The sequence below is a fragment of the Ambystoma mexicanum genome, chromosome 14 (assembly GCF_040938575.1).
Source record: "Ambystoma mexicanum isolate Mex_15411 chromosome 14, UKY_AmexF1_1, whole genome shotgun sequence".
Taxonomy (NCBI): domain Eukaryota; kingdom Metazoa; phylum Chordata; class Amphibia; order Caudata; family Ambystomatidae; genus Ambystoma; species Ambystoma mexicanum.
The window spans coordinates 626,886,189-627,030,367 of NC_090940.1; the positions used below are offsets into that span (position 1 = coordinate 626,886,189).

At 45.7% G+C, this 144,179-nt stretch overlaps 1 protein-coding gene across 2 annotated transcripts; it reads right to left on the reverse strand.

Moving 5' to 3' along the window:
* Positions 1–1,211: 1,211 nt before the first annotated feature.
* On the reverse strand, positions 1,212–91,490 carry LOC138527068 (potassium channel subfamily K member 1-like). Of its 2 annotated transcripts, none has more exons than XM_069638087.1 (3): positions 90,905–91,467; positions 80,060–80,455; positions 1,212–1,655 (listed from the first exon to the last, which is right to left on the reverse strand). In XM_069638087.1, the coding sequence occupies exons 1-3, from the start codon at positions 91,215–91,217 to the stop codon at positions 1,513–1,515; spliced, it is 852 nt and encodes a 283-aa protein (XP_069494188.1). In that variant the 5' UTR covers positions 91,218–91,467; the 3' UTR covers positions 1,212–1,512. The 2 variants fall into 2 exon arrangements, with proteins under 2 accessions (XP_069494188.1, XP_069494187.1); XM_069638086.1 differs by lacking the exon at positions 1,212–1,655 and adding an exon at positions 71,503–72,817 and having other exon boundaries at positions 90,905–91,490.
* Positions 91,491–144,179: the final 52,689 nt, after the last annotated feature.

Genomic DNA, 144,179 nt, shown 5'->3' on the forward strand with positions numbered 1-144,179 from the left:
TACTATACACATCCTGTCAGTCCACTAACAGCATGCCTTTCATTCACCCATGGGAACATCATCTGAGACCGAAGGCAGACAACCAGGGACGTCGAGGGAGAAAGGACGTGCACTTCGCCCAGCACACCATCTGTCAACATCTGCTGCAGGCACCCCGGCCATCCGGGAAGTCACAATGGCCCAGGTACACCACGCCGAGGAGACCAACACCCCTGCTGCCCCCGCGACACAGCAAGCACCTTGGCCCAGCATCCCTGCTGCCCCTGGGACACAGCAAGCACCTCTTCGCAACATCCCCGCTGCCCCTACAATCCCACAGGGACGTGCACCACCACCAGCCCACCAGGCTGAGAACCATTGCACAGACAGCAGTCCAGAGGAAGTGGCCATTGAGGCAGCCGGAATCGGCAGCGAGCAGAGCCTGAACACCCTGGAAGCACTGGCACAATTCAGCCCCATGCTCTCCCCCACCCCATCTTTGCAGGAAATTAGCAGCCATATCCAACGGATGGAGGAACGGCAGGACATGCTGGCGGCACTGGTTCAGCAGAACCTCCAGGAGTTTAGGCTGCAACGTGAAAGCAACCAGACCATTGGGCGCCGGGTTGCACGTGCCATTGGACTGTGTGCCACATCCAATATGCAGATGTCACGGAGGGTCTGTGAGGTGTGAGGGCAACAGTGTCCACTCGAACATACCAGAAACAATGGCGCTGGCCCTACAGGCCAACATGGCGCGCATACCGCTGCATAACCCAACAATGCCCCCCACCAGCACCACACCAACTAGCTCACAAGCAGGCAGCCCCAGGAGAAGGTCCACGCGGCTGTCTGGGGCGTCTCAGAGGGACAGACATGCGGCCAAGCGTGGCAGGAAGTAGTGTTGTTTGACCGACACTTGTTGCACATGTTGGCATTTTCAGCCTGAGAGCTGGGTGGGTACATTTGGGAGGTGGAGGGGGGTCCATATTTGGGATAGGTAGTTGGGGCCTGGGAGCTGGGTTGGTACATTTGGAAGGTGGAGGGGGTCCATAGTTGGGGCTTGGGAGCTGGGTGGGTACGTTTGGGAGGTGGTCCATAGTTGGGATAGGTAATTGGGGCCTGGGAGCTGGGTGGGTACGTTTGGGCGGGTATTGCTGTAGCACCGGTTTAAATTTTGTCATCATAATATACTGGATTGTTAATCTGAATAACGAGTGGACAATCTTCTTCTGTGCGTGTATGAATTATTTAATGTAAGTGTTACAAACTATGTGTGGGATAATGTGCTCCATGTGCTTGTGATGATTGTTCAGAGAAAATTGTGACAAAGGTCTTCACGTGCATGTTGTCCATCCATGGCACCCCGCCCTGGTTGCACACCCATCCCATCATCATCATCGTCGTCGTTGTCCTCCTCCTCCTCATCTGCTGGGTCCATGTCCGGGGGAAGTGCAATGTTCTGGTGTATACACGTATTGTGCTGCATACCACATGCCAGCACAATTTTGCCAACCTTTACAGGGTTATACATCAATGCCACTTAAGGAGTCCAAAAGTCTGCTCTATGATGCTCCATGTGCATATGTGTGCCCGGTTGTAGGCCTCCTCATGCCTGTTCTGCGGTCGTCTGACGGGTGTCATGAGCCATGGCGTGAGGGGATATCCGGCATCACCTGCATGGGAATGACAGAAAAGTGTTCGGATGTTTATGGTGGGAATTTGGTGTTGGCGATGATGGCATGTACACAGTCTCAGTATTTTGTTAGCACACAACATAGTACATGCCACAGATTTCAGAATGTATTCTGCTAAATTGTCTTGGATCAACTTTTAAATATTACACACTTGGCTCATCCATTCCTACTAAGACTGTTTGGCCTGCTCAAAGTCTGCATTCATGATATTGCCTTCTAAGCAACTACATGTCTTATTCCTTACAATTTACACAATGCTGTGTTTCTACGTACTAGGTGCTTCATGTCTAGTAAGGTGCTGACAAAATCAGCGTCATGCACCCGCAGCGCAAAGGAGTGAAGACGCCGCTTCGCGGAGCGGGAGAAATAGGCATTGTGCTCATGGGAGCACCTGCTACTTTCTCACCGGTGCCGATACTCCCATTAACATGTCACCATGGCATGGTGTTTTCACACATATCAGGTCTCAGGTAATGCAATCAACAATGGTTCTGTAAACAGTTTTTTTGTTTGTTTTGCCCCTTATGGAGTATTTTAAGGTCCCCAGTGGTACGTTGGTATATCGCCTCCCCTAGGGCGGTAAGTTATAGAGGGGAGGTTTCCCTTGCACTAGATTGTTCCAAAAGGTGCAAAAGAAATTAACTTTAAAAACACATGTGTTTTGTACAGCATGTGTGTACTGTTGTGACAAATGGAGAAATATCAGCTTTATTATTTTCCTATGGCAAACAGTACAGGTTATTAAAAAAGGGTTGGCGGATTTTCCTATACCTAGTCAGGACTGCCAACAGAAAATGACCGAAATGCGGTCACGGTGCTACCGGGTGCAGTAGCACCATGGGGGGTCACTTTGCTGTCACAGTGTTTCTGCCATCGCAAGTCAGAATGTGCCGGTTAGGAAAACTGCAGGTACAGTGCTACTGGCACCCTTGATTCCAGACCGGCAAGCTTGTAATGAGGCCCAATATCTTTTTAATCAGGGTCCACTTACCTCCATTAATGTGCAATAAAGTAATACTTTTTCCCTTATACTGTTTGGTATTTAAATAGCACCCTATATTTTTTTAATTGCTCATAAGCAAGGGTCTGTTGGATCAATGCCATCTGTTATGTTCACATTCTGTAGAGCTAAATACACAACAAGGTGTGGGCCAATAACGTATGAAAGTGTAAATCATCCTAAGAATTGAGTACAATTTGTTCCTCTTTTTCTATCCACTGTTATATAGGCGGCCCACCAGCGTTGCCTAGGGACAGCAGCACCGAGAGGTAGGGACAGCTAGAATTTTCTCTGTCCCTCTTTGCAAACTACCACTTTGCTGTCTTTTACCCGACAGGCCCAGACTTTTGTTTGGTGTTATCTGTAGATCATAGCACTCTATAGTATAATAGGTGAACATGGTCCTTACTGTTTCACTTTCCTCTGTGACATGTAGCCTCATCTACGAACATTATATATGTTCGTTGGCGCTCTGACGATAGGGTTTGCCTGCCTACCCCTCTCTTTCTTTGTGTTACCCCTACAAAATTAACGATTCTTCTGAATTTGTTCCATTCTTCACAGTGAATATCAGTGACTATGGAGGAAGCAAAAGTGTTTTGATCCCAAAGCCGAATAAAGATCCCTCAAACTGTGGATCCTACCGCCCGATGGCTCTAATCAATATAGATGCTAAAATGAATGCGAAGATTCTGGCTACAAGATTGGATCCACTTTTACCTGATCTGATCTCTTCGATTCAGTCGTGCGTTATTCGCAGTCGCCAGACTTGCGACAATATACAGAAAGTCGCTTATCTAAAGGTGGAAAAGAAGAATACTCTCGCAATCCTTTGGTCTTTAGATGCTGAGAAGGTATTTGATCGCGTGGAGTGGGCTTTTCTGTTTGAAGTTCTTAAATGTACAGGATTTAGGGATCATTTTCGTTCAATGGTTCAAGTGAATTATATTTCTCCTTCGATTCGATTGCAGATAAATGAGGGATTGACTGAGAAGATCAAACTTCATAGGAGCACCAAACATGGATGAGCGTGGTCGCCTCTTTTCTTTGTCGTCTATCTCAAACCATAACAAACCTATGGCATCCAGGGTATCCCTTTTGGAACTAGGGAACATAAAATGTCAGCCTTTGCAGATAATAAACTACTGACGCTGTCTAGTCCAGCTCAGTAGTTGATAAGGGTGAGGAAGGAGTAATGCCCGTTTGTCCATGGTGTGGCGCTGATGATGCAGATCTCATACATATGTCTTGGCAGTGTGCGCTGGTGCATGCTTTTTGGCAGCAGATAGAGTTGGCTTGTGTTAACGCTGGGGTCACGCGACATCAGTGGGACCCGATTGAATGTTTGCTGGGCGTTTACCGCAGGCCGAACAAATATTGTTCATTTATGGACCTAACCTGTGTCTTGGCAAAACACGCAATGCAACGCCCTGGAAGCTAAAGAAGGGGCCACAATATTGGTTATGGTACTAAGCCGTTGAGTTATGGAGTGCAGCAGAGACTGCTGCTTAGTAGAGGGCCCTATGAAATGGTGTTCGGCAGCCCTCAGAGAACGTTGAGGCATGGAACACACTCCTTCTTGCGATGTTCCATCCATCGGACGATAAACCCCCTTGAACGCTTGATTGTGGCCTCTTTGATTATGATGTAATACTTTTCCTGAGTGACATTTATGTTAGTCAGTGGGCCCCATTTGAGTGTGCTGCACTAATCCCTGTGGGGGCTGCCTAGGAAAGACTCTCCTGCAGGCCCGATCTGACCGCCGACCCTTGCCGACTCATTGGACAATGTTAACCCAGGATGCCTTGTTTTCTTTATGTTGTTTCTTCTTTTTTCTTTTGTCTATGGTTACTCCTTGTTTACTGTTGTGCATATCATTTGCTCTTTTGTGATGTGATCTACTCAATAGAACAAGGAAGATTACATACTGCTAATAAAAAAGAATTTAATATAAAAAGATAGGGGTGAGGAGGGAGTTAGATATCTTGTTAAGGGTTGTAGTCTGTAAGGTAAATTTTGAGAAGTCGGAAAGTATTCATTTGACATTGGACCATGGAGAGCTAAGCTCCTCCAAAGTATCTTGTCATTTCGTTGGACGTTTTGTAGTATTAAATATTTTGGGGTGCATCTTACCACAACAATTGGTGGTCTATATGAGGCTAAATTTCCCATTGTAATAATGCACGTTGCAAGGAGATCTTGCTAAATGGTCCCCACTTGCGGTCTAACGGTTGGGAAGAATTGCGGCAATTAAAATGGTTACATTTCTATTCCAGGGCGGCCAAGTGAAGTTACCGGTTCAGTTTTTTTCGAGACCTGTACCACGTTTCCTTCACCTTTCACACAGATATTTGGGAACCTGCAATTCACCCCGGGAGTGGAAAAGGAAGCATTTAAGACTTGAGGGTTGCAGGATGTAATAGATTACGTTACTTGTTTGAAGGGATGGAGATTAGATCATTTAACAATGGTCAGCCTCGCAGGACAAGTCCGCAAAGTTGAACGACGCTGGTTCGCAGGAGACGCTGCCCGGCGACACATAACACACTTGTTACGCCCACGCCCACGCTACCGAGCCTATATAATCTGCGGTTTGGACCCTCTGCAGGAAAGCCCTCGCAGGACAAAATCGCGGTGTTGAATGACACAGGTTCGCAGGAGATGCTGCCCAACCACATGTAACACTCTTGTTACGTCCCACATTACCGAGCCTATATAATCCAAAGTTCTGACCCGACGACACGTAACACGATTGCTACGTCCAAGCGAACCAAGCCTATTTAATCTGAGTTTCTGACCCTCTGCGGCAAAGTCTTCGCAGGACAAGGCTGCAGTGTTGAACGACGCAGGTGTTTGGTGACAAAGGGGTCTGCGGTGCAAACAGCGAGTGCGGACGATCCACCCTTCTGTCTGTAGCCGCCAGTTAAGAAGTTAGGAATTGCTTGCTCTGAGCTTCTTAGCCCTCCGACTGCACTTCTCCTCTGACTCTGTTCCCCCCTTACCCCTGCAAGTTGTGCCTTTGCCCCTGTCCCTTGCTGGGGTCACCCCCTACCTGCACTGTCCCATTCCCCCCCTCCTTGAGTTCCCCCTCTAGCCCCTTTCTTCCTAGTCCCCCCGTGCGTCCTCTCCGAGTGGTCCCCTGCACTCCTTGATCATGTGTGTATCTGCGCATCTCTATCCTTGCCTGTTGTGTGCCCATCCCCGGCCCGCTAATCCCTCACAACCCCCGATTGTGTGTGCTGCTGCGCCCTTGCATTCCTTGGCTTCGTTCGGGCTGTGTTGTGTCCCCGACTTCAGTGGTCCCTTGCAAGCTCTGATCGCGTCTGCCTCTATGCCTCTTCCATCTTTGGCTCTTCCGCACTGCACACCCCCGATTGCGTGGTACCTTGCATTCTTCGAGTGCGTGTGCCTCCGTGTCCATCCATCCTTGCCTGTTCGTGCTATATGTCGTCGGCCTGCGCTGTCCCTCGCAATCCTGTGATTGCGTGTGCCTAAGCACCCCTTCCATCCTTTCCGCGCTCACGCCTGTGCGTCCCTTTGCCCTCGTGTTCCCTTGCAATCCTCGATTGCGTGGTTCCCTTGCACTCTCCCTCTGGCCTGCAATCCTCGATCGTGTGGGTTCCTCGCACTCTCCCTCCTTGGCAAGGTAGGCAACTGCGCATCCCTGCCCTCATCTCCTTACAAGAGCGCCTCACACCCTCCCCTCTGTTATCGTAGTGTATTGCTCTGTGTTCTGCTGTACTCTTCCTTCTTCTAGGTTTCCTTCGTCGACTGCTCTGTTTTGCTGTGCACTGCTCTGTGCTCTGCTGTTTTCTTCCCTCTTCTAGGGTTTCTGTCATCGATTGCTCTGTTTTTTCTTGATGCCCTGGTAACCTGATTGTTGTTCACATTATTGCCTTATGTTCTGTTGTGCTCTTCCTGCCGACCTCTTCGTCTCCTTCAGTTAATTATTTACTATTTGTCCTGTCTCGTTCAGTCTCGTCTGCTTGCACCCCCAGTGTCTCCCTCCCACTGTTCTTTCCCACTCCCCATCTCCACCCCTCTTACTCTCTCCACCACCTCCTCTATAGTGCTCTCTTTCTCCTATCTTCTCTGACTGCTTCTCTATTGACTATACTGCCCTTCTCACCAAGTCTGGTAGGAAGCAGTTAAAAAAGGATATCCTGGTCTACAACACAGCTCTCTCTATCAGCGATACCTATACCAGTGCTTCCTCCAGACAGACCCTCACCGACATCCTTTATCATTCCCTCACCAGACCTATGGACTATTCATATGGTCTGTGCTCCCTCCTTTTTTGTTCCTTTCCCATTAATGGTGGCACCCGGTGGGAGGCCCTCCTGGCCCTCTTCCACTCCTCTAAGGTCATAATGTTTACCCGATTGGCACTGTCTTGGTCCAAGGCCCTCAAGCCAACCTCCCCCTCTTTGATAGACGCTTCCCGTGCCTGAGCAACTTCCTTTCCTCTCCTGCTGCCCCTTCTCTCCCTCCTTCGGCTTCCTTTCCTCTCTCCTCAGCCAACTCTCTGGCGCTCTCATCATCCTCCTTGGCTATCTTGCCTTCCTCTTCTCCCCTACCCCTCCCCGGAAGTCTTTCAAGGGTGGCAACCTTCTCCATATTGTCACTATCAACTCTCGTTCAGCTGTCAAACACTCCCCTGACATCTGATATTTCCTGGAAGAATGTGCCCTTGAGGCCCTTGGTCTCACCGAGACATGGTTCACAGCCAGCTCAGTCACTAGCTTCGACACTCTCCTCCCCGATGGCTACAAGATATTCTCTGTGCCCAGAACCAATTGTTCTGGTGGGGGTGTAGCCTTGAATTTACCGGAGTGGATTCCTGCCTCTATCATTCCTATGCAGGCCTACTCCGCCTTCTAATGCCTTGTCTGCAGGCTCTCTCTCTCCGGGCTATTCTCTCACCATGGCTACTATCTACCGGCCAGACCACCTTCCTATCCGAGTGGGAGGACCTCTACTCCTCCCTCCTTGCCTCGACCAATCAACTCCTCCTCCTTGGCTCCTTGGAGACTTCAACATCCATCTGGATGCTTCCTGTCCCTCCTCTGGATTCTTTCGGGACCTCTGCAACTCACTCTCTCTTTCTTTCTATTCTTCCCTCTGGCTGAGTCACTCTGCAGGGCACAAGCTGGATGTTCGGATCTCCTCAGACCTCCCTCTCTAACTCTCTCACCACTCCTCTCTCCTTAAGTGATCACTTCCTCCTCTTGTTAAGATGGATTTCTGAACTCTGACCTGGTGGGCAGAGGTTCAGAAGACCAGCCTAGTTTCTGGGAACAGGGTAACCTTCGGGACAAGCCAGACCCATCAAGGTAGCATTGGCAGCGGTCAAGACTAGGTCTCAGGAGGGGTGAGGGTAACTGAAAGACCTCAATGAGCACAGAGTAAAGGACACAAATCCCTCCCAGTCAGGTGTATATATATTAAAAATACAAATACATGTATTCAAGGCCTTTGGGTTTCAACACACAGTAATTATCAACAGTAATACCTTTAAACCAACACAATCCTACTAAAATACATATATACAATTCCAAGTGGCCTAAAGGGTAAAAATAAGAGAATGGGTCCACAGCCTGAAAGAAAAGGCGGTAAATAGTGCAAATACACTTTAGGCAGTTCTGCAACATTCAAATCCTAACTGAGAGGCAGTCCAGTCCCTACGAAGAAGTACTTTCAACTGCTGGTGCACGCGATAGTGCAGAAGGCCAAAACGGGGTCTCTTGTAAGATCTGTAGCAGCTCAGGAAGGTGGGAGAGGTGATGCAGAATAAGTTCCCACTATTGGTGGAGGATCTCCCCAAAATGGCTGAACAGGTTCCAGGATTTGGGAATGGTTCGATAGCTCAGGCTATCTGTGGAAAGGAGAGTGGCCCTCAGGGGACACTTGTGCGTAAAAGTGGATGGATGTGCTAGGGGCCACCAGTAATGGTTGCAAGTGCTCACCGACCCCCGGCGCACTCCGGACCAAACTTCGGCAGTCAAGTCCACTTCGGTTGCAGGTTCAAATGCAGCAGTCGTGCGGCATTTAGCAGCGAAGTTACAGCATTGATTCCCAAACAGGACAGTGGCGATTTCTCCGCTCCTGGTGGCTGGATCAGGCCAGTTTCACTGTAGCAGGCTTCAGGGCACATAGGGGCACAGCAGCAAGGCATCTGCAAAGTTTGTCACTACCGCTGGGTGACACGTTAACCACGTGTACTCCGGTTCAGGTGCTGTCTCTTTACTCCAGACCTGGGAATGCCAAGTGTACCGAATTTGATGTGAGAGTGCCGTGAACACAGAGCTTGCAAAGTACCAGGTTTCAAGAGTCTCCTCGAAACGGCGCGGTGTCAGAGCAAAGGTCCTGCACAAGATGGTCAGCCCACTGGCTGGCTCAGGGACTCTTCCGAGAAGGCTTACTTGCAGGGTTTGATGAAGGAGCCGAGAACAGTTGGTCCCACTATTCAAATGGGTCGAAGCGTCTTTGCAGACCTTCTAGCTCAATCAGATGCAGAAGGGTCCAGCGGGACGACAGCGGGCTTCGGGTGCCAAACCTTCCAACGGGTCACCAGCAGTTCCTCGACTCAGTGAGAACTCAGGAGATCGACCTGGTGTGGGTGTTTGGGGCTCTCTCTTATCAAGAATCTCCTTCGCGCCAAAACAAAGAGGACCCAATGGGAGATTTGCTCAGATACTGACCACGATGGTCCCAGTCATTCACAGCACACCAGACTCTCTGGCATCCAGGATGTGTATTGGAACTAGACAGTCCAGTCCACATCCTGGAAGCGCACACACAAGGCATGCAGAAGCCTGCAAAAGCTTGCAGTTTCACGGGAGAATAAATGCCCAAAATAAGGACTGCCCCGGGTCGGCTCGACCTGGGGAAGGCAAAGGGGCAATATGGCCAAAGGACAGGACAAAAAAACCTTGTGGCATGGCGATTTTGGAGCCAGGGCACCTTCCTGTGCCAACTGCGGTAAACGGGTAAAAATAAAGCGAAAAGATAAGCTGCCACCAGCTCTCTCCAAGGCACATCTGCTCTTCTGTTGAAAGATCCTTTGAGGGAGTCTAGAGCCTTTGAAAATTAAAGGAAGACCCAATCACACTGTACTGTAAGGTACATTGTGCACCTGTTACATGTTACAGAAAAGTTGCAACATTGGAAAGGACTAAGGGAAGCAAAGTCTTCTAGTACTGATTGTCTTCAAGGGCATGTCATTTTCCCCATAACAAACTAAGCGAAAGTCCAGTGGAGTGCAGCTGAAGGCGGTGCTTCACTGGCAAAGTCAGACTATGGCGTTTAAACAGCAGCAAAAATTTTGGGGGTACACAACTGGAGGGAAAACTTTCCATAAATGTGAATCTTTCGTAACACCTCGCCTCTCTCTACACCCCTCGGGCCGAGCCAACCCACACTATCACCCACCTTCTCGGTCATTCGACCCATGAAGCGTTTTTCAGTTGAGGCTTTCGCCGCCACTTTCTCTCCCCCTCCTCCACCTCTGGCTGACTCACATCCTGACACAGCACTTTCCATTCTCCACTCCTCTCTCTCTCTGACACTCTTGAAGCACTTGCCCCCGTCATGAGGATCCGCTTGAAGCCTAAAGCCAAGGGCAATTCCCTGTACGACTCAGACCTCGTCACCCTTAAACGTAAGTGTAGGGTGGCTGAGATGAAATAGCTGGCTGTTACACTCACCTGGTATCCACGGAGGCGCCATACGATACTGGATGGAGGTCTAAGTGCTATCCCGGACACCTCTCTGCTTGGTTATGTGCCAGACGTTGGGTAGCGCCTTAGGTTTTTGTGTGTTGAACTCTCCGTCCTGTGTCTGTGCAGGGGCGCGTGGTTGGTGCGGGCGTTCTGTGGACCTAGTTGCTTCACTGGTCTGTGTGCCCTTATGTCGGGTCAGACCAGCTGTGACTGACTCTGCTTGCTGTCTTCCAGGTGAGTTATGTCTTTTCCGTCTTTATTCTGTCTTTCTTTCCCTCTGTTTTCTGTGTCTTTTCAGCCTCTTGCTCCACTACGCTGTTCCCTAACCATGTCTCTTTGTTTTCACAGGGATGGTTGCGATTGCGGAGTTGCCGTGCTGATGGCGAAGACCACAGTTATTGATGCTCAGAGCGCTGCGCTGTTTATTGGTGTTAATTGCTAATCTATGTTTTCTTCACTTCTTTGTACAGGTTGTGGTGATGTTTCAGAGTGATGAGCAATCGAATCAGTGCTTGTCCAGGTAAGTGCTTCGTTAATGCTGACCTTGTTCCTTCTCCCTTGCAGGTTGCGGTGGAACTCGAAGATGGGCGAGGTAAGAGAAGTGCAGGGTGCTGCCAGGACTCGCTGCTTGCCTAGGTAAGAATTGTTATTAATGCTGTCCTTGCTTCTTTACCTTTGCAGGTTGCGGCGAACTCCGGAGATGGGCGAGGTAAGCGAAGCGCAGGATGGATTCAAGAACGGTTGCTCCACAGGTAAGTGTTCTTGCTTGCTAATGCTGTTCTTGTTCTTCCAGGTTATTAATGGAATCCGGATCTAGGGCTTCAGGATCGGGCCGCCAGAGAAGCAGATGAGCAGGAGCTGGAAACAGTGAGTGTTACGCTGCAGGAGTGCAGAATAACTTGAAGCGTGTTCTGCTGTTTGGGTGCGATTAAAATAGCCCAAGTAAAGTAGGCCCAGCCACACCCAAAACACTAGACCGCATGGCTTGGTTCTAAAGAACTGAGCTGTGTAATAGGCCTCCATGTTGGATTAAGGTCCAAAACTGGTATTGCTTTATTCCCGATAATGAGCCTGGCACCAAAGGCACCAGGACTGACACCATGTATATTTCTGATGGAGTTTTAAGGCCCTTGGGGCCAGTGTGAAGGTCTTTAGCCCCACTGCTGCCAGGGGGCTTTTATACCTGAGGGGGGTCAGGGGCATGGATCGTGACAGCAGCATCGTGTGCATCCACTGACAAACTGACCTGCCGCCTGCTCCAAAGGCAAATATCGACTCTGTCCTCACTAAGAAGAGAACTCATATCCAAGCCCGCGTCTCAGCAGCATCCAACAACTCGGCTGAACTCTTTAAAATCTGCAAGGAGCTGGCCAATCCTGCTGCAGTCCCCATCTCTCTTGTCCCCTCCCAGGCCCTGGCCTCTCATTTCATCACTAAAACCCAGGACATCCTGTCCACCCTCTCGTCCTCTCCTCCTTCTCCCTCTACTCTCTCCTCTACCTCTGGCCTCCCTGCAGCCACATCTCCTCCTCCCTTCTCTGCCTTTCCTTTGTTCACCCCTTATGAGGTTTCTAGACAAGTCTGATCCATGAAAGTCTTGTCAAAACAAATTCTTCCCTATTCTTCCAAAACCATCAAGGACCACATGGACACCCTCGCTCTAGCCTTGGCCCATTTCTGCAATCACCCTTTCACCACTGGAACCTCCCTCAGCCGACCCCTCCTGTCCGGCTAACTATCGCCATGTCTCCTTCACTCCTTTCCTGGGCAAACTCTTGGAAAAGCTGGCCATCTCCCAGCTTAATCTTCACACTGAATCTGCTGGTTCTCTCCATGACCATCAGTCTGGCTTCCGAGCAGCCAGAAGCATGGAAACTACTCTCCTAAATATCCACGAAGACCTGCTCACCACTCTGTCCTCATCCTACACAATCTCTCATCTGCTTTGAACACGGTCAACCATGCCATCCTGCTCAACCGGCTCTGAAATAACCTGGGTATCACTGATCAGGACCTGGCCTGGCTGACCTCTCTTCTCGGACCGACACTCCCAGGTCCAACTCAGGTCCTTCCTCTTCTCTCTCTCTACATGTGGTGTTTCCCCAGGGGTCCAACCTTTTCCCCTGGCTTTTCAACCAATACCTGGCACCTCTCACCCACTGCATTGGCGCTCTCTGCACCAACCTTCAGTGCTATGCGGATGACACACTGCTCATTTTCGGGCTCCCCTCTGCCGCCTCTTCTCCCTCTCTCATCGCGGATTGCCTGTCTGCAATCCAGGAATGCTTGCTGCGAACTATCTCTGCCTGAATGCCAGCAAGACAGAGATCCTCCTCATCGGCTCACCTGCACCTTCTTTCCTGTCAATCTCTGGCCGGCCTCCCCTGGCGCTCTTCCTGCTCCCACCTGTGAGGCTATGAACCTTGGGGTCATTTTTGACTCCACACTCTCCTTCTCTCCTCTTATCTCCGACGTCTCTAAGAAGCCCAACTACCAGCTGCACCTCCTCAGAGGTATTCTCCCTTTTCTCACCTTCCCCCAGAAGCTCACCGTCTTCAGAGCTCTGGTTCTCTCTAAGCTGGACTATTACAAGAGCTTCCTTTTAAATCTGCCTGCCTCTACTCTCCGACCCTCTGCAACTCATCCAGAACAGGACTGCAAGACTTGTCCTTTGCCTCAAGCCCAGGGATCATCATCTCTCCAGCCCTGAAATCTCTCCATTGGCTCCCAGTCCCTGCAGGGATCAAGTTCAAGACCCTCTGCATTGTTCACAAGGCCTTCCGGGGCCTGGGACCGCAGTACCTCCAACTCTCTCTTCGGAAATATCTTCCTACTCAAGGCTCTTCGCTCCTCCACCTCTGAGCCGCTTCACTAAGCAACGAGTTGCTTGGAACATCCTCCCTGCCTCTCTGCAACTTGAGGAGAACCATCTCCGGTTCCGGAAGCACAAGACTTTCCCCTTTGCTTCTGCCTTCTCTCTTCCTCCTGCTGATCTCTTTTCTGATTCTGCACTGGTCACCTGTCTACCCTCTGAATTTGGGCCCAGGTCCCTGCCCGCCCTGTTCCCTGCCAGCCCAGTTTCACACCTGCTCTGCCTCCTGGCAACCCCGGCACTTTTTGGGTCTGTATCTGCAACCTTACAGTCCCCTTACCTACACTTATTTGACACCTGTTGTTCGCACTTAACCTCATACTTGCCAGCTGCTTGGCTGAATTAGTCGGTTTTGTCCTTTGTATTACACTCTCCCATCCCCCCTACCCTGCACTTGCACAATCTCAATGTCAGTAGGCCTAGTAAGATTGTTGTCTTTTGTCCTCCCTCTGTTCCCCCCCCTTGCCTCATCACGCCTTGAAACACTTGTGTATAGGTGCGTTATAAATGCAATGTCATATCAGCCGGTTTTTCACCTCCCTGAGAAGCAAAGACTCAGCTATTATCAGCTTCTTCACTGGTCTAATAGTCCACTTAATAAATAAGCAGTGCTTAGACCACTTACACCACTTGAGAAATTCCTGCTTGCTCACGCAGGATCCAGGGGATTGCTTTTAACTCTTTAGAAGATATTTCTTGGATGACCAACCAAATGTGGAATGCTATATATGACCAATTGACATACTGGGGAGCAGTGGGAAGATCTCTGGAGTGATATTACAAAGTAGCACGCGCAGTTCAGGTGAGAGAAATGCCTCCTCTGTGTTAAGAAAGGAAGAAGGCAATGTGCACGGAATCGCACAGTGTACAACTTTGAATCTAAATATGTGCATACAATACCCAAGACTTGTGTATACTAAAACCCAGGAGTACAAATAGAGTGAAACAATAATACCAATATATGAAAAGGGATGTGGGGTAAGCACTTAGAACCCCCTTATGACTGAAAGGAAAGTCGGCAAACTCCTTACCCACTATGCTATTACAGATACTGACAGCGCTAAACCCACGTAGAGGGCAAGCAAGGACAGGATCTGTGAGCTGACACTCTGGATGATACTGAATAAGGAACTTAGAAACAGTACTCATGAGGACTGGAAAGACCACTTGAATGTCAGTAAACTCACGAACCCAGTTGATCAAACAAACAGGGACCCTGAAGGCTATAACAGCAATGGGTGGAGGAAACTAAATACATAAGACCCTAGTCAAGGGGCAAGTAGGAATAGTGATTATAAAATAGTGAGGAAAACAAAAGGGCATTCACACTGGGACTAGTTACAATAACACCCACACCTAATAATCAATGGGAAATAAATGCAGAAGTGCGATGGAAAACATGGAATGGATCCCAATAGAAAGGATCAGGAGCAGGGAAAATGATATCACAAAAGGAAACCTTAAGGCAGGAAGCTAAATCTATAAAGGGAAAGACTAAAGCATCAAGTTTTTCAGTAGCAAAGGACAGCAACAAAGAAACAGAGGACACAGGCAAATTGGGCAGCATCAAAGGGTAAAGCACAGAGAAAGGCTGCCTGCAGACAGAGGAAGACAGAAAGGGAAATCCAGAAAGCAGAAATCAATTAAGCACAAAAATCCGAAATCCAGGGCAGAGGAACAAGAAACAGGAACTAGGAACTAGGCACAAAAGCTAGGAACAAGGGACCAGTCACAACAGGAACACTGCAACAATGACCAGCGCTGGACTGAAGCAAACTGAGGCTTTTAAATCTGCTTAACGAGCACACCCCTCAGGTGTGCCGCCTGCTGCACCTGCAGCCACAGGTGTTGCCTGTCCTCCACCCAGCCTTGTCCTGCAAGGGAGGAGGTGAAGCAGTGAGCCAGGCATTCTGGGAAGCATAGTCATTTGATTAAAGTAGCATGCTGGCTGCCAAAAACCTGGAATGGATCCGGAAGGGAAGTAACTTGGAAAATAAGGTTTTAGCGCTCCCAATTCATCAGAACACTGTAGCATAAGGTCCGGAAGAAATGTCCAGTAGGGAATAAACCCCAAAACATGCCCCCAAGTGGCAGGAACGGGAGCGAAGGGAGCGAGCCGTGACACTCTGTCTCTGCACCCCCTCTAAAACTCCTGCAGTACTTGAGGGTTAATACCGTGGGAGCAGGAGCTCCGGTGCGCTGCAGGAGCAGCACTCGAGCACCTTTCCCCAGCCCAGCTGATTGAGGTAGGCCTGCTGGCTACCTCCCCCACCGAGGCCGAGTAGAGGCTCTGGATTATTCTTAGCGCTCTCACGTGTAGTAATCACCCCCACGACGAGCCGCTGCATGCAAGACAAGTTGCTTGCATTATCAGGCTCACCCAAGGAAGCTGTTCCCGTAAACTTCACCTCCTCCATTTGCCTACACGTGGCTTCACCCGCTCCAAGATGGCAGCCCCCCACCTACCCAATCGGCAGCCACAGCTAAAAGCTGCACCATCTGCCGTCCCATTGGTCGAGGCACCCTTTGTGCCAATCCGTGACCGGAGGCGTGAGCCGGCCCACCTCCAGGAAGGCCCACTCTAGCAAGGCTGGTGCCTGTCCAAGCCTATCCTGCCGTCTGCCAAGAACCCTCCCCTACTGAGGTCCCCCATCTCAGCCGCAACCCAGATATCAGCTGAAGTTGGAGTCCCCCCCACCCCCAACCACAGGAGCAGTGCCTTGTCTCCACCTGGTAAGGTCGCCCTCCACCCCTTATCCCAGAAGCGACAGACTACGTGCACTACGTACCCCCCTGCAAATCTGGAATTAGCGTTTGCGCTACCGGACCTAATGCTCATGTAACTCGCATCAAACTTTGTACGCGACCTGAGCTCACTCGATATATATTGAGTCCGGCCAGTGTGGCAAATCTAAGCTATTAATGCTACTCCACAAAGTACTTTACTCTGTTGCCATTCACGCACTGTAAACCCATACATTATGATCACTGCACATGTGCTCCTATACTTTCTTAGCCAAAGGTATCCCTCTGAATCTAGGCGCTGCCCCACTGCATTTTTAGCTCAAGTGTATTACCTCGAATCTAGGTGTTGCCCCATAAGCCTGCCCCCACCTAGGTCAATCTAGCTATACGCAAACCCCAGCCTGTGTTACTCATCCAACTAGCTTCACAACTTAAACCACCAGCACTGCGTAACCTCTGTAGCCAGACCATGACCACCTGGTTCTCTCTTATGTTCCCCTTCTGTGTCATGCCGGACAACGTACCTTGTAGCGGGAATAACTACATAGCCTTCAAGGGCGGCCTAGCCAAACTTGAATGTCCAAGACACTACCCTATCCCTTACCCCACGCCCTTCCTACCACCCCTGCCCCCTTCCCACCTACCCACCACCGGCCTTCAACCTCCCCCATAACACTGCACTCCCAACCAACGCTGATAAAACCCCCAGCTACCTTAAACACAATGCTCCAGGCAGCGCCTCACCCTTTACTAAGTCTAATCACACTAAACCAAATACCATGCCTACCGCCCCACCCAAGCCTCCAGGACCTACTCCCACTATCACTCCAAACCTCACAGACCGCAACAATAGACTAGGCACTAGCCTCCCCGTTACAACTAGCAGGCCTACTGCCAAATCCAACACCAAAACCAACAAGAAGCACAAGGCACCCAACAAGCCCAAACTACTCCCACTAAAAGGAGCCTTACTTAATGTCAGATCCCTTGCAGCCCACCCCACTGAAATCTCCGACATCATTCTAACTAACGATCTTGACGTCCTAGCTTTAACTGAAGCGTCCAGGCCATACGTATCGCTAGCCACCCCAGACAAATACTCTATCGTCAGAGCTGATAGACCCAACGCCAGGGGAGGAGCGTAGCGATCACCTCCAGATCCACCTTAGACTTTAGATCAATCTCCTCAGTGCCAATCAAATCCTGCGAGCTACTCACAGCCAAGCTTCAAACTTCCCCCACAAACACAATGACCTTTCACCTCTTCACCTCATATCGACCCCCAGTCCCCCTTGGGGTCTTTGAAGAAGACATCATCTCTCATTGCTGAAAACTCCAAGCCATCAGCACAAATCATTATCCTCTGAGACTTTAACCTTGGTTATCACGACCCCAATGACGCCCCTGCTGCATCCTTAGCCAATGCCATAACAGAACACAGCTTTGCACAGCTTAACATCCTCCCCACCCATCAGAAAGGTAGAATTTGTATTTTATTTGTATTTTATTGATTTATAAAGCACCTTACGCCAAAGCGCTGTACAAAGAACAACATGATACATAAAACGAACAATAAACTGTTGAAGCATAACAATATGAATAAATCAAACAACAAAACAATGGAAAGAGCAATTAACTGAAAGGGGAAAGGGGGAAAGGGAGAAGGGACAGGTTGGGGGTGGAGTGAAGGAGGAGGAGGGCAAGGGGGGAAAGGGAGGGAGGAAAACGGGGGTAGAGGAGGGGAGGGAGAGAGTCAGGGAAAGAGAAGAAGGGGGAAGTAGAAGGGGGGTAGGGGATTCAAGGAGGAGGATGGAGGAGAAGAGATTTCAGGGAAGTGCGGAATGAAGGGAAGGAGGGGGAAGAACGGATGGCAAGAGGAAGGGAGTTCCAGTGTAAAGGAGCTAAGAGCTGGAAGGAGCGAAAACGGGAGGAGGCACAGGGAGTAGGAGGTGAAGTGAGAAGGAAATGGTCAGCTGATCGGAGGGAACGGGAGGGAGAGTAGAAGGAGAGAAGGGAGGAGAGATGGGGGGGGGAGACCATGAAGAGATTTGAAGACAAGACAGAGACATTGAAATGTAAGTTGTGAGTGAAAAGGAAGCCAGCCAAGGTAGGAGAGAGAGGAAGAAATGGAATCACGGGAGGTAAGGCGACAAAGGGTGCATACAGCAGAGTGGTAGATAGATTTAAGAGGGGCAAGGTGAGAATTAGGGATTCCAAAGAGTAAGGAAGAGTAGTAGAAGAGGCGGGAGAAGATAAGGGAGGAGATTAAGAGTTTAGTAGCATGGAAAGTGAGAGAGGGGCGGATTTTGCGAATATTGAAGAGGTGGAAGCAGCAGGAGCGAGAAGTGAGGGAGATGTGTTGGGAGAAGGAGAGAGAGGAGTCGAAGAGAACGCCTAGGTTGCAAGCCTGAGAAGAGATAGGAAGATTGGAGGGAGGGAAGTGAATGAAAGGGGAGGAGAGGGAGGGGGAAGAGAGTTAGAGGGAAAAAATAAGACTTCTGTTTTGTCGGTGTTAAGAGAGAGAAATCGGGAAGACATCCAGTTCTTGATGGCAGTGAGGCAGGAAGAGAGCTGTAGGTGGAGGTCAGTTGAGAAGGAGGAGAAGGAGAGGAAGAGTTGAGTGTCGTCGGCATAGAAGTGGTGAGAGATGCCAAACGAGGAGATAACAGGGGCAATGAGGGAGGTGTATAGAGAGAAGAGAAAAGGGCCAAGAACAGAGCCTTGGGGTACGCCATAATCAAGAGGATAGTTAGGAGAGGACCGACCACCCCAGGAGACTGTAAAGGAGCGGGAGGAGAGGTAAGAGGATAACCAGTTGAGGACGGAGCCTTTGAAGCCAAAGGAGGAGAGAGTGTGAAGTAGGAGTGGGTGATCAACAGTGTCAAAGGCTGCAGAGAGATCAAGGAGAATAAGGATAGAGGATTGTTTGCCATGACGGGCAGTAAGAAGGGAGTTCAGAATAGAGGTGAGAGAAGTTTCAGTGGAGTGTTTAGGACGAAAGCCTGATTGGGAGGGTGGTAGGATAGAGAAATTAGTGGTGAAGGATGAAAGTTGAGAGTATGCAAGGCGTTCGAGAAGCTTGGAAAGGAAAGGGAGAAGAGAGATAGGTCTGAAATTCGAGATGAGGCATGGGTCAGCAGAAGGTTTCTTTAGTATGGGGATGACCATGGCATGTTTAAAGGCAGAGGGAAAGGTAGCGGAGGAGACACAAATGTTGAAGAAGGAAGTGAGGTAGGGGACAAGAAGAGGGTAAATCTTAGGGATGAGAAAGGAAGGGAGAAGGTCAGTAGGGGCAGACGTGGGATGGGCTTTGGATAGGAGGGTTGAGACTCCAGAGGGGGAGACAGGTGAGAAGGAGGACATACAGGAAGGGGGGGGGGGCGAAAAAGCAGGGAAGTCAGAGGTGGAGGTGAGAATTTTTTGCCGAAGGGAGACAATCTTAGAAAAGAAGTTAGCAAAGTCAGAAGGAGAGAGTGAGGAATTAGAGGATGGATCAGGAGTGGGGGGAGAGAGGAGTCAAGAGAGAGTTTGGAAGATGCGGCGAGGGTGAGTCGCTTGAGATTGGAGTAGGTTAGAGAAATAAGAGGATTTAGCTGAGGCCAGACAAGATTCGTAGATGGAGTGATAAGAGAAGAGGTTTGGTTAGATAGTGAGGGGGTTTTGAGCCAGAGTCTCGAGACGTCTGAGAAGGCGTCTCATAGAGAGGAGGTGAGGGGTGAGCCAAGGTTGAGAGGGTTTCCGGGTTGGGTGGAAGGACGAAAGAGGATAGAGATAATCAAGGGAGGATGAAATAGCAGATGAAACGGAGGAAAGAGCATCATTCGCTGATAATAAGGAGTAGTTATGGATAGGTGGGAGTAGAGAAGTGCAGGTGTCGGTGAAGAGAGAGGGGTCAAAGTTGCAGAAGTCGCGTCGGGAGTAGACTGGAGCGGAAGGGTAAGGTGAGGAGGAGTGAGGGAGAGGAGAAAGGGAAAATGGGAGTAGTGAATGGTCAGAGAGATAGACAGGAAGTGTAGAGACAGGTGAAGAAGGGTAGGAAGAATTAAAGATGAGGTCAAGGGTGGAGCCGGAGGAGTGTGTGGGGGAGGAGGGGAGAGGGGAAAGGAGGTAGGAATCAAGGATAGAGAGGAGGGAAGAGGATTGAGGGGGGGTGGGGAGATGAATATTAAAGTCGCCAAGTACTGACAGAGGAGAGGGTGAGGGAGAAATTAGCGAGAGGAGGTGATCCAGGTCTTCATAGAAGGAAGAAAGTGGGCCTGGCGGTCGATAGATAATCAGGAGAGAAATAGGGTGGGGAGAGGAAAAGGATTTGTAAAGGAATTCAAAGGAAGGGAAGGAAGGGAGGGCTGGAGAGGTGGGAGAGGAAATAAACTTAGGGTGGTAGGGGAGGCCAACACCTCCACCACGGCCGGTAGCACGAGGGGTATGAGAGAAGGAGGAGGTGGTTAAGGAAGCTGGGACAGAAGTGTTATGGGGGGGATCCAGGTTTCAGTTAAGCATAGAAAGTGGAGGTTGAGGCGAAATAATAAGTCAAGAGTTGCTGTGGTTTTATTGCAGATGGATCTGGCGTTCCAGAGTGCTAGGTTCATGTGACAGGAATGGTGGGCGGGAGGGGGTAAAGAAGATTAGGGCGGTGAGTTTGAGAAGGTGAGGTTCGGGAGGGGTAATGGGGGGATAGGGGAGAGGACGGGGCATAAGGAGGAGGGAAAAGGAGAAAAGGAGGGAGAACAGAAAGTGAGAGTGGAGGAAGGAGGGGAGAAAGGAGGGCGAGGAGAAGATTTGGAGTATTGCATAACAGGGGCTAAAAAATAAGGCAAGTCAGGAGGGTCGTAGCAGTAGGAACTAATGAAAGCGAGGATAGGAAGCAGTGTGGAAGTATCGAGATGGGCCAGAACCGGGTACTGGGTAGAGGAATCCGGGGCAGTTTAGGGGCCACAGAGGAGGGACTAGGGTAGTAAATGCGGGGGGAGTGGGCAGGTACTGAGATCTTGACCATTTGCTCTTTCTACTGAGAGGGAAAGATGTAAGGAGTTGAAGGTAGAAGTGGTGTGCAGGCACCAGTAGTATACACACAGTACAGGTTGTAGTTGGGACCTTGACCCCTACGTAGGTGCAGCCCTACGGCAAGACAGAGCAGGAGACGGGTAGACTCAGGCGGGCGATGTCAGCTGGGGGTGACTGAAGGCGGCTGATTCCAGGGTGGTAGACCCTCAAGTAGGTGCGGCACACGGCAAAATAGGTGCCAAGGCGATGTTCAGGTGCCAGGACAATCCCAACAGGTCAATTAAGCACAAGAGGGATCAGGCAGGTGCCAGTGGGTGGAAGCAGCACTGTCCCCCACTGGTTCGCAGAGAGTCGGAGGGACCAGACAGGTATCGACGGGTGGAAGCAGGACAGACAATAGAGGTCCAAAGAGTGATGGAGGGGCAAGGCAAGTGCTGGCGGGGGAAACAGTACAATCACTTACAAGTCTGCTGAGCGCTGGGTGAAAAAAGAAAGTTGCCAGCGGGAGGAAACCGCACAAATCCCACAGGACCACAGAGCGCCAGAGGGACCAGACAGGCGTCGGCGGGCAGAGGCAGGACAGACCAACAAAGGTCCAAAAAGCGCTGGAGGAATCAGCCAAGCGCCGGCGGGAGAAGCAGCACAACCACCCACATGTCCGCAGAGTGCCGGACGAGACAGGCAGCCGCCGGCGGGAGGGAGCGGCACAAATCTCCACAGGACCACAGAGTGCCGGAGGGACCAGTCAGCGCCAGTGGGAGGAAGCAGAATAGTCCACCAAAGGTCCACAGAGTGCTGGAGGGAGCAGTCAAGCAGCACAACCATCCAACGGTCCACAGAGCGCTGGATGAAACAGTAAGCAGCCGGCGGGAGGGAGCAGAACAAATCCCCACAGGACCAGAGCGCGCCAGAGGGACCAGCGAGGAGCCAGCAGGAGAAAGCCGCAGAATCACCCACGGGTCCGTGGAGGCTAGCAGAGTGCTTGAGGATCCCGTCAGATGTCAGCGAGTCCCAATCCAGACGGGACCCACCCTCGGGTCCGTGGAGGCTAGCAGAGTGCTGGAGGATCCCGTCAGATGTCAGCGAGTCCCAATCCAGACGGGACCCGAGGTCCGCAATGGAGACGGCCCGTGAACGACGGGAGGGATCCAGGCGGTGGACAGTCACAGCCCAGACGGGACCCCGGAGATGTCAGGAGGGATCCGTGGAGGCCAACAGAGTGCTGGAGGAGCCTGACGGATGTCAACGAGTCCCAATCCAGACAGGACCAGAGTTCTGCCGATGGTATACACTGCAGCAAGGACCCCACACAGATGAAATGGACCGCCGGAGACAGAGGGAACCAAGATGGCGGCGGACAGATGCAATCCAGACGGGACCTCGGAGAAGTCAGGAGGGGTCCGGGCGGTCATGAGTCAGATGAGACTCGGGGTGGTCGACTTCGCAGCAGGCTCGTGCAGGCGACTCCCAGAGGCAGACAGCGCAGAGCACCGTCCCAACCGACCACAGTGCAGGACAGGATCACCTCGAGAGCCGGGTAATGACAGAGCAGAAGGAGGCCTCACCCGGAGCCGTTGCAGTAGCGGCCGAAAGCTGGTCCGATTCTGGCAGAGGTTGGAGTCGGAGGGACCTCAGGAGCAGGGCAGCAGGAACGGACAAAGGTGAGTGACAGAATTACTGTTTAAATTGAATCATCGACTGGGTAGCAACATACAACTGCAACACAAACTGTAAGGACTCCCAACCTCTTGCATGGACGGATCACTATCTCATCCCTCTTGAAGTTAACATTAATCATGTAGCACCCAAAAAATGCCCCATGGCACCAGCCTGTCCCACCAGAAATAAATGCAACATTACTGCTGAGGCCCTACTACCCCTGAACCTGCCCACCCTCAACGCACTTCCAGCCAATGCTGATCTAAACCTACTAATTGACACCTTCAATGACTCCATGGCCAATGCGATGGATACCATTGCCCCTCTGAAATTGCGCAAAGATAAACCAAGAGCTCATCTGAACTCGTGGTACACCTCCAAACTCAAGCTACTCAGAAAAAAGAAAGCTAAGGCACAACTCCTTTGGATACCAATCCCTCTGCGGAGAATAAATCCAATCTTACAAATATACAAAAGTGGGATAATTTGCACCAAAAAAGATGCATACAATGTCAGGATTGATCAGGCAGGATCCTGCACTAAAGAATTATTTAAAATTCTAAAAGAACTAGAAAACCCCACTCCACATATAGACACCTGCTTGAAAGACAAACCTTGGTGCACCAGCATCCAAAACGCCCTTAACAACAAAAATACAGGACTCCAAACTAAAATTGAGGACAAACGTCAATAACTCTCCAACAGCAAGTTTACCAACCATAGCCCACTATGGCCCATTGATACCAAATCGGCCTTCACATTCAAGAAAGTAACTAGGGCTAAAGTTCAAAAAATCATCACCACCTTAAAACCCTCGAACTGCAAAGGAGACAGCTGTCCCGTCCAGATCATAAAAGACACAGCTAGAGATCTATCCCCCTTCATCACTAAACTTATCAACCTTTCATTCATCAATAACTCAGTCCCCAGCAACCTAACACACTCTTGGGTTCTCCCACTCGTAAAAAAACAATCTCTAGACCCAGCCATACCCACCAATTACAGACCCATCACCACAGTCCCATTCCTACTAAAAATCCTGGACAGAGTAGCCTACCTCCAAATTCAGGAATATATGGAATCCAACCAACTGCTAGGAATAAGTCAATCTGGCTTCGGACCTCAACATGGAACAGAAACTGCCCTTGTTGACCTCAATAACTAGATTGATGAAATCAAAGAAAAGGTAATGCCGCCATCCTACTCCTCCTAGACCCTTCAGCGGCCTTCGCTCTGGTCGATCACAAAATCCTCTGCAGCCACCTAGCCACCGCAGCTCACTTCTCCTCCTCTGCCGTCACATGGATACAATCCTTCTTGGCGAACAGAACCATGCAAGTTTTTTCTACAACAGCTGCAGCAGACCCCCATCCCAATTACATGCAGGGTCCCACAAGGCTCCTGGGTCTCCCCCACTTTGTATAACATATTTACAAAGCCACTATTTGACCACCTGGACCGTCTGGGTGTCACCTACACGAATTATGCAGATGACACCCAGATACTCCTCACCATCACAGGCAACTACCATGAGGACGTCACCCTGATTAATGAAATATTCTGCATCATTCAGGCGTGGATGGCCTCTGCTTGAATGATGAGAAGACGGAGCTCCTCCTTGTCGGCTCTCCCAGTAACCTGTCTAAACTTAATCCTAAATACAACATCATTATTGATGGTCATACCATCCCTATTGCTAAAAGCGTGAAAACTCTCGGCTTTTACCTTGATGCCAACTCTAACCTCAAACGAACTGACATGATCGCCTCAGCCTCCGCCTACACCGGCAAACTTATTAGGGCCAGTAGGCCCTTCCTATCACCTAATCATTGCCTCACTCTTGCCAGAGCCCTGATACAGTCCAAACTGGACTATTGCAATAGCCTGTACCTAGGTGCTAAGCAATCTATAATTAACGAATTAGAGGTACTTCAAAACAACGCACTACGTGCAGCACTTAACATCCCGAGGCGAGAGCACGTCTCGACTAGGAAATCGTGCAAACGGCTCTCCATACCACAAAAAATTGACTTGAAAACCATTTGCCTCACATACAAGGCACTAAACCACCTAGCCCCACCTTATCTCACTAATACATTTACCATGAAACCCGCCACCAGATCCTCCAACACTTTATGTCTGACAGTGCCTAGATTCTCCTTAAAGAGAGCTGGAGGTGCCAGCTTCCCAGTACTTGCAGCCCAACTCTGGAACACCTTACCACTTAACATTAAAACCATCGAGTCCTTCCAGATCTTCAGGAAACATGATATCGGTTGGCTCCTGAACAAAGAGTAGCACGTACCGCCCCCTAGATATGTATGTACACCTCCCTCTGCTTAACTATGTTTATGAGCGTTGTAAATTGTTTTATATTGTAACTGTATATATCACGCCATGTAACCATCTTCTTTAAGCGCCCTTCTGCCTCCGGGTTTGGAGCACTATACAAATAAAATAAACAAACTATGCAGTTTTGCCAGGGTATAATTAATGCCAACATATCATAATCTTGTCCACCCTTTTTTGTTGGGTACCAGTGGATAGTATGTAATCCTGGCGTGATATGTTCAGATTGCTTCATTCTGAGAAGTAGTCTTGCCACTGAATTCTGAGGTCTTTGAAGTTTCATCATTAGGTAATCTACGATTCTGAGAAATAGGAGGTTTGCATAGTGTAGTTTAGATAGTTTTAGAGATATTATGGCCATGGACCTGTGGGTGAATGTTAAGTAAGGGAAGATGCAGTGTAGCATGCACAGCATGCAGAGTTGGGAGACACAGCTCCTGACGATGGCTTTGACCTGTGGATCAAGATTGTGGGTGTTGTCCATTGTCATTCCAAGATGTTGTACTGCGGTTGGCAGGTTTGGGCAAAGGCCAATCTCATCAGACCGAAAGACTAGTTTAGGTAGGATGTGTAGGATTAAAAAAACATAAGCTCTGTTCATATCCTGCAGTCTTTTTTGGAGGAACTTGTGACTGATGATGTCAAAGGCAGCTGCGATGCCTAGCACGGTGAGCGCCCTTTCAGTTTCCATCCACAATGTTTTCAAGTGTTTCCCATAAGGAACGCAGAGCTGATTCTGTACCCCAAATAGGTCTAAATCCATGCTGTGCATCATCAGGCGTTTCAATGAAATCCCAGAGTTGATGTATGATTTTTTCCAGAGGGTTCCTGAAGAAAGGTATGTTTGAGATGGGGCGACAGCTGGCTGGGTCATAAAGGTCAGTGCTAGGTCTTTTTGAGCAAAGTTATGATGTACACAGATTTCGACAGAGCTGGAACTCTTCCGGTGCTGATGGAGTCATTGAGGTTGGATAGAAAGATGGCTGCTAAGTCTGGAGATTTCATGATAGATTTTTAAAGATTGGAGATGAGGGGGTGAGAGGGGGGGGGGGTGAATCCTCACAAAATCCTGGTGGGGTGCATGAGTCAATGGTAGCGTGTAGGTCCCCTGCAGGCAGAAAGTCAGAGAGAAGGTAGTGTGAGTGGGAGCATCCTTTATAGTCAAGGTGATCCTGGAAATCTACGATCTTTTGGTTGAAATATGCAGCAATCTGATCACAGAGCTCTTGTATAAGGAGTATTGGTTGTGTTGCAAGCTGTCAGAATTTTGAATTCTCTGATGAACGTATTCCCTTTTGCTTTGATGCGCCAAAACAATGCATTTGGGGTAGTGTGCTTTCTTTGCTTGGAGTATTTCAGGGTGAAGAGGGCAAGGGGACTTTAAAAAGAGATTATGGAGTGGGGCCCTGAAGGTCTCTTATGCCCCAGAATTCATTAAATGTGCTAGTTGACATGGCCATCTTACAACACTAACATATGAAGTTTAGCCAATGTCAAATATTTGTGGGTGGGAGGCGCTTTGGGGATTGGCAACTGTTTTAACAATGCAGAATGCCCGGAACATGCAGGATTCATACTTTAATTTCTGAATGTATAATTAAAAAAAATATATGGGATACATTACTCACCGTAATCGTATTTCTGATGCTTGCATCTGCTTAGATTCACATGCAGTGCATAGGCCGACATCTAGTGGAAGCTGCAGAGTATTACAGTTTGTTTTTCGAAACTCTAAATGGGGCATCAAACTAGGGCGTGCTAGAAATTCTATCACTAGTGTGATGTCCCATGTACCCATGATCCCTCACGCGTGTCGGACCCTGAGATTGTATTTTTTCTGACATGAGGTAGCATGAGGAGTAGCTGAGTACAGAGTATGCAAGCAGATAAGATAGATAAGAATACAAGCATCTATACGCCTTCTCTCAGAGGCGAGGAAGGGCAGGCGTATGTGAATCTAAGCAGATACAAGCATCAGAAATACGATTACGTTGAGTAATGCATCCCTTCTGAGGCTTGTGGAATCTGCTTAGATCACATGCTGTGCATAGATTAGCGAGCAGTGTTAGACAAAGGAGGTGGGATGTGAGAAGGGTCATGAGCAAATAAATGTCTTAGAACCGCTTGTCCCACTTGAGTATCTGTCTTGGAATGAGTGTCAATGCAGTAGTGCTGAGTAAAGGTGTGAATAGAGCTCCATGTGGCTGCTTTGTAAATGCGGTCAAGGGGTACATTTGCAATGAAAGCCAGAGTGGCTCCAGTACCTCTTGTAGAGTGGGCCCGCGGCGTAAAAGGCAGAGTCTTGTCAGAAAGGGAATAGCACAGTTGTATACATCCGACTATCCATTTTGATATGGCATTCTTAGACACGCGACCTCCCTCTCTGCCTGGGCTATGGAGACGAACAGCTGATCTGTTTTTCTTAGCAGTCTGGTCTTGTCTACATAGTAGAGGACCGCCCTCCTCACATCTAGTGTGGAGTTTCACCTCAGCAGAGCTTTTGGGTTCTTGGAAGAAGGCCGGTAGCTCAATAGACTGGCTAACATGGAATTTGGAAATTAACTTAGGTGAGAACCTAGGGTAAGTGCGTAACACCAGTTTATCCTTATGAATAGTAAAGAAAGGATCCTGTACTGACAGAGCTTGAATTTCACCGACCGTTCTTATGGAGGTGATGGCTACTAAGAAGGCAGTTTTATAAGTCAGATGTTTGAGACTAGATTTGTGCATGGGTTCAAAGGGAGGTCCCATGAGTTTAGCAAGTACCACATTAAGGTCCCAACCTGGTGGTGGGTTAGAAATTGGATGGTGGAGTCTCTTTACCGATTCCATAAATGCTTTGACAACTGGCACTTTTCACCACGACACCTTGTTATGGGAAGTGGTGTAGGCTGATAAAGCTGCCAGGTGCATTTTAACTGAGTTAAACACTAACTCTGCATCCAGTAGGTGGAGCATATAGGTGACAACATTAGAAGGAGTACAATTAACTGGGTTGATTTGCTTATTCTGGCACCAAATTACGAACCTTTTCCATTTGTCATGGCAACAGTGCCTCGGGTTAGTTTTTCTTGACTCCTTCAAGATACTTTGGGGTAAATTGAGATGTCCGAACTCTAACTTCAGGAGCCATGCTGCCAAGTTCATCGAGTTTAGCAAAACGAAAAGGTGATGGCTGGAAGGTTTTAAATAAATCATAACCACGGGCAAAGCTCTGGGCAACCCTCCAGACCATCGTTTTTCAGTCTGCCAAGCCATTACAGAAGGGGAAAAACCATATGCAAATCAGGCCTGGTCCTACCCCAAAAGGGGCAGTCCAGCCCGAACTGCTAGGTCACATCCCTTCTGCACGAGACCACGAGCATCCACAGACATGTTTCAGCGTCATCAATGAGGAGTATCTTGTGTCTCTTGGCCTGGCAGACTCGGGACCCACGTCTAGGCATACCCGTCCCACTCGGGGTGACTTTAGCAAAACGAAAAAGTGATGGCTGGAAGATTTTGAATAAATCAGAACCACGGGTAAAGCTCTGGGCAACACTCCAGACCATCGTTCATTGAGTTGGGCTGAGGATGCACTGTTAGTCCTTTGTGCTGGGAGAGTAGGTTGTACTGGCACGGGAGCTTGATGGGGTCACACGCGCCATTTTGCGTAGGTGTGGATACCATGGTTGTCTCGCCCACATAGGCGCAACCAGGATGAGCGTCATCAGTCCCTTGTGGATCTTGTTCACCACCTTCCTCATTAGAGGGGTTGGTGGAAAAGCATAGGCAAACATCCCTGACCAATTCATCCACAGGGCGTTCCCCTTGGACCCTGGCTGGGGGAAACTGGATTCAAAGTCTGGGCATTGTGTTTTTTCGCTTGTGACGAATAGGTCCATAGTGGGGAAACCCCACTGAGAGAAGGGGTCTCTTACGACTTCTTCGTGTAGTCGCCACTCATGTTCCTCTGGGAGGGGATCTCTGCTCAGAGCACCTGCTAGCGAGTTGAGTTCCCCTGGAACATGTTGGGACGACAAGTAAATGTTCCGTCTGACTGCCTATTTCCAGATTTTCTGGGCAAGCTTGGACAGATTGGGAGATCGAGTGCCCCCTTGTTTGTTTAGGTAAAGCATTGCAGTCGTGCTGTCTGTTAGGATCTGCACTGACTGGTTGGATAGGAGGGGTTTGAATGTCCGAAGCGCTCTGAAGACTGCCAGACGTTCTAGCAGATTGATGTGGCTCTGAGCCACTGTGAGAGACCAGAGACCCTGAGCTGTGTGAAGGTAGTGAGCTTCCCACCCTGCCAGGGAGGTGTCTGTTGCGACGACTGCCTGTATCTCCGGATCATAGAAGGGTTTCCCCTTCGTAAGATTCTCTCTTGTCCACCAGCGAAGACTCTGTACTAGTGTTGGCGAAAACGACCACTAGATCATCCCACTGTCCACTTGCTTGAGACCACTGTTTCGCCAACCATTCCTGCATGGGTTGCATGCACAAGCGCGCGTGGGGAACCAGGTGAATGCAAGATACCATCATGCCTAGCAAACACTTTGCTTTGCGCACCCTTATTTGGCGACCGGCCTGATATTGAGGAATTTGCAGCAACAGATTATGAATTCTTTCCTCTGATGGAAAGGCCAACCCTTCTTGGGTGTTTAGGACAACTCCTAGGAACTGTTTTGAGGTGCTTGGCACCAGGCTTGATTTTTTCTCGTTGATTGAGAAGCCCAATTGGAAGAGGTCGTCGGTTTTCTTTGAATGTTTAATCTACAAATTACGGGTGTTTCCCCTGTGATTTATTTTATATTTTATTTATTTTAATTCTTATAACGCACCGCGTGCCCGTAGGCCTCAGGGCACACAAAAAACAGAAACAGACAGGACAACAGGAGAGCAAGCAGGATCAGACAGTGTCATAAGGATTACTCCATGTTAAAAAGGTAGGGTTTTATGGCTTTTTTAAAATAGGAGGTAGTTTTTGATTTGTCGTAGCCCTGCCGGCAGAGCATTCCAAAGTAGAGGGCCCTGAACGTCAAGCGTGGTGGCTCCAAATTTTGCGGTCTTAAATCTGGGGGAAGCAAGGACTGTGGCAGAGGATGAACGAAGATTTCTTCCATTGCTCTTGATGTTAGTGATGAGCCAGTCGTCCAGGTAAAGGTACACTGGGATTGCCTCCCTGCGTTGGTGCGCCGCCACCACCGCCAGTACCTTGGCGAATACCCTTGGAGCTGAGGGTATCCCGAAGGGCAGCACCTTGAACTGGTAGTGCTGGTTGTCTATTTTGAAACGCAAGAATCGTATGTGCGATCGGAACATTGAAATATGAACATGGGCATCTTTCATATCCAATGTTGCCATGTAATCCCCCTTTTTTAGTAGGGGGATTATCTCTTGGGAGTGTAGTCATGCAGAATTTTTGTGGCTTAACATACTTGTTTGCAGGGCACAAATCTAATACTGGGCACATTGTTGGATCTCTTTTGGCACAAGGAAGTAGGTTGAATACATACCCCTGTTTACCTGGTTGCCCGGGACGAGTTCTATGACGTCCTTTGCAAGTAGAGTGACGATCTCCTCGAGAAGGATTTTCTGGTGCTCCAACGAGTGTACCTTCTGTCTTGTAGGATGGTCGTGAGGGCGCGCTAATAGTTCTATACAGTATCCTGCGGACACTGGACAGCATCCATCTGTCCGAAGTGATCCCCTCCCATGCGTGGGTGAAGGTGGAAATGCGGCCCCCCCTACTGGGGCTGCATGGGAGGGGACCCTAAGCAGAACGTCACTGTTTACAAGGTGGTGTACCACCTCTGGCGGGGCTGCTTCTACCCCTAGTGCGCCCCTGCGCTGGCCTCTGGTGAATCCCTGTGATGTTTGGAACTGATTGTTTCCCAATGAGGTTCCTTGATTTTAGTAGTAGTTGGAACCCCTCTGGGAGCTTTGGCCGTGAAAGCGACGAAAACTATTATTTCCCCTCTGAGCTGGGGGTTTATTTGTGAGTTGGCAGAGAGATTTTAGGGTCTCATACTCCTCTTTAGCTGTCTTTAGTGCCTCTTCCACTAGAACGTTCGGCTCTACCGGCATGTCTAAGCGTGGCTTGGGTCTAGGGTTTGAACCCCCGACTGCCTTAGCCAAGCGTGGCGCTTTATTACTGTGCCTTTGGCTATCAATCTTCCAGCATTATCTGCTGCATCAATATTTGTTTTAAGGATGCATCCAGATACGGACCTTCTGTCAAATGCAATTTGGGCCAACTGGCCTTTTAGTGGATTCAGGTGCAGAGGCTACTAGAGCAGCTACTTGTTCCCACTGATGGCAGTTATAGCTTGCTAAAAGAGTGGTATTGTTAGCAATACGTGCCTGATAGGCTGACATGGAGGCAACTTTCCTTCCCAGAGCATATATCCTTTTGCTCTCTTATCGGGAGGTGCTTCGGAAGACGCTAGTGGTGTAGCTGCCCTCTTTCTGGTGGTTGTTACTACCAGGGAGTCAGGTTTTAATTGACCCCTTATGTACATGGGATCGGAGGGTGCGGCCCAGAATAATGTTTCCACTCGTGGAGTCACTGCACGAGTACGATTTGAGGTTACCAGCGAGGGATCAATTCTACGCTGAATTTATTTTAATATTGGGATGGCTTGGGTAATGGCTCTCTTGTCCCCTAGGATTTCTTCCGCGAAATCCCTATCTTCTTGGACACCCTGTCTGTCTATCTGAAATGAACTGCTTTCAGTCAGTACCTCATTGAGGAGTGGCTGATTATCTATCGGTGAGTCATGCACCGGTGGGTCCTTATGAATAGGGGAGCCAAGATTGTAGGCTTCCTCTTCCTGGTTCTCGTCATCCCCATAATAAGAAACCCCTGTCTGGTCTTCCAGCATATGTGTTTGTCTCTTCTCCATATGACTCTGGATGGTAAGGTTCAATTAGCAAAGGGTCTGAAACCAAACCCTGCGCCGGAGCCTTTTAGTAGGGGGTTCAAAGTCCTTGGACCCCGAAGGAGCAGCGATAGCTGGTATGTTGGCATAGCTATGGAAATAATTAGGGTCTGTTTCATAGACATCCTTCTCATTACCCTATCAATATCCGCTGAGTTCCATTCCCTGGAACTGGGATTACACCTCTCCTGTTCTGGTTCCTCATCCATGCCCATATCATGAGGAGTGGGAGGAACAATTTTACTCTTAGGAGTAGTGTCAGGGACCTTGGACTCTACACTTTAGGAGCCTTCTGTTTTTCTTTATGGTGTTCTGAAGGTTTCTTGTGTTGTTTATCCCCTTCCCGTGACTAGAGGAATGTTTTAGGGGTTTCCGAGGGTTTCAATGCATCGCGTCAAGGTTCGGAGGTGGTCTTTGACGCTTCGCGCCGAGATTCGGAGGTGGTAGAAGGAGGGTGCCGAATCTCGGGAGTAGACGCTACACGCTTTGACTTGGGCACACAGAGGTCGGAATCGTCTTCTGACGATCAAGCCTCTAGAACTATTGGGAGTGCGGCACCTTTTCCAACCGTGGACTGTTAGTCTTTGTCATGTGGCGATCGTGAACGGGAACACCCAGAGGACACAGAATCGTTGGACCGCTCTCTCGATGCCTTCCGTTGCCGATCGTTCGACACGCGCGTCCAGTCCTCCGAGGTCGGGGGCTTGCACGTGGGTTTCTGAAGTCACCCCTCTTCCCTCGCTGTCCGATACGGCGGCATTGCTGCCATCGCTGAACGACCCTTCGACGTCCATAGCCTCTAGCTGCCTGGCGTAGTGGGCCCAGCGCTTCGTTGAACGGTCCTTAAGTGTTTTTGGCTTAAAGAGCTTACAACCTCGACACGTTGCCTCGGGAGACACAGATTGTACGTATTGTGCTTATCGACCCAGGGAAACTCGTTACACTTCAGTATCAGGCTGCTGGTCCTGAGGTGATAAGTAGAAGAACTAGTAGCGTAGCTGTAGAGCTCTTCCTACCAATGTATCCCTTTGTATTTCTAATCAAACTATAAGGGAATCAATTAGCCGAAAGATGGAGAAGATCACTGCATCCGTTGTTGAAATGTTCAGACACAGTTGGTACTGTAGGGTTGGAGATTTCAATACCGTTGACTGTAGAAGAGGAAAAACCTGAGATCAGATCAAGATAATCTCCCAAGGACCAGAGCAAGAACAGGACAACAGAAAAATGCGAGAGATTTATTGAATTTCCAAATAATTGAAGAAGAAAGCAATGAGATAAGATTATGACTTACCACTGTGGGTCTTTGGCGAAACACTACCGAGGAACTCTTACACCACCCAACCTAGCCCTTAAACCCCGCCCGCAAGAGGACGCCTAGGCGGAAAACAGTCTCTAGTCCAGGATGCTAGCACGACAAAACGAGGACGCCTGCCGGCCTATACGCCAATGATCACAGTCTTTAGTCCAGGCGCTTTGGGATTTTGGATGGTGTAGGTTTGCTCTAGGCAGTAAGGGCAATGGAAGCCAGACCCAAGGTGATCCGGAGAACAGTCAGCAGCGTATGGACAATGAAGGTACTGTAGTCCAATAAGAAGAAGCAGGTTGTTAGACGATCCGGAGTCAACAGAGTGTGAGCAATGACGGTAAGATCCAATAAGAAGAAGCAGGTCGTTAGACGGTTCGGAGTCAGCAGTGTACGAGCAATGCAGGTAGGATCCAATAAGCAGAAGCAGGTCGTTAGAGGGTAGGGAGTCAGCAGTGTGCGAGCAATGCAGGTAGGATCCGATAATCAGAAGCAGGTTGTTTGAGGCAGGCTGGGGTCGAGTACCAGGGGAGGACCAACACAGACAAAGAAAGGCAAGCAGGGTCAAGAGCAAGAGCAAAACTACGAGCAGACACTAGCCTTGATTCGAAATCAGAAGCAGCGAGTGCGACAACCCGGAAGTGTTTATAAGGGGTGAGCGCAGCCTCGCTTGACTCCTCCTCTGCAGAAGGCGATAGCGTTGCGCTTGTGGAGAGGACGCCACAATCGCCATGGTAACAATGCTGTACGAGTTCTGATGCGGCTGTGGGTGTAACGGCGTCCTGAATGTTGTGTAAGGTTTGGAGAAGTTTTGCCGGAGGTTTTGCCAAATGGTAAAGACGACAAAGAGCGTTTTGGGCCAATCCTGACAGTTCCCCACCTCAAAGACGACGTCCCTCTCCGGGACCAAAATTCAGAAACCAAGAGTGGAGCATGGATGTTGTTTGTAGGTTCCCATGTTCTATCCTCAGGCCCGTAACCCTTCCAATCCACTAGATACAGCCGAACCCCTCTCCTAACCTTAGTATCCAGGATGCAGCTAACTTCGTACTCATCAGAACCTTGCACATTGAGCGGGGAAGGACGCGAGGGCAACCTCGTAGAGGAAAGGCAGGGTTTCAGTAGAGAAACATGAAAGATCGGATGGATGTACCAATTGTCCGGTAATTTCAAACGTACTGCTACAGGGTTGATACCAGCCGTCACCCGATAAGGGCCAACAAAACGTGGTAGAAGGAAACATCGGCCCGGAATGTGTAAATTCTGTGTCGCCAACCAAATCCGGGAACCCACCTTGTAAGCGGGTGCAGGAGCCCTATGAGACTCCGCCTGTATTTTGTGCTGCAACTTGGCTTTTTGTAGCTGAGAGAACACTCCACCCCGTGTCTTGTTTAGATCACGCAAACACACATTCGCAGCAGGGCTGGAGACCGACAGGTTCGGATGTATGGGAAGTGACAAACCGATAAGTTTAGTTGGAACCACCTTGCACTGAGCGCATATAGCACATGAAGCTACGTATTTCAAGACGTCTTTGGACATCTGAGGCCACCAGGACCAACGGCGTAGTAACTCCAAGGTTTTCTGACCTCCAGGATGCGCTGAGAATTTGGTATCATGACACCAACGCATAGCTGTAGCGCGAGTGTCTGTGTCATGGAGGTAAACCATTCCATTATGGTAAGGAAGGCCATGCAGCAATGTTAAATTCATTTCATGAATGATTTGTGGATTGACCTTAACCCATTTGAGTAAGGCAGAACGTAAAGGAGTGTGAATTCCACAGGCACATACCACCTGAGTAGGAAGAAGAAGAACGTTATGTTTGTCCACGGGAGGTGGAGAGACATTATGCATCCTGGAAAGAGAATCAGCCTTAGAGTGCCATGTGCCGGGCCTTTAGGTTACTTGGAAACCGAACATTTAGAAAAACTCATGCCAATGAGCATGTCTGGCTGTGGTACATTTCACCGATTGTAATGCTAAAATGTTTCGGTGGTCTGTATATACCTGAACCGGCACAGCAGTCCCTAGTAGGTGGTGGTTCCTTGCAAGGAAGGCGTCCCGAAAGGCCAATAGCTCCTTTTCTGTGATAGTGTAGTGTGACTCATAGGAAGCGAGTTTCCTAGCATGAAAAGTCACAGGATGTAGTTCCCCGTTGTCCTTACAGTGCTGAGAAAGGATAGCACCAACTGCGATATCCAAGGCGTCCTCCTCTATCACAAAAAGGTAGATCTGGGTTAGGATGCATGAATACCGGGGCAGTGGTAAATGAAGACTTGAGACTTTCGAAAGCTTCCTGAGCAGCAGGATTCCAACAAAACGAACGTTTTGAACTGGTCAAAGAGGTGAGAGGGGCAACTATGCTCGAAAAGGACTAATGAAGCACCGATAATAATTGGCGAAACCCAGGAATGATTGCAACTGTTTAAAATTCGTACGCGTCAGCCAGTCTAAGACTGCTTTGACCTTGGCGCCACTCATTTGGATGCCTTTATCTGTGATGTCATATCCCAAAAACTCAACAGAAGTGACATGGAACACGCATTTCTCTAGTTTAGCGTAAAGGCGATTGTCACAAAGTCTTTGGAGAACTGTAGACATGTGTTCTATGTGGGTTGAGTATGATGGAGAATAAATGAGATGTCATCTAGATATACTACCACGTAGGTATCCAAGAGATCCCAAAAGACAACATTGATGAAATGCTGAAAAGTAGCAGGGGCATTACACAGCCCAAACGGCATGACGCAGTACTCGTAGAGACCGTATTTGGTTTTAAATGCCTTCTTCCACTCATCCCCTGAGCGCATCCTAACAAAATTGTAGGCGCCCCTCAAATCGAGTTTTGTGAATATTTTGGAATTGCGTAGCTGATCTAACAGAACCGAGGTCAAAGGAATAGGATATTGGTTCCGAACAGCGATGACATTTAATTCACGATAGTCGATACATGGACGAAGATCCCCTTCCTTCTTCAGTACAAAGAACATGGGGGAGGCCGCAGGGGACCGAGGTGGGCGGATAAAACCCGTACTGAGAGCCTTGTCGATGTATTCTTTCAGGATGGCGTCTTCTTTGGAGTGAAAGAGTACATCCTACCACTCAGTATCTTTGCCACGGGGACCAAATCAATAGGACAGTCATAGGGTCGATGGGGTGGCAAGACTTTGGCTCCTTTCGCATCAAAGACATCTTGATAGACATTGTATTCTGGAGGTAAGGACATAGCAACCAAAGCACCCACCGAGGGTGCAATGTTTATGAGGGCACGACAGGGGTTTTCATCAGGATGTTGATGATTTTGACAAGGTTTACCACAGAAGGTAGAATCAAAAACCACAATGCCTTTGTCCCACTCAATGGTAGGGTTATGCCACTTAAGCCAAGGTAAATCCAAAATGAGTCAAAACTGAGGTGCGGTGATAACATCAAAAGGTAATGATTTCTGTATGCCCGGAATCCGTAGTCATGGACAAAGGTACTGTTTGTTCAGTAACCAAACCTGACAAGAGTGATGTTCCATCAACAGCATGAAGAACCTCTGGATGGCTTTTGGCATTGAAGTTAACGCCATGAGCGTAGGAGAGGTCGACATAGTTCCCGGTGGCACCTGAATCTAGGATCGGTTCCCCAATCCAAGAGGGACCTGACATAGGCTGAAAAGGAACCTTAAGCGTGACTGGATTAATCGATATGGGGTCATGAGATGTGTGACTCAGTAGAGGAACCCCATCTACTACCGAGTCGAGGCGTTTCCCGACTTCTTGGGGTTCTTTGGGCATGCTTTTAGAAAATGTTCTGTGGACCCGCAATAGAAACAAAGATTATTCAGTTGTCTCCTCTCTCTTTCGCTAGGTGTTAAGGGTCCCTTTTACGGCCCCTATTTGCATAGGTTGAGGAGCATTGGAGGAGGCAAGAGAAGGAGTAACTAGAACAGGCATCACACCCCTTTTCTCCCCCTTCCTTTCTGCTCGCCGGGCATCGATCTGTAGAACGAGATCCACAAGTTCATGGAAGGCCGTTGATACCACTGGTACTGTACTGAAGGTGTCTTCTGAGAGTCAGACAGACCCTTATAGAACAGCGAGGCCTTCTTATCCTCAGGCCAGCCTGTTTCTGCAATCAGCTGATTGAACTTGGCTACATAGTTCAGGAGAGGCAAATCGCCTTGTTGTATTGCCAGTAATTCTAATTCAGTTGCTTGGGTTCTGTAACGAGTATCAAATACCGGACCCATCGCCTCCAGCAAGGCATTGCAAACAGCAGAGGGCTACCATCCTCCAATAACGGGTTAGCCCACGAAGCTCCGGTACCAGCCAGATGGGATAGAACAAAAGCCGCTTTCGTGGCCGTATCAAGAAAGGCCGTAGGACGACACAAAAAGTGCAAGCGGCACCAATTCAAAAAAGTGCAATATGGTTTGGGGTCACCTTGAAACCTCTCGGGGGGGAGCCAACGGGAAATGTGTGGCCATAACCACCGATGGTTGAGCGGCTCCTTGGGGAGTGGGAGCGGCTGAACTAGCGGCCACCACAGGAGGAGGTACCGGTGCCAGAGTTGACGCCTGTGCCTGTAACCATCAATTCTCCTTTGAGTGGCGGCATATGCGGCCGTCATGTCAGTCCGCAACTCGGCCATGATTTGCATGAGATTGACCAGGGTGTCATTAACATCCATCTTTCGTATGTTTGGCTTCTGATTATATCAGGCTGCTGGTCCTGAGGTGATAAGTAGAAGAACTAGTAGCGTAGCTGTAGAGTTCTTCCTACCAATGTATTCCTTTGCATTTCTAATCAAACTACAAAGGAATCATTTAGCCAAAAGATGGAGATCACTGCATCTGTTGTTGGAATGTTCAGACCCTGTTGGTACTGTACGGTTGGAGATTTCAATACCGTTGACTGTAGAAGAGGAAAAACCTGAGATCAGCTCAAGATAAATCTCCCAAGGACCAGAGCAAGTACAGGACACCAGAAAAATGCGAGAGATTTACTGAATTTCCAAATAATTGAAGAAGAAAGCAATGAGATCAGATTATGACTTACCACTGTGGGTCTTTGGCGAAACACTACCGAGAAACTCTTACACCACCCAACCTAACCCTCTTACACCACCCAACCTAACCCTAAAACCCTGCCGGCAAGAGGACGCCTAGGCGGAAAACAGTCTCTAGTTCCGGATGCTACCCCGACGTAACGAGGACGCTTGCCGGCCTATGCGCCAATTATCATAGTCTCTATGGTGTAGGTTCGCTCTAGGCAGTAAGGGGAATGGAAACCAGACCCAAGGTGATCCAGAGAACGGTCAGCAGCGTATGGACAATAAGGGTACTGTAGTCTAATAAGTAGAAGCAGGTCGTTAGACGGTCCGGAGTCAGCAGTGTGCGAGCAATGCAGGTAGGATCCGATAAGCAGAAGCAGGTTGTTAGAGGGTACGGAGTCAGCAGCGTGCGAGCATTGCAGGTAGGATCCGATAAGCAGAAGCAGGTCGTTTGAGGCAGGCCGGGCTCGAGTACCAGGGGAGGACCAACACAGAAAGAAGGGCAAGAAGGGTCAAGAGCAAAACTACGAGCAGACACTAGCCTTGATTTGAAATCAGAAGCAGCGAGTGCGGCAACCCAGAAGTGTTTATAACAGGTGAGCGTGGCCTAGCTTGACTCCTCTGGGGAACGCGATAGCGTTGCGCTTGTGGAGGGGATGCCACAATCGCCACGGTAACAATGCTGTACGAGTTCTGATGCGGCTCTGGGTGTAGAAGGGTACTGAATGTTGTGTAAGGTTTGGAGAGGTTTTGCCTGAGGGTTTGCCAAATGGTAAAGACGACAAAGAGCGTTTTGGGCCAATCCCGACATTAGGGCAGAATTTGAAAGGAGTACTCTCCATATGTGTAAATCTGGCAGTGGGCTGTGTATCTGTAGGAAATAAATGTGGGAAAGTTATGACCACTCCCCGCCCACTCTCCTTACTTGTTACACGGCAGAGGCCTTCCAAGGACCGGGCTGCGGCCATAGGCCTTCCAAGGCCCAAGGTCCGTTGTGTAGTTTTCGACGGCTGGTTCCCTCGATCTTCGCAGACGTCGATCTTCGGCGTAGGATGGAAGATAACGGGGAACATTTTTAACAATATTTAAGTATAATTGGCAAATGCCAAGGGAACTCCGCAACATGCACCCGACTAGTATGGCCGAAAAAAACAATATGAGAGTCCAACACGCGTGAGGGATCATGGGTACATGGGATGTCACACTAGGGATAGTATTACTGGCACGCCCTAGTTCCACACCCCTTTTCGAGTTTCGAAAAACAAACTAATACTCTGCAGCTTCCACTAGATGTCGGCCTATGCACAGCATGTGATCTAAGCAGATTCCACAAGCCTCAGAAATATATATATACATACACAGACTTCTGTGAAGCTTCCCTGGTCTGTCAGAAAACTGTTTCAATAATACAATGATGAGCTTAGTGTGTCTCTTAGTTGCTTTGGATCAAAAACGGTTTCAGACCTCATTTCTTCCATACTTCCCTACAAACTGAATGTGAAACATTGTTATGCTTTGTTGTAATGACGTCAGACAACCCGCATCAGGAGATGTTACACAACACGCAATTTTCAGGTGCTCAAAGTTTAATGTCTCTCCAAAGCGAGTGTCCATCGGTAACTATAACAGATGAACGAAGTGCATTGTTACTCCCCATCAATCCCTATAATGACAACACAAATCAAGTGTTAATTCATCCCCCCCAACGCCAACTCATAGCCAACTAGTGTATCCTGTGAACCACATAGACCTATCAATTAGCGTTGATAACGTTGAGTGTCTGGGTCCTATCCTGGATGGTTCTTTTCCCCAGCTTGTGGCAGAGCATTCTATCTTTAGCTCCTTAAAAAAAAATGTATTAACCCGTCACAATTAGAAGATGATAATTCTAGTACCCTCTCTCCTGCTCGATGTTCTGAGATGCCAGAGTCATGTTCGTCCAGTAATAGAATGCTGCATCCCCCCTCTTGTGCCTCCCTTCCCCGATCCTCCACCGCACAGTCCATCTAGCTGTGCTACAAAGGACTCCGAAATGTTCCAGGAATTTGAACGCCTCCTCTGTACCTTAATTAACAAACGTGAGAAAACTGAAAATAAAATAGACCTTCAATCCCTGTTACATAACAGCATCAATCCTGTTCGGAAACCAGTACAGCATCAAACCACAAACACTGATGCTAGTGCTATTGCTGAGTTATCTTATGCACCTGTTAAACCTTCTTTGTTCATAACAGGTGCATCCTTAAAATCAGTGACTCCTCCGGAAACCCTTAAGGATAAAAAACGTCCATCGGTACAAATAGCAACAGCGAAACGTAAAAAGAAAGTTATTTCACAGGCGGTGATGTATGCCAAACACCCACGCATTGGTGGTAATTCCTGTATAGTGGCTGAATCAAGTGTACAGTCTAACACTGTACCATACTGTGTTGAGAAACCTCTGCCTGTGCAAGTTCACTCACTGCACCAGGCCACCTTTTCCCAGCCATTACTCCTATCCTGCTAGCCAGTGAGGCAATTACTGCACCCACGCTGCCCCCGCCCTCTGTGAGCACTGCAAGCGGTCTGTTTCGCAGAGATAGCTATACAACCTAGAATGACAGACCTATGGCCTGTATCTACTGCTCACCTAGCGACGTCTTCCACCATCAATTGTTAAGTTTCACATCTTTGCTGGGTATGGAATCTGAACAAGTTATTGCAACAGATGGTTTATCTCCCCCATTAAATCGCAATGCAGTACTAAGTCAGTTTCATAACATTGCCCCTTTGAGAGTGATCACGTCTTATGATATCCTGTTAATGGATCACGTTGACCACAGTATTATGAACATCTCCAACATACTGTTTAGTACAGTCTCCCTGCTCCAATATTTCATTGACTATCAATATGCTTTATTTAAACTTGGTTATAGGTGCAGTATCACCCACATACCATACAGTAAGAAACATACTCCGGTGCGACCTAGACATCCATCAATAACTGTCACACGCTCGGCTACTAACAACCTTACCAGACCATTCTAAGGGCCCTAATACCCGTCTTCCTACTTCCGCCCAATTATGTAATCACTGCTACAAGCCAGGTTGTAATGTTATCACCTCTGCCAAGTCAAATCCAGCATCTCTGGTGGTCTCTAAGCAAAATGCTCATGAACTAGTAAACATACAAAATCGCCCAACAACTAATGGTAATACTGACAAAGTCTGGGTATTGGCAATGGTTTCCCTCAGTTTTCAAGGAACATTTTGCACAACTGTCTCGATGACACACAGATCATTCCATCATGGAACACTGAAGGCTTTTTCCACCTCTTTAGTATCGATGGGCTGAGCTCTTACCTGTCCAATTTCATCATCTTAGCTTTGCAGGAAACCTGTGTTACCATGTAGATGTTGATGGCAGATCGACCATACAAAATGCAGCACTTAAAAGGCGCCATGGGTTGACCTAAAGGCGGCCTATTAATCTCAGTAGCATCTCTGTGGACACAAGAGGAACTCACAGGTTCAACCTCTATGGTTCTTGCCTCTAAACTCCATCTAGGAACCCTCCAATTCATTCTTATAAATGTATATGATTCCCCAAATAACATTGAAACTAAGGCTAATGTTGCTGCGTTATGCTGAACAAATATTTGGCTAAATGGCCAATATTCTTAGTAGGTGACTTTAATGTCCTAATTGAACTTTCAGCTAACCACAACTGTTCTGAGCATAAATCGCCCACCAACGTATGGCGGCAAACTAGTAGCTTAGCCCTCAAATGGGTGAAGCTTCTTGAAGAATGTGGCTTGTCATGCTTAAATGGCCTTTGTGCTGGCAATAATCCCATGGCATTCACAAGAGTTGGTGGGAGCTCAGCTACTACCATAGATTATTTGTTAATTCATGTGCCATGCACCTAGTTAAAGATATGGCGGTTATCCATCATCTGCCACGCTGTCTTCTTCTAACTTCAATAGCTACTTGTGGTATTCCTCAAGAATGCGATACCAACAGAGATATATTAATGCAAACAAGGTAATCGTATTCGTTGGAACTACTCAGCTTTGACTCGTGCCTCCCAGGCATCTAATGAGTTACTTCCCACTTTAATTGCACACTTTGATGGATTAGTTGACGAAGACGAGAATGAAATTGTGTCCACGTTCTCTCTCTAGGTTAGTCAAATTAAAGAGTGTTTTAAAGTCCATTAGAACTATAAAAGCACTTGTGAACATACAAACATAGCCACCTCTAGACGTATAAACCATGATCCAGCAATAGCCACGGCAAAAGATTGCTGCGTAGGGCAATTAAGAGCGTGATTTATGCAGACCTAATAACCATTACTCCAAACGAAGTTTGTCAGCGTATAAGGGCAGCAAAACATGAATACCATAAGTGGCTAAGGGCTATCGACGAAACTGCAACCTTAACATTTGGAAGGAAATTGCATCTGTAGCCACCCAAAAGCCCAATATGAACATTTGGATGATCCCTTGAAACAATATCACATGGGGGCTCCTAATTAATGGAGTGACTGAACCCGAATGGAAGTCTCATATAATCAGTACACTAGGTCAGGGTGAGTGTGTTGATTATCAATTCCCTCTTCCTAATACAACATGGACCTGTAGCGCCACCATTCGGGATATCACAATAATGATTGAACAACTGTATCCATTGCGCGCTGCCAGACCGGACGATATATGCAATGCCCTTGTAAAAACTGAATGGATGTTGTTTTCCCCAAGACTTGGTCAGAGAGACATATCTTGCCAGTGCATAAGAAGGGCCCATGGAACCTTGCTGCCAACTATTCCATGCTCACCATGCTGGATGTTCCATCTAAAATCTTTGCCAAGATATTACTTGCTGAACTAAGTGCGTGGATAGGAACATCAACATACTGCCCCAAAATCAGATGCGATTTATCAAGAAATCCAATACTATCCACAACCTGGTCATCCTAGTTGCATCAAATAGGCTTGGAAGCGTAGGGAGACACCCGTCTATGCTGCTTTTAATCGATTTTTCTGCAGCATTATTTCCGCTTCACAACAGATTGTGGTCTAAATAGGCACAATGTACTATGCCGACAGGGTTATTGAAAATGTTAATGTTATTATATTCAAACAAATCTGTAAAGATCCGCCTGGACGCTGAAGGTAAACTATCCTCCTGTATGCCAACTCGTTGTGGTGTCAAACAGGGCTGCACTGTTGCAGCAACACTATTTAATTTGTACTTAGCAGATTTAGGCGCTGCATTGTTGAATCCCATCTCATGCCCTCTTAAAATAGGCATAAACCGTATTAGTTGGTTAACCTACGCAGACAACCTAATCCGGGTTGATTACACTCCCAAAGGGCTGCTAAGATTAATTTTGGATTTAGGAGTCTATGCTAAAACAAATGGGCTGACAATTAACATGGATAATAGTAAAATAATGAAATTTACTCAGTCCAAAGTTAAGAATTTGACAGTCACATGCACTTTGAATAGGCTATCACTAGCTAATGTGAGCACCTACAACTACCTAGGTATTCACGTGCAAAGTAATTTGAACTGGGAAAACCCATTGGCTTGCAACCAAGGTAAAATGTAACCATGCCACTGGTACTTTACGTCAATTTATAGGCCAACAAGACAGCATATCCATAGTGACTATCCTTGTGTTGTATCAAACCAAAATCTGCACGATTCTCATGTATGGAGTAGAGATTTGGGTACACAAATGTTGAAAAAATAAAACGTTTTGAAGCAGCCATGTTGCGTCAATTGCTGTATCTGCTAAAATCACTTCCAATTGAATACCTTTATTTAGAATGTGAGCTCAGAGACATTGTTGCTGATTTGACAGTGAAGATGATAATGTTCTGTGATAACCTGTTCAAACTAAGGAGAAATACTATAATGGGGATGTTTTTAGACATGTTTCTTAAAGGTGATAATTTCCTTTTAATGGGGACCCATGGATGTTGATTTCCATACAAGCAGAATGGACTGAAGGATGTCTTGGTTCTACCCCCAAATGGGGCAGTGTATACGATATAGTCACGGTTAAAATCAAAAATGCAAGGAATTTGTAAAGAGCAACAACTTGGGAATTTGTACTCTGCTCACAATGATTCTGTGACTATATTGTTGAACGCAGTAGCAAACCGACGTATCAAACTGCCTAGCCTAACAGTACGATTCCTAGGCAATATATGAGACTAAAATGTAACATTAGTAACACCTTGATTACTTAAGGGGCGCAACTTGGAATCCTGTGGAACACTAGATTTTGTCGTCTGTGCGGCAATAAAGAGCATGAAACTATTGAGCACCTGTTGACAACTTGTGAAAGTCTACAAAAACTACAATGTAGTTGGTCATCTGATCTCATATCGCAGTGGTGCATATGATGATAGCAGTCTCAACTTGGTCTGTTTTTATGAAAGAATGCAACCATAATCTATATTTGACCATGTAAAATTTTATTGAATGTGGGCTATGGATTATTGACATTTTATCTTGTTGAAAATCGATTTTAGGTATTCACTTTAGGTTGATACTGAGATTTACACTGCTCTGGCTGTGTTGCGTTTGTTTCATACCAATCAACTGTCTCTGATGTTGCATGTTCTTAACTGGGTTGCTCATTGTTATTCCTTTTGAATTAACTGGTTTGAAATTGTTAAAGTTGATGACCAATTTTGTATGATGTATAACTTAAGATTGTGTTAATTGTCATGTTTGTGAATGTATGTTGTATATGCAAAGCCATTCGGCTATATCTATATGAATACAAATACATAATACAAAAAACAAATATTGAAATACAAAACTGGAATATCACTCCCAAATGTGCTAGGACCTTGAACTATCAACACATGAAAATGCAAATAGATTGAACCTGTACTGGGAGGTAGCATCTGATAATACACAAGGAATGTATTTACAGGATTATGTGAAAAGGCAAAGGCACTTTTTTTTATACACAAGGAGATAGTAAGGTGAAACTATTTCACTTAAATTAGTGAAAATCACAAAAGAGAACAGGAGCACTAGCTCAAGGGAACTTTCGTATGATGAAAGCAGCCTACATAGTGTCAGTAGAATCTTTTGCATCAATTGAGAATCTCCATCTTTGGCGAAGCATTTATAAAATAAGCTTTGAACTAAAGAAGCCAGTCATGATGTTTGATATTATATAAAGGAACTTTTGATCTCGTTTTCCAATTGCAGCAAGTAATTTAAAAAAAACAATATTTGTTGACAGATTGACATAGGTACACTTAAGTAGCCACTACAGATTGGTTTTAAAAAAATAGGACGGGGTTAATTTCTTGGAGGGGAGGAGGAGGGCTAAGAACAAGACCCGAGGTACATGGGCTGAATGCTAATTTGATATTTTCAATCTTACTAGTGTCACAGTCCTGCTATTCCACTGGATGGGATACGCAACCACCATTGGCTGGTATCTCTTCCTAATGGGCAAATGGTGATAATCATCTCACTGGATACGAGAACGTCTGTGTGCCCCCAAGTATAAACCTATGTTAAGTGCTCTGCACCAGAAAAATAGTTGTAACGTATATGGCGCTTGCTCCGGGTAGTGTGCTAAGAAGAAGAAAAATAACACCTCCACATCAGAGTTACAAAGAATGAGAAGTGATTTTCTTCACTCGGTTTTATGGATTACACTATTTTGCAATTGAGCATACCGCTGTCAACAAAATGGCCAACCTTTTGGAAATGTAACCAATTCGGAGACAGTCGCATAAGTAGGTCAGATATAATAGGACGTTGCTTTTCAGGGAACATTTTAGTGGAATTGAAAATAACTGATGTAATATACCTTTATTGTGATGTCCAGGCGACTTTTTGATATCAGTCTAGTAATTTTACAAACCCTTAAATTATATTAATGTGTCAACTGCTTTAATTATTCTAGAAATAAATTATTCAAAACTCATTGTGGGTGGATGAGCAGAGAAAGTCATGTTGATACACTTTACTAAAGAGAGCAACTTTCACATTTTAATAGCGACTTGTGGTTGGGTAGATGCATTGGAAAGTACGTTTTGCTTCAGCACCGGCATACGTCAGGAGCCTATGCTTGCTGTGGTTCAATGCCCCCCAGGTAATTGAACTTTAACAAGACCATGTTAGAGATAACATTATCATAAGAGGGCCGGGGTAAAAACATGCGGGTCGCAGTGACATGTGCTATGAAAAGTGCATAATGCTCGTGAAAAAATAAAATACATCGCCATGTAGTGCCGTGTGAGTATAATGACTATTCGTCGAGTAAAAAATTACGGTTAATTGAACTAAACAATTTACAGAGGGAGTAAAGGGAAGTACGAGTCCAGTAGTGACCATGTCGAGAAACAGTTTTACACCTGCATCCTGCCCCTATAACTATGAGAGATTCCAATACATGAAATCAACCTTGGGAGGAGGAAACCAACCGTTCGATAGAGAAAAGTTTCTGGAGGACAGCTTTGCCAAACCCAGCATCTGCCACGAAACCAGTGTTCTGGAGAAAGGCTGTGTGTATTTTTCCAGGGCTTACTCGTCCTTGTGGAAGTGTGTGGACAGATTTAACAGTCAAAACCTGCATTTTAAGCTGACCCTTCCACCTGCTAAGAGGGAGACTAGAAAGGCTATGCTTTAAGAAAAGATATTGATCTCTGTGGAAGCTCAGGGATTCAACGGCTGTGGGCCAAATTAGGCACCACCAGACTGAGGTTCCAAACAGAATTAGATCTTTTTACTGGAGGATGCAACCTGGCGAGTCCTTCAAAAGGTTTACATCCAACTGCATTGGAAGCACAGAACATATGGTCTTAGTTCTCCAATAGCTGCCAAGTAGAAGCAGCAGAAGTACACCAAAATGTATGATGCCACCAGAAGAAATTCATTTATGGAGAGGGAATTATTTATTTTTTTTTAACTTCTTTTTGTTTCCAACAACAAAGAAATAGGCAGTAAAGTGGTATGTCTTGCAGGCATGGCATAGATACAGAAAATTACATAATTTCCCATCCATATTCCATACCTCCCACCAGGTGTACGTTATGTCTTGGAATATTCCATCAAATGAATACATCAAAGCACACAACTGACATTCCAGTCCTTGTTAGCCACTTGTACTTAGCCAAAAAGGTCCAAAGGCTGCAACCAAAATAACTAACAAACCCCTTGCATGCTCTAGCCCAGGTACCCACCCGCCTCCCCTCCCCAATGCCGCTTATGCCCCTCCCAAAACCACAACATATTCAGATGCACCATTGTACCATCCTACTGTCTACCATGAGGCCCGTCTGAGAGTGCAAACATCGCCTGGGTTAACATGTACCATTGAGCTACATCATCGCCGACCTCCCTCTGTACCCCGCGCGGTGCCATACCACTGTTTCCGCTACGACCCACTGATTCACGCCCCCCCCCACCACACCTCAATCCTGGATCCTCCAGCCTTCTCCTACGCAATCGCTATCCTGCGCTTTGCCAAAACACAGGACATTGCTTGCTCTCGCTTTCTTTATCTTCTCACCTTGTATATGTGGCCACTCTCTATTCTGATTCATATTGTATACATGCCTACTATCTAATTTGTAGACTTGATATGTAACACACCTCATCTGCTACCTCTGTCATGTAACTTTTGCTCAAGTAGAAGGACCCAGATACCTTAGGGTTAGGTGCGCTCTATAAATGAACTAAACTAATAAGGTCCTTCATCCTGTTAAGGTGAGCCTCCCCTCGCTTACGGGAAAAATGCCTAATAAGCACGCCTCTAGTGTCCAATCATGCATGTCTATTCCCCCTGTCGACACCTTGCCCGCAACCTCCCGCCAAAAAGTCCTAATCACTGGGCATGAGCAAAACATGTGCAGCATGTATGTCCGCTGGGTCACTCCCACTCCTGGGGCATCTCTGCTCCGCTTCCCCTGGGAATCATGCGATTGCATGTGAGGTCAGGTACGCCATATGTGTAATGTATAAATTGCATCATTTTCACCCTAGCATTTCTGGGCACCCTCAACGCCTTAGCCCACTCCCCTTCTGTGAAGGCCCGGCCTGCATCCACTTCCCACTGGGCTGGGACCCTAAGGTTCGACATGTCAAAAGTGTCCAATAACATTTCGTAGAGCCTAGGAATCACATGACTACCGTCCGATAAGTCATAGATATCAAAAACTGCATCCCCTCCACGCCCTGCCTGAATTCCGGCCACCGGGTCTCTGCCGCCTTGATCACCCAGTGATATGTTAAGAACTGGCCCCTAGGGATATCATACCCTTCTTCCAGTTCGGGGAAGCTCGTCCAAGTACCGTCATTAAACAAATCACCAAGGTGATATCCCCATTCGGTTCCCAATGTTGTCTGGGACTATGGACCTCGCTGCAATCTCTCACACCAGCTGCCAGATTCTGTGCCACAGCCTCTGCCCCAATTTTAATATTGTGGACGTGCCCCTTACAACTTACCCAGAGAATCTCCTTTATATAATAAAGCATTGTGTCGCCCTGCAATAGATCAGTATCCAGTGTGGCTTCATCTACTAACCAAGTCATAACGAACTATAGCTGCCCTTCGAGAAAATCAAATTCAAATGCGGCCATTTCATTCAGCTATCCTTAAGATCTCTACACAGTGTTCCCAGTGAGATCCTACATCTCTTTCTGCCCCAAATGAACCCTCGAATCGTGGAGTCGAGCCTGCAGAAAAACAGCCTGCGGATGTCATAACGTATATTTATAAAGTGGTACAGAGGTCATGGCAGCACTATCATTTTGGGGAGTGCCATGATCTTCCGATCGACAGTGGGAGCTTGCGCCAGAAATCCATGGACTTCTCCATCTCCCTCCAAGCCTACAGCGTGTTCATCTTGTGCTCCCTCCTGGGATCATGGTAGACATCCACCCAAAAGGTACCGAAAAGGGTCAACTGCCCAGTGCTGCTCAAGACTGCAGAGTCCCTCTCCAGCCCCACTAGACCTGCCAAAGGGAACACTCAACTTTTCTCCACTTATGTTTATACCCGAGACTCGCGCAAACCCATCCAGGACCTCCAACATGTATGCGAACTACCCCCTACCGGTATGCCGGCATCTTTGAAATCCGCTGTGAGGAAGGTTGCCAGGTGTTCCAGAGCCAGGATGAACAACATGGGAGAGAACAGGCACCCCTGCTTTGTCCCTTTGCCCCACCTTCTTTCTCATCCTTTCCTCTTTTCTCCCCTGATGAGGTCGCTAGACAAGTCCGATCTATGAAAACCTTGTCTGAACAGGTTTATCCCTGTTCCTCTAAAAACCATCAAGGACCACATTGATACCGTCGCTCCAGCCCTTGCCGATTTTTGCAACCTCTCCTTTGCCTCAGGATCCTTCCCCTCCCCTCTGAAGCAATCCCTTGTGCATCCTCTCCTAAAGAAACCCCCATCCGATCCTTCATCTGGCTAACTATCGCCCAATTTCCATTACTCCCTTTTTAGGTAAACTCCTGGAAAAGCTGGCCATCTCTCAGCTTTACCTTCATTGCGATTCAGTGGCTCTCTCCATGACCGCCAATCTGGCTTCAGAGCTTCCAGAAGTACGGAAACCGCTCTCCAGAACATCAGTGATGATCTGCTCTCCAACCTTGACTCTAACATTCCCTCTTTCCTCATCTTACTTGATCTCTCCTCTGCCTTCGACACGGTCAACCATATTACTGCTCAGGCTCTGGCCAGGCTGACCTCTTTCCTCTCTGATCAACTCTCCCAGGTCAAACTTGGGTCCTTCATATCATCTATCCCCCTCTCTACCTGTGGTGTTCCCCAGGGGTCTAACCTCTCGTCCTGGCCTTTCAACCAATACCTGGCAACTCTCGCCCATTGCATTGCCATTTTCAGGCTGCCCTCAGCCACTTCCTGCCATTCAAGATTGGTGTGCCGCCAACAATCTTTGTCTAAATGCCAACAAGACGGAGATCCTGTTACACCTTCACCATCCTTTCACCCCACTCTCTGGCCAGCCTCCCTTGGCCTTCTTCCAAACCCTACCTGTGAGGCTAAGAACCTCTGGGTCATCTTTGACTACACACTCCTTCTCCGCCCACATCTCTGACGTCTCTAGAAAGTCAAACTTCCTACTGCGCCTCCTCAGAGGTACTCTGCCTTTCCTCTCCTTCCCCCCCAGAATCTCACTGTCTCCCAAGCTTTGGTTCTCTCTAGGTTGGACTACTGTAACAGCCTCTTTCTAAATCTACCTGCCTTCACTCTCCGCCCTTTACAACTTATCCAGAACAGGACTGCAAGACATGTCCTTGGCCTGAAGCCCTGGGATTGCATCTCTCCAGCTCTGAAATCGCTTCATTGGCTCCCAGTGGATGCAGGGATTACATTTAAAACCCTCTGCATTGTCCACAAGGCTTTCTGGGGCCTTGGTCCAAAATACCTTGAACTATCCTTCAGTAAATACCTCCCTTCTCGAGCTCTTCGCTCCTCTACCTCCAACTCTGTCCGGGTCAGTCATTTTTTCAAAGAAACAAGCTGGGGGCAGATCTCCATCTTCAGCTGGGCACTCCCTTTGGAACAGCCTCCCTGCCACTCTGAAACTTGGAGAACCATCTCCGGTTCCGGAAGCCCCTCAAGACCTTCCTCTGCTTCCGACTTTGCCCCACTTCCCCCTGCTGATCTGTCTCTGTCTCTCGTCACTGTGCACCTGTCCACCCTCTGTCCTCCAGGCCCAGGTACCTGCTCGCCCTGCCACCTGCCTGCACTGGGGTCTGTATCTGTACCCATACAGTCCCCCACCCGGTTTTCTTCTGAACTTATCAGACATACCATGACTGCTAAAGCCAGCACTTAACACTTGCTGGCTGCACTAACCACTGTTTATTGACTTTATTTTATTTATTAATATTTATCTATTTCTCCTCTGTTCAGCACTTTCCATTACTCCCCCTTCCATGCACCTTTCCCCTTTCCCATGCACTTGCGCGTTCTCAATGTCACTCGGCCTAGTAAGGTCGTTGTTTTTGTTCTCCCCTGTTCCCTTGACTTGTTGCGCTCTGAAACACTTGTGTATGAGCGCAATATAAATAAATGAACAATTCAATTCCCACCTGTCCAAGATATACTTTCCAGTTCTGACCCTGGACATTGGTTTTACATATATATGTTTAACCCACCTCAAGAATCGCAGTCCTACCCCAAAGTGCTGCAGGGTGGTGTGTAGCGAGTCCCACCGCACCAAGTCAAACACCTTTGTCATGTCAAGCCAGGCCACTACATAGTACGACACAGCTCCACTAGTTTGGTCTATTATGTTATGCAATCTGTGCAGATTCCAGGACGTATTCCTACCCCGAACATATCCTGTTTGATCAGGATAAATGAGGGCACTAATCACCATGCGCAGCCTGTTTATCAGGAGCGCCACAAGTATTTGGCAGTCTTAGTTGATCATTGATAACATTCTATAGGAGCTGCACTCGAGTGATGGCTTATACGGTTTAGGTATCAGTGCAATAATGGACATTCTCAAGGTTTCCGGCAGTTGGCCCTTCTCGAAGGCCACCTTTAGCAGCTGCAATAGTTAGGGGTGCTAGAGGACCTGCATATTCTTTATGAAATTCTGCTGGGATGCCGACTGCCCCTGGTGTTTTCCCCATAGGCAACCACAGTATGGTCGTTATCAATTCATCTAGCACAGCATCCAGTAGGTCAGCCTTATCTTGTTCTAAACGGATCAGCAAGATACTGTATATCTGCTGCACTGCCCTCAGCCCCACTCACTGTACAGCCGCTGAGAATACTAGCTAAAGACAGAGCTGATTTCACTTTGCAATCTGGAGCACAGCAATGGGCCTTCAGGGTCTGATTCTCCTCAGTCTACACCACCACCACATATTTTTTTTTCATAATTTAAGTAGAGCAAATTTGACCTCTTTGAAATGCACACTTCTTTACAACTAGCAATTCATATACAATAAAATATAAATTGTTTACTTTATAGTTTCCCTACATATCAGGGAGAATTCTCTGTAGACCACCATCCACTGAGGAAAAACATTCTTTGAACACTAACCTGAGCATTCTTCATCGTTTTCATCGCTCTTCTCGGGATCCACTTTCTGCACCACCTGAAAGAAAGACAATAGAGACTTCTTATTCTCGGACATTAGCAGAACCAACATGGATGTATGAGAGTGAATCCAGTGAATTAACTGGGTTTCAACGCGCCCCTGCACCAGAAGCAGGAAGGAGAGCTCGCGATCACAAAACCAAAGAAGAACCGGCCCTGCCATACTCTGAGTCCAGCGCCTCACCGGAAGAAGCAATTTCATTCCAGTCCTGGTCAGCGCCTCTGTGGGAGTCAGGTGAGCGTTACACCGCGCAGCTGTACTTTTCCCGTCGGTGGTGTAGACTGAGGAGAATCAGACCCTGAAGGCCCATTGCTGTTCTCCAGATCACATTGGAGAGGAAGATTGATGAGGTCATTGATGTTGGTCTGTTGAGACAGGATGTTAGGCTGATGGCTGACAAGTGTGCATTGTAGACTTGGGCAGATGAAAATAGACAAAGCATCACTAGTGCCCTGACAGAGGTTTGAGAATTAACAGCGAAAGTGGCAATGCTGGAAAATACGGCACAGGACACTGAGGCAAGGGTGTGCTGAAACAGCATCCGTCTAGTAGCCTCTGCACCTGAATCCACTAAAAGGCCAGTTGGCCCAAATTGCATTTGACAGAAGGTCCGTATCTGGATGCATCCTTAAAACAAATATTGATGCAGCAGATAATGCTGGAAGATTGATAGCCAAAGGCACAGTAATAAAGCACCACGCTTGGCTAAGGCAGTCGGGGGTTCAAACCCTAGACCAAAGCCACTCTTAGACATGCCGGAAGAGCCGAGTGTTCTAGTGGAAGAGGCACTAAAGACAGCTAAAGAGGAGTATGTAGGCATATTCTGCGATCCAAAGAATGTCTTTCCAGTTGAACTCAGATTGGTGTAACATACACCGAAGATACTGTTCGAGAGTCTGATTTGTTCTCTCGGTTTGTCCGTCGGTCTGGGGGTGGTGGCTGGTAGATAACCGCACATCGATTTGTGCCAGTTGGCAACATTTCCTCCAAAAATGGGAAATAAATTGGCTTCCTCGATCCGAGACTAATATGGAAGGGAAACCATGTATGCAAACTATATTCTCCTGAAATTCCTTGGCCAATATAGAAGCTGAAGGCAATCCTTTTAAGGGGATGAAGTGGGCCATTTTGGAGAACAGATCCACGATTACTAGGATAGTGTTGTAACCACAACAAGGAGGCAGATCCGTAATGAAGTCCATTGACAAGGTGTGCCATGCTGCTGGTGGAATATCCAGGGGTTGAAGTAGGCCGGCTGGTCTTTGCTTTTGACCCTTGTTTTGGGCGCAAATTCCGCAAGACATCACAAAAGACTATGTCTTTTCTCCAAGAAGGCCACCAGAAATGGCGTTTGATTTTTTCTTCCGTTTTAGCGATACCAGGATGTCCTTCCATTAATGATTCATGATAATGGGTAATAACCTGTTCTTGCAATTCTTTACTTGCAGAAATAACCGTTCCTGGAAGTAGGGTAAATTATCCTTAACGGTGTAATGAGGACCTTTTTGACTCCATTCCTGTAAGGCTGAGGAGTCTACAAGTTGTTTTACTTGAGTTTGGATGTCCTCAATAGTGTGCAATGAAGTCAAGCCTAGGATTCTTTGTTCAGGTATAATTGGCACAGGTTCTAAACTCGAATTGGGTTCTTCCATGCCAATCCGGGATAAGGCGTCCGCTTTACCATTCTTGCAGCCAGGGCGATAGGCAATTACAAAATCAAATTCCGCAAAGAATAGAGCCCATCGGAGTTGGCGTGAAGATTGAGCTTTGGCCGTCTTTAAATACTGCAAATTTCTGTGGTCCGTAATCACGGTGATGGTGTGTCTTGCACCGAGAAGGTAATGACGCCAAGCCTTGAAAGCAGATTTAATAGCCGGTAACTCTTTGTCGGTAATTGCGTAATTAATTTTAGGAGTAGAGAATTTCCTGGACCAAAAGGCTACGGGGTGTAGTTGGTTAGTTTCCGGATCTCTTTGTGACAGGACCGCCCCCATGGCTAAACTGGATGCGTCAGTTTCAACTATATACGGGAGATCAGGATGCGGGTGTTTCAATACAGGTGCGGAGGTGAATTTGGTCTTCAGGTCTTGAAAGGCTTGTTCGGCCTCATGGGTCCATTCGAAACGTTTGTTCTTACGTATGAGTGCTGTAATGGGCTGAACTATTCGGGGAAACTCTGGGATGAATCTTCGATAGAAATTGGCAAAGCCAAGCAGACTCTGAACCCCCTTCACTGAACTAGGAGATGGCCATTTAAGGATGGCGTCCACCTTTCGTGAATCCATTCGGATTCCCTTGGGAGTCAGGATGAATCCGAGGAATTCGACTTCTGTGGTGTGAAAGACACATTTTTCTAGCTTGGCAAATAGTTTGTGCTGGCGCAATTTCTCAAGAACTGCTCGAACATGTTTTCGGTGATCAGACTCAGAAGAAGAGTACACCAGGAGGTCGTCGATCTATACGATGACACAGACATCAATAAGTTCTCGAAGAACATCATTCATGAAGTATTGAAAAGCGGCAGGCGCGTTGCACAAACCAAAGGGCATTACCTGATATTCAAAAAGCCCATATTTGGTGCGGAAAGCCGTCTTCCACTTGTCACCTTCTTTTATTCGCACAACGTGATAAGCTCCTCGGAGATCAAGCTTAGTGTATACACGAGCATCTTTTACTTGATCAAGAAGTTCTGGGATCAGAGGCAAAGGATAACGGTTCTTAATCGTTATCTGATTAAGGGCGCGGTAGTCAATACAAGTCCTAAGGTCACCTTCTTTTTTTAGGGATGAAGAACAAAGCGGAAGAGACAGGGGACTTTGACGGGCGAATAAAACCAATGGCAAGGTACTGATCCAAATACTGACGCAAATGCTGGTTTTCAGGTTCAGTGAGAGCATAGGTCCTGCTACACAGCGGTTGAGCACCGTCAACTAAATCGATCTGGCAATTGTAAGAACGATGGGGAGGTAACGTGCTAGCCTGTTCTTTCTGAAATACATCCTGGAATTCAAGGTATTCTGCCGGTAGTTGAACAGTGGTGGAAGTTACTGTGGCTAAACTTAAAGCTGGATTTCTTGGATAACAAGTTGGTCCGAAGTCTGGAAAGGTGATTCTCTTTGCTCGCCAGTCTATTTGAGGATTGTGTGTTTCTAACCAAGGAATTCCGAGGATAACTTGGAATTGTGGAGCCTTGATTATGTCAAACACTATTGCTTCCCGATGTCCATCTTGAGTCACTAGTGTCACTTCTGTGGTGGAATGCGTTACCGGCCCAGAGGCTATTTCGGTACCATCGACCGTAGTAATGACTTCCTGGTTAACTTTTGGATGGAGAGGGAGGTTCATCCTAGAGGCCAATTCGCGATCCACGTAGTTCCCAATAGCCCCGCTGTCGATGTATGCCTTGACGGCATGTAACCGTTGGGGCTTTTTAGGGTCCACGAGCACCATTGGCAAGACAAAATGCGAGGTCAAAGTTTGTTTTCAAGCTCGGCAAGCGGACCTCTACGCTTGTCGGGCTAGGTCGTTTCCCGAATCAGGTTCCATTACACCAACCACCTTTTTAGGTGGTTTTACTGGACAATCACGAAGAAAGTGACCGGAAGCCCCGCAATAGAGGCATAGTTGCTTTTGCCGCCTTCTCTCACGTTCCTTCTGAGTTAACGGCCCCTTCACTCCACCGATTTGCATAGGTTAAGAAACTTCGGTATTCCTAGGGTTAACGTGGGTCCTGATCGGTACTCGGGTTTCATACTTGAACCAATCGGCTTTTCTATTCTGAAGTCTGTGATCCAGTTGTAGCACTAAATCTATGTATTCTGCGGAGGCTTGGGGTGGATTCACCACTTGGGCCAGAACGTCTTTTAGCTCTCCGCGCAGACCCTGGTGAAATAAAGTGATTCTTTTATTTTCAGGCCATCCGGTTTCCACCACCAGTCTGTTAAAGGAGGCTATATAAGACAAGAGGTCTTGGTTACCTTGTCGTAAAGATAGCAGTTCGTTGTCAAGGGCCTGTTTCTGAGAGTGTCGAGCGAACAATCTTTCCATGTTGGCCTGAAACCCCTGAAAGTCCTGGAGAATGGGATCATTCTGATTCACCAAAGGAACAGACCAATCGGCAGCACAGCCACTTAGATACGATAACACAAAGGCCACTTTGGTCTGATCATCGGGGAAGGCCCCAGGTCTGCATAAAAAGTGTAAGCAGCATTGGTTCATGAAAATGGCATATTTCTTAGGGTTCCCCGCAAAGCGTTCAGGCGGTGGCAAAGGCATGGAACCAGGTAGATTGATCTGTACTGGATTACTCAAACCCAACGAAGTGGAAGGCCTCCCGGAACCAGGTAAAGGCATTTGTCCGGCCTGGGTCTGTAACAATCGTTTGGCCAGGTCATCAGTTCGTTCCTTGGAGAGAATCAGTTCTCTTTTGAGGGCGTTAGTCTCCAGGCGGGCTGAGTGTACCTCTGCCCTTAATTCCCCCAAAAGCTGGGCCAGCTGGTCAGTCTCAGAAGTTTCCATAGCGCCCGGGTGGGAAATTATTGGTAGGCTTTGCGTTCTGTAACGCTCACCTGACTCCCACAGAGGCGCTGACCAGGACTGGAATGAAATTGCTTCTTCCGGTGAGGCGCTGGACTCAGAGTATGGCAGGGCCGGTTCTTCTTTGGTTTTGTGATGGCGAGCTCTCCTTCCTGCTTCTGGTGCAGGGGCACGTTGAAACCCAGTTAATTCACTGGATTCACTCTTATACATCCATTTTGGTTCTGCTAATGTCCGAGAATAAAAATTCTCTATTGTCTTTCTTTCAGGGGGTGCAGAACGTGGATCCCGAAAAGAGCGATGAAAACGATGAAGAATGCTCAGGTTAGTGTTCAAAGAATGTTTTTCCTCTGAGTGCAATATTAAACGCTAATGCAGATGTCTTTTTCCCCATAGGGGCCGGGGTCAGAATGCTGAACGAGCATAGACCCGAAACGAGAGGCAAGTTCCGGTAAGTCTTTAATGAGAGTCTTTATTATGTCTTTTCATTCTCTCATTAATTCCGCTGTCTTTGTTTTCCCCTCAGGGGCTGGGGTCTGCAGGTGCCTGTATGCGGCAGAGACCCGAAATGAAGTATGACCCAAACAGGTAAGTCTAAATGGAAGCTCTGGCTTTCCTAATGCTCTTCTCACTCTCACCTTTCATTTCTGTCTTTTTTCCCTAGGTGCCGGGTTGATGCAGCGAATCCAGACGAGCGCCGCTGGCAATGGAGGCTGGCAGTAAGGTGAGTGAAATGCGGCGCGGCAGCGACGGGTGAGTTGACCTTTTAAAATGAAAGTCTTTCCTTTTCAGGATCGCCGACGGGACGACTCTTGGACGAGGTTGAAACAGGTAAGGGCTCTTCTTTTGTCCAATTCTTTCTCCTTCTCCACATGCAGGTGTTTCAGGATGCAGGCGGGCGTGGCAGAAGTCCAGGAGCAGGCACGGTGAGCGTCCAGCTGCTAAATGCAGAACAACGCGAAGCGTGAGTTACTGATCGGGCGTGGTTTAAATAGCCTTTCAAGAAGTCCCAGGTATGTATCCTTCCACTCAGGTATGTATTCTTCCTCAGGCCACACCGTGTGATTAAGTAGTTCTAGAGACAAAATAGTCCCATCCAGGCCTCAAGGGGGCCTGGATGTTGCAGCAAGGTCTGCATCAGGTAAGTGTACACCCAAGCACTTAAACACATGTCCTCGGTTATGAGCCTGGTGCCTAAGGCGCCAGGACTGGGGTCCAATATGAGCCTGGCTCCTAAGGCGCCAGGATTCAGTCCAAAGGGCCCCGACTTGGGCCCGCTGAGACCTTCCTGGGGGAAATGATGCCTGCCTCTGGGGTTGCTGGGCCCGGCCTGGTTCCTTAGAGGTAGGCATCATGACAGGTGCCGCCCTCCTCTTGGGCCAGGCCCACCGCTACCCTCACCCTTGCATGTAAAGGCGTTCATCCTGGTCTACCTGGACTTCCCCTTTTTCTGTGTATTCAGCATGTACTTCGTGACGCACCCAAATGGCACCGTGCAAATTGACAGCTGCATGCCCAGTACCACAGCTGTGCACCTGTCCCTCAGGCCTCTCATTCAGGGCTCAGTCAGCCTGGGACTACCCCAGTCGTCAAAAATTGTGCCAATCAACCAACCTCTTCTTGCCAGAGTGTCTCCTCCCACGACAGGACCCGGGGGCCAGAAGGCACTATCCAAAAGAAATCAGCAGCCAAAGACAGCAGAGAGTGAAGACATGCACCGCCTGGGCCCCACACCAGCAATATCAGTGCAGGGGCCAGACCCAGCACACCACAAAGAGCTCCCAACCTCAAAACCACATTCACCCTGCTTCTCGAGCTCTGGGGCCTGCATGAACCCAGTTCGCACAGGCAATCTTCGCCAGTTGCTGGCTAGGTGTCGTAGGCTGGGCCAGAAGCCTCCACTGGCAAACCCAGAAGTACCACCTGGAACCCTCACGCAGAGTCTCCAAAGCTGCAAAGCCCTGACAACATTCAGCAAAGTGTAGCAGATGGGGTCAGCGGTAACCGGTGGACCCAAGAGGTTGGTGGCTGAAACCCATTCCCCCCCCCTCCAAGTACCACACGAAACATTGGTTGAGTGTTGGCACTAAAAGGCTGTGGGTTTTTATTGCACATCATTACATAATAATACACCAAAGAATCATAATAACAATACATAATGTGTACTTTTGAGCACGAGGTCCAGAGGTAACGCACTCAGGCCAGTGCCGCCTTCCTGGTCCCACGACGATGTGGGCCCCGTACGTTGCGCACTTCTCTTTTCCTTCTTTGTCTCCCTTTTTCTTGGTGTTATGCTTGAACTAAAATGGTGCCAGTGAGCAATGCATTCTGGGACCGCTCGGCGCCATGATGGATATTTACTTCATGCTACAGTGAAAAGCTGCACACATTTTGCTGAGTGTTAGATTCATGGTGCTGAGAAAAACATGCTTTCCAAACCTGGTATGAGGTCAAGGACATTTCTGCTGGGAAAGCTAACTTTGTTATGGTTTGTTACTGTTCTCTGTGGAGCGTGTTTTTAGAGGAGGGAGGCACTCTGCTCCTTGAGGGTAGCTCTCGATTGACCCAGCTGGCAACCGACAGCTGCTCATCAACTGCGCAAGTGCAATTTCCAGAAGGTTCGAGAATTGACTCCCATTTGTGGAGTGTGCATATATGCGGAAACCCGGAGGTGGTCAGGTGAGACTTCAGCCAGAGAAAGACGCTTACGTCCGGCACTCCTGTGAGCTGTGGTGCTCTCGGCCTGGCTGTTCCTGGGGTCTCCCAGCCGCTTCTGGGCAAGATGAGGAATCCTGTTACGCTCACGGTGATGTTCCTTTTGAATTCTTTACTTTTCCTGTGATTTAGGTCTATATCACTTCTGTGAGTTATTTCTATGTTATTATTGGTTGCTTCTAAGCTTTGAATAAATAGTCGTATAAGAGCTGATTATCTTCTAAGAGTGTGTGGTTGTGAGTTATTGCGTCCGTCTACGTTCAAAGTATTTGCTCTGTAATTGCATTGCTGATTTATGTTTTTCCGTGCACTCTGGGGAGAGCAATACATGTTTGGCGTCACAAACATACTTGTGATGAGTTGTTCCGAGTATTCAAGAATCTGTTGAAACGTAGATAGGATTTGGTTGTATTGTAAGTGAAGTTTTTGAGCAGTGAAGTTTTTTTTTCCTTTTGCCAGTGTGCGAGTGCCTGTGGGAGTGATTGCAGCGTGGAGAGAAAAAATACATAGATACGAGGTTTTGTTTTGTTTGCAATAAGGAGCAGTTTGTTCAGGAAGAAGATCGTTACCGCTGGTGGTGACCGTTCTGATTTTGTTATTCCAGGATGGAATAAGAGTCCATATGATAAGTTGGCGCAGGCGTGGGCTTGTGGTGCAGGTCTAAGTGAAACATGGGATCAAGGATTGGGAGATGCCGATCCAGCTGATGTAATGTCATGCTTGCAACAAGTTCCAGTAGAACGTGGCAAAGAATGTGCAGCATTAGGTAGGCGAGGTTGGGTTCTTTTGCATGCTTATAGGAAAATACATCAAATGAAATGGAAATGAAAAATGAGGTTTTGCGATTAGAAAGAGAGCTGGCTGCAGAACGGCAGACTGCGTTAATGCAGCAGATTCAAATTAAACTTTTTAAAGATAAGGCCGACACATCAGGCGGAGGCCGAGAGGGCAGCAGTCAGAGTAGCCCGGTATAAGTATAGGAAAAGACGGGGAGGGGTTAACAAAAGAAAGGTGGCAACTGTAATCGCTACCGCTGGTGTGGACTGGGATCCGGGTAAGTGGGATGGTGATATTTTTGATTCAACCAGTCTAGAAAGTAGTTCCGCAAATGAGTCTGACCCCAAAATGGAAGTGAAACAGAAAACAGTGGCAGCTAAACCCGTTAGAAGACGGTAAACCGGACCCCACCCGCAGAATCCTGCTGGCGGAATGGTGGATTTAACCACACTGGAGGACTACACACAACAGGAGGTTGGGGAAATGATTACACGTTTGAGGCAAAAATCAGGGGAAGCTTTATTGACATGGATGGTGAGATTACTAGATGGGGGTGCTGCAGGGTTGTTGGTAGATTCTACGAATTCACCGCGTTTTTTACCCCTGTCAATTGACACCAATGTACAGGAGGTCTTAAGGGCAGGACCACCCCCTGATGCAAATGGTCAAGATACTCAGGTGTCTTTGTTGCACCTGGTAGCACAAGCATGTAACCGTAAATACCCTATTACCACAGATTGGCCTAGTGAAGAAACAAAGTGGTATATGTTGAGAGAAGCAATTCAAAAAGTCAGAGCATGCTATGAAAGAGGCTATTCACATAGATGCTCCTGATCACATGGGAGCAGTGCCGCTCTCAGTTTCAACTTGAAACATGGTGATTAGAACTGCGCCACCCACATACAAAAGTGTCATTATGACTTTGCTCGTAGGTATGACGGGCAAGGCTACTGATGAGGTAGCAGATGCCATTTGGCAACTTGCAGATTTGGGGGAGGGGGATAAGAGCGATAAGCCACGGGAGAGGGGCGTAGTGAGAGAAGAACCGAAGGCAGGCGGCAAGATAGCAGAGACTCCCGAGTGTCCTGAAAAGACATGTTTTTGGCTTTGTTAAAAGATGGTGTGCCACACGAAGAAATGATGGCATTGAAACCAGAGTGATGTATGAATTATACAAAAAACGAGGACTTGCAGCCAAAGAACTCTACAAACAGGTTAAGAAACAAGTAGTCACACGCCACAGGGGGACACCTCACCTTCTGCTCCCCCTGCGGAAGGACAAGACGAAGGGTCTATGGAGACACCTTCCCCGTACCAGCCAAAATACCCTGATTTGAGAAAGGTGGCAAGTGCAATTTTAGAGGCGGAGTCGAGTCACACTCATTCGAAGTTTGACTAGGGCTTCGGCCAAGCTCCGGCAGCATCTGCCCGCATAAAAGTGGATAGGCGGCCTCATGTTGATGTTAAGATTTTTTTGGGGGCCAGGAAATACACAAGGGGTGCGAGCATTGATAGACAGCGGGCGGAGGCCTCTGATTCATGGTAATCCAACACGGTTTAAAGGCAAACAGTTTACTATTACAGGTCTAGGGGGAAAGGAGACCCCCGCAGTACAAACGAAAGTGGAGATGAAAATAGGCAATTTGAATAGGCAGAAATACCAAGTGTTGATTGTCCCGATACCTGAATATATAATTGGCTTTGACATTTTGGAAGGGTTAACCTTGGGACTTGGCGTTAAATCGTACCAGTTTGGGGTGAGTGCATTGATCTGTACACCCATTACCGTAGGCAAATTGAAGATGCCCCCATTGCAAGTCCCAGTGGCAACCAAGCGGGTAGCAATGAAACAATACCGCTATCCTGGGGGGCACAAGGAAATTTCAGACACCATCAAAGAGTACGTGGAGGCGGGTGTATTACGCCCCATTACCACCGCCTGGAACAATCCTCTCTGGCCCATTAAAAAGGGAGATGGGTCGTGGAGGATGACGGTGGATTACAGGGAGTTGAATAAACACACTCCTCCCGTAGTGCCTGCAGTCCCAGATGCCATTACCTTGATTGAGAATGTCCAAAAGTTTGAGGGTACTTGGTATGCAGTGATCGATTTAGCCAATGCATTTTTCTCCGTGCCAATTGCGGAAGAGTGTCAAGAGCAGTTTGCATTTTCGTGGAGTGGACGTCAGTACGCTTTCACGAGGCTACCTATGGGGTACATACACAGCCGGCTGGTGGCAGAGCACTTAGACAAGATACCGTGTAAACCTGATATACAAATCTCTCATTACATTGATATTTTGATCCAGGGCAAGGATGAGCACAGTGTGCAAAGCCAGTTCGATGTCATTATGGAAGGATTGAAGAAGGAAGGGTGGGAGATTAACCCGAGTAAAATTCAAGGTCCAGCTGAAACAGTGATATTCCTAGGGATTCAGTGGCATCATGGGCATCGCGAAATGGTGCCAAAAGCCCGACAGAAAATACTTGAATTTACCACTCCAATGAACAAAAAGCAAGCTCAGCCATTTATAGGACTGTTTGGGTTTTGGAGACAGCACATTCCCCCATTTAGGGCAGATATTGTCCCCCCGCTCCAAGGTGACACGAAAGAAATATGAGTTTTAGTGGGGGAAGGAGCAGCAGAAAGCCTTTGAGATGGCGAAAGACACCGTGCAGCAGGTGCTCGATTTATGGCCCTTGAAGGAAGGCGAAGTGGAATTAAATGTGTCTGTACAAGAGAATTTTGCTAACTGGAGTGTGTGGCAGAAACAAGACAGGAAACGTGTGCCGTTAGGGCTTTGGAGTCGTAAGTTTCCAGACGCTGGTAACTCATACACTCCGTTTAAGAAGCAATTGCTGGCGTGTTATTGGGCTCTTGTTGATACCGAGCAGATGACGGTGGGCCATGATGTATTCATGAGACCAGAAATACCAATCATGCAGTGGGTATTGAGCTCTCATAAAACGCATAGAATAGGACATGCTCAAGAAGCCAGCATAATTAAGTGGAAATGGTACATTCAAGACATAGCCAAATCAGGAAAGGGTGGAGTGGCAGAATTACATGAGCAAGTAGCCAACAGACCGCCCTCAGATTACATACCACCGGAAGTGCCTGAAAAACTTGAGTCTCCTGTGAAATGGGTAGTACCTTACAGCGATTTGACCGTGGAGCAAACAGTGCATGCTTGGTTCACGGATGGTTCAGCTCAATGTGTGGGAACTGAGCAGTACTGGAAAGCAGTGTCGTACAATCCCAAAACAAAAAAAGATGTTGACAACGACAGGGAAAGGGAAGAGCAGTCAGTTTGCAGAGCTTTACGCAGTTTACCAAGCATTGAAACAAGAGACCCCTGGTCAATGTTATGTGTACACAGATTCATGGTCAGTGGCGAATGGATTGGCAGTGTGGTTGTTGTGGTTATTACAAAGTGAAGTCACTGTATATCATGTGGACGCGCATTGTGCCACAGACTCATTAGAACGTTGGTTTAATTCTGTTGCAGACGAGCACACCGAGATTTCATCTGTGGATGCAGAGGCTCAGGAAGACGATTTGGGGGGTTTGGCCAAATGGGCCCATCAGAAATGTGGGCACCTTGGAGAAAAGGCTACTATCAGGTGGGTACAAGCTTGAGGAATCAAGGAATCAGTCTTCCTTTAGAAGTAGTGAAAACAATCATTTTGCAATGTCCCGTGTGCCAACACCAACTGCATAGGCCTATCCCTCAAATTGTTCGAAGCACATTGAGAAGAGGAAAATTACCAGGTCAAATTTGGCAAATTGATCATATCGGTCCCATGCCAATCAGTAGAGGTTGTCAGTATGCATGCACTATTGTGGATACATACTCAGGATATTTGATGGTTTTGCTGTGCAAACGTGCAACACAACTGAACACCATCAGGTTGTTAGATCAGATCATACTACATTATGGAGTGCCTTTGCAGATTCAAAGTGACAATGGGTCACATTTCAAAGGCAAATTAATCCAGGAGTTTTGTCAGGAACAGAGCATTGAGTGGCTGTACCACGTTCCCTATTACCCATCTGCTTCAGGGTTAATTGAACGAATGAATGGGTTATTGAAAGAACAGTTGTGCAAATCTGGAGATGACAGTTTGGCAGGCTGGCGTGATCGTGTGTTTGATGCGGTGCAAGTATAAAACAATAGGCCTGTGTATGAACATGGAACTCCTTTGATGCGATTAATGACTCCTACTTTACAGGTTCAACCCAATTCAGTCAGAGAAACACTATTGTACTGGGAAATTACTCCAGGTTCTTTAGCTCCCTATCAAGCAACTCCAGAGATAGCAGGGGTAGGCTTGCATTCCCATGAAGAAATCAGATTAGATCCAAGAGCAATAGTTGTAATTGAAACAGGGATTGGAGTACAAATTCCCCCAGAGCATTTGGGATGGATTGCCCCTAGATCTGGCCTAGCAGTGAAGGGAGTTCAAGTGTTGGGAGGGGTAATTGATGCTGATTACCAAGGCGAGATTAAAGTCATCCTAATGAATAGTGGGGACCAATTGTTATCAATCCACAAGGGTGATCGAGTGGCTCAATTGATAATTATTCCCGTTAAGTTGTCCATGATTAAGAAGGGGGAGCCTCCTACAGTGTTAACTACCCGTAGGGACCTAGGTTTTGGCTCTTCAGACAGTATGGTACCGGGTGCAAAGGTGTGGGTGGAAAAGCCAAGTGGCCCACCAGTACCCGCAGATGTCATTGCATCAGGCAAAGATCAAGTCGTTTTAGTGATGGAGCCTGGTAGAAAGAAATGGCAAAATGTACCCGCAGACAAATGTTACCTGAGAGAGTGATGTGCAACACTGATCTCTTTTCTGGGTTTGCCTTGTAGATCCTGTGTCTGGCTGGTGTAATTGTGGTACTAAATGGACTCCATTTGGGAGAGTTAAACAGTCTGCTGCTACCAACGAAAAATGTCACATATGTGCCAGTGATCAAGGGGATACTGATAGTGATGAATAATGTTGTCCCAAAGCAGCCTTATGCCGAAAAGCCAGCCAGACCGAAGACATGGATTCGTGAAATGCGGCAAACACATCGAGAGCAAGTGAAAATAACCTTGATACCAGTCGTGCAAGATGCATTTGCAGGAAAGCGAAAACATTCTCCTATGATCACCCAAACGAAAAATATGTGGATATATCTGACTCAGCAAGTACTCAACATATCACTTTTGTCTTACTGATGTACCCAATGCTGAAGCTTTATTGACTACGTGTTTAGTAGCAGTGCCGACAACCTGTTCCAGTTTTAAAGCATATCTTCGGCGTCACAGACAATGAATCTTTAGTTCAAGACTCAGACATTAGGCAATCTTTTTCAGTTTACGAATATTGTAGGTTCTGCCAAGAGACCGACCGTAAATGAAGAAATTTGACAGGTGTTATTACTTATAATATAACCCAAGGTGATGTATGTTATTTTATGACCTTCGATGCACAAGAAATTGGCAAATGCCGACAAATCGACTTAACCAACCAGCATAATCATACAATGTTTGAGAGACGACTATGTTCGCGAGTGCCACGCAAATGCATCAGTGTAAATAACACTGTCTTGTAATCATACAGTGATAGCTGCCAGTCATTTGAATCATGTGAAACTTCCAACAGGATGGCTCTTTTCATGTGGTAATATCACATACGCTTATATTCCAGCTAACATTTCCGGAGGTCCATGTGCTTTAACTCGATTAGGACTAATGATGCTTCCTTTACACCCAGCGATAACTCGAGGTAAAAGGTCAACTTTCGAATCTGTAGGTCTATCTCCCGATTGTGATTCACATGTACACTTGTTATCAGAAGCTGAGGTTCTAGCATTAACTCTTTCACCCGGAGGTGGTCAGGTGAGACTTCAGCCGGAGAAGGACGCTTACGTCTGGCACTCCTGTGAGCTGTGGTGCTCTCGGCCTGGCTGTTCCCGGGGTCTTCCAGCAGCTTCTGGGCAAGATGAGGAATCCCGTTACGCTCACGATGATGTTCCTTTTGAATTCTTTACTTCTTCTGTGATTTATGTCTATATTACTTCTGTGAGTTATTTCTATGTTATTATTGGTTGCTTCTAAGCTTTGAATAAATAGCGGTAGAAGAGCTGATTATCTTCTAAGAGTGTGTGGTTGTGAGTTATTGCGTCTGTCTACATTCAAAGTATTTGCTCTGTAATTGCATTGGTGATTTAGGTTTTTCCGTGCACTCTGGGGAGAGCAATACACTTGGGTGGGAGAGTCCTTGGGAAAAGAAAAAGTAAACTACGCACGCAGGATACTTGTTTGATACTCCGTGCGGAGTCCCAAACTGATTGTGCTTTCTGGCTGCTCCTGCAGCTCCTTATATTGGCCAGGGACTAGCCCTGGTCTTTGTCTGCCTGTGTGGAGGCTGTGTTCATGGCCCAGCTGGCCCCAACGGCAATTTGCAGCTTGGGGTGCCCCTTTGTTCCTACCTGGGGTTTCCTGCTTTCTCTGCCAATGGGTGCTTAGCACTTCCTTACTGTCCTGTACAGGGAGTTTGCTTCCACCTAGCCACTCATCCTGCCAGGCTCTAGAAGTCTGAGGGGGTGGGTGAGGAGAAGGAGGTATGTTTCTAGTACCCCCAACACTGGCTGAGGTTCTGCCAGCCACTGTCCTATCCCTCGCCTTAACCTGCCCTCCTTGGGGCACAGGTTACTGGCCCCCCACTTTCCAGTTGTAGGGTTCCCCCTCTGCAGCGCTGGCTAGGAGTGAAGATGTGCGCCGCCTTGGCCTCTCACTGGCATTGAGGCATGGGCCAGACCCAGCGCACTGTAAAGAGTCCCCAGTCACAAAAATTGCATCCACTTTTCACCTCCAGCACCATGGCACACATGCACAGAGTTCTCACAAGCAGTCTTTATCAGATGTTGGCCAGGTGTTGCAGGCTGAGTGAGAGGCCTCCAATGGCTGCTCAGAAGTGCCCCCAGGCACCCCCCACACCAAGCCACTGTAGGCCACAGGGGCTCCGACAACCTAAAGGATCAAACTGCAGTAGTCAGGGCGAGCAGGGAACGAGGCGCTGGCAGCCCGCAGATGATACTGCCCAGGCCAGTTCTCACACGCACCCATCTTCCTGGCATACTTGACAAAGGGGCCATGTCTCAAGATCTGTCAGCCCTCTGCTACTCGTGTCGGTGTAAATCACTGTGTGGGGCAAAGCTGCTGGTCTGCTATATGAGTGCTCCTCAGTCCCTTCTTATCCGCCAATGATCCTGCTGTGTTCTCTTATGCCTAAGGCACGTCTCCAAGATCGCGGATCACTTCAGGCACACACCTGCCACCACAGCCTGTTCCAGGGCTCCCGTCGGGGAAACAGCAGCTCCCTCCACCCTCTGCTGCCACGTAGATCACGTCACCTCTGAAGCAGCCTCCGTTGACAGGCAGACATCCCCTCGGGTGCCAGTTGACACCCGCAGTGCCACACCTTCACTGCTGACACTGCCCCACCACTCCAGCTTGGAGCCGACCTCCATTGTATCAGGCCACAGGCACCATGATGATTTTTCACGCTCCGGAGTCCTACAGCGTTCGCTTCACCACTAATAGCAGTCATGGACAGATCAAGCGGGAGCACACAGGAGGTACTTCTCTACCACATGGCTGCTGGATTTATATTCTTTTCATGAAGCCTAAAACATGACCCAGTCCAGCCTGTGTAGATGGGGTCTAGTTGTTTTTCATGCTTCCCATAGTTTGTGCTAATTACCAATTAGCTGAGGAACCAAGCTGCTAAGCACAACAATTGAGGGAAGGGATGAAGAACCCTCCCTTGCTGTTAAAGAATGCTGTTGTGGCAGTCCAGAACGTTCCAACGGCCCTGCCAATCAAAGATTCACAAGGCCTGAGAACCAGAACCTGTCTAGACAAACTGGGGCTATCGACATCTTAGATCAAGACCCATTTATCACAAACTTGGACAGCACCTTCAGGAGGAGAGGAATAGGAGGAAAGTCATGCGATCATAGATTCTCCCAGTCCCACGTTAGAGCATTCCTGCTGTTTCTCAACCATTTCCCTTTCGAGTGGCAAAGAAAGGGCACTTGTGCTGCTTTTGGTCTCAAGCAAATACAACTCTGATAGACCCCAGAAGCTGAATATCTGCTGCTGGTATCTAATCTGATCCTCCACTCCACCACTGAGTTGAGGTCCCCATTAGTGAACTGCTTCGAGTGATTGCCTGTTGGAGATGGCCAAATCCCAGAGGAAGAACCTTTGCACAGTCCTGTGTGTTCTGATCACGATAGACTTCCCCTGAACAACCTGTTGGAAGGCTCTGAGTGCATTGTAGTTTGCTGGAAGCTCTAGCTGGTTGATGTGCAAGGTCCAGAGACCGTGAACTTTAACTCCCTGGCAGAAAAGACTGTCATAATAACCTCAGTGTAGGTATCCTCAAACCACTTGGTCCGGATTGGTCCATCAGTCAGGCACCACCGTAGGAAGTTGGGAATTCAATTTGATTATCGCCCAGTGCTCGGACTCAAAGAATCCACAAGTACAGTTGGATTCTCCCTCATTCTCAGGCAAGGCAGAGAAATGCAGAGCAGACATGTGGTTATGGGACACAGAAGCCAATCTACTCAGAAGGTGGGCCACTGGCAGCCTGACACGTGATGCACTCTGGCACAAGTAAAATCACTGCGCTTCTTCAGCCTCTGGGTGTGAGGGAACAAGGATGTCTTGAAATGATCGAAAACTCCAGATTACATAGGCTGTCTACCAGAGTCTTGACCAAAGTCGCACCAGCCACACCTCTATATATGGGTAAACATGAATCCCCCCACCCCTCAAACATGAATGGCCTGGGATTGCATGGCTCAGTTAAGTTAGGACAAAGGCAAGACCTTGGACAATTATGCAACATCTCAAACTTCCAGTGGGGGCAACTCCCACATTAGGACATGGAGGCATCTTTTAAATCCCCTGAACACATCCAATCTTCACATTGCTCCCAAGAGCTATGCAGGCATGATCATCTTCAATTTCTCAGTAGCAGCTAAAATGCGTATGTTAGATGGGTCCAGAACAATACTCAGGCCAGCCTTGTTCTTCTTGGGCACCAAGTAGGCTCCCACCAGTAGATGTTTACCTGCTCTAACAGGATAGTATGGCCCATCTGGGTTATACAGGAAGAAACGGGCAGAACCCTGGACCACAATACAGCAAATCCAGGGTTCCAGTCATTATGCCTGCCAGTAAAGGATGGGAAGGGGGAAGATAAGGTAGTGTTAGAAGCCAAAGAAAGCAATCTTTTTACTCAGAGGTGTGAGAGTGGTGGTGGCCATAATATGGGTTAGGCAACGTAAGACGGGTAGGAGCTGAGCGAGGACAAGAGTATGGGAGCAAAGATTAGAGGGTGAGTCAAAGAGGTAAGATTAAAAAGGGTTGAAGGCACTGGCAAGATCAAGGATGATGAAAATCAAGTAGTTTAAACTCATAAGAAAAAAGCCGAGACAAGTGAACACTCTTTCAGAGGAGAATCATCTGCAGAAACCCAGATTGAAAGGGGTTGCAGTGTACAGAAGCAGAAACATGAGCCTGCAGATTTGCAGAATTCAACAAGTCTTTTGATCGAAAAAAAATCCCGACAACATATCAAAAGCGGTCTACACCCCCCACACACTGCCAAACCCCCCACAACCCTCCCCAGTACACTTTTGCCCTTATTGGCTAAGGTAGTTTCCAATCTCCCACCAGATGAAGTCCTCTCCCAACCTGGTCTCCTCCTGAACATCTCCCTACCCTCTCCGAGGTATCCACTACCTCTCCAACCTGCTCCTCAATACACACCTCTCCCTAAACGTCATTTCCAACCTTCTTTACACATTCATCTCCCCCCATAGCAACCCCTCTGGCCACCTCGCTGCTTCCGATGTTCCTCTACTCGTCTCTCTGGCCATCTCCCTCCCGCCTACTTTCTCTTGCTCTACCTCACTCCAGCTCTTTCCAAATGTTCATCCTCTGCCTACACCTCATAAAAACACAGGTTTATTGGGAGGGCTAACACAGCTCAGGGGACCGCACAAAGTAACCACATTCAAGTACTTGGAACTAAACTGGTTAAGCAGTACTGGTTCATGGCTTTTTAGCCTGTGTCGCCCATATGCGACCCCCCACTCTCAATGTGCAGACGGGTTGGGCACAGCTTAGGCCTTAATGAAGGCTAGTCAACCATTTGCGAAATCCAGTACACTATTGCCAGGAGAGCGTCCACTGCAGTTGTGGTCCCCATTCTGTGTTAAACACTGTATTGTTCATCCCAAGTAAGCAAAAACGCAGTAAAATAACCATCTTGTGGTGCGTGGTTGCTGTTAGCATGAAGGGGCTATTACAGTGGGCTATGGTTTTCAGGACACATCCATTAACTAGGCAGTCTTCTCCTTGAGGGAAGGGTTGGCTGACCTCCACATTGGTTCCAGTGTCATACTGTCAGGCCTTATGGACAGCACGCAAACACACCAAGAACTACAAGCTTACCCACCATGAGGTACTGTATGTGCCTTGGATGACCCTTTCCAAAATGAACCTGTTTTAGGCCCACTACCTGTATCCAATAGCTTACTAACTGTTTACAAATTATTTCTGGCCTGCAGGACTGATTGCAGTGGTGTTTTCAGAGACTTGAGCAACGACCCAGAAAAAAATAAACAAAGACTCAAAGCAGAGACAAGTCATGAAGGCAGTGCAGATCAGCTGCGCAAAAGGGTCTGACAGAACAAACACGTGTTAAAACAATTAGCATTGTGCAAATGGAGTATGAAACTAAACAATCCCTGTACGAAAATCTAAAACACATTGTTCTAAGAGGAACCAAAGGGATCGGGTTAAAGGAGAGATTCTTTCCTAGACCCTGTTGTAGGTGTAAAAACAAACATGGAGTAGCAGTTGGTGACAGCCCATTAATAGGGACAAACCAGCACATGAAGAACATCAGTGTGCAGACTCCCCTTGGAAAGTGTTAAAAGTAACACTAAATATTTCTTTGCAATGCTTTTCCAGAATCACTTAAGGGCAAAGAGCAGAGTGATCTCGTATTTTATTTAATTAAAAAAGTAGCCTAGATTAACAGCATTCTGTGTTTCCAAATATATGTACTACAAAGACGCATATCTAGAAAAACAGTAAATACAACCTCATTAAGAATGCGTTTTAATACCAACAGGACCAAGTGCAAATTACAACACATTTTGAATAGCAGTACACGAGTTACTATATGAGCAGACTTAAGAGGTCACAGAGAAAGGACAGTACTGTAGTCAGGACACATACAGCACCCCGAGAAGAAACAAAACACACTGAAATAAAGTAATCATGAAAGATCTGCGATTTAATTAGTCGACAATACATGTGTAGAAATTCATGGAAAGCATTTTTTATTTCAGAAAGAAGCTTTAAAATAAATATGCAAGTCATTCCTGAACAAAAACAAATGCTTCACCATGAACCAGAAGGGAGATGAAGTGCTTGGTGAAAATAAATAATGACATAACAAATGTGCTTCACATGGTTCACCGATAATGCCCTTCGCCTAAATGGAACATTTTCTCATCAATAGGAAAGGGGACAGTAAACAAACCGCTGCAGTCTCAACACCACTATTTTGAATTGCACCACTGGTTCACCTACCAAAATCCTCTACCAATAAACCTAAACCAATAAGGACAAAGGAAACCGTATGTGCCATACTTGTGAGAACCTAGTTTGATTGCTGTCCTGGGTAGACCACTCCCAAACAACACAATACTTTCCTTAATATTTGCTCTGGATCTTGCAGGACACCGAAACAGCATAATTGAGTCCTACATTTCCCCAAGAAAATATTTTTCAAAATTAGAGACACAAAAAAAAAAGTCAGAATAAATGCCTTCATGGGCCCATGATTAAAGCCAACAAATTTCATCTCAAGCTACTACTCTACGAAGCCTTGTGAGGGTGCGCAGGTTTCAAAACAAGCAACGATTCAGCAATACAGGCATGACTAGAGTATGCATTCTATTACGTGCACCGAACAGCTAATCATGGCAGACATTGCAAATCACAAACTGGAAAATACAAGGACATGCTGTTATGAATCATGAGCAGCGTAGACTGAGCCGTATAAGCTTTCACTTTGAGGAGAAAGGGAATGTGGGAGGCGCCTTCTAGCTTTTTCCTCCGATTTTGAAGGGAACACCGAAATCTCAGAAAAGGGTGGGATTAATGGCTCTGTTTCTTTGCCACCTTCATCGTTTCCATTTGTAAGCAAGAAAATGTTCAAATTATGGTTTAATTTGAAAAGTCTCTTCAAGGTTTCCAGCACAAGAATCATAGCAACCAGCCCAATTAGTAAATAACCTGAAGAAAAAACAAAATGTATACATATTATGAGATGGGGGTGGGGGGTTACATTTTCTATAAAGGAAACATTTGCATTTTTTCAAGACATACATTGCGGCAGAAATATATCAGTGCTTAATTACAACACAAATCGTTCTTGCAGTTCTATCGTACAATGTGAAATTATCCAGAGCATTGCGAAAATAAAGGCCAAAAAAGGTTAAAGCAAGAGCTCGTGGTCCGACTACGTTTAATTTATTTAAAAAAAATAAAAAAAAGCTCTACAGTAGGAAGCGAATCTAGGGTGTCCAGATGCACTAACAGCCAGTGATTAACAGAAGGAAGAAAGAAAAGAATCGTAGAGTAACCAAAGTTGTCCTATAAAACCTATCCCACTCCAAGCCACCATGGCACCCACATCACCAAGCAGACATGGTGTTCGACTATGAAAAAGCACGGGGAAGACAGCCGCTGCGCCACAGAGTTGCCAAACACCTCCACCCATGCTATCAACAAAGCTATCCTACCACCAATAACTTCAACACACCGGTAGCGTTGTGCTGTTCTCCTGGTTTTGACAAATTGTTTGGGCCTGCAGCATCTTGCTGCTCTTGAAATGTATCCTTTTCGAAATGCTCTATTCCATCCCTGCAAACCAGCCTGACTCTCAGAGACCTTGTCATATCGTTATTTTTAGCAGTCTCTTGCTGTTCTCGAACCTTTATCTGAGCGAACGGCTATCTCATAAAAATCCTACCTGCAACTGCTGCACTGCTACCTACTTGTCCCGACACTACAGCTTAAGCTCTATATACAACTTTCTGGCTTGTAGATGTTGGAGCAGGAGCTCCCTCTCCCACTAGCTGCTGGAGCAGCCCCATGCAGCCACAAGCACTGCCTGGACAAAGGTAAGCCTGGAGGCTCCAGCTTTGTAATTAGGCATTGCCCTAACATCATCCATAAAATCGCCAGTTTCACCTCCTAATTAAGGCCCCGATTTAGTGCTGCCTTAAAAATTATTCTAGCCCTTTGCGCTTCCTGGAATCTAAAAACGAAGCCTACACACCTAAATTCGAAATTGCAAAAACACAAGGTTTTTGCCACTCAAAGAGGGCCACCGCCGCTTTCTCTTATTGAATTTATACTGCTACAAAGCCCCAGAAGCCTGCTGCCCCGTGATTGGCTGCCTGTACCCTCTTAGCCAATTGGGGAGCACCGGCAGGCGAAAGCCGGCCCCCAACGGAGGCAACCGAAAAAGGCTCCTTCCTGACCGAGCTTGGCCGCGCTCGAGTGCTCTGGCGAGCTAGGACTGCGTGTGTGCCAACCCTCCCTCTACCAAGGCGAGACCCTATCTAGCTCCCTGCCACTACGCATTCACTGCGTCTATGGACTATCAGAGTAACTTTCGTTCCACATGCTCGCCCCTCGCTACCTTGTTCCGGCACTCATACCCAGAGTTAAGGCTCTCTGCTGCACCACCCACTAAATCACCCGACCGATACCGGCGCCCAGTGATTATCGCCTCATGAATTTAGCACACCATCGAGTCTATGCACATGTCGCTGTAACATTGCCAATACTGCCTCAAGAACTCCCAGCAGTACTGACCGCTCGAGCAACTGTAGTCCTCACACGAGTCGCTGCTCCGCCTTTCACGAGTGTTCTGCGGATGAACATCCTATGATGAAAACATAAACCTGCATTTAATATTGTCCTGCGCTTCACATCTGTAATCCTCCTGCCTCATAGTTATCCTCCCGTGTCTGTGATAGTGCCCTTTCAGCCGCCCCCCCCTCATGATCTCGAACTGTGGTGAATCATATTGCATCATCTGCTCGAGTATTTGCCCGCTATTTTGTCTCAGCTTGCGGCTCACGCTCCCTCACGTCTCTTGCCATACCATGTTGTAACCACCGGTGTCCACAGCGTCTGCCTGCCACAGCTATACTGTAAATTGATTCATTTGAACCCAGTGTCTTAACGCTCGATTGCCAATTCATCATGTTAGCTTGCGCCCTCACTGGTTACCTATACATGTATTATTCGATTACTAGCCCACCCTGCATTTATTGACTGCCTGCCATCTCTGCTAAATTGCTTTGAATAGGTTTGGCTAGTACCCAATAAATATGTGCCGATTGCTTGTTGTTTGACTGCCTGTGACTATATTCACTATCTGCCGAGTTGCTCTGAATAAGTTTGCCTAGTGCCCTAATTAATCTGCGCTGATTGCTATGTGTCTGACTGCCTGCGACTATATTCACTATCTGCCAAGTTGCTCTGAATAAGTTTGGCTAGTGCCTCTTATTGATTGCTGCGTACCACTGCCACCATTCGGAGTATCAAATTTAGAACATACTCTCCACCTCAGCCTCAGACTTCTGATCCTTGCCTGCTGCTACAACCTACAGCCAAATAACTTCATTAACTCTTAGAAATTACCCCGACACCACATGTCAGTATGCGCCTTATAGCTGCCAGCCAGACGACCCACATCATCGTGCTCCTACAAAACATCTTGATCTACATGTTACAACATTCACATATCCCGACATATACTTCCAACCTACATAATACTGCAATTACCAGACCACTCTCGGACATGAATGACCCCACACCCCCACAACCTAGCAATCCCTGCTCAACCACAGATAGGAACCTACGTCTCAGAGACAGACTAGTCAAAATCTATGAGCCCCCCCCATTAGCTATTCCTTTCATAACAGTCTTGCCAAACCAATATAAACCTGAACTCCACTTTCTGACCCTATGCTAATAAAGAGCTTAGCTAAGCATAGTAAACTTAAATCCTCACAAACCAGACATTCAACTATAACTACCACTGTGAATTCTCTGATCAAGGGAGCTCTAATTAACTCGAGATCCTTGGTAGCTCATGCCACTGAAATTGCTGACTTAATTATTAGTGATGATTTAGACTTCCTCGCTATCACCAAGACCTGGTTACAACTGGCAGCAGGTCCCATGCTTATGCTAGCAGTCCCGGGCGGCTACTCCATATTAAGACAGGACAGAGCTAAATCCAGAGGAGGTGGTATTGCCATCATTCACAAATGCAGCCTCCCTATGAGAATAACTTTCAAAGTCCTCTCATGCGAACATCTACCAAAGTCCTTCTCTTTAATGCCCAGACTCTTAATATCCACCTGATCTACCGCCCCCCAGGCCCTCCTGGAACCTTTGAGGATGATATCAACACCATCTTGTCCAACAACCTCAAACGTTCTACTCAGGTACTTGAACTTGGAGACTTTAACAAGGGCTTCAGTGACCCTTCAGACCAGCTTGCCCTTACTACTGGCAATACCCTTTCAGAATTAGGCTTCACCCAAAGACGATGGTTGCTTTAGATGCTGGGAACCCTTATTCTCTCCCCTGAAAGTTACAAGAAGCTGGAAAGATTTCCTAAGATCCTTTCATTCTGTCCAAATAGAATTTTAGGTCCCTCCTGACCTTATGGGAGTGAAGAATCCTTTAGCCTCGGCGGTCAGGTTGGAAAAGACAACAGCAAGATAAACGTGATTAATGATTAACCCCAACACCACTGTCGGTAAAAAGGAAGGATGACTTCGGAGTAAGAATGTCTTTATGAAAACCTAACAGTTCCTCAGCTGAAAAGGCTTAAATATCGCTTATGCATCTGACAGAAATAATAGCTAGAAAAGCTACCTTCCAGGGACTAGCCCATTGTCTGCGGATGCCAAAAGATCAAATGTTTTGTGGCAAAGGGAAGTGAGGACTTCACCACGGTCCAACATGGGGTGAGGGTGCCTAATAGAAGACAAAATCAATAGAAATGCCATCAGATACTAAGACACTACTCCTCAGAATTGAGGTAAGCGCTCAAAACACAAAAAGGTACATCCTGCAAGTCTTGATCTTGTTTCCCAAAGCTGATCTGCCAAAAATAAAAGAGAAGACCTCCTTTAAGGAAGCTGTCAGCAGATTCCTTTCTTTCTCCAGACTCCAATAGCAGAAGGTTATAAATCCAATGATCATCACTAATTTCCCAGCTGTGACGTCCTCCTATGTGACCAGCAGCCGCCGCTACCGGATCCTGACCCTGGGGGCAGCTATATGAGGAATCACATGGGGGGGCCGACAACCTCTGGGGAGATGTCATAGCTTATTTGGGTGAGATATAGTATCCCCCATTTTCTCTTGAAAATAACCCTTGCAAATCTAATACCCTCATGGCCTATTGTTATGCATCCACTCCTTCTGCCATGAAAAAGATCACCCTCTCCAGTTACACCTATCAATCATCCAAGACTCATTCACCATTTAAGACTACTGGAAATGTTTATTCAAGTTTACAAATCAATTCATAAAACTGGACTTCCTTTTCCAGAATGACCAGAATACTTGAATGAGAATCAAGCAATGCACGGTGAAGGAGGCCACAAACCCAGCGAGTGCTTTAGTGGTTGCTCACACACACACACACACACACCTGTATCCGGGAAGTTCAAAAGGCCAGTGAAGCAGGGAAATCGATGTCTGCTGCTGGGGTGGAGTGTGGGGGGGAGGAGTGGGGGGAGAAGAGCAGTGTCTATCTGTAAGGTTGAAGAAACCGAAAGGCAATTACCAGCGCGGTGGAGCCAGGCAGCTCACCAGCTAAGAAGAAAGAGGCGGCTGCGCGAGACAGATATGCTATGGGTATGCCAGGAGCCGACGAGATGCTCCTGTCATTTGCAGGTGACAGAACATCGCTTCACCTACCAGAGCCCGGAAGGAAGCAGACGTGTCAATTAGAAGCCGCGAGAGACAAAGAAACCAAGGGAAAGTAATTGTGAGAAGGAAGCAGGCGGAAAAGCTTCTCCGGTTGACCGAGGAGAATCCAGGACCACCAATAAGAGTTGGTGAGTCCACCCAAAGGTCCTCATCGGCAGCCAAGCCAAATGTAAGGAATTAAACCACAAGCAACCTAGAGAGAAAGAACGAATTAACTTCATGTTGAAAGGGCAACTAAGCTGCAAACAAAACCCTTACAAGCACATGAATATATATTGTGCAAGTACTGGGGAACCCCGGACCAGATAATATATCCAGGACATATTGACAAACTAAGATGTGCAACTTTAGGCAGGGAAGAGTAGGGGGCCCATGTCTCTACAAGAAGCCCTGGCAGGAGAGTATACCGGGCAACTATAACCGTGTGAAATAAAGAGGTCCAGAGAAGAAATATCAGAACTAGAAAATGGATTGTGTGAACCAGGGGAGAAGACGCAAAACCCTGGCAGAAAAGCAAACCATGTGTTCTGAAAGAGACAAAATTGAAAAGTCAGACAAGTTTTTACGTCAATATTGTTGTGAGCTAAGGCAGGCACATGAACTGGTGTATGTGAAACTCCAGAGAGTAAAGAGAAATCCAGGGGAAGGTAAACACCCTCTGGATCAAGGATCCTTGAAGTTGGAGCTATTTCATATTGTGTGGACAGTTTTCCAAGCCTCCCAATGTTCCCGTTTCAGCATAGAGTTTAGTTTTAGTGTGCAGGTCAGAATATAAGTTTTGTTTTGGACATTCTGGCACAGACAGATCCATAGTGGTTTACGTAGGGAAGTTCCAGGACCCTTTTATTTTTTTTTTTTAAATAAAAGTATTTAACCAAATCATGGCTTACGTGTGTCAGTTTCATACCCGACTCCTGAAGAACTTCAGTCATTTGCTAATGTTATGCAATTTCTCTCTTGCCACTTCAATGACGTGCATATTGTCCTCCGAGAGACCAAGGTTCCATGTATCACGCTGCCAAATTCAAGGATTGTGGCGAGGGTTGCTGAAACTGCCCTCTCTCCTGGTTTAGAAGGTCGAGAATAACTGCAAGACTGAGGGTGGGGTGTGGGGTTCTTGGGACAGGCTCATCAGATGAAACCCAAAAACATGACTGCCCACTAGGGGACTAGGGAGATTATTGTGCATTTTATGACACCCCTCCAAAACGTACATAGAGCTCAGAGGAAGAAGAGGGGGGGCAGGGGGGAAGGGTGCGGGGGGGGGGGGAGAGAAAACTAAAGCTGTCATGCCCTGCCATGATTTATCTTGGGCTGTCCCCGGGAAGTTATGGCACTGCCCTCCCTCGAGGCAAAGAAAAGGCACTCTGTTCAACTCTACTCTCTGGTAAATAAGTCCACTTGTGGAGTTACCCAGATAAGGAAGAGGAACTGGGCCACTCGTGCATGCAGTTTCCATTTACGCTTTGCCTCAGATTGGTGAGTTAATCTGCCTTTGTACTGGATACTCCTGGTATGTGGACCGCTACCATGTTGTGCTGCCAATCCCACTCCCAGATCTGAAACCGCTAGAGAAATAAGTGGTCACGACTTCATGCTGCCCCGTTTGTACATATGAAACATCAACAAAGTGTTGCCGGTCTTTATTGATGCTTTTGTGCTGCCAAGGGGGCCTTTAGAGCTAAAAATATTGCCTTTAATTCCAGAAAATTGATATGCTGACTGACCACGCCAAGACCAAAATTCCAACACTTGCTCATGGTCGCTACATAACCTATGAGGAAAGAGATGAGTTGCAATGCTGACCTGATGTGCGAGATCCACAAAAGGCACGGCCAACAGTAAATTCTGTTGAGTGCACTACCAAATCAGGTTCTACCCCAGTGTGAGGAATTGCAATTTATTTGCTCTCTGGATCGGACGCCTGAAACCACGACTCTCTCAAGGTCAACTTAGATCGGCACATTTTCAGTCTGACCAGGGGCATAGCTTGCATGCACAAAGCCATCTAGGTTGAAAACCGCCAAATCTAAAATACTATACGGGTCCGCCTAGTGGTACTTTGGCACCGTAAAAAGTCTGTAATTAAACCCCTGGCCTCTTTCTGAGAGTGGCACTTTATATACGACTCATCTTGAGTAACAAGCAAGCAAGACACTTTACGAGATTAATAAAAACAGAATGTACTCCCCTTCAGCAGTACACATAATCGAGCCTGTAGTGATCATTCGAATCCAAGAAGATCCATTCCTCATGGTTAGCACAAAAGAGGGGGCTAGCGTGGACATCATGCTTTGCTATTAATTTGAATCGTGTTTCTAGGCGTTTGGGCACCTCACCACACCAAACTCTTATTCCCCTTACGTGGCTAAAAAGCTACTTTAAATGAGATGCCAAAAACACCTTGACCACTGAAAAATAAAAATAGTAGTTGCATAGGAAATAAATACCTATATCAGCATGCTTTATGCAAGTAGGGTATACTTTCAATTAAATGTTACATACCGGTTGTACATAATTTGTAGAGTATAGGCAGTCTTTGGTCTGCTTGTTCCCCTGGTACGTAGTCCCCCAACCCAATGGTGGTTAGAGAAATGAAACAAAAATACAAGGCATCCAAATAGCTCCAGCTTCCTTCAATGAGAGTGAAGATACAAGCAGGGATAAGCAAAAATAGGCAGGTAAGGAGGCCAATGAAAACACCTGCGTACAGCCAGGTTACCACATTATTGGAGAATCCAAAGTGAAGCCGTAAGTAGCGTATTGGTTTGTCATGGATTAGGATGAGCAGGTTCTGACACGTGATGGAAAGCAAGCACAGGGAGAATGGGACTCCAAACACCAAATACAGGAGACAGAAAGCTTTGCCACCAGCAGATATTGGAGCGGGGCGCCCATAACCTAGAGCGTGGAGAGATAGAAAGAATACATTAAAAACACCCAAAGGCACAAGATTTCTCAAATTGCGCAGATTTATAGATTTTCTTTAAATGTGCTTATTGAAGCCTTCATGAAGAGTAAACTTGCAACTGCGTTTTCACAGATTTTGAACCCTTACAGTTGCTATAATTGTAATATCCAATAACATTCCAACAGCAAATACAAAACAAGTATTGGCAAAGACAACCGTTTTTGGCTGTTGTCTTGGCAAGGAATAGCTATTTGCCAGGCGCTACCATAACGATACACTTGGCAATAAGATGGCAACAGTTGAAATTTTATGATGAACCATAACAGTTATAAAAGTATTTATTCAGTGTTGTGACTTTAAAACACTTAATTTAAGGGTTTTGTACTATGCCATTTATGGAATTTGTTACTTTTATTCTGGATTATGAACCATAAAATAAAAAAAGAAACACAGAGTGGAAGAGAAAGGGAGAAATTCTATATACTGATCCACGCTAACAATTGTCTATTTTGACAGTGATTGGCATATACCACCAAGTGGACTCTGCAGAAGCTACCACCAAGTGGATTCTGCAGAAGAGAAAAGTGTAAATGTTTGTGAAATGTATAATTACACAGTGAAATACCCAACATCAATGGCATGGCGACACCATCTTTTCTCGCATGCCTCTTAATCTCGAAAGCTTTTTGCCACGACCCAAACAGTGAAACTTTAAATTTACTAACAAGAAACCTGAGTGGGAAAGATGAATGGACAGGTCAGATCTGGACAGGGGTGGGAGGGAAGGAGTTAAGGCTAAGAGGTGGGTTGCCTAAAGGTCTAGATTAGAGGAAACACTGGGATAGACATCTGCGTGTCAGAGAAAAATTGTAGTATAGGACAGAGAACTAATTTTGCTGAAAATGTTGGGGGTGGGAGAGTTGATCCGATAGCTGAAGGCGGGTGAAATGGGGAGGGGGTGAACGAAGGGGTTAAGGCAGAAGAGAGCATTTAGCGCAGGACATTTTGGAATAATTGTTTAAAGTAGTAAGTTTTCAGAGCAAGGTCTCTCTGGTACCATGGCTGTATTAGACCTACAATGATCTTTGACATAAGGTAGCTAAGTGGAATGAGCACCTATGATACGGTGCAGGTCCAGCAATGGATTTCAGCTCCCGACAGTGTGAAGATCTGCATGGGTGGACATTGTGAGGAGCTGGCAGTGGGGCATTGAAAGATGGTGTAAGGGGCTGTTACTGGAGGACAGCTTTGGTGGGCAATAGGAGGATCTGGTGGTGGGACAGTGAGGAGCTGCAGTGCAGCATTAGGAGCGAACACCGGAATTACCAATTCCTCAGAACACATAGAAACAATGTTGCATAGAAACAATGTTCCCATTACAAATAGAAGCACTGCGAAAAAATGCGATTTCATTGCACTCCAAATTCTGAAAATGCTCAAATTATAATTTGGAAATGAAACAACTGAAGCACTTCTATGAACTAACAATTTGGGCAGATACGGTGCAGTAACAGAAAATGATTTGCCAAAGATCACACACTTTAATTACGTGAAGAAAACGCGTTTTGAGCCAAGTATGCAATGTGGACCCTTGACTGACTGCAGCTCTTTTTAGCTCCCGTTTGTAAAAAAAAATAAAATCTTACAAATATATAAATACTTGTCGAAATACATTAAGCAAAAGGCATATCATTGAATCTTTACATTTCTCCGTTCAGAATGGAAGTATACAAGTAACAGAACGCCAAGTAATGCAAGACTAATATTCCCCCTCTTTGTTCTGCAAACTAATCTGACGACCTAAAGAAACGCCGTCTGCAGCTTGTGATTATACACAACACAAAGAAAATGTCAAGCTCCAAAAGAGGAATAAAACACTTTTGCCTGGAACATCGAAGAAATAAAAAAAAAAGTTCAAAAATGAGGCAAGGGCTGATTTTGTGACTCCAGTGAAATGTCTTGAGAGAAGATGCAGGTAAGGGTGGGCTTCCTGAAGTCAATGCCCCCTTCCCCCACTGCCTCCCATCACCCAACAGTTAATATTTCATTCGATGGCTTGCTGTTATACACTTCTGACAAAGAGCCATTACACAACATGCATGGATTTGGAAGGGAGTGGGGGGCCGCTGATGTGGCTATGAACCCCAGAGGTCGTGATCTTTTCCAGAAGCAGGCACCTTAAAGCCGTCGTTAACTGAAGAGTGGTCACATTTGCATTTTAAAGAATCACTTTAGGAATGGGATGACCTTTGCTGCGAGTCCTGTTCAGGTGAAAGCTATGCTAAATAATGGGGAGGGAGGGTCAAAACTGAAGTGCCACCAAAGTTGAAGGGGGCAAATACCTCTGTCCCCACCTTAAATTACACACATGGCTGAGGAGTTTGGGAAATAAATGATGGCTACACATTATCACACCAGAAGAATTCAATAGGACCAAAATCTCATTTCCCTTGAAAAGTCATTCAGAGTCACTCTGTGTATAAGAAGCGTTCCAGTTTACAGGGGTACAAACAAAAAAAAGTAGTGTCTAATGCACAAACAAAAACATTCATGCTGTGTTAAGAACCAGAAAGAACTGAACAAACTATTGGAACCACTGACTGTGCCCAAATTCAGAGAAAATAAATGTAGGAGAAACACTGTATTATCATCAACTACATACATTTCACCAGAAGCAACAGCTAGTAAGTGTGGGCGATTAACATATCACAAGCAGTTCACACTGATGTACCTCGGGTGTCGCTTCTGTCCTGGATGGAACTGCAGATGCCCATGCCTTCAACGTGAACGCTGAATTCTCAGCGAAAGAGGACAGGAGAAATACTAGGGATGGAGAGTGCGCTGAAAAAATGCCAATGCCATACGAAAAAATAAACTGCTGGAAGGGGACAACATGGCTTTTAAGATGCTCGTGTCTGAGAAGTCCTGCATGTATGTGTATGTATGTGTTTATTATTTGTATCGCGCACCGAACCCTGAGGTAGCTGGGCGCTGGAGAAACTTAAGTGGTACAGGCAAAATGTACAGGGATTTAACAATCGAGAAAGACCCGTGGTTACAGTTAGGTCTGGCGGGAGAGTTTAAACAAAGACATATATAGAAATATAGATATATGATATGTACAGGTATGTTACAATTATATACAAAATAGAACATAAGATGATCGACAGTCACAGAAGGTATTTCGTCAACTAATACCTGAGGTAGCCAGAGGCAAGGCAGACTCAGTGAGGCAGACTGGGCAGATTATCTGGAGGGCTTGCCAGAAAGCCAGTTTTTTACTTTGGATTTGAAGGCAGTGAAATAATCAAAGAAATGTATAAGTGATTGACAAATTAATACGAAAACCTAAAGAAGATATGAACAATTTGAACTGGTTACCGGGTATCCTTTCAAATGTATTTAGGAAACTAGAAGATTGTGGTACGGACCTTTAGTCTTTTGAAATACAGTACTACACTTTGTTTACTGATTTGGAATTTGAGAGGCCATAATGGCTTTGTAACTAACGATTTAGTTAGACACATGTTGTTAGAAAACCAACACAATGTGTATTTGTTTTATTTATAACGCACGAACCATCAGGCCCAGAGGCATCAGGGCGCAATGTGTACAAAGTTACAATAATGCATATATACAGACATAAAAATGACATTAACAGAATACTAGCAATCTTTCTGTATACATAAATTACAGTGCTGCTAAGGCTTAACAGTGGATATACCCATAAGGTGTACAGAAATTAGTAAGGAGGTCAGCGGGCTAGAGTATGTAAGACAGGGGCGCGGAACATGTCTTAGTGCTGGTCGAAAAGCCAAGATTTGGTTTTGGACTTGAATGTGTTGAATGAGTCTTCAGATCTGATTGTAGCGGGGAGGGAGTTCCATAGCTTAGAAGCTAGGACAGGGAAGCTAGTGCCCACCGCTTTTTGAAGTTTGAACCTAGGGATCGATAGACAATGGGTCTGGGCAGTTCTTATAGGTCGGGAAGTCGAGTGGCGAGATAGCCGACTGCAGAGGTAGATGGGGCCTTGTGTGCCAAGCATTTGTGTGTGAGGGAAAGTGTTTTTAGTGAGATTCTCTGCTGGACAGGTAGCCACATTAGGTTAGTTCTGGATTCTGAAATGTGATGGTTACGGGGGATGTTTAGGGCAGCTCTAATGGCATTGTTCTGGGTAGTTTGAAGTTTAATCAGGTTCTCTTGGCTGGTACCTAAGTAAAGAGCACTACAATAGTCAATTTTGGCCATAATGAGGATTCTAGCCAGTGTGACACTGTTAGGGGTGGTAAGAAACGGTCTGCAAGCTGCAATGAGTTTGCACGTGTATGCAGAGGCAGATCTGACTGCATTTATTTGTCGAGATAAGGATAGTGTGACGTCAAGGTAAAAACCTAACATTTTGGTGTCTTTCGAGACTCGTATGGTATTACGTCTATGGTGAATGACTGATAGGACGGCTCTAATTTGCTCAGGCGTTGCGAGGTGCCCAGGATAAGGAGCTCCGTCTTGTCGTCATTTAGGCATAACTGGTGTTGGGCCATCCAGGCTTGGATGACCAAGTAGACGTTAAGGGACTTGGTGTCAGCTAAATCACGTGTAATGGAAATGAGTATCTGGGTGTCGTCTGCATAGTTAGTGTAGGAGACACCCAGATAGTCAAGCACATCAAAGAGTGGTTTCGTGAAAATGTTATAAAGTGTAGGTGACACGCAAGATCCCTGAGGTACGCCGCAATGAATTGGGGAAGGGTCTGCGGTTGAGGATGGGGCAAAGACCCTCATGGATCTATTGCTCAAAAAGGATTTGATCCAGGCCGCAGCAGAGGACGAGAAGTTGGCAGCAGAGTGGAGGTGCCTGCATAGGATCTGGTGGTTGACCAGATCAAATGCTGCCGAGAGGTCGAGGAGAAGTAGCATTGCTAGTTGGCCTTTATCCTTCAGTGCCTCAATTTGGGTTTTTAGGTCTATTAAAGCAGTTTCCGTCCCATGTCTGCGACGAATTCCAGATTGTCGTAGACCAAGAAGATTGTTAGATTCCAGGTAATCTTGGATCTGAAGGTATGCTGCGCGGTCTAAAATCTTAAGCAGAAATGGTACCGTGGTGATAGGTCGTAAGTTAGTAGGTATGCTTCGGTCTAGGGATGGTTTTTTGAGCAGTGGGATCACCCAAGCGTCCTTAAGATTGTCCGGGACAATACCCGTTTTAAAGGAGGAGTTGATGAAGGCCGTAATGAATGGGGCCAAAATATTGTGCAGAATCCTTAATGGGTGCTGGGCAAGGGTCACCTTGGCAGTTGGATGGTTTAATTCTCAGGATGATATTTTCTACCTCAGCGACGTTGAGCGGGCAAATGTTTTGGTGTTAGCAGGGTCTCGAGGGAGGGCCCTACAGGGGAGAGTGAGTGGTTGTCGAGCTTCAGACTGTCCTGCTTGTCTTTAATTATAGATTGTAGCGTAGAGATTTTATTCAGTAAGGCTGCTTGAATGTTAGCACACCATTTACTATCTTTAGTGCAAGTGTCTGGCGGGGGGGGAGGCTGGAGTTTCTAGCTCTCGAGTTCCTTTGTATTCGAGTCAGCTTGCAGAATACGGTTATTAAGAGACTCTTTTTTAGCAGTGATTATAGCATCTTTGTAGGTGAGTGAGGCAAGAAGGAAACCATCTTTATGCTCATCAGAAGGGTGGCTTTTCCAGCGATTTTCAGCACAGCGTTTAACTTTGCGGAGCGTTCTTAACTGTGGGGTGAACCATGAATTAAGATGTGCTCGAGGTTTGGCCTTCCTAAGTTTGATGGGTGCTAGCCGTAAACAGTTTGGTTGTAGGTGTCTGCTAGGGAGGTGGGATCAGAGCAGGTGTTGGTGGCCGCATTGAGGGATGGAAGTAACAGTGGGAGGAGTTTCTCCTTAGTTCTGTCCTTTTTACTTCTAGTTGGGCGGGCTGGGGTTGCTTCAATATTAAAAGTTATGATGTGATGGTCAGACCATAAGCAAGGGGTGTTGTCGAGAACCTTGATATTGCAGTTAGAGCCGGCTAACCAGTCAAGGGTCCTGCCTTTGATATGGGTGGGTTCTTGAATGTACAAGGTGAGGCCAAGGTCAGTTAGGGCATTTTCCAATCTAGTGCCACGGGATCTTTTGGGTCACCAAGACCTAAGTTAAGGTCGCCTAGGATGATGGTTTGTGAATTAGTTTTGTCAAGAAGGAGAGTGGATATTTCACCGACAAAGGTCGGTGCCGGACCCGGGGGCCTATAGATAAGGTGGAGGGTGGCCGTTTGGTTAGGTGTTAGTGATAGTTTGACTGACGACTCAGCTGATTTGAGTTTGGAGTCGGATACCACTCTTAGATCAAAAGCGTTTTTATGGATAATGGCCACGCCACCGCCTCTGGATTGGGCAGTGGTACGGTCACATTGCGTGATACCGTAGTCAGGCGGCAAAGCCAAGGATATTGAGGGGCCAGATGCGGCATGTAGCCAAGTTTCGGATATAGCGATGAAGTCAAGGCAAGCAGTGCCCATTAAGGAGACATTGGTATTTTTTTAAGTTGAAACTATCTGTAAATTAAATTGTTTAAGGCAGACTTGATTAAGACATTATTACACCAGATTACTTCACAGCTGCAATTAGACCTTTATCGTTCGAAAGGTGCTAAAATAACTGACAGCCCCATACCACAATTGGAAGTTGCAAGATGAAAGTGCTAGCTCCACGAGATCCTAGGACCTGGACCTTGGTGGAAGCAGCCATAGAGAGGACCATGGCCAAGAGTAATCAATGGGGGATATAAAGCAAAACACCTAAAGGCAGAGTAGTGTACAGCTATTAATAGTTTTGGGAGTACCACCTAAAAAAAGTCAAAACTAAACAAAAATTCTGTGACGAGCAATAAAGTCCAAAGTCTTCACATTGCAACTCTGCTTTAATTGAAACAGGCCACTGTGCAGTGTTGCGCCAACAGTCAAAAATGGATGCAACATTTCAAATACTTAATTAGCAACATGCATCCGATTCCCTAGTCAAGGTATATAGCATGGACATTAAGAGCATTTCACACATTTGGAATCCCATTTGAAAACTTGAAACATGTAATTACAATGTTTATATAGTGCTTTACGACAAAGCGCTTTACAATATAACAAAATACATAGTAGGAAACAGTACAAGTATTTACACAACATGAATCAAACCAATAAAAGTATTTAGAGCAATTTGCCTATGATGATAATCGAGAAAAGGAGGTAGGAGGGGGATTAGAATGAGGATGCAAGAGGAGGTGAGGAAGCGTAGCAGGAAAGGAGCGGGTAGGGAGAGGTAAGAAGGGGAGACATGAGAGGTGAAGGGAGGGATAAGGGTGTCAGGGTGGGAATGAAGAGATTTCAAGGAAGCTCAGAAGAAGGTAGGGATGGAACGGATAGGAGGAAGGGAGTTATACATTGTTATTCCAGCTGTTGTGTTATGGATACAAAACTGGCATTTATTGGGCACTTACAGACATGGCTCTGATCATGGTGCAAAATGTGCACTCACCACTAGCCATTTGCTGGTTATAATCGACATGGGGCAAGTGAGAATTGGTGAGCAGTTTGTATGTATAGAATGGAGGTGTAGAGTGACTTTTTATGGCTGTCTAGTAGCTTGCAACTTTAAATGTTAACCCTCCTATAATCACAGCACTTTCTAATGTGACAGCAGCAGATCCCACTCCGCAACATATGCTTCAAGTATGTAGTGCTATTTTTTTTAATGGTCTAACATTTTATCACAGCTGCATATATCTGGGATATGCATAAGTGAACGAAGCATATCAACAACCACCATCAAAAGAAAGGAAGCTACACGCGACCCGTTTAATGGCGAAATCCCTGCAGGATTTGCTTATTTGCCACAACTCAAGTTTAGGTTGTCCATGTCATTAGTTAAGGAGATGTACTTGTGTTGAGCGACCTTCTGCATGGCCTTTTGTGTATCAAATAGTCCAAGCGTGGGTTTGAATATTACAGTGGTGGGGGTGTGGGTGGTTTTTGGAGAGCGATTAGACAACGATCAATAGAATCTGTGTACCATTGGAGTTCTTGGGAGGTAATGGGTGGCTCAAGCATTGCGTATAGCTGTTTTTTACTTGTTGCAGCAGTGCAAGTTGCGTTCTGGTGGTGGGCATGGGCTCTTTCTAGGCTCCACACTTCCCGTTTGACAGAGGAGTGCGCTGTTGAACCATGATTTATAGCGGTGTATAGTGTTTTTGTTTGTATGAATTGAGGGGGCAATTTTGTCAATTGCCCAAGTGATGATGGTGGTGGTGGTATTGAGGAGAATGGAGAGATGTGCATGTAATATATGATAGGCTATTCATAATGCACTCTTTATAACGCTCTTAATACCCAGAGGTTTCTAAGCGCGGACCCGGGGATCGAACCTGTGTTGCTGTGTCGTCTTGCTTCCAAGGCGAGCACGTTGCTGCTGAGCTATCTTCCCGAGACAAAATCGACCTCATGTGGGGAGGATGGGTGGTGCTAAGGCCATGTCTGTAATGTGTTTGATTTGTCTGGCAAGGGGGAATGAAGAGGCTGTGTAGCAAGTGGTGGGTCTTGTGCGCTAGAGTGAGCATAAAGGGGATTGCAAAGTGATCTGACCATTATACCCATATTTGTTTTTTCACAGACATGTTTTGCTTGAAATCAAAGGTCCTCTGTGTTTCTAGCTTTGCTTATGGGGTAGTTGATGGGAGGGACATTAATGCAGAGGAAGCAGTCGTTAGTTGTGAAGCTAGTGTGGAAGTTAGGATTGTGTGTTGGGGGCTGTAAATGAGGTGAAGAAAGGTGGGGTGTGATGGAGGGGTGCAAGTGAGACAGTGCTAGAAAAGGATGTGTGTGGATATAAGCATGAGTGGCTTTATATATGATGGCAATGCCACCACCTTGTTTGTGTGGGCAGTCTCTGAGGTGGATGAATAGGTGGTGGTGGGGTTTGAGCTAGGTTTCTGTGATGAAAAGTATATCTGGGGAGTGCGTGCTAATGAGTTGTTCCATGTGTGTGAGCAGGTGCAGATTGGAAGTTAATACGAATGCAGGTGTAGACAATTAGAGGGATGGGGTGGAGTTTGATTTTGAACATTGGCTTTGTGATCGGCATAGGGCATGTTTTGAGGCAAAAAGTGGCAAGCAGAGAACAAAGAATGAAAATTATAATATAGAAAATATAATTGCAAGAACCCATAGCTCTGTCAACCATTTCCTCAGGACGCCTGGGTGAGAGGACTACCCAAGGGGAAAAAAATATAATCAAAAAACTATTACATCCCCCAAGTAACCCAGAAGTACTTCAGCAGGAAAGAGGCATGAACAGGAAGCCAGTCCTCGACAGTGAAAGAAGCAACTGCAGGATCACACGATGCTGGTAAGGAATTGGACGACTGCAAGAGGAGCTTCCGGCTGCAATGTGGCAACCTTAAGGATGGGGAAGAAACTACCCTACCTTTTACCATTTAACTTGACAAAATGGGAAGGCCGCAAGAAGTGAGTTTTGTCAATAAAGCTTGTCCAGGATCACGTGATCAGCCAATAGATTGACACTGGTTGGTTCGTATATGTCCCCTGCCCTCTGCAGCCAGCTGGAATGTGTGCTTCTAGTGGTTGGGTGCTGAGCTCAACGTTCTTCCCAACCCAGCTGAAGTCTCTTCTTTAGAGAGAAAACCAGGGCCTGAAATGGTCTAGTAAATTCAAATTGGACAGGGAGGAATTACTATTTTTATTTTATTGTATATTTATAACGTGCTTAATACCAGCAGGTGGTTTCCAAGCGCAGGATCGAGATTAAAACCTGTTTTGCACCACGTTGTCTTGCTTCCAAGACAAACGCGTTGCCCCTGAGCTATCCTTCCTCCAGTAAGAACTGATATGGCCACAGGGGGTCAAATGGGAAGCAATAAAAAAATATATATATATAATTAACACCCCTGATGGGTTGGTTATGTGAGCCGCCTCACAGCCCAATTTCCCCCCACCCCAGTAGTTTTGCCTTTCATAGTGCTGAAGTGTGCCCCTTACATTCATGCTAGCAGTACCCATTCCATTCAGGAGACAATGGTCTTGTTCTGGTTTTATCTTTACGTTTTGGGGTTTTGGGTCCCGTCATAAAGGGGGGGGGGGGTCAGGACTACAAGGCTGTGAATGCAAAATTAAAACCTGGACCGCACAACTGGCTCCAGAAGGGAATGGATAATGTTTAACATGTATGGACTTGGACTCCCAGAATCCACCTCTGACTAGGATGGCCAGTGGTGATGGGAGTTGTAGTCCACAACATATGAAGAGCCCAGGGCTGGAGACCTCTGGCGGACCTTGGGTTAAGTCACTCGGTGTTTGAACTCCCCCATGCCCCTCCAACATTAGGGTCAAGGCACCTCCACCCGCCGATGGTCGTGAACTCAGCAGGTAGGTTACCTGTGGTAGTGAGCGTGGTGCTGACGAAGAAGAACGAGGACACCAGGTCCCAGTGCAGGCCGCCAGTGGCATTGCGCAGCACGGACACCCCCAAGGCGCGGGCGTCCAGCACCTGTCCCAGGAAGGCCTCGAGCGCCGCCTCCGTCAAGCAACCGTGCTCGGCCAGGAAGCGGTCGTGCGCGGCGCTGAGGGCCCGACGCACGTCCTCCTCACACGGACGCTCCAGGAGCATGAATACCCAGGCGCCCAAGCCAAGGAAGAGGCCGTAGGCAGCCAGCAGCACGACGTAGAACAGGGCCTTGCTGCGGGCCATGGCGGGGCGCGAGGAGGGAGCGCGCGGGGCGGGGAAAATGGCGGCGGGGCCGAGGAGGAAGCGTGCGCGCGTGGTGAGGAAAATGGCGGCAAGGCCGAGGAGGAAGCGTGCGCGTGGAGGGGAAAATGGCGGCGGGGCCGAGGAGGAAGCGTGCGCGCCTGGTGAGGAAAATGGCGGCGGGGCCGTGGAGGGGAAAATGGCGGCGGGGCCGAAGAGGAAGCGTGCGCGCGTGGTGAGGAAAATGGCGGCGGGCCCTGTGGCTCTGACTGGAAATCCGCGCGCCCGGGCCCTGCCTCCAACTATAAGGCGGCGAGCCTTACACGAAGTACACATGGTGCTGCTCGAGGCACGGAACACCACCTGGTCCGCAAGAGCCAAAGCTCACGGTCCTGGCGCGCTCCTAAGGTGGTATCCCAGCTAGGCCCAATTTAACCCCCCCCCCTTTATTTTTACTGTCATTCACTTGCACCCCCTCTTTATATCCAAACCAAGGAGTCGGCAATCCCTTATGCTTGTTGTGGAGAGAGGTCTGAACATGTTTGTTCCAATATTCTTTCGTTTGTAAAAGTTTGGTTGTGAGAATTTGGCATATTTTTGCCTTGCTCGGATTCCTTTGGTTGACAATTCCATGGCTGTAGCCAAGCCTCATGGGAGCTCTAGCAGGCAATGTAAATACCATCCAGTTTATTTCCTGTGCAGTGAAGTCAACTGTACTGGGGTAACAGAGCTGAACTGTGAGTACTGCCCCCCTGCTCTGGACAAGCCCTTTCATACCCCGTTTAATATCAAGGTGTCTCAATAAAACACATTTATCTCTATCCAGTAGCCTGTGTTCATGGAGGGCCACTACAGTAAGCTATTGCTGCCAATTTTACATTATATTGCATTAAGCTACATGCACACATACTTTCAACACGCTTTTGGCTGGTGTCACCCCGCCCTGTTATCACTTTCTTCACCCAGCAAGCCCCATACAAGTAAAAGGTCACTCGACAAAAACAAAATCTTCTGTTTTCAACCACAGACAAGGTTTAGATGCGTGTGTAGTTGTCATGTATTTATAATGCAGATTTGCAATTATGCAGTGCAGTGCAAGGCAGGGACGTCATTTAGGGGTCGCCAAGAGGTCTCCCTTGGGACCTCTGTGGTCTCCCTTGCGACCTCTTTAAAAAAAAAAAAAAAGCAAAAGTACATTTTTTTTTTTTTTTTTTTTTTTTTTTTTTTTTATTATAATGCAAGCTCCTGGGCTGTGTCCAGCACCGTGTGGCTCTTTACTTTTAGAGTGGCTGGCTTTCTTGTTCAGGCCCCATTAAAAAAAGAAAAGACTTGTGGCACTCCTGTTCTTATTTTTCTTCTAACACTTTCAGCACTGACCCTAAATAAGAAAGAATAGGAATACCAAATAATGTGTTATTCAGGAATTCTATACAATAATTGCTAGACTCATTAAAGGTTTATTTCAGGCACACTTCAGGGGGTGAGTCACTGATTGAGTCTGTTCTTAAACGCCTCAACTCAGCCTTTCATCCTTCTGGTGTCGATAAATGAGTACCAACACAGGTTGGCTGACATTGGGTGTATATTTTTTCTATACAAAGTGCTTAAGCGTAAGTGCTATATAATAACACATCATTATCATTTGGTCATGGACGTCTGCTTGCATTCACAGTAAATTTGGTAATATGGGCTTATACACACTGATCTTAACAATACATATGGCCATCCATTCTTGTATGAAACGTACATCACATTATAGTGATGTTGTAACCACATTTATCGTAGTGTACAATGCTATGTGATGCCACTTCCTGTTTTGTCAACGGGTGAAAGGTTGTGTACCACTTTGGGGTGGGGTCAAATGACATCACTTCCTGTGATGTCATCGGGGGTCAAGGGTTGTATGATGTCACTTCCGCTACCCCTGACATTTTGGTGAAATTCCGTCCCTGGTGCAAGGATCTGCTGAAGGAACAGACTTCAATTGGAGGGCTGATTCCCTCCTTCAGAAGGAGGACCGTGGCCCGCTCCTAGTCTGTCCACTTGCTTTGCGCACGTAATCTCACAAGCTCTCGCTGTGCCGAGATCGCGCGTGATAGGTTCTCACACTTCTCAATACACATTTTTGATTTACTGTGTCACTTGTCATGGAATTGGTTCACTGAACTGCCAAGCACCTTTCCCAGTTATACACTTCAATGGATTTGCATCTGCCCAGATGACACACAAGTTTGAAAGTTATGGAGTGGATCATGTCATAACTTGTACGAGACAGTCCTCTATATTGGACAACGATTTGCAAATGACTGACTAAAAACCAAAGGTGTGTAAGGTTTCCCCGAGCAACGCCTCTGGTTAAGATTTGTTCATAACTTTCAACCCATCAACATTTTTTAATTATTTTATTTATATATTGTTTTGTTTTTTGTTTTGCTTTTTGTTTCTCTGCATAAGTGGGGAGGGCATGCTCAGATTTGGGTCCCTGACTCGCCGAATACATGCAACCCTGGCGACTTAGATGGGAGACTCACGATTTGCAGTGAAAAATATCGCTATTTTTCACATTCTCTGGCCTAAAATAACTCGAGCCCCAATGCATTTCTCTGGAAAAATGTGTGCCTCCCGATTTCTCAGACGAAACGTCCCTCCTGGATGCATCGGAATGTTGGCATGTATGCCGCTGCACCATAGGGAAACAAGGTGCACCTCATTAATGAGTCCCAGCACAGTAAAACGTGTTTGGGGCTGCTTGTATTATCGTTTAGAGGGGATGTGGCTAGGGCTTTGGGCTGACTTCTCCCGTGGGAGGCATGACCAAAACCGATTTGGATATGGCTTGTCCCCTTCTGCGATGGTGCAGACAAGCTAAAAAAACAAGGACACAACAGAGAGCCATGACAGTGGTTAATATTTGATTTTCCTTCAACCCATCTTGTTTTTCTATAATTTTCACACCACAAAAGTCATTGTTTTACACAATTACGCATCCATTAATAAAATGGTGCAAGCACACATACATTTTTAACACATTCATTTTTGTCAACAAATTGAGCACATCACATACTGGCCAGCATTGCTACATTTTAAAAATAGTTTTGTGGTACTAATGTTACTTGGGAGTAGGCACATATTGAGGGGTTTTAAAATGCTAATGGACACTTCCCCCTGGTAATTGACAGAGAAATTGACTATTCCTGCTCTACACTTACACATGTTTTGCTCATCTGCCGATAAAAGACTTGAAACACAGAGTGGGGAACACATTTTCTTGGGCGGCTTGTTGGGCCCTGCTGGTACAAGTGCTTCACATTGTGTCACCCCTCCTTGTCAAGCTGCGCATCTTGGCTGCGCTGAATGCCTGCAATTTAGGTTGATATCTTCTTCTTGGTGGCAGCCAGAAAGCTTGACTCGTTTTCAGGGGTACATGTTAATGAGATATGATATATTTTATTTGTATCGAGCTCATACACAAGTGTTTCAGAGCGCGACGAGGCAAGGGAGCGGAACAAGGGAAGACAAAACCACGATCTTACTAGGCCCAGTGACATTGAGAACGCGCAAGTGCTAGGGAGAGGGGAGAAGTGGAGAGTGCAGAGCAGGGGATAAAAACAAAATGGGTAGTGCAGCCAGCAAGGTGGCAAGTGCAAGGTTTGAGCGCAGACATGGGTATAAGTGCAAGTAGGGGGACTGTAGGGTTACAGATAGATGCCCAAGTGCATGCATTGCGCGGCGGCAGTGCGGGTGTTTGGCTGGGTGCACAGGGGCATGGGCCCGAAATCCATCCCCAAGATTGGACATTCTTGAAACTAACTTGTACCAACACCCATGTAACTGCCTACCAGAATTAGCATAGTGTAAGGACAGTGTGACCACTGAACTGGGAGGCCTGGCAGTGGTTGAAACCAATATAGTCCAGAAATCAGGAATCGCAAAAGGTGACACAAAAAGGGGAGTGATCAAGCAGAGGAGCAAGGCAGGCATGGACAAGGGCGAGGCAGGAACACTGAGGGGCAGGCAGTGCTCCAGAGAAAGGGACAACGCAACTAACGGGAATGAGCAAACCTAGTGGAAAAGGAACAGGCAGACACTAAGGAAGAAGGAAGCTCAAAGAAATGGAAGGTTCAGCAAGACCGGCAAAGTACCGTGGTACTGAGCTGCATAATGGCACACGTGCCGAAAGCCGGTAACGGGCAAAAAGGGAACGTGAATGTCACAACAAGGCTGTGTGGACGATGGTGTGTGTTGTAGTGGCAGCGGTGTAACCTTCCTTGTTGTACATGAGTTGCAGTAATCGGTCCCTCCAGCGTATGCGTGCCTTAAGATCATTGGAGGTGCCCAAGGATACAGACACCAGTCTCTGTTGCCCCGCAGGTAAGCGGGTTGCACATGAAAAAATCAACCGTTGATTAAGAAATTACGGAGACAGACCGCCATGATCATTTTGAAACAACACCCTTTTCTGTGTTTTCGTGAATGCAGATGCGTACCCTTTGTTGAAGATTACTTGTCTTCTTCATGGTGGTTGGGGGGAAATGTGGGGTTAGTATCTGCACAAGACTGGGCAACACCAGGGAATCCGGCTCCATTCTCCCTCTGGGGGCACTTCGGATAGCGGCCGGTCTGCCCAAGTCCACTGAATCTCCTCCCCCTCACCACAGAGCACATAACATGAGTGTGTTTTACAGTTGGAAAGCTGACATATATTTTGCACACAGTTTCACAATTCTTTTACAGTGTCAATGCTAGCATATGTTTTGGTCCCAGGCATCATGAACATGTGATTTATGGGTTCAGTGCTGGCATGTAATGTGGAGAGATGCACCATGAAGTGTGCTTTACTGTAGCGTACATTATAGGCAGTTGCATCATGAACATTTATTGTAAAATGCCCCTGTGTGCTGTTGGTGACCTTACATATATTGCATTATTTTATATGTTGCCAACTGAAGCAATTGTAAAATTTATGGCTTTTTACCCAGTGTCAAGTCCCACTGGTTTGGCGGATTGAAAGATGCAAATCCCGCCCCTTTCCCCCACTTTCTCATACAACTGGTAAATATTGTGACAAATCCTGCAGAATCCTCATAGAATCCCTGCCTAAAGTCTCCTCCTAGATGGCCAGGGGAAAGCAGCCGCCACCTGATCCTAACCCTGGGGGTGGTTTTAGCGGGTTGGATCACCTGGGAGGTGAAGGCCACCAAAAAAAAAAAGAGGGCTCTGTTAGGAGGGACACAGTATTTATTTTATTCACACAGGAAGATTTCTATGGTACCAGAATATTTAATGGTTTACTGTCAGAGTAAGACTTCCCTTCACAAAGCTACCCACATTAATATTCTTGAAAACACCAATGATCAACAGGGGAATAATATGTGTAGGAATCGGGACCTTAACAATAATTCTCCCTTAAATCTGCACCAATCTTTGACTCTAAAAACCTTCCCTAGCGGTCTATTTAATAAACAGAGTAAATCCAATAAAGTTGAAGTTTGTATTTCTGATGTAAAAATAAATCAAAACATTGGGGACTTCAAGTCCCACAATGCCCTAAGTACTGGGACGAGGAAGATGGACTCAGAAACACTAAATTGCCGTATGCAGTCAAGTGGTTCTAATGACCCTCTCCTGAGCAGGACCTTTGAATATATTTCTCCTCAGGTGCAGGCCTTTATTACAAAAAGTTGGCGTTGCAGAGTAAGAAGAAGGGAGATGCCGGAGCCACTGCTATTGTTGAAGCGGATGTCGGTCCTGAGAGGGTCGCCAAGGTTGATAACCTTAATTGCACAGGGTGCGCAGCGAGAAGTAGTACTGTGGCAGGCTGTCCCCCTGGGGAGATAGGCTTTCCGTATTGCATGCAATGTCCCTGTGGCTGGCGAGCACCAGTGTACATTGAAAGCGGGAGTGGCTCCTTTCCTGATCAGCACGAACCGCGGGAAAATCAAAGCAATCAGCCAGACAGGACGCGGCTTAGGAAGCAGAACGAGCAGCGGTCGGACGGACGTGTGTGCTGACACCAGTGACTTTACCGTTGTCTGCTAATCTTGGTACGCTCCGTAAGTGACCACTGACAGCGTTTTTTAATACCAAACTAATGGTAAGTTACATTGGCGAAATAAGAACTTTGTAATATTTCTCTTCTTGCCTCTTTACAATCATTACTATAAAAACCAACACCATTGCCAAAGTAAAGAAGGGACAATACTGAAGGAAGCTAATTATAAATCCTTGGGCAAAAGTAAGTAAAGAAGAGTCATTACTAAAGATGGTCAACTATAACCATTGCCAGAGTAAAGAGGGAGAAATACTTCATAGAACAAGTAATCCATGTCGGCTAAATAATAAGCGAACATTGTTGCAGTAAGAATTTCCTATTGTTGCCCGAGTGAGGAAGCTGCAATATTTAAACAAGACATCAAAAAGCATTGCCTAAGCCAAAAGGGGGGAAATGTAACAACATTAAGAGCAGTTAATTGATGTGAAGGTGGGAAAACGGAAGTGGCAGGAGAGAGGCCTTCCTGATAAAGAGTATCAAGGAGAATACCAACATAACCTGCATTGTCTGTGGCAAATGCAATAGTGGAACAAACAGCACCAATGTGAATCATGGTTCCCCAAAAGAAGGTGTGAATATCAATGTTGTTTAAAGTTAAAGACTTTCTTAAAGATATGAAGGGGACCTCGCTGCACAGTGCTTGTACTAGTGTTAGGAGATTTTGTCCTGGCAGGCGAGTATACTAGGATTTCGACATTTCTAGTGGTAGTTCTGGCAGATTAGTGGACCAGGAAGAATTAATTGAAGTACTGCATTGTGGTTGAAGGATGTGTGGAGAGGTAGCAAAGCCACTAAAGTGTTTCATGAATTGTTGTGGAATCATCCTTACAAAACTTTGTTGTTGATAAACAAGAATTGAGAACGTGTTGTTTCCGAAGAAGTTATGTTGAACTCTCTGCTGTATGGTCTTGTCGTTTGGTTGAACTGTCGTTTTAAGTCCAAGTGAAAGATTTTGGCGCAAGAAGAACTTTATGATCAGAATTTGGCTACGAAACAGATCTTGCTTACTTGAACTTTTGATTGAAAATCCTGCTTTGTAAGGGGAGCCGCCACACGTTACAAGGATATAGAGTTATATGGTCTATGTTGAATGTAACTGTTATTTCTGTTATACTTGAATTGCTATACATTTCCTTTATGAGTTTGATGTATGTATAAGTTTGAGGGACAGATTCCTTTTATTTGTGTTTTCCTTTAGTTTATGTTGATAGGCAGGGAAAATCGTCGCTGGTTGCGTATAGTGAGGCATTTATCCTTATGAATTAATAAAATTCTTGTGAAAAACCTTTACCAAGTCGTCCGCCGAGGCTGCAAAAAAGCAGGCGTTAAATTCCCCAACCCGCAAAGGGACCTCGTAATCAGGCGCTAAGGGATTACCGGTACGGGTACCCTTACCGGTACCAGTAATCCCTTAGCGCCAGGGTCGTAATGAGGCCCAGTATCTTATTTAAATATTGTTTTATTTGTAGTTTTTATGTTAGTGTGTTTCTAATCTGTTTTTACCACTGCACAGATATTTTAGTAATTTTAAGGAAAAAGTTGTAATTTGAGGCCTATTTTGTTCTCCCCTAATTGAATATCGCGAAAGTGAACAACAAAAGTGCATTTAGGGGGTTCTTGGGTTGCGCACGGAGATGGGAAGAATTGCCACTCTTGCTTTGTTTATTGCTGGGGACGGGGGGTATTTCTGTGTTAAGGCACCTAGTGTGGTTGGTACTCGTTTGTTCCTCCTTCAATCACGTAACAGGTGTGGGGCCCCTATATTGTTCATAGTATTAAATTGGGGCTTGAGCCAGTTACTATGGGAGTTACGCTGAGAAGTAAGGGTTGTCTCCCAGAAGTGGCACTGCCCCAGCCCGGAAACGTGGGTGGTTCAAATGTTTTGTTATGAGGAAGGGGTGGGGTGCCGCGACAATTAAAGTACAGCCTCCACCCCTGGTCTGGCCCTGCCTTTGCAGAAATGAGCATGTTCTCTGGCTCTCCTAAGGCTAGTGCCCGGACCTCATTGTCAGACAACGTATCCTCTGTGTTAGAAAAACAAGAGGAGGCGATGACTGGGGTTTTTGGTAACATAAATCAGGTTTTAACAAGCATCGAGGGAAACCATAACTCAATGGTGGCAGGGATGGCACATCAGCAGGGGGATTTGGTCTCAGATGTGTCCATCCTGGCGCCATCAATTTCATATGAGTTGGCAAAGCGAGTACGCTTATCCCTGGATCTTAAAACGAATGAATGGACTATTCCTGAGTCTCCTGCTCGGGAGGCAGCCCTTGCTGAAATGGGGCTCCATCAGCATTCGGGGAACAATCCACCGGATAACTATGCCCCTCTACAACAGTCTCCTATTAGAGCGGATTTGTATGGTTATGACTGGATTGGTGAGAGCTCTGGTGGGGGGAAGGAGTTCCTTTGATGCCTAGGGTGGGTGAGGGCATTAAGGTGGGGGGACAAGAGGGCCATCTGCCAATTGTGGATGAACTGTCCTTTCCTATTCTGCTCACATTCTAGACTCAATGGACAGAGGTTATGAAACACTCAACTTAAGGTCCATCTTTTGGAAGGCTATATAATGGCAGTCTGAATTTACAATACTTTACCTAGTAAAAGGGACAGGATGTTGGCTGATGGTGAAGGGGGGGGCTGAAAACAGGGGCAGTTCCCTCCACTGATACAGGGTTATCAGTGGAAGCCGTTAACTCTACTTTAAAGATGGAATCGATTGTGGCTCCATTACCAGTAGTGTCAGTCCTAGGCATACCTATGGAACAGGGTCACATGATAACAAGTAGTAGTCCCAAACGGTTCCAGCGGGAAAACAGTGCTCCGGGTGGCACAAGTAAGACTAAAGTCCTCCCCTTAGGGAAACGAAAAAAGAACTGTAAATTACCTCCTAAACAAAATAAGGGCTCACGAAAATTCTTGAGAAAATTAAGAATAGAGGTGGACAAGCAAATGCAAGTTGATAAGAGTATGTTGGACCAAAAATAAAGAGATTTCTTTAAATCCCACAAAGACAAGCACACTAAAAAATTACTTGAGACTAAAGCCCCCATTTTCAGGCTGCCCACGGCCACCTCCTATACCTCTCTCGCTCTCCCTCTCCCCTGCTGATCTGTTCTCTCTTGGCACTGTGCACCTCGCCACCCTCTGTCCTCAGGGCCCAGGTACCTGCTCACCCTGCCACCCTCACGGACTGCCTTTGGGCCATCCCTTGCACTGGGGTCTGTATCTGTACCCATACAGCCCTCCCCCTTTTTCTTCCTGCACTTATCATACCTACCCTGCCTTAAACCCAGCACTTGCCGTCTGCATTAGCACTGTTGGTTGCCTTTATTATTTATTTATTATTTATCTTTTTCTCCTTTGCTCCCCACTTTCCCCCTCCCCCATGCATTTGCGCATTCTCATTGTCACTGGGCCTAGTAATATCATTGTTTTGTTCTCCCCTGTTCCTCTCCCTTGCCTTGTCGCGCTCTGTGAAACATTTGCGTACGAGTGCAATGGAAATAAAATATCAATTCAATCATCCGGGGACCAGCAGGCACAGCACACAGACTACTAAAATGTGCGCTGCATCTAGCTATGTCTTTGCATAGTTACCAGATGCTGCGCACTCTGTCGTAACCGAGGGGAGAGCAGACTACGCATACAATCGTATCGTTTGAGTACGTTTACTATCTTTAGTAGATCTTATCAGACTAAAACGCGTTGCTAACACTCCATTAATACTATGACCTCTGTCTTAAACACAGGACCCTACAACTGCCCCGTGACGCCATTAAACCTGCCAAGTGGCATCCACGATTTCAGAATGGGATAAGAACCTGTAGGTCACATAACTTACAAATTAATGGCGTTTTTTTACTGGAAACCGAGACTCTTTTTTTTTTCTCTATAATCTCACAGATAACATCCAAACCTCGGGCTAAGCACGGCTGATTTAGCAGGTGATCTGTACATTGTACATGGACAGCATACATATTTGACCTCCTGGCGATTACCGCAGAAGAGGTATCCATTGACCCCCTTCTTTTGACTCCTTTTTTTTTTTTTTTTAAATTTTTGTTTTATTTTTTATTTTTTTTCTTCAGTGATACTACTGGTCCTTTACACACCATATAGAATCTCTAATACTGGAAGAGTAGATAGAATCTAAACGGACTAATGGCAACAATTGAACGTTGATTTTTGGAACTGTCCAAGACAAACATGATTTTTTTTTTTAATCATAAATTCTAGCACTGTAAGCTCAGTACACACTATACTTTGAAACGTACTGACACAAACTTTTCACTTACCTTTTAGACTGACTTGGAGTTTGAAGAATGACTTTTTGAATTCGCCCAATTGAACATTAGTTTGCTCCTGATGAAGGGATAGATATTTTCTCAAAACGCGTTGAGCTTGTTGTACTATTGTATATATATTTGGCTAAAAAATGTTTTGGTAAAAATATTATTTATTTGTGAAAGTCTAAAGAAATGAGCACCTGAATGAATACTACAATAGGGGACGACAGTGTCTGTCAATTGTGCACACTTTTTAACTCTTGCAATTAGCTTAACGATTTTTAGTGTCCGAGTCGTTGTCTTCGCCCCCGCACCCTTGAATATTCTTCACACCTGTTATCATCACTACTGATTAACTAAGGAGTGTGTCTGTCCCTCTCAGTTGCATTAATTGCATTATTCATTCGTTTTCACATTGCAAGCAAAATGTGACATCACAACTTGCTTGTGATAAACTGCACACTTCTATAGGGCAATTAGTTGGGTATGTTTCTCTAGAGTAAACTAACCACTGCAATATATTTCCCACATTCTGTGAATGCACTTTTACAGTAAGCACTAAATAGTCATTTTAATGATGTTTGCACTTAAGCTTTTTTATTTTACCCATTTGTCCATTAGGTCTACATCAATCCCTGTCTCTCACACAGTGATACTATATGACAAGATAAGGCATTTCTGAATAGGCAATATTGACGAGCATGTGAGAAATGAAAAATAGTGGGCAGAAGCTCGTTGATGACCGCTGGCAAGTGATTGACTTTATCAGCGACAACTATTGTTGCAGATTATTTTCAGAGATTGGTAGTTTTAACTCGTTCATTTTCATTTGTTTTTTCATTTGTATAGCGCCTTTCACCATCATTGTGATCCCAAAGCGCACTGGTGGTTGAACGCCCTTGGCGGGTTCAAAGTATGGGAAAATTGGAAGGTGCTATTATACGTTAATCAAGACTAAGGGGGTCATTAACCCCTTACCGCCGCATTACGAGGTCCTTTAGCGGGTCCGACTAAGGGCGGCTGGTTTTACCAGGCACCCTTAGTGGGAGCCGCTAAAGGACCAGCATGCTAATAACGGGCCCGTTGTTAGCATGGTCCCCATTCCCATTGAGCCCTATGGGGGCTCGAATGGGAATGGGGATAGGTTCCCTGAATGGGGAAATACAGTGTCCTCCAAGGTTTTTAATGGCCCAGTAATTCCCCATTCAGGGAACCCGGTATGCCCCGTAATGACCCCCCCAAGTCTTCCACACAAATGCTGCGCCACAGTTTGTAAATTACATGAATTTATTCTCTGGTTTGTTGTTTTTTATTAGATTTTTTTTTAATTGGCTCTCTATGAGACATGTGTTTCGTCACATCAAGTGACTTCTTCAAATCAGTGCAATATCTTTTCCAAGTATGTTAAATTAGCACTTACAATGTAGCCAAGGAAATAAATGAACAACCGAAACCAAAACACGTTCTGTCCATGTATCAGACACATAGCGAAATGATGAAACCATACGTTGCAGTAAAACAAATGGAAACAAAAAATAATGATGAAAACACAAAGATGAGCGGATGGGCAACGGGTAGGAGGTTTGAGGGTCAGTTGAAAAAAATCAGACAAAAGAATAAATTCAGGTGTTAAACATACGTACAAACATCAACCAACCGCACACATTTTTAATGTTCATCTTATTTAGAGAGTAACTCGCCTAATGTAGATATATTCCTCTCCTGTGCTCTTAAAGTTGAAAGATGTTAGTGTGTGCTCATATTCGGTTATCTCCTTTGTCTGGTAAAACTTCATGACTATATACCCTTACAGGGAGTTGTTATAGTGAGATTATTGTGCCTCTTAGATGATACAGATATCTGTGTTGATCTGCTAGAGGTTTGGATTGATTAATCTGCTCTTACCCTTTATCTTGCTCCTTGCTTGTTCCTATAGGGTCTCGAGTTTGTCATCATTGCTGACATGTTTCCGGGTTTAATCCCACCTAAAACATATTAGAACAGCTGTTCATTAATCATTGGCCTGCCGTTTGTGAGTTAGTGCGAGTTTAAACTGGCATATTCTAATTCCGCTGCTTCTATCCGCATAATGTACTTAAAGGTAAAACGCTCCTAGTCTTATTGTCACATTCAGTTCTGGATTTGTCTTAAACAAATAATGCCCTCTCTGGTAACACGTGTTTCAGCAAATATAAAATGCCTTTCTCAAACCAGGGCTGTGTGTTTGGACACCCGTAATTTAATTGGTGCGGTCTGTTGTAGTATTAATAACTGGGTTGAATCCCGTTGAATCCCGTTGTAGCAGCAGCTCCTCAGTCTCGTCTGCTCGTTACCAGAGAGGGCATTATTTGTTTAAGACAAATCCAGAACTGAATGTGACGATAAACTACGGTTCTGGAATCACTGAACATCAAGTGTGGCGCATAAATTTGCAAGAGGGTGTGTCCCATTTTCATTAGTTTAGAGGTGGGGTCGTATCTCTCCAGCAAGTGCGACCTAGCAATTTCCATCAAATGCTTGTTTTTGGGTCGCCAAGTGTCACAAGTTGGCATAAACTAACGCCCATTTTTTGACTTGCACTAAGTCTTAGTTGGCTTCTCTGTCACCTGCATGTGCAACGTACCGAATTCCGCGAGTCATTAACCAAAGTATCGCATTCTTGAGACTCTACGATTGATTTGACTATTCCCATCTGCAAACTAATATCTAAAAAGCTTGGATTGTTTCCTTTTTAAGTGGCCTCCATGCCACGTGTGCCTGTAAAAGTCAACAAAGTGCGAATCGTTTCTCAGATTACAGATTGTACTCTTAATATTCTGTGGCCGCTTTAGAACAATTCTTCTCCAGACCGATGTCGCATAAAAAATTAGATTAATAAGTACTGCATTGGGAATTTACTCTGTGCCGAGTGTTTTTATTTTGCATACTCGCGCTCTACGTGTGAACCTAAACAATAAGGTTTCATCGCGTGCACATAATATTTTTATAATCGGTCATGTAGTGGCTAACGCTTAAGGTCTGACCACAGTTAAGGGCTTACCTGCAAAGTGTCTGCTTCTAAATCCCTTGCGTCGGCTCTCCAATAGTAATGGAGACGCTGGTTTCCTGTTCTTTTTGTATATGGATGTTGTCATGGTTATTGTGGGTCCTTTCTCTATCTCTAGCACCCAACTCGCGACGGCGGCCATGTTTTAGGAACAATTATGTAATATAAAGCATACAGTACGACATGATTCTTCCCATAATCTTGTCTGAGTAAAAAGTATTTAATTCCAATACATGCTATTATACGTGTGTGCATTTCAGCCATTAAAGTTATGATAGGGTCGCCAAGACCCTGCTAGTCGCCCATGTCCGAATGACGTGTCGATGGGTGAACAGAGGTATACTAGGATCTAAGCAAGGAGGGTGTGTGTAAGAGTATAGATATGTGAGTAGCCATTGTTCACATATTTTTCACGAAAGGTAGCTGCGTTCTTATTACAGGGGTGTTGTGCAACAGTGCTCTGTGAGGGCAGATGTGTGCAAGAGTAAGGCCGTGCCTTCGGTTAAGTTGTGAAGGTGCAGAGTATGAAAGGAATACATGGGTTAACTATATATAGTGTTCACTTGCTCCTGGAAGCCTCGTTTTTGCAAAAGGAACTTTTACCTGCTCTCAGCTCCTGCCACAGCACTGCGAGCTAAGGGAAGCTCTTGCTGTGCCCAGACCGCTTCCTGGAGGAGGCGGAGTCTATCGCCGTCACGTGACTCATCACGTGATTTCAACTGGGCTTTTAGCCAGCCCCCAGCCGCCCGAGCAGGGTGTTCACTTGCTCCTGGAAGCCTCGTTTTTGCAAAAGGAACTTTTACCTGCTCTCAGCTCCTGCCACAGCACTGCGAGCTAAGGGAAGCTCTTGCTGTGCCCAGACCGCTTCCTGGAGGAGGCGGAGTCTATCGCCGTCACGTGACTCATCACGTGATTTCAACTGGGCTTTTAGCCAGCCCCCAGCCGCCCGAGCAGGGTGTTCACTTGCTCCTGGAAGCCTCGTTTTTGCAAAAGGAACTTTTACCTGCTCTCAGCTCCTGCCACAGCACTGCGAGCTAAGGGCAGCTCTTGCTGTGCCCAGACCGCTTCCTGGAGGAGGCGGAGTCTATCGCCGTCACGTGACTCATCACGTGATTTCAACTGGGCTTTTAGCCAGCCCCCAGCCACCCTTGCGGCGTTAAGCTCGACTGCGGAGTAAAGGGCACTGCATTTTACATGTAAAGAACTGTTTTGCTGCTGTTTGGCTCGGGTGGCTCAAAAGAAGGTAAATCGTGCAGCTCACTAGTTAGTAATTGAACTGTGGGGAGGAGAGACGGACTAAGGCTGCTCCTCAAGCCATCGGGCGTTCCCAAAGCGATACAACCATAGTTGATACATTTGTAAGATAGGAGAATTGTTATTTAACATAGAACTTTACCATCATTAATTCTAATATACACTGTAATTGTTTATTTTTAAATTTATACTCTTGTATAGCAGAACACCATGGTCATGGTGAAAAATACTTTGAAAACAGGCATGCCGAACTTGGTTCCGGGCCCTCTTACTGCCGTTTCTCGCCCCTCGTTAAAGCAGTCCATTTTGTCATTTACTACCGCCACCTCTCCCAATTTTCAAAGTCAAATAATGCGTGCTGCTACTAACCACTCCCAAACAATTTGTGAAAGATCAACGGATAGAACGTTGTCTCCCCTTGTCGTGCCTATAGCTATTACAACAGAAACTGGCATTGTATCTTCACAAGCCACTAGTGTTACAGAGACCTTACTTTCAGCAATACCCAAATCTGTACAGCAAGCATACATCCCACTTACCTGTTCCATACCTATCGTTCTACCTAGCACCATTTCAACCATGTGCCATTCTGCTGAATGCATTCCACCCACAAGCAGTCATGCAGAAGTTACAGATACCACATTAGAGTCTGCATGTTTAGCGGGAGACATACATGATGCCTTTAATCTTAATTCAAATAAACAGAAATATTGCTCTCCTGTTCATAAAACTCAGGCGATAAACAGTGCACAAAACATCAATTTATCACAGATACAAGTAACTTTGACATTGTCCTTGGCACCCATTCAGTGCTCTGTAGCTGCACAAGTCAATTTGCGGCAAGCGCATGAGCAATTACGAATATTGGGAGAGGTGGTCGAAGACACTATGGAATCCATGAATTTGTCTCACAATTCAACCTGTCCTAGCACTGAGGTACACACATATATATATATATATATATATATATATATATATATATACTCAAATACAGGTGACTTAATCCAATTGCAGGAGGATCAGTCACATAACAATACAGTAGTACCTGCTATCCCTGGCCCCCCTTCACTTTCCCATCATTTGAATTCTGTTTCGTCCCCAGTGTTAGATAAAACCCATAATCAAACTATTAACGAATCTCCATCTTTTATTGCGCCTACTCCACGACGTACCAGATTTCATGAAGAGAGTCGCCCATCAGATTTTTTTATACACAAATCCCAAGATAAACATTACTCTTTTCCTGAGGCCCCGGCGCTTAATAACACATTGACTGCTATGAATACAGCTTTACTAACTATTGCAAAATTATATGAACTGTTAGATCACAAAGTTTCACACCAGACCAAACTTATTGAAAAATTTAGTGTCAAAACCTCATATCCTGGGACTCCAACTAGTATTAACAATGAAGAAATACAATTGTTGACATCGCCTCCTAGCAAATCAAATATAGTAGGGGCTGACAACGTGACGCAACAGTCACTTATTGAAATTGCACAATTACGATCTGTAGCACATGATTTGCCCAACAATTGTAATTCTAATCAATTTCAGCTAGATCTTGAAGACATTCAAATAGTATCTGAATTAGATCCACCACAGACCCCTAAAGTAACCACCGAAAAGTCAACAAACATATTTGATCTTTTCACGCAACCATCGGTAACTTTACCAAATAAAGTAATAGGAGCTCGTCGTTCAAGAAAAGATTGGAAAAGGATGAAGAGATCAAGTCAAAAAAAAAAATCCTGTCCAAAATCCAAAGACACTGCACGTAAATATATCAAAATTCCTACTCCGCTAGAATCTCCTATAAACACACTTCCTGTTGGCGTTCTCGCGGCCAAGATTCCAACGGTGGCTATATACAAGCCACTTGATGATCTAGTGACCCTTGCGAAACAGACCATCTTTCCAAACCCTACACCACTTACTATGTTTCTTACTCCAGCTGCCAAAGTCTCCACCGCAATAACTAAGCAGCATGGTCTCATTGGCACCGCCGCATCTATACCCATAACTTCTAATACTAGCCTACAGCAAGAAACTGAATCTATTATGTCTCAATTGCGAGATGAAATAAGAGCTTCAATTCATGCTTATACTTTACACTCGCTACCAACTCCCCAAATTACCTTGCCATCTCAAACGATGGACCAATTGAAGGCATCATCTCTAATTACATGCCCCCCAAAGGACTTGAAGGAGCCACTACCTTTTGACTTGACCTCCAACAAGGCCGAAAATAAGTCTGTTTTGACCGCCTCAATAGACCGGCCACAGGTGCAGGCAATTTCTGAGGCGGCTTATAATGGCGTCATCCACATCCAAAATGAATCGAATCCTATACCTACAGCCTCGCCACAAGAGATACAAGACTATATTAAATCATCCATCGACCAATATATGAATGAACTTAAATCTTGTGATAGAGATCATAAAATGCCCTTAGTGACTAATTTGCCCAAAACGTGCACTGCACCACAAGAATTGAACATTACAAATAAACAGGTCCACCAGAAAAATCTAAATAGGACTAGTGATCCGCAAGCTCGCAAAGGAATAACAAGCTTGCAAGATTTGCGCGTTCCAGATAAACTGCGACTTCACTCTTAATTTAAAGTGTCGTGCATCACCATTTACGAATTATGTCCTCAATAGGACAAGTATTTTGAACATTTGTTCTGATGTACCACAACTGAAAGAACTCTCTACTACTGACATCGATTTGGTGGAATTCATAAATCTAAACGATCTAGTGGAAGTTAGAATACATGTCCGCTCAGGTCTGGTGTTTGATTTACTTTGGCAAGCAAGGATGGTCTTCTTTGATATGGGTTTCATTTTGTCTCAGGAATTCAAACCAAGTACTCATAAAATTGAGAAATCACAAATTCCCATCTATCAGTCCCGACAAAATGATGCAACTAAAACTACATCTTTTTCCAAGGACTCAAGAATTTCAAGCGCACAAGACCGTGGTGTATATTCATAACTAGAAAATAACATGGACACAATCGCCCTTCTTTGTTGGAACACTAGAGGTCATGCTCATTTTATTAATTCAATAGATGGCAATATGAACCAACATGACCTGCTGGTTCTACAAGAAACATGGCTTACAGAGACCCCATGTTGGGCCTCACATGCAATTGTTTCAACACCTGCAACAAAAAAGCCAATGGGGCGCCCCTCTGGCGGCCTACTTATAGCCATTAAGCATGATTGTGGCTTTAGTATTACACAACACCCCTCTCCATCTCCCTACTTTCAGAGCGTGAAATTGACTCGAGGTGAATTGAATTTAGCCATCGTAAACATATACTGGAGTAGACAAAATCTATCTGTCGATTCCTTTTTTACCTGCCTATCTGCTCATCTTGACATTATAACTTCCGATACTAGCATTACATGTTCCATTATTCTCGGTGATTTAAATTTACATATCTTGCCATTTGATAATAACAAACATATGCCTGAAGAATTAATGTGGTCTAACATCATGCAAGAAAGAGGATTTATCATGGTCAATAACTCTGTGCCTGGTGATGTACCTGGCTGCTCGACTTGGGCGTACTTATCGCGACAGGCAACTTTAGACTACATTTATATCAGCAAAAATTACTTTTCCCAGGTTGAATCTCTATATCTAGTACCCTCTCCTGCCAGCGATCATCATAAACTCATTATGTTGCTCAAAGTACCTTCTGGTCAACGTCCTGTCTACAAATCCACCCATTTATCCTCTTTATATGTGAATAATAGTGGCTCTCGCTTACAATGGAACCCTGAGAAATTAGCCCACTACAATCGGGCGTTAACTAGTTCTTTCAATTCCCCAACTGATAATTCCCCCAAGTCCTATGTTAACATGATGCAGCTTTTTAAGCAGATCAAATTACCAGATCATACTATCAGACATAAGCATCAACATAGATATAACCCAGTTCTTCAGCAATAAAAAACTGAACTAAGACAAGATATACGCAATCTAAAGTTTGAACCCCTGGCTAATAGATCTGTGCTTAAAAGACAATTAAAAGCAATCTATAGATGCTGGTTAAAAAGTGAGAGAGCCCTTCACTATCAAAAGAACGGAGAAGAAATGTTGAAACAGATACTCACCAAATCAACTAGTGGTGTCTGGAATTGTTTGAATATTGCTACCTGTAAATCACAAGCAGCTATACTTACATCTGCTGTAACCAATGATAAATGGCACGACCACTTTAATACCTTGTACCAATCTCCGTTCCCAGACCTTAATCTGAGTTCACTGAATATGGTAACATCACATGCCTTCCCACTTGTATTTGCAGATATTCTTTTATGCATTAAAAATCTAAGTCGATCGAGGGCCATTGGCCCAGATGGCTTGCACAATGGCATGCTTAAGGATCACCCCTACGAGTGGTCCTCCATACTCATCACAATTTTTTCTCATATTTTTACAAAGGGCAGCATACCGGAGTCATGGAAACGTTCTATCATAGTCCCCATATTTAAAAAGGGCAACAGAGCAGACCCTACAGCATATCGCCCTATTGCCCTTCTTGATTGCCCGGGTAAAATTTTTGCCCGCTTGGTATTGAAACAATTGAATATATGGTTGGATGTGTGCAAGTTGCGTGGACCATTCCAGACTGGATTCTTGCCAGGTCTGGGGACATCTGGCAATGTTATCACTTTGAACTCAATTATTCACCAAGCTCGCCAGCGAAAACAGGCATTCTATATGGCATTTATAGACTTTCGTATGGCCTTTGATGCCATATCTCGTGAATTACTATTCAAAAAACTTATGGACAGGGGTTGCCCCTGGCACGTATTGAAGTGGATCATTCAACTCCACAGTGGTACATCCATACAAATTAGATTGAACCACGAAGGCCTCCTATCTGGGCCAATAGTTACTGCACGTGGTCTAAAGCAAGTTTGTCTATTGGCATCAGCAATATTTAATTTCTTCATTTCGGACATTAGAGAGGACTTTGAAACTGCTATTACAGATTCGCCAAAAATCAACAACACCCACGTCAAACATCTGCTATATGCAGATGACATGGTGCTTCTTTCAAAGACTGCGAATGGTCTTCGCATCTTATTGCAAATCTTAGACAAATATACAGCAGCAAATTGTCTAACTGTTAATATATCTAAAACCAAAGTCATACAATTTGGAACATCTAGACAACGTTGGACCAAACAACAATGGCCCCTTCAACTAACCACTGTAAGCATATTGCAATCTTACATCTATCTAGGCATCCTTGTCACGCACAACTGCAGCTCAAATCCTGATGAATTGAGAATTAAGCAAAAAATACTGACGGCGGTGTCCCAAGCACGTTTGATTAAAATCAAATACTGCAAATTTTCAATAAGTCCCATTATAACTTATTATCAGCAAAAATTTGTTCCAGTCATAATTTATGGTACGGAAGCTGCCTTAAAAAAATCATACCATCATTGGTCGCTACTCGAGGGTTGCTATTGGAAACAAGTGCTTGGTCTTCCGTTGTCTCAGCCAATATGTATCGTAAGGCATGAATTGGGTTTGTTGTCCCTATATGCCATGCACAAGTGGAAAATGTGTACTTTCTACAGAAAATGCCTGATGGCAGAGAACAAAAATGGCCTCATTAACATCATCGCAAGGTATCTTTTAACCTCAAAAGATATATTTCCTCTTGGCGAACGCAGGAAATCATTACTAAGACAGGCATTTCTACATCTCTGTTGATAGCCAATCCAAACAAAGCCAAAATACGCTTATGGGAGTTTGATTGGATACAAACTAGAAGAGCATGTAATCAATACTGCTCTTTTGCAAATAACCCCTTTAACGTTAAATGCTATGGATCTACTGAAAAGTATTTGATGATTTTTCCTGATTCTCGACTGCGAAATGATTTCCTGCACTTTCGCTTAAATTTATGGCCGACTCACGAAATATTACATAATCGTAAATTAATAACTGATGATGAGCTACCATGTAGGTTCTGCGGAGGAGCCATTGAATCCATGAAACATTTATGCGCAGAATGCCCATCACTCCTTAAGCAGAGACTTTTGCATTTTAAACTTCTATTACAAGATTATGTCATAACAACTGAAAAATTGTGGGAGCTATTGTTTCACTCCAATACTCAGTTAATCACGTACGCTATTTTGAATTTATCTTTACAGTTTAAAACTCCAAGACAAAAGATTAAATCATAGCAAATTGTGAGCATATATACCAAACTATTAACGAGGTCCTTGCGAATGGTTTGGTAACTTTTGTGATCTCATGTTAACAATTGTGAATGATACGACTTTTTCCTAAAAATGTCATCAACCATTGCGTATCCTATTGCTATTAATGTCTTGTGAACATTCTGGAAATTTTGTAAGTTATTGCTACAATTTCTCAATTATCTCTTCGTTTTAATATTTTGTATTTTGTTAACTGTTTCAAAAGTATTATTTATGATATTTGTTGAAAAATCAAGTTTCTTGATTAAAACAACTTAATAATAAAAATAAAATAAATATATAGTGGAATACATACCCACCTTCTATGTGGGTCTTTGAATGATACATTGCCCATCCGCCGGTCCTTCAAGTGCTATACAATTCCCATCTTAACTGTCTAATTGCAGCGGCAATGCCCACCCTCCGATATCTCAAGTTACATACAGTGACAATGATGATTCAAATGCAACTAAGTATCCTCCCAATGTATCCAATTGCTTAAACTAAAGGTGTGTTTAAGTGCGATACATTGCCCCCAGAACCCGTTTTCACTTCCAGCAAGACCCTTGCTGCCTCTAACCCTCTCCCCAGCTCCACCACCACGAGGCCCGATCCCGCCCTTGGTGGCAGAGCTGGCGAGGATCGAGGGCCTCAAGTGAAGCTCAAGTTGGAGCAAAGGTTCGGGCGCTACACTTTGTCCTTAGGCTTCTCAGGCGTGTGTTACCTTACATTCCCAGGGAGGACTTTGCTATGGTGGTAGGTGCATTAACCAATGGGCACCCTGACTATTGTAATAGCCAGCTGCTCGGCATCCCGCTCAAACAAATGCTAAGATTGCAAAAAGCTCAGAATGCTGCAGTAAGAACTATTTTTGGCTTAGGTCAATGCGCACATGTCTCACCATCGCGGCGAGCGCTATACTGGTTGACAGTGGAAGACCGAATTAGATTCAAAGTGGCGTGTCTAGTCTTCAAATGTATTAATGGTCTTCTAAGAGATCTGATCCAACCATATCAATCTCCAAGATTTTTACGCTCCAATGACCAGTATCGTCTGGTCATCGCCCGCTCTGTATACAGCTCAAGGGGAGACAGAAGATTTGATGTGTCTGGGCCAAAATGATGGAATTCACTTCCATTGGAAATTCGGACTTGCCAGTCATTACCACAATTTCGGAGGGCACAAAAGGCCTTTCTATTGAGATAGACTTGTCTTCTTTTCTGTACTGAGCTGCTTCACTCTTTGGATTCCAATCTAACCTCTGTTCAATTGATGGTCACATCTGTGCCTCTATAACGTTTGCTCCGTCATGTGCATGCTACAAATTCAAAATCAAAAAAATCAAATCCATTGCGCTCAATTGCTTTTTAGGAACATTGGCTCCTCTTCAAGCTGCCTGATTCACTGCCTCATTGTGCAATGGGCTTTTGCTCTGCCAGTGTTCCTGCCTCCAGGTGCTTTTGATAGACTGATGGCTGCATCCAACCGCATTAAAGTGGAGTCGCAGGCGAAGCCGTCCCCATTTAAGGACCCTGATAAGGACACTTCCTGTCTGGGGCTTCTGGCGGCTCGATGCATCGTTCTTCTCTCCTCTACCCTGATGTGCCAGTGCAACCGTTTGATCGCCGGCATCTCCCTTTCTGTGGTGCCTAGCTGTACTGCATTTCTTTCTGGTATGGTAAGGATGGCTTTAAGCCTTCCGGCTGGCTTTTTTATCCTCTGTCAACTGCTGTAAGTGGTCCTGGCACTCAGTTATTCCTTCCCCGACTTTATTGCAGTGCTTCTTGTAAGGAAGGCATGGTATCAACAGTAAGACCGACGCAAGTAACCACAGTTCAAGGGTGTTTATTAAACCTTCGTAAGGGTGGGATAAATGCTTATCTAACTCTACATATGGGAGCAAGCTACGACCATCCAATAATAATAATGCAGTCCCAGTGGAGTCGTGTCAACACAAAAAGGCCTGCACTAAAAGAAAACTATTGCCAATCCTTACTACTAAGTTACAAACAATGTGGGGTGATGTTCATGAAAAATAAAGAAGTGTTCACAAAATGATAAGTCAGGATGTTTGGGCTGTTGGCCTCCCTTCCCCATGTTTTCAGCACTGGACAAAGTGGTTCACTCGAGCAAAGCACACACTCTGGCTTATGCGGCACGAGGATACAGTTCCAGACCTCGTGTGTTTAAGTCTCTTTACTTCTGGAAAGTCTCTTAGCTCAGAGGGTCTAGTACACAAAAACACCGAAAATGTTGATCAATAGTCTACCTCAGCCAGGTTCGGACCAATTGCAATGTACTTTAAACTATTGAAGACTTTTGAATGTGCACAGGATTGAGCAGGACCCGTTGCATGACCATTTCGATCTCAGTATTCCTTTTTTTACACTTGGCATCAGTTGGATACTTAACAGAGACCTTCAAATGTATGGTATTTTTTCTTCCAAAGTTCAACTATAACGTTGAATTATTCCTTTTGGATTTCATTCATCTCTGCGTCGCTCTCTACAAACACTGTTCTCTTTGTACAATGTTGCCACTTGCAACCTTGGTTCAAAACACAAGCTGGTTTGTTACCAGTCTCTCCAACTCACCGGCTGTACTGCCTTTTCTGAGGCTGCTTTGTTGCTGGAGCCAAGAACTGTACCACAGCGGCAATTGCTCCTCCTCACCTTGGTTATCGACGCGGGAGAGACCCAGGTACCTCTGCCACACTTCGCAGGTTTCATCCGCCGTAGTTCCCGGTCTTTGGTTTATTACTTTCCAAGGCTCATGAAAGTAAGTCTTAAGAGGTCACAGGTGCTTCCCTCCTTGCAAATCTCTCTGGTCTCGCTGTCTTCCTCCTTGTATGAAATTGCCCTCTTGGAACTGCTGTTTACTCATGTGGTTTGCCTCGCTCAGTGTGCTTTTGTGCTTTGCCTTTTATCCGTGTGGGGGAAGTGTGATGGAAGTCAGTTCTGTGTAATAATCCCTAATTTTCTGACCTTGCCTGTCCATGGTGTTGGGACATGTCAGGTATACGGCTCTGGTGTTAGTCCGTTGTCGCTCAAAGTGAACTGTCCGTGAGAAAGAGTTTGTTTTGGGAAAGAGTAGGGGGGGTTGAATTCTATGTATCCTGCCTGGTAGGATGGGAAAAAGGTGTTACTGGGAAGGAGATACTGTGTCCCACCTCCACTCCCCGGGGACCCCTCATCCAGGTGATCCTCCCGCACTGATCCACCCCTAGACACTGGATCCAAAAGCAATGGCCATGTCCTGGCCACCTGGATGACAAATCCCTGGGGACTAGCGGGTGAGACACCTTCAGGTTTTTCAAATTCCATTGTTCTGTTCTACTGCCGGTGATGTGATCCGTATCTGCATTGACATTTTACCTTAACTTCTCATCTACAGCTCGTTTTGTCTCTGCCTTCCGTCCTGACTTCCCCTATGAGACACTTATTGCATCCTGTGACTTGTCCTATAGCTATGCTCTCCTAATATTGTTTTCTTTATAATATGTATACTTGTTGCCTCCTGCATTGATCCTGATCTTGCTCTGTTAGATTTCATACCTCTTGTAACCTCTGTACTTGCAGGTGAGGCCTTCTGCTGCTCCCTTCTGATTGTGCTTGGATACTCCCGTTTCCTGACTCTTCTACGTCTCTTCCTGAGCCGCATCCCTTACTTGTGCCTGCAGCTCTTGACTCCATGCTCTGCCCTCTGTTTCCATTTCATTTAACTCCACCCTCCTTTTTCTGGGTTTTCACTTTAATTTTTCTTCCTGTAATGTTGTGTTCCTTCTTCACTGTGTTATAGGTGCCCCAATAGCCTGCCAAATACCTTACTTGTCAATCTTGCTGTCTGCAGGTCTGATTTCGCCTTTCACTCATGAGGTGAGGCTTTCCCAGTCTGCATTCAATTACCTGCTTGTCTAAACTGCATTTCTGGGTTCTGTAAGGAAGGCATGGTATCAACAGCAGACCAGAGACAATAGATGTAAGTTTCAAAAACCTTTATTTTGTATTTGATTCAGTTGGGAGAATTCCCTACTGGCCCTAACTCTAGAATGGGAGTAGTCTCAACCATTAAACAAATAAACAAGTCCAAGTAGGTCTAGTGAAAATAAGGCCTATACTAAAAATACCTAACCTTGCCCTCCTTCTCAAATGACAAACGTGTTAAGGGAATATAAAAAGGAAAAAATAGTGTCTCAAAATGGCTTAGGTAAAAACTCTCATCCCCACGTTCATAAGCATGGGGTCTCAAGCGTTTCTTAAAAGGATAGGTGGTTGGCACAATTCTGTCAATCTGGCACACTTTGACTTACTGGTACAATTCAACAGTTCAGGCTTGGGCTTCAAGCTTTTGGCAGTTCAACAAGTTCTTTAGTCTTTGTCTGCATTGACACAAAGGCACAGTTCAACTATTAGCTTGTACTTTACCACAATTCAACACAGGTTTCCCTCCACCGGGCTCGAGCCTGTCTTTTTCACACTTTTGTAATTTCCCTTCTCACATGGGTCTTCCTCTGTCGGGCTCAAACCCTCTTTTCTCTTTGTGGGGTTCCCTTCCCCAAGTTTCGTTTCATACAACTTTTACTGATCGAAGACTTTCGAAACTGCAAGGATTTTACTTGGACCTCTGCATGACCACTTTGACCTCACTTTAAACAATTTAACAAGCTTCATCAACTCTCAACACCAATGCATCTTTGTACTTGTAGTACCTTGGAAAGATAATTTCTTTACTTTGCCCTCTTGGCGTATTTAAAGTTCATATACTTCGGTTTTCCACTGAATCGACTTTCATTCAGGATCGCAGTTACTTTCTCGCCTTCATTTCCTGCTTTATCACAACTTCAAACATTTTACAAAGACTTTCGAATGTGCGAATCCACCTTGCAGGACCAGTTATTTTGTATACTTTCATCACAATTCAGCAATGGTCTTTTTCATTACGTGTTTATCGGCACACGCTGAACCTTCGACTCTTGTTACAGTTTAATTTGCCTTTAACACAATCTTAATGCAGCCATACGATTGTTCCTGCTCTTAGGTTAACTTTTGTAATCCCTCTTCTCTTCCTCCCTGCACGCCCTTTCTTCCTCCCCCTTTTTATGTTCCAGCACTTGCACATTCCAAATCGTCTCACGACCTAGTCGGAATGTTTTTTTTGTTCCTCCCTCCTTCCTCCGGCATGCCACTTCCTCTCCCTTTCCCATGCTCTCATTTCCTAGCACTTGAACATTCCCATGTTTCAAGACCTTTTTAGAATTTTTTTTTTTTATCCCTTCCTTGTCCCCTTCCCTGTCCAACGAAACAGTGTTGTATAGTTTGCATTAAAAATGACCAATCAATAAATGGGGAAGAGAACCCCTATCTGAACTATTTGAACCTTGGAGAAGGGAAAACCCTTTTTCTTCCAAGCACTGGAAGAAGCTCTGAACCTTTACTTGAACACTTATTTAATTCTGACATCCCTAAACATTATATACAGTTAGATATGAGGGCAAGTATATGATTTGACACACACAGACATACATTTGCTTTGGGCTTCCTTACACAGACTATCATTAGTTTCATTTAGGTAGTGAAATCCCATCTTCGCATGGGGCAAGTTAGGCATTTTTGGCTAGTAAAAATGTGTATCCCGAAACTCTACTCGGTTGTCTGTCTACTTCATGATGCCTGTACAAATAGTGTCAGGCGTGGGATGTGGCTCAACCGATACAAGTTGGGGGAACCCTAAAATCGGAGAAATTAAGTCACAAAACGTCAGACTACTCAGTAGCCACAGGAGGCTCAATTGGTTTTGACATCTGCAGTAGTAGGGAAGCAATTATTTCCCCAGGTGAAAGAAGATTAATACCCACTGATCTGTTCTTGATTCCACCCCCACAGACATACATCAGGTTGGTTCCCAAGTCGGGTTAGCATGGAGATTTGGAATTGATGTGTTAGCCAGGTTTATAGACCCAGACTTCAGGGGCTGATATAAAAGTTGTACTACAGAACCATGTGAAAGATCCATCAAGGGGATAAAATTGCACAGGGCATTCTCGATAGAGCAGTGTTTCCCAGGGTAAAGGAACAGGCCGGGAAAGAAATAACTGAACGAGGTACCTGAGGCTTTGGGGAAGCTGATGAAACCCCTGACACCACATAAAAACCAGAGCCCCGAAGGGTCGTGGAAGAGGAACCAGAAACTCTTACCGACCTAGCCTTTGCTCAAATGAATGACCCACTGTTAGCTGAAGCCTTCCTACAGATCACCCCAGAACAAGAAGGCCGCGAGAAAGTGGTAAACATTTTCTTTTTGAATCATGGTAAATGTACAGCTGGGACACCACTCCAGAAGTCTGGGCTAGAACCCAGTTGGTAATCTCTAAGATCCATAAGCAGGTTGTCCCTGAAATAGCCCACTCCCATCAGACGGGTGGTCCTTTAGGGCAGACTAAAACCCAGGCATAAATCTGTGATAAATTCTATTGGCCCGGGATTCATGCAGACATTAAGACTTCTGTACAATCTTGTGCAATCTGCCAAAAGACCAGGGCCCACATGCAACCTCCAGTCCTCTTACAACCGCTGAATAATTTATGTTACATATTATGGGATTGGCATGGAAAATATAGGTCCCCTGGAAACATCAAAGTTAGGGAATAAGTACATTCTGGTCATAGTTCACTATGCCACTCGATATCCAGAAGCCTTTCCCCTTAGAGCTATACCACACAGTAGATCCTGAAACACCTGCTCCCTTTCTTTTCAAGAGTAGGGTTTCCCAAAGAAATCTTAACGGATCAGGGCTCCACAATCAGGAGCGAACCCATGGGAGAAGTGAAACAATTACTACATATTCCCACCCTTAGAACGTCAGTCTACCATCCACAAACAGATATCTTTCCGAGTTTTATTAAACCTTTATGCAAGGCTATCTTACGGACGTTGGTGGAACAAGATGGAAGGAATTGGGATCAATTGATACCATGGGCTTTATTTGCTGTTAGGAAGACACCCCAGGCTTCTACAGGATTCTCCCCATTTGAATTACTTTATGGACAGGAACGCCGAGACATCCTGGACATGTTAAGAGAAACCTGGGAGGAAGCCCCAATCCCACTTTTCCAAAACGCACACCGTTTTAAAGAGCAAAGGACTGTAGTAAGATCTTTAGTCCCAATTCATATGGCTAAGGCACAAGAACAGCAGAAAACCTCATACAAGCAAAAGGTCACCTTATGATCTTTCTCAGTAGGAGTGCTAGCATTGCTACCAACTTCTGAGAATAAACTAATATCTAAATGGCACGGGCGTATGAGGCGCTAGAACAGACAGGACCCTGTAACTACAACATTTCTCAACCTGAGCGCTGATGTGAAAACCCAGGTATACCACATAAATCTCCTAAAAGAGTGGAAAGAAAACCCTGCAGAGTCAACACCACCATTTTATCGTGTTTATTACCTGATGACTCTGATAGAAAGGTACCTATATCTCCTGAGATTAGTAATAACCAGACACGAGATCTGTCTGACCTACTCCTCCAGTTTACTTATGTGTTCAAAGAGGAGCCAGTGAGAGTTAAAGGAGTCTACCACCATATCCTCAACCCTGAAGGCAAAGTGTTACAACTAAAATCTACCAGAGGCAAGGAAAGCAACCATCATCCAGGAAGTCGAGCACATGCTTGAAGCAAATATTCATCTACCAGTCCCTTGTCTTCCCCCATTGTATCAGAAGCCAAACTTGACGGGAGCTGGAGATCTTGTATTGAATTCAGAAAAGTCAATGCAGTATCGGCCTTTGATACCTACCCGATGCCCCATGTTGATGATCTCATTGATTTGGCTTGGTAAGGATGTCTGTCTTTCTACTATAGATCTCACAAAAGGCTATTGGCAGATTGCATTGTACGGTCCTGATAAAGAAAAAACTGCCTTTTCCACACCCTTAGGGCTGTTTCACTTTAAAGTCCTCCCATTCAGGCTACATGGGGCTCCCGCAACGTTCCAACGGTTGAGGGACAAAATCTTGCAACCTTATTCTGATTTCTCTGGGGGCTACAAAGACATTGTTATCTATAGTAAGACCTGAGAGGATCTTGTCTATCACCTTTACACCATCACAAGGGTCCTAAGAGCGGCAGGGTTAACGGACAACTCTAAGAAATGCAAATTGGCAGTGTCTGCAGTAAAGTACTTCGGTTTTTTGTGAGAAATGGCACGGTACAGCCATAACAAGAAAGTCAAAACCGTCCCAGACACCCCTACATCAAAAACAAAAAAAGATCTTGTGGTGTTTTTAGGACGAATAGGCTATTACCGTAGAGACATCCCCAATTTTCCAAGTAAAACTGCTAGAGTTATTGACAAATTGAAAAGTGCAGAATATCAGGTGGAATGAAGATCAGAATTGTTACACAACTTTAAAAGAGACCCTTTGTCAGAGCCCCATCTTAAAAGTGGCTGATTTCTTATTCTCATCCTTCAGACAGACGCCTCTCTTGCAGAATTAATTAGGAGCTGTCCTTTCCCAAGACCACGACAGCCTAGAACATCCAATACCGTAAGTAGAAAGCTATTCCCAAGAGAAAAAAATATTCTGTCATCGAGTTAGAAGCCCTTGCCATTAAGTGGGCCATCATACATTTAAAATACTTCATGTTGGGTTGGAAGTTTAGACTATTCACCCCTGGTATGGATTAGTCAAAGGAAAGAATCCAACCCACAAGTTATGCAGTGGTTTCTGGATCTTCAACCTTATTGTTTCACAGCGGAACATCGGAAGGGTCGGGATCAAGGAAATGTTGACTTCCTGTCTAGATTTCCATGTGAAACACCTAGATCCACCCTGCATAGGGGACGGGTATGTCAGGAATCTGAAGACGTCCTCACTTCTTTCCCCAATATATCCATCTGCCAGGTGGCCAGGGAAAGGTTATCGCTTTTGATCCTGACCCTGGCTGTGGATATGCGAGGGAGGATCCCCTGGCTGGAGGAGAATTGGGGAGTGGAGATGAGGCACCCTTCGGTGAGACACGGTATCCCACATTTCCTTTTCCAATTAACCTAATATCCCCCAGGCTTTTGTAGGTTACTATCAATCCATTCCCTATCTTTCCCATACATCATTTCCCAGTAGACATCCATCAGGTACTGGGACGAGGAAGAGACGCAAAAGAGCCATACATCCTCTCACTTTGGTACCGAGATGAGGAAGAGGCATCAAACACAGAAGAAAGACTGTTGGTTTGACACTGAGCGGTCTATTCATTTTGAGATCTTAATTGATACTGCAAACTTTAAATAGAGGACGCAATGGCAAGATCCTGTGGGAACACTGCGGGACACGAGAGGAGAAGCAGAGGCCTGGAGAGGCACCAGCAACAGAGGAGCCGGAACCGGAGAGAAGCCAGGTCGAGATTTACGAGCAAGGGGGAGCAGTGCAACTGGCGTTGTGGAACGCTGCAGAGACGCTGATAGCAGAGAGACGCTTCCTGAGGGTTTGCAGCTGCTGGATCGCGAGGGTAGTGCTTACCGGTGTTCCCGCGAAGTCGACAGGGTGAAGCGTGGTCTGTTAAGGATGTGCCAGAGGCCTTGGAAAGGTGGCGCAAGGCAGAGGGGGCAAAAGGAGGTGTTCCAGTGCCATACGGAAGCCGACTGACACGTGACTGGAAACCGGTGAGTCTGCCCAGAAGGCAGGGGCACTCCGGGGCGTGTCGAATGAACAGCAGAAGCTGGGAATGTGCGTAACAAGTACATTTCCAAAGCCAGAGGACCAGGAACTGTTATCTAGGAACGGAATGAATGGTTCCAATGAACATTTTCAAGAGGCAAAAAGACAAAGAGGCATTGCCAATAATCAAGTGAGCATTTGTCAAAGAAGCAAGCTATTGTTCGAAGGAATGAATGGTTGTAATGAGCGTTGTCAAGAGGCAAACCAGCATTACCAAGAGTCAAAAAAGCATTGCCAAGAGTTAAGAAACACTGGATATGTTTTCTACCAGGACAGTGTACTGGGAACAATAATAGAGACCGAGTTTCCTAACGGCAGAGTGTACTGTAAAGCGTAAGCAAGAGCTACAAGTGAATGGTGATAAAGCCAGATAAAATAAAGTATCCAGGATATGTGAATGAAAATTAAGTCAAGCCTCATTGAAAAGCTGAAATTGTGCCATAATGCATGTGAAGTCAATCCAAGTAAGGTGTATCGGTTGCGTGACCTGTAATGGGTGGACCGTGTGGTCCGTCATCTGAACCTAGATGGAGTGCATACACCCAAGGAAAAGCCACTTTTGTGATTTAAACCAAGGAACATTTATGTGAACTGAAATTAAGGAACTGTATCCTATAACTTTGTGAAAGGTGACTAAACCAGAAAAGCTGGGACGTATGCCAGGGATTCGTGTTTTTTGAAACATTGAGAGATCTGGAAGATTGTTTTATTTGAGAACCTTCCTTGAGAGACTTGGAAGCATGGTGAAGGGAACCCCTATCTGATAACGTGAAGCGTTTCAAGCTTGGAGAAGGGAAACCCCTCTTCTATCCAAGAGCTGGAAGAAGCTCTGAACATTTATTTGAAAACTTCTCATTTGATGCTGGCATCCCTACAGATTATATACAGTTAGATGTGAGGGCAAGTATAGGTTTGACACAGACATTTGCTTTGGAGTTACTGACACAGACTATCCTTAGTTTCGTTTAGGTAGGGATATCCCACCGTAGCATAGGGCAAGTTAGGACTTTCCAACCCTGCTGTTTGGTTACTAAAAGTTTGTATTCCAAAACGACTTGGTTGCCTGAGTCTACTTTATGATGCCCTCACACAACCCAGTAGCAATGAAACTCACCCTCCCTCTAACCTATAAGATACATCCTGTCTATCTGGTGTCTCTCTCCTAAAACCTGTCGCTCATTACCATAAATACCCAGATCATCTGAAGTCCATTCCTTACAGTGCAAGGGGAGGGGGCCTGAAGAAGAGTACGAAATCACCTGATTGATAGACTCTAGACGTTTAAGGAACAGGATAGAATACCTACTTGACTGGAAGGGTTATGGGCTAGAAGATTGATCCTGCTTTCATTCTCGCTCCATCTGTTGGCCTTGCTGTTGAAGTCTCTGCCAAAAAATGCTACCTCTGTGGTATAAACAAGTCCTTGTTTTGCCTGAAAAATTATAATATAGCTGGATTACAAGGGCCAGATGTACAGCCTTTGGAACAGTCTTGTTCTTACTTCTCTCTACTGCCTTTGAACGAGAGGGGTAAACGTGTACTTATTATAAGCATGCTTTCTATTATAATTTAATGCAATGTTCAATGGACGTATATAGCAGAAAATGTGCCATTTCGGTGGCCTCTTGGCACTTGTAAGAGACTGGGCAGCAGGGGAAAAGAAAAGATGCAAAACCTGAAGGGTTAAGACTGCAGAACGCAAATGCCTGATTGTTTTGTGCTCTGATGTTTCTGGGTGAGTTGTGGTGATGGCACTTGGGGTATGTGTATCCAGAAGGGAGTCCCCAGTGTCGGTATCCTGCTTTTGATTTCTACTAGTGCAGTTTGCTTTTTGAGCAAGGATGAACGGCTGTGTACGTGTATGACAAGCTGGTGGGAGAGGTGTAGAGTTTGGATTGGTTTGTTTACAGCAGAAGAGGGTTTTCTAGCTGCACATCACCTGCAGTGTGCCAGTGGTTAATGTGTGTGTAGAGTATAATGTGAAGTGTAAAGTAGGCTGGTGAACAGATTAGTGAATGGCGCAAACAGCCAGGAAGTCGCAGACAGCCAGGCATAACATGGTAGGGCAAGGTATAAAAGGCAGAGCAACGAATTGAAAAGGGATAGGAAGTCGCACAAGGCAACTGCGAGCCAAACAATGAGTTATTACGCACCCTCCTACCATTGGTCTCTGGAGGAAGCTTCCATTTTCATTTTGTTTGTTAACAAATGTAAATGCTACTGCACTTGTGTGCATTAAATGAAATGGTATTTTATTTATATCGCGCTCATACACAAGTGGTTCAGAGCACGAATTTGGCGTAACCCTATGGTGATTGCAAAAGCAAAGTGTTTTCCACTACATTATTGCAAAATAAGGCTGCTTTTTTTACTCGCGGCATACTTCTTCACATGAAAAAAATATGATTAAAAGGAGAGCACCATGCCTTCGGGCAATACAGCGCCTGGAAAATCTGTAAATCAAAGCACAGCCAGGCTAAACATTTGCTGTGGGTATCGGGACAAGCATAACATGTAAAACGTACTGGCACGAGTTATTGCTATCTCTCCCGGCTACCAATCGGCATTACTGAGCATTGTGTCATGAATGATACAACCCAGTGGTTATTGTAAAGGAATCCAAATGATCATACTTCTGTCCAGGGAGACCCACAAGGCACTATGTGCCTTTAGCAGCTAGCACATTAAGCAGAGCGCTGACATAATGGTAGGCCATTAAAGGGGCCAAAATAATATGACACCGCTCGGCATCAAGCTGTTAGATCTTATTTATTAATAAACATCACAAGGAAAACCATACATTTTTGACACAAACGCGTACAGAATTTACCATCAATAACAGAGCGGAAGCAGAGGACATGAGTCTTTTACAATGGGGTGAGAGAATGTTATAGGGAAAGGTGGAAACATAAACCAGGGACGAGGACAGGACAAAATGACCTAGGAACTGGATGGTGGAGAAACTGCTGAATTAGGATGGAGGAGTAACGGAAAGGTGCTGTAGGGTTGTCCATGAAGTGTAAGGAGAGTGCAAACTAGGTTGATGCAGCAGTGTAAAGTGCTAAGAAACAGGTTCTTCACAAAGGAGAGCTAAGGAGTAGATTAGCTGTTTGGCAGCATTCAAAAGAAGATAACCTCTTTTTTCTTATATTGAGGAGGTTGATTCTGGCTACAGTGGTAGAATTGGAGATGAAGAGCGAGAAGTTGTGTAGTGGCTCGAAGATGGCACCAAGCCAAATATCGGAAGCGGAGTAAGAAAGGTAGTCAGGAGAGGGGAGGAGGAGGAGAAGAAGAGATAACCTGTTTGGCCGAGAAGTAGAGAACTTCAGTCTTAGTGGAGTTCAGCATGAGTGAGGGAGACACCATATAATATTTCATGGCAGAGAGACAGTTTTACATTTTTGGCAACAGCTCGTCAGATAAGGAGTGAAAGGAGAAGATCTGAGTTTCGGCGAAGAGTTGATCGGAGAAGCCATAAGTGGGGGTTAGGGCGCCAAGAGCTGAAGTATAGAGTGTGAAGAGACGTGGACCAATGACAGACCTTTGGGGAACTCCAACAGGAAGGGGGTGAGTGGGGAGGTAAGGAAAACCAAGTGAGGGCCTTAACTCTGATGCCAAGGAGAGAGAAGGTCAGAATGGTCGACAGTATTGAAGGTGGCAGAGAGGTCGAGGAGCATGAGAATGGATGGAAGATTTGTATGCTGAGTGAAAGAGATGAAGTTGCTGACATTGAGGAGAGCTGTCTTTGTATAATGCGGAGGTCGGAAGGCAGGTTGCAGAGGGTCCCGGATGTTGTGAGTATCAAGGAAGTCAGTGAGTCGACTGAATACCAATCGTTCTGGGATTTTGGAATAGTGTGGTAAAAGAGAGACTGGTCAAAAGTTGTCAGGACAGTTAGGATCTAAACCAGGCTTCTTAAGGAGTGGGATGACAGTAGCAGTCTTATAGGATGAGGGGAAAGTGGCATTGTCACGAGACAAGTTGAAGAGGGAAGTAAGAGTTGGAGCAACACCGAGAGCTAGGTGCATCACAATGTGCAGGGACAGTGGGGGCAAAGGAAGACCGTTGCGGGAGAAGAGGGTAGTAGTGGTGGAGAACAGTGAGTAGGCAGAGGGGATAAAAAGTAATTAGCAAGGGTATGGTGAATGGTAGACATTTTAGATGCAAACAAGGGAGCAAGATTATTTGCAGAAAGAGTAGAGGAGATTGAGGTGGGTTTAGGAGGTGAGAGAATTGAGTTTTCTGGAGGAACCTAGGTTGGTATGATTGAGACAAAATGAGAGAGGGAAAGAAGTCACATTTGGCAGAGTCAAGAGTAGAGGAATACTTTTGAAGAGCAATGAGATCGAGTTGGAGATCAAAGGAGTGTCCTGACCTAGGCCAAGTGCAAAGCTTTTTCTGCATTGTTGTTTTCAGGGTGCGGATGGGAGGAGTAATCCAGGGCTGTGGAAGGGAGGATTTAGGAGTGTGGTAAGGGGTTGTGAGAGGAAAAGGAAGCATAAAGAGCAGTGTTAAGTTAGTGAAGGCTTCTTCAGTGGATGGAAAGGTGAGTTCAGCGTAGTAGGAGAATGAGTGGGGCAGATCAGAGAGGTAGTCAGGGTGTCTGGAGGAGGGAAACCTGCACTTAGTAATAGTTGTAGTAGATGGAGAAAGTTAGGAAGGAGGAGTGGAAATTGAGGCAAAGACAATAGTGTAATCAGAGAGAGACGGTGCAGGGGAGACATTAGAGGTGGAGAGTTGATAGGAGAAGAGAATAAGGTCAAAGGAGTTTCCATTTGAATGGGCGGTGTGACAAATTGAGAGAATTCGTCCCTTCTCCCCCTTTGAGGCTAGGGAGGTTAGCCTGCTTTGCAAGACCCTCCCTAGGTGGGAGTGGGACCTCGCTGGGAGAGACTCCCCCTTAGGGGACAAGGACTCCTGTTTTGGTGTGGAACCCCCCTATGCCATTTCCCATAGTGGCATATATGGGACTATCAGAGATGAAGCGGACTATAGAAGACAAGGACTTGGCAGAAGACAAAATTAAAGTATACACTTGCGAACAAGAAAGAGGATCTGTCTCTTTAATAAGAGACCGCCATAAAACTGACGAGTAGACTGAAGAGAGAGCAACACAAGCCGACGAGAGGCGAAGTCGAGAGGGAGGGCGTAAGCATGGGAAGCCCCCTTATGGTGTGACACCTGTGAGAGGTGGAGCCGAGGAGTGCCACAGAGCCGGCGACTTTCAGAAGTGGCCTGAAAGCGAGAATGAAACACCGGAGTCCCAGCGTTAAACACAGTGAGAAGTCGAGGAGACTGAATCCAACTCCCAGTAGTGGCGTGACCATGACCCTTTTGTGGAGGGCAGAGCACCCATCCAGAGACGCCGAAACCAGAACACAGAGGAAACGTCAGACATCCGCTTAACAGCAGCCATACCTGATCCCTGGGAAAGGGAGAACCGAGAGTGAGATGCCGGCAGAGTCGAGAAGATGGATAAGCGGAGCAAAACAAAGAGAATCCGAGTCCTTACAAGCCCCAGTGATGTTCCCCTGCAGTATTAAAGGTAACGGCGAGAACGGGAGAACTGGGAGGCTGTTGGCAAATCTGTATGAGGCAGGAGAAACTTGTGCCAGTAGAATGGATGAGACATTGAGTGTAAAGTCGATAAAGTGGAACTATATTAATGTGGAAAGAGAGCTCTCCAACACAGGAGTCCAAATACCCTGGAAAGAGGGGTAAATAGCCCATAAATCAAGAAATATCAGAGAGAGAATTCTGTGAATGGGAAAAAAAGACAAGTGAACCACTTAATAGAAGAGAGAGGGTAAACCACCTGAGGTGAGGGGCAACCCTAAGGGCCAAGAAGGTCTTTCACAGCCAGGAAGGTATATGGTACCAAACTTAAAAGGGTATAGCAACCTAAATCAGCGAAGAACAAAGACACCAAAAAGGGGGTATTTGAGAACTTTCTCAAAAGGGGGAGAAAAAAAAAACAGACATTGTGAAAGAGTGACGAGAACTGATACAGGAAGTGACAAGACACTATTTAAGAGTAGTTTACTAAAAAGGAATTGTGAAGAGAAGAGGCATTGCCATAATACAATCAGGAGAAGGAAGACCTTCTCCTGATCTTATTTTAGTTGGTTAGAATAGTGGTAGGGATCGTTGGAACTAGTTTTTGGACAGTGGACTTTCATTTGAGACGTACTGACGAGCACCTTAGTTATTTACATAGGCAGGGAACTCTCACTTAGCAATAGGGAGAGATAGAATGTATGTTTATTATTTAAAAAACACCAGTGCAAATGTCCTTACAGCGTCTGCGTCCTTCCGACCCGCCACAGTGGGAAGGACGTAGACAGAAGAGAGGGAGTGATTAAGTGGAAGAGAATTAAAGTCAGTGGAGAGAGCCAGTGGAGAGAGCAGCAAATAGAGAGAGGGGAGGTTGAAGTCACCAATGACAATGAGTTGGTGATCAGGAGGGAGAGAGTCATTTAGTTGGGAGATGTGGTTGAAGAATTGACCTACCTAACCCTGTGGCCGGTAGAGAGCGAGAATATGTATGCCATAGGGGCCAGGGATTGTGGAAATTGTGTATTCTAATGATTGTGAATTAGCAGGCGATAGGAGAGTAGGAGAGACATAGTTCGGCAGATGAGAACAATATTACACCACCACCCATGCCAGTGGGTGGGGAGAGTGAGTGAAGGTGTAGGCAGGGTCATGAAGGCCAGCAAGCTTTGCAGTGTCAGGGGGGAGGTCCAGGGTTCAGTAAGGGTAATAAGGTCAAGAGTAGGAGAACGAGTACATCTGCTCCTTAGTGCTATGAGACACTAGTGCATAGACAAAACGCACAGTGCAAAGGGCTGGATCAAACAGAAGGGGCTTTAGTACACCATGCGGACTGTATCTTGCCTGAGCCCTAATGCACTGTAAAGGACCCAAAGAAAGTCAGGTGCCCTTCTGCACACTTTCGACGGTGGACCAGGTACCTGGGTGGCCCCAAGCACATTTTCAATTAATGTCATGAAATGTAGTGTGATGTTATGTTACTCGGCTTTTATGCTGCACAAATCACCAACATCGTAGGATCGTAGAAATATTTTAATTATTTGTATTTGTAAAGCGGCTCTAGAAGCCCGCAGGCATGGAGGCGCTATAGCAGAGCTTAAGGAGGCTTACTTGAGGGTTACAATGAAGCCGCCCAGTGAGAGAACTTGTTAATATTACAGAATCACATGTTACAGAACACCACAGGTTACATCAAACAAAGAGGTTAATTTTGATGGCTTTGCGTAACGCTGAGTGTGAGTCAATAAGCCTGACGTGTGGTGTTGGAGCGATTGAGGGTAAGCTAGAGCTGCCCCCAGGGGCTTTGCGAGTTCTGGGAATGGACAGCAGGATAGAGTACGGAGACATGGAAGGTTTGTAGGTAGTGGGTTTGGTGATCCTTCGAACTAGATGGGGAGGAGCGAGGTCATGGAGACACTTGTGAGTCATGGCTAGGGCTTTAAAGATGATCCTTTGCTTAACTGGAAGCCAATGGACTTGTCTTCTAAGTCTAGAGATGTGTTCTTTGCGCGAGAGACCAGTGGCGGCTCTGAGCACGTTGTTTTGAACAATCTGAAGTTTGGCCACATTCTTGGCAGAGGTGACTATGAATGGGGCATTGCAGTACTCGAGCCTTGAGCCAATGGTGGCTCTGGCGATGGTTAGGCAGTTTTGTTGGGACAGGAAGGGCCTGACTGCATTGATCAGTTTGGAGTGGTAGGCTGAGGTGGAGGCTATGGCATTAACCTGCCTATTCATGGTCCCGTCAGGTTCTAGGAAGACACCTAGGGTTTTGATGGTTGGAGACATGGTAATGGGGATGTTGTCAATGATGAAAGAGGAGTATTGAGTGCCCAGCTTACTCAAGCTGGAGGGTGAGCCAACCAGCAGAAGTCTGGTCTTCTGACTGTTGAGGCATAGCCAGTTTTCTGCCATCCAGGATTGGATTGTTGAGTATATGGAGTTCAAGGTATTCTAGTCGGACAGGTAGTCACACGAGAGGGGGATCAGTACCTGGGTGTCATCTGCATAGTTTGTGTAGGAGATGCCCAAAGAGTCCAGGATTTTGAACAGGGGCCTTGTGAAGAGGTTGTAAAGGGTAGGAGCCATGCGAGACACCACACTTGATGGTACTGGGGTCAGTGCAGGAGGAGTCAGAAAAGACCTTCATAGCTCTGTCTTTTAGAAATGAGTCTATCCATTTGCAGGCCTTGTCAGAGAAGTTGGCTACAGAGGATAGGTGCTGGCATAGAGTTTTGTGTTCGACCAAATCAAAGGCCGCTGACAGGTCAAGGAGCAGGAGGAGCACGGGTTCGCCGGCGTCTCTGATGTCATCAATTTGGTTTTTTAGGTCAAGGAGAGCCGTTCCGGCCCATTGACGTGGCCTGAATCCTGATTGTCTGAGTCCAAGGAGATGGTTGTCCTCTAGGAAATTCTGAATTTCCAGGTAGGCTGCTTTATCCGGTATTCTCAATAGGAAGGGGACAGTGGTGATGGGCCTGTAATTGCCTGAGATGGAGGGGTCAAGGGAGGGCTTTTTGAGGAGCAGACAAACCCATGCTTCCTTTAGTCCCAGTGGGATGTAGCCGGCACAAAAGGAGGCATTAATGAATGCCGTGATGATCGGTGCTAGGGATGGGGCACATTCCTTGATGACTTTTGATGGGCAGACATCACCCTTGCAATTGGAAGGTTTGATGGTTTGGAGGAGTGAGATGACCTCTGATTCACTCATGTCTTTGAAGTCGAACAAAGGGGAGGAATTGGAGTGGGTTGTAGAGGTATGGGTGCTTTGACTATGGTGACCAGTTTAGTGATCTCCCTTTGGGCGAGGTTTTTGGTCTGTCAGGTCTCATTTTTTTTTAGCATGGCGGACTGAATGGAGTTGCACATGATACGTCCTTCACAATTGGTGAAGGCGGGGAAGAGGGGGTCTCGGGTTCTCTGAATATGGCGAAGATTTCACGGCTTCCAGATTTAGCATTGGTAATCCTGGTATTGTATGATGTGGCTTTGGCCTTGGTAATGGCGGTTTTGTATAGATTAGAGATTGTTTTGAAAGCGATTCTGGAAGCTTCAGTCGGGTTGTTGACCCAAGTGGTGAGAGCAGTTCTTTTTTTTCCCCACGCATCTGTAGGAGGTCTTGGGTGAACCATGCATTACAGTGCTTGAGTTTTTGTTTTGTTTTTTTTCTCTCTTTTTTTTGAGGCAGAGGGGTGCTACTAGGATATGACCCTTTTGAAGTCGTTAGCAAGGAGTTTGGGTCATTGGCTGAGGCTTGTCTGAAGTGTAGTGTATTGTGCACCTACCAGGGATAACCAAACTATGTCTGAGGAGAAATAGAAAAGGGCAAATGGAAGAGGCTGGGTGAAGTTGGAGGTAGGTTTGGACAAGCAACTTGAAAAGATAGGAAGGGGTTGAGGGGAAAGTTTATCCATTGTTAGTATTTTTTTTTTATTGTTTAGTTCATTTAAAAACCTTTCACAATGTATACATAAACTTATAAAAACTTAAAAATGTCATTATGACTTTAAGAACACTTAAAAACTCTTAATCTGACAAAGTGACAATTCCTGTGCATTAAACAATAAACCAATTTCTCAAGAATACCTTCTTACTGTCGTTAGGGGCAATCTATCGACAGTCTAACCCAAGGAACCATTGTTAATTGCTCTTGGTTTATCTAATGCACATTTGCAATAATTATGTTTCGTATTCATTCACTTCTAGTTAGCATTGTTTAGGCTCTTTTCAATTAATTTCCACAAACGACAGTGTGTGGAACTGGAACCTGTATTTAAACAGTAGCTCCAAAAGTCAGATGATCTTATCGAGTCATAGTGATGTACAAGCTTTCCCAATATGCACATGAAGAAATTGGACATTTTGACACATTCTGTGAAAACGTGTCTCGCTGTTTCAGGCTTATCGACCAGCTTACATATTGGACAATATCTGTCCTCGACTCATATTTGCAGCTGGGCCCCTTGCATTGCTCATAGCGGTTACTGGTTAGTTCTTAACTGAAGAATCAGTAAAATATAGCCGAGTTCTCTTATATTGAGTACAACGATGGATAAATGCAAAAAGTTGCCTGTAATAATCATGTTGAACATATATGACCCTCCTAATATGGCGGCAACGCATAGAAATATAAGAATAGTCTATGAAGTCCTACGTTTCTATTACCATCGTCATCCGGTTTGGATCGTAGGGGACTTCAACGCCAAAATTGTGGAAACCTCTTCTGGTTGTCTGTTAGTGCACCCAGGGATTTCTTCTCCGGTTAAGACACCCCAAACAAATAGACCAGAGAAACCATGGTTTAAGCTGTTCGATGAATACGGGTTCACTAGGCTAAATGGAAATTCCCCCATTGAAGCCAAGATGTCGGTCAAGCGAGGCGAAGGGAGATCAGCTTCATCAATTGATTGTTTTTGCTAACGCTGAGGGCCTCCAACAGTTTCAGGACATGGGAATAGTGCATCGGTATGAGAGTGATAATTTCCCACTTTGTACTCTCCTCGGTTTGTCTGAAGATCACAGAGTTGCTAATACGTATGACCGTAATGGGCAAATTTATGTCAATGAAGGACACAATCTGATTCATTGGAATAGTAAGAACCTCTATGTTGCAAATGGTGTTGTAGTAAAGATTGTTCCAGAATTCATAGCGCTAGGTATGAATAGGGGTATCAACACTGAAGGTGGAATAATCTTGCGATTTGTTACTATGATGACATCCATCGCTAAACATGTGTGTGACACCTATGCCTACAAATCTGCCCATGAAAGATTTAATAAGGTTATGTCCAATAGACAACATAACGACAAAACTATCGCTGGCTAAAAGGAACATGCGTAAAGAGATAGCTGCTGTGATAACTTCATTAGATGGCTTCCAAGATTCCAACACGAAAACCGCCCACAGCAAAAACATTAAGAATAAGTATTGGAGATGATTGAAATACCATAAAAGGAGTCGCGAAGTGATAAGATGGGAACAGATAGCGGATCTTGCTTCTTCCAAAAACACCTGTGCAATATGGTAAGTAATTTGTGGTACTAAAAAAAGGGAATTGTATATCCGAAGAACAGTGGTGTACCCACATTATGTCTACATTAGGCTCGAAAGATGGTAATGATGAGTGACTCACCATTCCTACTGACACCTGTCTATGTAAAGCCTCTGATCTGGATATTATCTTGATCATTGAGCGCTTAAATAATTCCTGCGCCGCTGGTCAAGACGGCGTATGCAACAATTTGTTGAAATTGTCACCTGAGCTATGGGCTACTGCCCTTCATATGCTCTTCAATGAAATTTGAGTCACTGGACAAATTCCTAATACGTGGAAGATGTCATCTTTTCACAGTCTACAAAAAGGGAGCCTGGAATAAACCCATGAACTACCGGATGCTAGCTATGCTAAATATACCCTCAAAAATCTTTGCTAGGGTATTACTAGCATAGCTAAATGAATGGATAGTAACTAATAAAATTCTACCACCTAATCAGACCGTGTTTAGGCCGAAATCTAGCAAGACCCACAACCTGTTAATACTCGCATCAGCCATAGAATACACATGAAGAGGAGGGAGTCAAATATTTATTTCGCATTTATCGACTTCTCTGCAGCCTTTGATTTTGTGCTTAGGAATAGGCCATGGAGTAAGTTAAGTTCATGGAATATACCACCGGGCCGTTTAAAAATGCTCATGTTATACTCTGAGACATCAGTCCGCATTCGATTGGATGCACAAGGGAAATTGTCTACCCCCATCCCCACTTCTCTTGGAGTTAAACAGGGTTGCGTTGTAGCTGCAACCCTGTTTAACTTGCATTTAGCCAATATCCAGCTTCAATGTATGAATTTAGCAACCTGTCCCGTGAAAGTTGGTTCCTCTTCTGTGGGGTGGCTAGCATATGCAGATGATTTGCTGTTAATGGACCACACCCCTACGGGATTGCAAGATATGCTGATTGCATTGGCAGATTACTCTAATAAAAATGGGCTACAATTTAACATTGCCAAAAGTAAGATAATGTGTTTTCCTGCTAAAAAGCCCCCCAAAAAATGTGTTTGGACTATGAATAATACTAGCCTTGAACAAGTACAAGAATACAATATCTCGGTGTGCTAGTAGATTATAAGCTCAAATGGGTCAAGCACTGGAGTTCAATGAAAGCTAAGTGCTCAATATCTGCAAATGCAATTAGTATGTTTATTGGCAGAAATATTGGTTTCTCAGTTTATGCTATATTGATGTTATATACTGCAAAGATTCACCCTGTGTTGCTGTATGGCATAGAGATATGGGGCCATAAATATCATGCAGTTCTGAGGGGTTCAAAATTTTTAGTTTCATAGTAACAAACAAGAACAAAATGAACAGTATTCCAAGAAATTCGCATATACCAACCAAGTGAAAGCAAAGTAACCACCATGTCACAACCAATCCAAGAGATATGGGGCCATAAATATCATGCAGTTCTGAAAAAGTTTAAAGCCATGCTACTTTGCAAATTCCTAAGGTTGCCTTGCAATATTACAGTCAAATACATGTATCTTGAATTCGATATAAAAAGTACAGTATCTGGATGCAAATCCAGGACAGTAATGTGTTATGAAAATCTTATGGTGATTGATAACAATACCATTATTTCTTTCTTATGTGCAAGCCTATACAAGGATGGATGGCTGCGTTACTATGGGCACGTTTGGCACAATCATGTCAAAATATAAGTGGTCAGCTGGATTTGACTATGCCCCTGGGTGTAGCTTTCATGTTCAGTTGGTTGGCTTAAAAAGAAATTATGAGTATAATGTTGTCGAGCTGGCTACGAAAACTCATAGCAGCCCATTCTGCCAATATAGGATTTTACGCCCAAGCCTTTGTACACCATGGCATATCCTAGCCCACAGATATTTAGGTATTATCTTATGTTAAAGTGGTTAACCACTGTGAGGCTCTCGAGATAAAAGGCGCAAGAACTGGCATAAGCCGAGCAGAGAAACAGTGTTGCTTATGTGGTTGTCAGGACTCTGAATCCCTAAAGCATCTCGTGGTGTACTGTGTGTTTGCTTGTTTATTTATATAGCACTCCACACCCTGAGGTATCTGGGCGCATTGCAGGTTTTGAAAATTACAAGTTACATAAAGTACATGGAGGAATAGGTGCATTACATTCCTTACATTATTTACACAATGAAGATGGCAGTATAATACATAAAACAAATACATACACAGTGAGGAAAGCAGTATTTTACATAAAAAAATATACATATCACTTTACATATATACAAACATTATAATGCTTTGGCTAGTACTAATACTGGGATACTAGAGCCGGTCTTAGATCATTAGCAAGGAGCTTGGTGTTTTATAATATTTAATGTGTTACAGTTTACAAGTAAACTCTTTTCACATTCAATGAGTACAGACAAACAATTCAACTCCATCATTTCTACGAATTCAATACTATCACAACAGTGCAAACACATCTATAATACATATTCAATCTAGCTGCAACTACAAATATAATTGCCAATATGCTATATAAAATAAAATATAATTTCTGACAAAATTAAAATGCATAAGTCCACAATGATTTTCAATTGACCAAATTAAAATATGTGAATTCAAAGATAACATCTACTTCCAATCTAGCTTAAACTTTCTACAGAGTGCTTGTATGGAATTAAAGAATATCTCAAATCACTATTGTGTGTCTAGTTCCAGGAGTTTTTCCTACTTTTGCCAGACATTATACATCGAGATATACACCGTCATGTTCCTTGTATTGATACATTGTGCCCAAAAAGCCATATCCTTTATGGTATCAAGATTGTATACATATCTCCCATAGAGTCTGGTATATGTCTCAGTGAGACTAGAGCATTCTGACAATACATGTTTAGCCGTTTCTATAGCGTCCTTATCTTTACACATCCTACACCATCAGTCGCACCATGGTATGTTGGTAAATGATCCAGTTACTGACAATACTGGCAGATGGTTCAGTCTCAGTAATAGAATGAAACGTCTGAGTCTTGGGGAAGGCGAGAGATTCATGTACTGCTGAGGTTTCTTAAACTAATATAACAAATGGGATCCCGACTGGTACCTTTTTAAGGTGTTCAAATGAGCATAATTTTCCAGCCAGTCCCACAGTTCAATACGTCTAGCGAGTGCATGTTTCATTTTTACAATGTCCTGCCCTTTCCTCTGTATCCAGCATATCTCTTTGAAAAGTACCTCCCTACTTTTTTTAGCTGACACTTATCTTCTTTAAGTGTTTCCTGATGTAGGGCAAGCAACAAACTATTGTTTGGGTTATTGCACATAGTGGTGTACATTTCTGCTCTTTTTCTCAGCACGATAGCTGTAAATGAAATCAGGCCTAGCTCTAGCATAATTATTGCCATCAGTATACAGTCTGGCAGACCCAGGATTTTCCTCCAGTATTTACCCTTTATGATCTGTAACCACTTTAAGTCTATGGACAATAGTGATTCCAGGCCATAGGTTATCATTGGTGCTAGTACCTGATTATATAGCTGGCGAGCAGCCCAAACTGTATATCCCCCATAGTTGAGGGTAAAACGATATACCATGGCAGTAATCTGGGCAGCTTTAATTGAACGTGCTTGTTTACAATCAGAATAGCTCTCGTTGTCTTTCAGCTCAATTGCCAGGTATTTATACATTAGTGTAGACGGAATCTCAAGCTCGTCTATCAACAATTTGGTGCAGGTAATTTTCCTTTTAGTATAACCCATGAGCTGCGTTTTATAACAATATATAACCAACCCGTTGGCCTCAGCAAACGACCAAAGTGCCTCCATTGACCTACGGAGGCCACTGAAGGTGTGATCAAGTGTTACTAAGTCGTCTGCGTAGGCCAAAACAGGACAATGTGCCAAGCCTATCCTAGGCGGACAATTATAGACAGACTTTATCGCAATTGGTAAATCTTACACAAACAGATTGTAGACTAGAGGGGCGGTGACACAGCCCTGTTTCACCCCTTTTTTGGTTTATGTACTTGGTCATGTTCCCTTGCGTATCTAATTTCAGGGACACACCGGTATAGTGATGTATTAGCCAGAGGTAGTATAATGGGCCCTCCGGGCAGCTCAGCCCAATAATTTGAGTTTAGCCCACTCTAGGTATAGGGTCAAAACCCGCCTTGAAATCTACAAAAAGGGCATAGAGTGGAGGTTTACCTTTTGATCTGGCTCAAGTGCGAAGTATGTTTGCTTGGTGTTTTTCCTGTGAAAGGCACTAAGTTTTTAAAGTCCTATAATAATTTGCACGATTCAAGTAATGTCTCTTGTTTATGGAAGAATTTTATGCAAGGTGATATTAATTTTATCTTTTTTATGGTTACATTTGATCTAAAAATTATTTTAAATTCCTTAGCTTAACTGTTTCATAAATCATGTGTTATTTATTGTAAATCATGATAGGAATTGCGCAATTGTATTTGCACTATCTCTTAAGGTTTTTGGATTTATGTATTTCTTTTGTATGTAATGTATATTATGTGTTGTATATACAAAGCCGTAGGCTAAAAGTATATTATGAAATAAATATTAAAAGTGTTTCAGTTTAGATAGGTGAAGATAATGTTGCACGCACCAATTCCACCTCTCCGACCTTCTTCTAAAGGCTCCTTTCAACACTAAACTTTTAGCCAAGGTGAAATGGGGCATCCAATTCATCTCCCTGTAACTTTCAAAATTAAGCTGCTCAGAGTTTTTTCCTCTTAAAACATTCTGTGCTACATTATGCTCCCATTTTTGTTAATAATGGACACTTAGGGGGAGGCTCTGCATTTAATGTACAATTCACCTCGTCTTAGCAATGCCATACCTCTAAGTGAAATGAGCCCGAACTCCAGACTCAGGTACTCCATGAAAGTGGACTGTGATAGTCCTAAATTTGTACACCAGAAGAAGCCTTCTAGTTTATTCAGCCATGTGTAATCTTTCATGTCTAGGGCTTCTAATCCATAAAGTATTGTAGGGCAAAAGGACCGTTTATAGAATATCAGTATCCCTTCCATAGAATAACCCGCATGTTGTCTGGCAAACCTACTCACCTGATACATAAGCTGACTGGCTTTTAAAGTTTTCATTTCTATAATTGTGGTACAGTCAGCCATGTTGCTAATTTCAAGGCCCAGGTACGGGTAATTCGCTTTATAATCCAAAATTCCCAACACTTCATTGTAACGCTGTGAACCTTGTTCTCTGTTACCAACATGACACAAGTTTTGTCAAGATTTGTAGTCCGATCTTTTTCCACAGCGTAATGACTTCGCTCATTTATCATTCTCTTCATTCCCGTGTAGGTCTGATCAAAAAGAACAAAGTCATCTGCATATAACATTGCAGCTATTCGAGTTTTACCTATTTTGGGGGGACAGTTTGCCTCTTCAATCAGACGCTGTGGAAGGTCTGCTATATATAAGTTGAATAACGGGGGAGCCAGCACACATCCTTGCTTGACTCCCCTATTTATCAACACTGGTGCTGACAACAAATCCCCGTTGTTTAGAGTAAGTCTAGCACTAGTGTTCTCATGTAGAGAAATGACTGTTTGCAGCAGCTATTCAGGGAAAGCCAATATTCTCATTTTTGGCCACAAAATTGCACATTTCACATGATCGAAGGCGGAGCTAAAGTCGACATAAGTAATGTATAGAGATGTTGCATCTCTAAATCAAGTCCTGTATATCAAAGAATCTGTCAAACTGATATTATGCCCTGTGGCCGGGACCGTAACCAGTCTGAAAAGGATGTAATATGTTACCTGATTCAACCAAGCTTTGCATTCACGTAAAACAAAGGAAGCAAAAAGCTTACCTGTGATGTCCAGCATGGACAGCAGTCGATAGTTGCTCGGTGTCAAACGGTCTCCCTTTTTGTACACTGGAACTAAAATGGACTGCTGCCTTGATTCTGGAACATCACACTCGCTGCAAACTTCCTTAAACAAAAGGTACAGAACACTAGCCCACCTTTCTGGATTTTTTTTAGTACTGCGTTGGCCATACCTTTGGCTCTAGAACACTGCGACTTTACTATTGCTTCTTTGATATCTGCTGGGCTGATGGCAAAGGCCAAAACCCAATTTCTCCTGGACTGTATGTTGGTGAAAGGACCTGTGGGAACATCTTAGAACATGTATGCTTTTTCAGTTATTGAATTAACTGATTGTGCTGATTTATCTCCTTTAGCTAGGGACAACACCTGCCACAATGAGCGAGTTTTCCGGGTCTAAATAGTCGCCAGTAGTCGCTGCCAGTTTTGAATTGGCAATGGACGCCTTATGCCTCTTTAAACAGTTATATTCATTTTTCCTTTTTCTGGTCTTTTCTAGTGCCACAAACCTGGAACTGCTGGTTTTATTAATACTCCTGATGTTTCTTTGTAATGCCCATTTTGCGTCCCTTATTACAATATCAAATGCCTTTTCACACTGTTTACCATATAGCATATACGATTTACCTCTTTTTCCTCCCTCGCAATAAGCCATATATTTTAAACAAGCTTCAGTCTCATTTGCTGTAAGGTCATTTAATTTGATCGAGATTGTTTATTATATGTTAGCGATTCTTGTGCAGATGTTATCTATGTTGGCATTAGACCAGTATAACCGATTGCCAAATGGTCGAGGTAGTCAAAGAAGGGCTTAGTGAAGATACCGTAGAGCATTTGGGATACGCAAGAGCCCTGAGGTACTCGCATGTGACCTGTGCAGGCTCGGCCGACACAATTGGAGCAAACACATCATGCTTCTGTTGTCCAGGAAGGATTGAATCCAGGCGGTGGCTTTGGCTGAGAAATGGGCTGCCAGTGATGGGTGGTTACACAAGACTTTATGGTTAACTAAATCAAAGGCGGCCGATAGGTCTAGTAAGAGAAGGGCTAAATTGCCTTTATCTTTGATGTCGTCCATCTGTGTTTTAAAGTCTATCAAGGCTGTTTCGGTGCCGTGTCTTGGTCTAAAGCCCGACTGTTGCAGGCCCAAGAGGTTGTTGGTTTCAAAGTGAACATGCTCTACGGTATCTTCACTAAGCCCTTCTTTGACTACCTCGACCATTTGGGTATCACCTACACTTATTATGCAGATGACACCCAAATCCTTATCCCTATCACTGGTGACTGTTACTGACACCAAACTACTCAATATCTACTTAATCATTCTAGCATGGATAGCCGCACACAGCCTAGGTCTTAATGATAAGACTGAGCTTTTCCTCATTGGATCTCAGACTAAACGAAATAAACTTGACAGGAAGTTCAAATCATTCAACATAGATCGCATGAACATAAATATCTCTTAGCAAGTGAAAACACTTGGAATCTACCTTGACTCCTCACTGACTCTGACAAAACAAGTCAACGCTAGAGCCTCTGCCACTACCTGTAAACTAATTAATGCTTAGTGACCCTTATGATGTGATATTTTATTTATATCACGCTCGTACACAAGTGTATCAGAGCGCAACCAAGCGAAGGGAGGGGAACAAAAACAACGATCTTACTAGGCCCAATGACATTAAGAACGCGCAAGTGCATGGAAAAGTGAAAAGGAAGAAGTGCGTGGAAGGGGGAGAAGTGGAAAGTGTGTAACACAGAAGAGAACAGAATAAATAAGTGAAATAAATAAATATATCCCGGCAATGAAAAGTGGAAATGCTGCCAGCAAGCGGCAGGTGCATGATTAGTCAGATAGGGTATATCTGATAAGTGCAGAAGAAAAGTGGGGGACTGTTTGGGTACTGATACAGATCTCGGTGCAAGGGGTGGCCCGGAGGCAGTGCAGGAGGGTGGCAGGGTGAGCAGGTACCTGGGCCTGTAGGACAGAGGGTGGCCAGGTGCACGGTGCCAAGAGAGAAAACAGATCAACGGGAGAGAAGAGGGGCAAAGACAGAAGCTAAGAGGAAGGTCTTGAGGTGCTTCTGGAACCGGAGATGGTACTCCTCAAGTTTCAAGGTGGCCGGGAGGCTGTTCCAAAGGGAGGCCCAAGCCGAAGACGGAGATCTGCTCCCAGCTAGTTGAACAACCGACCCTAAGGGAGTTATAAGTAGAGCAGCGAAGGGCTTGAGAGGTGAGGTATTTACGGAGGGATAGTTGAAGGTATTTTGGACCCAGGCCCCAGAAAGCCTTGTGGACAATGCAGAGGGTTTTAAATGTAATCCTTGCTTCCACTGGGAGCCAATGAAAGGATTTCAGAACTGGAGAGATAGGATCCCAGGCCTTGAGGCCAAGGACCGGTCTCGCAGCCCTGTACTGGATTAGTTATAAAGGGCAGATAGTGGAGGCAGGTAGATTTAAAAAGATGCAATTACAGTAGTCCGACCTAGAGAGAACCAGAGCTTGGGAGACGGTGAGCTTCTGGGGGAAGTAGAGGAAAGGCCGAGTACTTTTAAGGAGGTGCAGTAAGAAGTTTGACTTTTTAGAGACGTCAGATGTGTGCAGAGAAGGAAATTGTGGAGTCAAAGATGACCCCGAGATTCTTAGCCTCGCAGGTAGGGGGAGGTAGATAACTAAGCGAAGCCGGCCAGAGAGTGACGGGGGGTGGGGGGGACGATGGTGAAGGAGTCCCGATAAGGAGGATCTCAGTCTTGTTGGCATTTAGACAAAGATCATTGGTGGCACACCAATTCTGAATAGCGATTAGGATATCGGAGATGAGGGAAGGAGAGGAGGTGTCTGAGGGAACCCTGAAAATGGGTTGGGTGTCATCAGCATAGCACTGGGAGTTTGAGTAGAAAAAGGAAATGCAATAGGCGAGTGTTGCCAGGTACTGGTTGAAGAGCAAGGGCAAGAGGTTAGACACCTGGGGAACGCCACAGGTAGAGGGGGAGATAGAGGATAGTAAGGACCTAAGTTGTACCGAGGAGGGTCGTTCAGAAAGGAAAGAGGTCAGCCAGGCCAGAGATGGATCGGTAATACTCAGGTTTTCAGAGACGATTGAGCAGGATGTTATGGTTGATGGTGTCGAAAGCAGAGAAGAGGTCAAGTAGGATGAGGACGGAGGGAATGTTAGAGTCAAGGTTGGAGAACAGGTCTTCACGGATGTTCAGGAGAGCAGTTTCCGTGCTTCTGGCAGCTCTGAAACGAAACCAGATTGGTGGTCCTGCAGAGAGCCAACAGTCGGAATGAAGGTTAGGCTGAGAGATGGCCAGCTTTTCCAGGAGGTTCCCCTAAAAAGGGGCAATTGGACAATAGTTAGCCAGACAAGAGGGATCAGCTGTGGGTTTCTTGAGGAGAGGATGCATAAGGAAGTGCTTCAGAGGGGAGGGGATAGATCCAGAGGCAAAGGAACGGTTACAGAAATCAGCAGGGGCCACAGCGAGGGTATCGCTGTGTTCCTTGATGGTTTTAGAGGAACAGGGGTGGACCTGTTTGGTGAGGCTTTTATACTTGTGTAGTGATGTCATCAGAGGAGAAAAGAGGAAAGGAGGAGAAAGAGGGAGGTGGGGGGGTGACTGAGGAGGATCAGCAATCTGGGAAAGAGAGGGAAGAGGAGAGGGGCGGAGGAGAGGGTGGTCAAGATGTCCTGGGTTTTGGAATTAAAGTGAGAGGCAAGGGCATTGCAAAGAGCCTGGGAGGTGAGAGGAGCGGTAGAGACTGCCGCAGGGTTGGCCAGCGCCTTGTAGATTTTAAAGAGTTCAGCTGAGTTGTTGGATGCCGCAGAGACGCGGGCTTGAATGTGGTCTCTCTTCTTGGAGAGGACAGTGAGACGGTATTGCCTTTGGAGCAGGCGGCCAGTCAGTGTGTCAGAGGATGAGCAGGAAGCCCTCCGTTTCCTCTCAGCCGCCCTACACTTACGTTTAAGTGTAGCTAAGTCAGTCATACCAGGAGTTACACTTGGCTTTGGACTTCAAGCGGATCCTCATGACAGGGGTAAGAACATAAAGAGTAGCAGAACTAGAGGAGTAGAGACGGGACAGGGCTGTCAGGGTGTGAGCGAGCCAGAGGTGGAGGAGGGGGGAGAAGGTGGCAGCGTAAGCCTCGACTGACACATGCTTCATGGGCCGGATGTCTGAGAAGGTGGGTGGCAGTCTTGGGGTAGGCTTGGCATGGGGGAGGAGACAATGATCACTCCAGGAGAGGGTGGGATGCCAGAGGAGATCAAGACATCGAGTGTGTGTCCTGCAGAGTGGGTCGGGCCAGAGGGGAGGATAGAGAGGGAGAGGGAATTGTGGAGGTTGCGAAAGAGCACAGATGAGGAACCGGGAGAATCCATATGGATGTTGAGGTCACCAAGGAGGAGTTGAGTGGTTGAGGCCAGGAGGGAGGAGGAGAGGTGGATAGGTCTGCCACTCGGAGAGAAAAGGGGTAATTTGACCAGGGGGGGGGGGGAAGAGAGAGAGAGAGAGAGAGAGAGAGAGAGAAAAAACAAGACATTCGAAGGAAGAGTAAGTCTGAGTAGGGATGACAGCAACAAACCTAAATAAACTGCAAATACTCCAAAATAATATGCTTAGATCTACCCTTAACATCCCAAGAAGTCGCCACATATCAGCGACAAGACGTAATGCTCAGTAGTTATCAGTCAAAGACAGAATCGCCTTCAAAACTTTAGCTCTCACAAATGTCTCACTAATTCAGCTCCCAAATACTTGGCTTACAAATTCACAAGAAACTCATCGGACCGACCCACTAGGTCTCTACATCTACACTGCCTTAAAGTCCCTAGATTTAAGCTCCAAAAAGCATGTGGCAGTAGCTTCCCTGTTCTAGCGGCTGAACTGTGGAACTCTCTGCCTGTAGCCCTAAGAGCTGAACCGCTATTCTTCTGCTGTAGAAAAAATGCAAACACCTGGCTCCTCAATCAGGAGGCACCTTCAGCCTTTTCTGCATGTTAACTTGTATATATCTGTATATGTATATGATGCACTTGCAACAAATTTTTTGTACTGCCTTTTACCTGTCTGTAATTCAACTCTGTGTAACCTCATGCAATGCGCCCAGATACCTAAGGGTTAGGTGTGCTCTATAAATAAATAAAATTCAGCATTTCCTGCTTCTTTCTATTTGTTTAGCCCTGACACTATCCCAAACCCATCTAGTTCCTTCATCAATGCTGGCAAAGAGATTTACAAGTTTGAAAGTGCTACCAGCATGTCGGCAAATGCTATTACGTTCTGCTCTTCTCCCACCATTGCAATCCCTTTTACCTGAACTGCTTCCCAGACCATGGCCAGCAAAGGTTTTAAGTATGTGGCAAACAATAGTGGAGACAAAGGACACTCTTGTTTAGTGCTGCGCCCAATAGTCACCTTATTTGAGAGGGTCCCATTAA

Coding starts and splice junctions, on each gene's coding strand:
- LOC138527068 (XM_069638086.1), bottom strand. CDS start 91,217: ATGGCCCGCAGCAAGGCCCTGTTCTACGTCGTGCTGCTGGCTGCCTAC. Junction 80,456..90,904: donor CACCACGCTCACTACCACAG/GTAACCTACCTG, acceptor TCCACGCTCTAG/GTTATGGGCGCCCCGCTCCA. Junction 72,818..80,059: donor CTACAAATTATGTACAACCG/GTATGTAACATT, acceptor TTTTTTCTTCAG/GTTATTTACTAATTGGGCTG.